The sequence below is a fragment of the Glycine soja genome, chromosome 5 (genome assembly GCF_004193775.1).
Source record: "Glycine soja cultivar W05 chromosome 5, ASM419377v2, whole genome shotgun sequence".
Taxonomy (NCBI): domain Eukaryota; kingdom Viridiplantae; phylum Streptophyta; class Magnoliopsida; order Fabales; family Fabaceae; genus Glycine; species Glycine soja.
In genome coordinates this window covers 6771282-6881170 of record NC_041006.1, presented here as the reverse complement: position 1 = coordinate 6881170, position 109889 = coordinate 6771282, and the positions used below count along the sequence as shown (strand labels likewise).

Below are 109889 nucleotides of genomic sequence, written 5' to 3'. Positions count from 1 at the left end.
TCTCTCCCTCTTTCTTTTCCTCCATTGAAGCATCCTCTCCAAGCTTCTTATCCAAGGCTCATCTTGGTGGTGAAGCTCCTTCTTCCATGGCTTATTCCCTAGTGGATGATGCCTCCTCTCACCTCTTCTCCTTTGTCTTCCGTTGTATCTCCATGGTGTAAAATCACCATTGAAGGACCTCATTGAAGCTCAAAGATCCAGCCTCCATAGAAGCCTCACAAGCAAGCTTCCATCATCCACACTTTGATGAATAAAAAATAGAGCCTTGCAATCACGTTTCTTGGCATCTTTGCATGTGGCTTTCTGTGTATCACTTGATTGCTTTTCAAGTTCTGTAATTCCACATTCCACAACCTTAAGAACATCTTGAAATCCAAATACAACTTGCATCTGAATCCGCAATTCTCCCCAATTCGTTCCATCAAGAATTGGAAGATTGCCCATGAGATTTCCATTTGAGCCTGTCATGATCACGATCTTATTATGTTGATGAAGCTATTGCGAAACTGATGATTCTACCTCCACGAACTCACGAATCTTTTGCAGCAGAAAATAATTATTCGAACCTATGCTCTACGATACCAGATATTGGAATTTCAAGAATGGAGATGAGAGTATTTCAAGAAGGAATAGTGAAACTTCCATCTATCAAGTTCATTAGAAAATAGTTTTATATCAAGACATGCAAGGTCACGGACCAAAACTATTAAAAGCTGACCAAAGCTACCTAACTAACTTAACTTTTGTGCCAAAACTTTAGTTGGTAACACCACTACAACTACTTTCTTTTTTTCTGTTTTTTATTTATTTTCTAAACTAGAATTATATGGATACATCAATAAGCTCTAGCATTCACAAGTATCATTTACCTTGCAAACACAATGTCAGTAAAAACCAAGTGAAAAAGACATGACAGTGAGAAGCGTGACAAGGGTGATGGTGAGGCATGCAAAGGTGACGGCGAGGCAAAATGGTGAGACTTGAGATGGCACGATGATTGGTTACATATGATGGTTCGGGACAGTGGAGAGAAGAAGACGTGTGGTGAGGCTGTAATGGTGACAAGAAGAAGAGGCATGGTTTGGGAACAAAGAGACTATGATGAGAAGAAGAGGTGCTTAAGGTGTCAGAGTAAGAGGTTTAGAAATATTTAAAACGAGTCAGCATTGGTTTTTATTTAAAAACCAATGTTATCTATGCATTTGACAACATCGGTTTTTAAAAACCGATGTTAACTAATTACTAACAATATTGATATTTTTAAAACAATGTTAAGTTTATGCTAATAACATCGATTTTTCGAAAAACAATGTTAAGAAATTCTATTTACGTACGAAAATGTCACCGTGAATAATTTAACATTGATTCTTCTTGTAACCGATGTTAAATTGATGATGTTAATTGTATATTTTGTAATAGTGACGTCTAAACTCAGTTCTGCTTAAATTTAAATAATGTTGGTTTTAATTTCTCTCTAAATTTAAATCTAAATTATTTTACAGTATATATATTCACTCTAATTAAATAGTTAACTTTGCCTTTCAACTTTTTCTATCTTGCTGTAACAAAATTATTACTACATACTTTATAAGACATATCTATCAAAAGGTTTTAAAATGCAAGTCACACACATGTGACAGAGTTACAGCTCTCTCGTTTTTTTTAGCTATTGTCACATATCATAAGAGATCATTTATGTTTGAGGTACTAAAATGTAGAGAACCACCTTATCTATTTTATTTTTACCCTTCTAATGGTCTCCGGGGAAACAAAATAGAAAGAGAGAAGAAAAAAAAATTGTTTATCTGGGACCCATGCATCATACACGGGCTAAAGTACTAAACTAAAAGGACCATATTAGGTACACTGGTATCTGACCCACTGATAACACCTAATTAATTGGATCCAATTTCCTTTCCATCACACAAATATCTGGGGCCCCAAGCTTTGCCCAATTTTCATGCATATGTATGATGATGATATCCTTTTCAGTCATTATACAATGGGTGACAAGGGATATCAAACACATCATGTAAGTAACATGTGACTTGGGACATGTGAATGGCAAAAACAAACAGTGCCAATTTTAGTGCACATATGAGATCCGTGGATCTAATCTTTGTCACCCGTAGTTTGGTTTTGGCACAACTTATTACAAGCCTCTTCTTTATCTACTACTTATCACCATTTTTAGTTCTAAATTAAATATTTCTTCTCTTTATTAAACACTTCCTTAGCCCTTTGTGATGCAAAAGAACCCTTTAGTCTTATTGTTAATAGTCGATATCTTGATCATTGTTTAACCCAAAAGAAATCATTGTTCAACCAACCCAAATTGAAGGGTGGTGGTGGTTTTCTTTAGTCATAAAGACTATTTTGTCTATTTAATCTATTTATTTTTCTGAAAACAATTGTGATAGTGCAGTGTTCCATATTCCTTCTACAAATGCTGAGACTTTATTTATAGTCGTAAACATTTTTTTCAAATTTACATAAAAAATTACTTATGTACGCATGATAATTCTTGACAATAAATAATGGAAATTAATTTTGAATAGATATTAAACATTAACTGTTCTCTTCATGAATTTAAAAATAAATAAATGAATCAGAATAGCCGCCTAGCCATCTCAGCAACCACAATTACAGTTTTATTTTCTTAATTTCAATAGTTGCATTCTTGTAAATGCACTGATCATTGCAGATACAACCATTCAACCTTCCTGCATATATATGCCCAAGTTATATGATTGAAGTTCTATGAAAAAGATAATTTTATATTATATCATCATTATCACGTTTGAATTGCATGTGGAATGTGGTTTGATGGTGAGCGAGTAAGATCCATCATAGTTCTAGCTTCTACATTGACATAATTTATTAGCCCATGATTATATGTTATTGTCTGTGACTAATTGGCTCACTTGGCCTAACACATTCTAATATTGTTTGAATTGGAATATTTGTATAACGTGTGACACACTTGTGGCAAATAATTTGTGCTTGAATACTATTATAGAATATATATACCATAAGATATCACAAGAGAAAATGATCCGTAAGCAAAGCTCAATCCTTCTGTTTTGGAGGAAAAACATTTGTTTCCTGAAAAAAAAAAAAAAGAGTATATACTGCGCAAATCAAGGAAGAAGAATAAAAATGAACATGTTGAAATTGAAGAAGCATTTTCTTATAATCGACAATAATATGAATATCACTAAGCACGCTATATTTATATCCCCCAGCTTGAATGGTACATATAGGTTAGGCATTATTGGACTTTACGTATCTATAAAAAGTCCACTAACCAAATATGAAATACTTCTAAAAACGACGTTGGAGGGGTGTGGGACAACTATGCACGCACCAAGACCTCTCAATCAAAGCTTGAAATCTAGATAACAATCCTTGATGTGGTTGATGAAATCAAATTGAATCTCAAGCTTTATTGTCTGTTTTGATTGTGATCTAGGATCACCATTGCCATCCGAATTAGTTTTACTCACAAAGTGCATGCACATCGAAGTTCAAAGATAGCGTTTAGTGGGTTTTAAGAAAAATGGCTAATTATTATAATTAACAAGTTTTTCTTTGAAAACAAAATGGGAATCTGAAGCAAACTACATAAGAGATAATTAATAATAATACAGTGTATATGCTATTTGATTTGGATTTTTAAGATGAAAATTAGATACGAGATAAAGTTAATTACAAAGTAAAATATGAAATAAACTAGAAGCGACTGCTCGTCTCTAAAACATTATTATTTAGCCCCTTTAAAGTACTAAGCAGTGCGTTACACGAGGGAAAAAAGTCAAAAGTATAAATATGAGGATCAAATTACAAATGACTGAATTGTTCTAAACCTTCAACCTCAATCGGAAGAATCTTGAAACCTAATCTCATCGCCTAGCCAGCATACAATTTGAGAATTTCGACTATGATTGAGTGCTTTATATATTGGGTTAGCTTAAAATCATTATTCAAGTGACATAAATATATATAATTTAAAAAAAAAAAAACTGTACTACTTGCTCAAATCGTGCAAATTTCTTTAGGTTGGGGGTTGCAAAATCGTTATCTTAATTCTAAAATGTCTTGTCTTGTATGCCTCCTAATAGGGCTGCTTTTATATGGATGGCTTCGTGTTTAGATCAAGTTAATTTAAAGTTAAAACCCAAATCGATCTCTATCTATCTTTGCTAAGAAAAAATTACTGTTTCTTTGATTGAAATATATATAAATCCGTTGGAGCAAAATGGTGAAACGCAAAAGAAAAGCAAAATTCGGAAATGGATTCAAATCATGCCATTATTACCTTCGCTATTATAGTGATTTGTGTCATTGATCTAAAGGGGTTTTGATTGAGCGATTGTCATCAATATAGACTATAGGTGAAAACAAATACAGTTTGTGAAAAAAGGTTAAGTCGTGTTTGGAATTTCCTGTTTTGATTTGGGAATGGGGTTTCCAAAATTTTCCGCCAGCCTCCTTTGACTTGATCCCACAAAACCCAATTGCGCCGTGTCAATGAAGCATTAGTAGACTGATTATTATTAATATTATGCATTTGTTAATTAATTAAGCATGGTAATGATGATATAATTGATGTTTCGAATACATGTTTGGTTGTTTCAGTTACAACTGTTCAAGAATTTGAGGGTGTGGTAGGGACCATGTAGTTTCATGAGATTAGATGTGCTTAATTTCTTCAGTATTATTAGCTTTTTAAACTCATTTGGATTGTCGCCACTGCCTTGCCTTTCTCTAATTTTGTCATTTTCACTTGCAAAGGATGATGAGCTTAGGTAATAATGATAAATACCCTCCTCCCAAAGAAACATAAACAAGTGAAAGAAGTCTGACCTAGCGAATTTATTTTATTTATTTTTTATAAAAAGAAAAATAAACCATCATTATTAGGTTCCTTCTTCAAAATGTTGAATGTTTAGTTTTAACTCTTAAATACTATTGAGTATTGACCACTTTAATTAGTGAGAGCCTAAAGGAACTTTAATGCCGGTTCAGAAGTGCACAATTCTTCTAAAAAATAAATACCAAGATTATGACAAGACCAATTGAATTAGCTCATTCGTGGTTATCACTCTGAACAACTTTAGAATGACCTTAGTCCAAATAACCATTTTTTTCATTATCCAATTCCATTTGATTATTACTTCCTAACCTCCATGGACTATTTATGTGTTTGTTAGTTTCTAATATATTGGAGAGGAAGATGTATATAATCTATTATGCAGTCTAAATGATTGTTGAACAATTTGGACAAGTTGTTCAAACACACAAAATATCTCAGTAATTCGATAAAAAAAAATCATATACAAGTGAAAAGAACGGCCATAAATATAGGCTAGCTAGAGAGCACAAGGTTCACAAAACAATGTGACGGGACGGAATTTGGGATACAAACAAATTTAGTGCATTTAATAGAAATGAAACACATGCAATAACCATTGATTGATTTTCTTTTAGTAATCTCTTTTAATTTCTCTACAAGGGGTTATTTAGTTTAAGAAAATCGTTTTCTATTTTTTAATTACAAAATTTCACTATATTTTTTTTTATCTTATCTTGAATTTTTTATATAAATAACTGTGAAAAAAAACAACAAAAAAAAGTTGTTTTAATTAAATTCTTTTAAAAACTTTTAAAAACAAAAAATAAAATCTCGAAATTTTATTTCTAGAATGTATTATAAATTGAATTTCAAAATTATAACTCCAGAAATATACGGTAAATACACTTCTTAAATTTTATTTTTAGAATGTGTAAACAAATAGATTTCCTGAATTGTAATTCTGAAACCATACAAATAAACTTTCAGAATTCTATTTTTAGAATATGCAATAAATAGACTTCTAAAATTATAATTCTGAAAATATATAAATACAATTCTGAAATTATAATTTTAGAACATAATTGGACTTTTGGATTTAATTCCAGAATATGTAGAGTTTTGAAATCTTAATTCTGGAAATCAAATTTTTACAGAATTCCGAAATTTAAATATCAAAAGACAAACCCGTTGGGGAAAAAAAAACTCTCAATTAACTCTCATTTTAACAGTTTAAGTCATTTCCGTTTATTGATTTAAGGAGCTATTAAAAATTCAAGATTTTTTTTTTCTTTTTACATGAAATTTGATGACTAACTAAGCAACATAAAGAAAATTAAATGATAAACCTAATCCCTTTCGAAAAGTAATGTTGAATTTATTACTCCAAGAGCTAATGATTTTCAACTCAAATAATGGATGCAATAACTTTTGAGGGGAAGAAAAGTTACCAATTCCATTAAAAAAAAAAAGGTTACCGAATCTAGTTGCTTGTCATCAACATATATTGCCAACGTAAATGAAATTAGGTGCACTATATATATATATATATATATATATATATACCCTCATCAAACATAGTTCATCCTCATGCTGTATATTTTCTTACATAAAGAGAAAAGCAATGTGCATAACTACAATCTACAAATCATTATTCATGATGTTAGATTTAGCTGTTATTCAAGAATATTGGATGGAAAAAACAAGAAGAAAAATGGAAGAAACCAGAAAGAAATAGTAACTAAAATATGTATAAACTTAAGGAAACTCATTTACGTTTTGTTATTTAAGTTTGTTATTTAAGTTCAGGTTCAGGCTAATCCAACGATAAATGAGAACTAAAATAAATTTTAAGAAAAAATTATAACTCTAACTAAAATTTATATTTGGACCTTTTTTATTAACATATATGACATGTTTACTAACATATGAGACTTTTTTGTCAACATGAGACTTTTTTTTATTTTATAAAAACTAAAAATAAATAATTTTCTTATTGATGAACCTAAAACATGAGCTTCAATTAGCTTCAATTATTTTATCTGAGTCGACCTTAGTTTAATTTATAAGATGGATTTGAATTATCAAGATTAAATAATTAATTTAGATAATAAGGTGCATAATTAATAGTAAAATAAGTATTTATTATCTCTTAATTATCTTTCATCACAATTTAAAATATTAAAACTGCAAATATTATCAACTTTATACTTTTGAAAAATGTACTGGTGGTCCAGTTTGATTTACCCAGCAAATCACCTTTTTTTACACAAAAAAAGGATTAAATAGATTAAAAATAACGTGTATTTCCCATTAATTTATGTCCTTGAATACTTGACTTTAGCTAAAACAAAATAAAAAATTGTGAAAACCTCCATTTTAAATATTAAAAAATAATCATTATTATGTAACATAATTTTTATTTTATTATAAAAAAAAACTTTATTGGAAAAATCTAAATTTCACTTGGATAATTTTTATCACTTGAAGGAATTCATGTTCAATTGTTGATTGATAAATATTACTGATTCACACAAAAAAGAAAACATAATCTTTGGTAAGAAGTTATTTTAATTCAAATTTGTGAAAGAAAAAAAAACTTTTTGTACATCAGTTTATTAGTCCTAAACATAAAACTATCATGACATTATCTAAACATGATGTTTAACATGTCAGTTAGTTTTACATCCTAATTCCACATAATAGTTATTCCTCCTTTGGCCGACTATCTATCTTGTGCCATGAAATGAGATTTTTGGTCTACACATTTCACAGCAGTGTCCCAAACCATGTGGCCCTTGACACATCACAGGCCAAGATGACTAAATATTTTTTGTGTTTCTAATAATTTCATGTCTTTTTTTTCATACGAGGAAAGTTTTGTGGAACTGTTTTGACCATTAGGGATGCCATCAATCCCTAAAAGTACTGTTCAAAATTATAGAGAAAAAACCATGATTCGTGACCTAGATCGAGAGCCATGATTCTTGGCTGTACATACACATGGGTTACTTTTTGAAAAGAATAATGATAATAATATAATCAAAACAATACCCCCCTAAATAAATAAAAATGATGCTCTCTATTGATTTCCAGCTCTTAATTAGCAAAGTTAATTATCAAAAGGATCATATAAATATCTAAATATCTGTTTTTAAAATTTGATTCCCTGGGAAATCACCATTTCCACGTGAACTTCTTAACTTCCCTCTCTATCCTTGTCACCCAACACAATCATAGATAGTTATGTGGCCTTAAACAAACAACAAATTTGGTTGAATCTAGAATACTTCCAGATGGAAAGCATGTAAAATACCAAGTCCTATAATCTATATAGAGTAGAAAATGAATTGAAGTGAGATAGATTTTTAATATATTTTGCTATGATGTTATCTACAACTTATATATAAACATTTAATTTGGACGGTTGATAGAATAATTTGCACCACAAATTACCCATGTTCAAAGTTAAGTAAAAGTGAGATGACGTTGATTATGTGATAAGCACTTGCCACTTTGGATAGGCTCTTTTTCAATGCCTGCTTCCTTTTTTTTTTTTATTTCTGGTGGGCTAATAATGTACTCTATAATGAATCAAAATCTTATAATAGAGAATCATTACGGTGATCAAGGGATTGTGAACATTGGGCACGATAATGGGTTTGATAGATTAGCAGAGAGAACTCTAAAAAGTTGATGTTAAGATGAGTATAGTATAGCCATTGAAACTTGAGAGAACTATTGACAGCATGTGTCAAGGGAAAGAAGGGAAAAAAAAAACGTCCTTCATCAAAGTTTCATTTCCACCAAGAAAGTAGTTGTGGATCGAGAGGAATGTAAGAGAATAAAGCAAGAAAAAAAATAAAGCTCTTCTATTCTTCATTAAGAAACCCATATAGCCTAAAAGGCTATATACTATACCAATATTATTAAAAGTCGGGAGGAGAAAAATGGTGAAAGATGGAATTTTTTTGTGTCCCCAATTGCCTTTAATTCAAAGATAAATAAATTAAAATATGCATAATCACATCAAGTGTTTGATTTGATTGCCCCATTGAAACTAGAATTCACTGCACGTGTACCACCCCACTCATACAGGCAATTAGGTATACGTTGTTTCAATGTTTTACCACTAAATCTAATAAATCATATCCATGATAAAATCAAGGGCTTCCCTCTTCTTTTGTCGGTTGCCCAAAACATTAATTATTGAAGGGGCAATAGGAGCACATATTCTAAGTGGTTTCTTCACTTCTAAGGTGGTGAATAGAGGAAAAACATTTATAGGGGCAGGAATATGTACGTCATGCTTTTGATCACCTTGTAAGCTTTAAGCTATTGACCCACTATCTTGGCTAAATGAGGCTGAGATAGCACCCCTAACCAATGTATATGCAGCTTTATCTTATTATTCCCTTCAAAAGTCAAAATCAGGGAAGTCTCAGATTTCAGAGAACCCCTTTGAGGTATGTATTGACTGGTAGAAACTACTAGACCTCAATATTTCAATCCCTCAAACTCAAACAACCAGCAACACAATCACCCTATTTCTGCTTTCTGCTTAAGCTCTCTGCAATCTAAACTTGGGATTCTAATGTGCCCCATCATCTCAATTTCCAATAACATGTCAAATATCTGAGATAATTTGTCGACAAAAACTTGCAATAAAGAGGGTTGAGATAGTGCATCGTCCTTTCAGCCTATAACATCCTATCCTGTAACATCCTATTGCAACATTGGAGGCAAGGAACGTACGTTAGTCGAATTAGTGTGCAAGGGTATCGCACTGTTAACAACAGTAACAATAATAAAATACCCAAATATGAACAGGGTTTTGCCGATAAAATGAGGCAGCTGCATCTTGACAATGTACTTTGACAGTGTCAGAAAGTAGGGCAGAAATAAACAAGGACAGTGGAATAGCAATAGTTAAAAGTTAAAACTACTCATCTATTCAATTACTTTAGTCATTAAGTACATATTTGATTTGTAGTTCAAACTGCTATGAGGCAAGTTCTAATGTAAATTCAATGAATAAAAGCAAAATAAACACAAAAGCAAGGATCCTGATGCATTGGCAAAATGACTTTTGCTTCAAACATAATTTTACAATGGAAAATCAAACACCCATTAACATTGTAGACAATGTCTTCAGAATTGAATGAGAAATTATTGTTGAGCACGAAATTGAAGCGCCAAAGCTTTCAAGTCATCATTTGATTAATGGACTAAAGTTGAACCGTAATTGAATTGCATAATGCTCAAACTGAATATAATCTGTTCACACTTCAACCGGTTCAAGTATCCAGATTAATTTCTAAAACATTTTTGGCTTGCATTTGACTACCTAATTCTAATTAGAGAGCATTTTCCTAGAACAGCACAACATTTATATTTCTGTTTCTTTCAAGGTAAATCACAACGTTTAAGAAATCTAGCCTCATAACTGCTCTATATCCTGGGTAGAAAAGTGTTTGTCTATGGTGTGGAGAACTTCTAGATCAATCTCAGTGATGGTAACAAATTTCGGTAAAGAATAATCCAATCCTTCTGTTTGTACCACATCACTTTCAGCAGTTTCATTCGCATGCATTTCATTGTCTTGAAGGTCTTTCGCGCTAGAGCCTTCGTCTAAATTGAAGAGTTGGGTCTTCATCTCTAAGCACGGCTTCAAATCCTCCTCAGTTCGGGCTTTATTAATTTTATCCATAAGATCACTTATAGCTGATAACCTTTCAATCCCCTTTCCCCTTTTTGAAGCTTCATTAGATTCACCATCAATTGATTCATTTATGTCACCATCTACAGCACTTTTCTCGAGCTTCTTTAATCCCTCGTTTACAATTTGTTGTATTCTCATTCTCAAACCATCACTTCTCATTGAATTTGATCTTAGCTGCAATTTTATCCCAGGGATCATTGCCTCATTGCTCTCCATTGGAGTAGCATTAGACTCTAATGCAGAGGGCACATTGGCATCCAACGACTTCACAGCTAATACTTCTTCTAGTAAATCTACATTCTGCATGTATCGGTCAAAAGCTTCATTTTCCACTTCAACATTCCGCTCCTTGTATTCCTTTATCTTGGCAAATCTCCATTCGTTGATAGATGCAGCATCCTGTAAACATCACAATGCTATTACTTTCACACAACATACAGGTCACCGGAACAAGTTATACACTTAACCAAGCATTGCTTATGCACTGTGTACCTTTCTAGTTAGTGGCTTCTTTGAACGAAGGGAAAGGTGTAAATTATTGAACTGAGCAAAACTATTGGAAAGTTGTCGAAGTGATGCAACTCTACCTGCACTTCTGAAATAAAAGACAAAAAATCCTCAGCTCAGGGAAAAACAGAGAATTTGAAAGAAGCTTTTAAGTGTTGATTGTACAGTTGAATTAACAAGTCACCGGACAAACATTTAAGAAAAGTTCAAGAAAAGTATTGCATCAAGAAGATGGTATAGCCGTATAATACAAAACACACACACAAGATTGAGCCATTACTGAATAGCACTATTCATGTGAGGTAAAATATGAGAAAACTGTTGGCAGCGAATTCGGCATAAAAGAAAATTCTTACCTCTATTTTTTAAATAAATTCAACATATTTCAAGTAAAGCCCAACATGTTTAAAATATAAAAAAAAAAAAAAAAACTTCGTACCCCATTGTCCAGAGGCTCTTCGCTATGCGAAGGTATGGGGGAGGGATGTTGTACGCAGCCTTACCCTTGCATATGCAAAGAGGCTGTTTCCGGATTCGAACCCATGACCAACAAGTCACCAAGGCACAACTTTACCGCTGCACCAGGGCTCGCCCTCAACATGTTTAAAATATAAACTAAAAAATTGATTTGATGCACATGTAGGGTGCTGATGCTCATAACTTACGTTGATTGAGGTGGATGTGGATCTAAGGATTGCTGGTCAAGGGGAGACGCACCAGAAGAGGATGCCTTGTCAGGAAAAGTTGAATTAGCTTTTAACACTGCATTCAACATAAGACATGGAAGCAAAGGGAGCGGAGAATAAACATCTGTTAGGATCTTATATTATGGGAAATATTAAAAAGAAACAATGTATACAGATAATTTCAATCTCACCAATAGATTGAGAGAACACTCACATCTTTTTTAATGCATTCTCTTATTTCACTTTGTAGAAGAAACTTATACTTTTAATGCTACTAGTTAAACAAATGCTGACATGCCCCCTGCCAAGTCTTAAGTTAAGGGTAGGGGTCCACTAAAGCTGTGTTGCATGAACACATGTAAACACTGGCATTGGTACAAGAACAGAGGTACAATAAAATTTCTAAACCTAAGGTAAGAGATACACAAAAAAAGGGGATTAACTTGCACTGATACAAGTTACACTAAAATTATGATAAGAACTCTCAATCCAACAATAAATTACGTAATTCACACACAAACAGAGAGAGAAAGATCACAATATCAGCTAACTTTTATGGTGTAGTTCTCCCAAGGTTTTTAGCAGATAGCAGCATGTAACAGGAAGCCTTGAAAATGCTACAAGGGAATAACAGACACAGCGATATATATATTTTTCACAATATCAGCTAACTTTTGTGGTGTAGTTCTACCAAGGTCTTTATCAGATAGCAGCATGTAACATGAAACCTTGAAAATACTAACGGGGGATAGCAGATAGCAGGATAGCTACTAAAGTGAAATTATAGGTATGAGAGGAAAAAAGAAAGAAAAAAAATAATAGATATACAAATGCTTGAAAATTTCAAAATACCAGAAATTAAAGATGTTACCATTTCACAATTAGTAAAAAAAAAAAAACAGAAAGAGAAATTTGGGAAGATTAAACTTTGAATTGAAGAACAGAAACAGAAATTTACGAACACAAGAGTGAAGAGACAGGGCGTGAAGTGTGAATAGACTTCAGAGACAGCAGGAAGAGATGCATTGGGTGGAAAGAACCTGGGTCACATGAAATACTGGCGATGTTGACCAGAAAATGTCTCAAAATGCAGAAGAGATGATGAATATACAAGAAGCAAGAATAATATGAGGTTGGCCTGAGTTCTTAAAAACCCTATTTGATCTTAGAGGAGATTACTGACCCAAAAACATAAGAAAATGGGATGTAAAGGTAAAAAAAACAGGGGCATTTTGAGGCTTCTCATGAAGACTGAGAGCAGCTGCTGCAATCATGAAATGGCCATTTATCAATATCAGCCGCAATTTGCCACAATGGAGAAACACACTGCTACTGCTCCTGTCATGCCCAAGAGTCACGATGCCTTAATAGTGCAGCCAGCTACTAACAGCTATTGATAACTATGCCTGAATGATAAGTGAGTATTAAGATTGAGTGTGTAGCCATTACCCAAAAACTACCAGTACTGAATACACACCTAATACAGGTATGGGTACAGCAACTATTTAAGAGTACCAAAGTATCATAGCTCTAAGGTAAGCCTGTCCATAGCTAATGAACCCAAAACAGGGCTATTTAAGAGTGTGTAGCCATTGCCCAAAAAAGGCCTATCCATAGCTACTGAACCCAAAACAGGGCTGAAAAAACTTCGACTCGAGGTTGCCTCGCTGTAAATCTACACGGAAATTCAACGCCTCTTTGGTAAACAACTATGCTGCTATCCAAGATTGATTATTATCTTTAGAGGACCTTCTTTCCAATTATAAGCTAAGTGCACTATATAAGAGTACACAACTTCAGCTGCAATATCAAGGTTTTGAGGCTTGCCACAACCACATCGCGACCACAATTGCAATTGCATTTGCCCACAATTTCCGGCAATGTCAAGGATCGCAACAAACCACAACCACGACTGTAATTAACCTTGGACATAGCACAAAAAATAAAAGTTTTTTTTTTTTTTGCGTACTTCTACTAATAGTGAAAAAGTACTCAAAACTTAACTCAGTTTTATCAATAACACTGAAGTCATAGCTTAACGGCATGACCACTGTTAATCTAAGGCATAACTATAACGAGTTAACAGCAACAAAAGGCACAACGAAACAAAGAGTAAAGCAAACTAGGAGTAGGATAAAAGCTTATAAACAGAGAGAAAGTTCAGAGACAGGTAAAAACAAAACCCTAATTTTGCTGAACTAATTAAATGACATGTTAACAACAAATTCCTTCCTCTTAACTACAATTCAAGAAGGTGAGATCATGGCAAACAATAAGTCAGACAGTTAAAGCATGATAAATCAATCATAAACGGCACAAAGCAACACAGAAATATCATTATTTTAGGGTAGCGAAGAAGAACAAGAATGTTTCTTTGTGATGTGAGAAAGAAAAAAGAAGGATAAGGAACGAACCGTGGATATGACAGGGGTTTTGATTTCTAGAACAGCAACTCTTGCAACATTCATAGGGGCACCTTGAACGAGCGACATTGCCACACTGTTTGCACTTGGGCTTGTTGTGGCCGCGCTGGGACTTGGGCGGAGTAGGAGCTGCACCTACGCCAACGCCTAGGGTTCCTGGTTTCGCCGTCGCGTTGTTAATGTTGCTGTTGTTGGGTGTCGCCATAGAATACCCAGCACCACCTTTCTTTGTTTCTTCTTCTTCGCGCGAAATTGAAAATGAAAATTGAAACCCCCAACCAAACAAGGACCAACAACAAAGGGTTATTGAGGGAAAGAAAGCAAAGAATGAAAAATTATGAATTTGATCCTTAAATTATTCAATTTAGTTTTTAAATTTTTAAAAAATTTAATTAGATTCTTTAATTTTTAAAATTACATCAATTTAGTTTTTTCCCCAAAATTGGGTTGGCACGGTTAAAATTGTAAACTCCAATTATTATTATTTTTTTTTTAATAGTGAATTAGTAACTATTTTTTAACCATCACTATATTTATTTTTATTTTAAACATTAGCATAGTCCAACACCATCCTACACATCCAAATCTTGTGTGTCACCAATTCCATCAAACCTCAATTGTACCTTGCCGCCACCTCCATCTTATCAAAGCTCACGTCACCTATGTTGATCATCATTGTCATCGTCGTGTGACATTTTCTCTGTCCAGACTTGTGTGACCCCGTCACCCCACACCCCAGGTCACAACCCTTACATTACGCACCACCTCTACTTCCAATACCAACATCGCGTGTCACTCTCTCTCACTGGCCTGCACGCACATGCGACCACAACACAACTATATCTATGAGTTGTCACACCGCCTCCTGTCAGATTTAATGTCTCAAGCGAGAGACATGCGCCTTATTAAGGATTAATAAATAAATATATAATTGTTATGGACTAAGTTGTAAATGGAGTGTGAACTTAAATGGAGCAATTTCTAGAAACAATTACTATTTGATAGGAGTAATGGTTATATAGGGGTTAATACTCACTTACATGAAATAGGTTCTCCTTCTTGACCTTAGAGTATTCTCTCAACCTTAGTCACCATAACAAAAGAGAGAGAATAGAAAGAACAATAAAAGGAAGTGAAATCTTATTTTTTTCTTCTTTCAAGGAATCAAAGTGCACCACAGAGAAGTCTCATTAGGAAAAAGGTACACATTTTTTATCTATTATTTGTGAGAATCAATATTTCAATATCCTATTTTTTTTTCTATTATCGTGATCCAATTTTTTATATAGATATAGAATTTGAAAGTGAAAACCCTTTGCTTTTTTTTTATATATAACTACTTGAGTCGGATGAAAGAAAATCTTCAAGTTCGATTTTGAAAGGGGGAGATCTTATTGGATTGGATCCTATCTCAATTTTTCGTTTGCTAGACCCGTAGTTAAAAAACCCACTTTCTTATGATTACAAGGTTCATTTGAATATGAAATTCAATCTTGAAAACACAACATACCAAGTGTTGAGAAATTATATGATTCTCCATTAATAATGTTTCTTTCCAAATTTTATGAATCATAATTATGAAATTTAGGAATTTTTCTTCCGCTAGATGTATTTCTATTATGTATCAAAATTATGTAACTAGATTTGATCGATGATTATGTAACCAAGAATGATTTAATTTGCTTGATTCTTTTTCAATTGCATTTTGGAGAAATGCTTATTGGCTTTCAAAATGAAAATCCACGTACGATGACTCACCAAGCATGTTATGGAAAAGGTTTTGTACATTAATTGCTTATGAATTCCGAATGTAAAGACTTTCAAGCCAAAGTCTTATTTTTTTCAATTTGCTTGAATTGAAATTGCTTAACAAATGATGGCAAGGTTTACATTCTTTTATGTAAACTCTTTCAAGCCAAAGTCTTATTTTTTTCAATTTGCTTGAATTGAAATTGCTTAACAAATGATGGCAAGGTTTACATTCTTGTATGTAAACTCTTTGAATGGTTCCAATACCTAAACACTAATTATGTGACTAGAGGGCATGTGATTTAAGTGTTTCCGATTTCCTTTTATTACATGATACTTGAATGTGATTAAAGGAAAATGTGTGATTGAATATTTATGGCCTAAAACCTAATGCTACAAATGTTAGTAGCATTAAGTATACGCAGGTCATATGTTTATTTGGAATTAAGTGTAAGGTAGATTTGTTAGTCATTAAAGTGGTCAAATTTTTAAGGTTATTTAATTCCAAGTTAATAATATTTTTCTTCAATCACCCATAGAATAATGGATGTTGAAATATATAATTATTGGTTTATGGGTATATTGAAATTCATTGTTATAAGACGTTTATGGATCATTCAAAGGTTTATTAGTTGTTCTTATAATTAATGAATATAATTGTAGGTAATATATGTGTATCATTAGTTTTATTTATATGCCCAAAGGTAATAGGTGATTCTAATTTGTGCATATTTAACTGTCAATAATGTTATAATTTTATCAGCGTCATTATACTGTGTGTTGGTGTATCACCCAAAGGAGAGCATTGTTATACATTTATTGTTGTTTGAATATATTATATGTATAGCATGTATTTTATAACTCAAAACATTTGTGTAAAATTTTATTATGCAGTATTAGTTCCCAATTCATTGAATTCTCATGTTTTGTCTGTGCCAATTTTTAAAGGACTTAACTTCTCTTACTGAAATGAGCAAGTCCAATTTCATCTTGGTGCTTTGGATCTCGATCTTGCTATATTGGAAGAGAAGCCTGCTACTATTACTAAGAAAAAGCCATTATAGAGCTTGGGAAAGATCAAACAGTCTCGATCTTTCTTATGATTACAATGTTCATGAGAATGACTATCGCAAACAACATTAAGACAACTATCCCCAAGATCGAAACTGTTAAAGAATTTATGGGGTTAATGAAAGAGCGCTCCCAAATAGCTAATAAGTCTCTTGTTGGGACATTAATGAGTACGTTGACCACCACGAAGTTTGATGGCTCACGTACTATGCACGAGCATGTCAATGAGATAACAAACATTACAACAAGGCTTAAGACCTTGGGAATGACGGTGAATGAGAACTTCCTGATACAATTTATTCTTAACTTATTACCATATTAGTATGGTCTATTTCAAATGAGCCATAATACCATGAAAGACAAATGGAATGTGCATGAGTTGCATAGTATGTTGGTTCAAAAGGAAACGAGGCTTAAGAATCAAGTTACCCAATCCATTATGTAAGCCAATAGGGAAATCAAAGAGCTGGAAAAAAAATTATGAAGAAGCGTGATAAGGGAAAAGGGTCATTAAAAAACATAAGGCTTTAATGAGGCACCAGTACAAATCCAGAAGAAAGCATCAAAAAGCAATAATTGTCATTTCTGTGGGAAAGTTGAACATTTCCAAAAGGATTGCTTAAAACGTAAGGCTTTGTTTGAAAAGAAAGGTGAGCTTAATGCTTATGTTTGTTTTGAATAAAATTTAATTGAAGTTCTCATAATACATGATGGATTGATTTTGGATGTACGACTTATGTTTCTAATACAATGCAGGGATTTCTTACAATCTAAATCATAAGCCCAAATGAGAAGTTCATCTTCATGGAGAATAGAGTGAAAGCTCTAGTGGAAGCAGTCAAGACTTATTGTTTAATCCTTGACACCAAATATCATTTAGACTTATTGAAAACTCTTTATGTAGCTAGTGTTTCTAGAAATTTGGTTTCATTATCTAAACTCGATCTTACTGAATACTCTTTTACTTTTGGTAATGGATGTTTCAATTTATTTATACATAATCATCTCATTGATATTGTTAATCTTTGTGATGGTTTATATTAGTTGAATTTAAATGGTTTGTATGTTGAAACGCTTTTGACTCTGCATCATAATCTTAGCACTAAAAGTAGTTTAGTGAATGATCGCTCCGCTTTCTTGTGGCATAGATGTTTAGGTCACATTTATAGAGAAAGAATGGAAAGATTAATAAAGAATGAAATTCTTTCAAATCTAGATTTTACCGATTTGAATATTTGTGTGGATTGTATTAAAGAAAAACAAACAAAACACACAAAGAAGGGTGCTACAAGAAACACTCAGCTTATTGAAATTGTGCGTACTGACATTTGTAGACCTTTTGATGTTAATTCTTTCTTAAAGGAAAGGTACTTTATCACATTCATTGATGACTATTCACTTTATGGTTATGTTACTTATTGCATGAGAAATCTCAAGCAATGGATGCCTTAAAAATTTATTTGAATGAAGTAAAAAGACAATTAGACAGAAAGGTGAAACTTGTCAAGTCTAATAGAGGTGGTGAGTACTACGAAAGGTATGATTAAACTGGGCAACACCCACGTTCATTTGCTAAACTCCTTCAGAAACGTGGTATTTATGCGCAATATATAATGTCAGGTACATCGCAACAAAATGGTGTATCAGAAAGGCGTAACATAACATTAATGGATATGGTTAGGAGTATGTTATGTGACTCTAATTTACCCATATTTTTGTGGATGTATGCATTGAAACTTTTCATGTATTTGTTGAATAGATTTCATAATAAGGTAGTTCCAAACACATCTTTTGAACCGTGGACTAATAGGATACCTAGCATAAGGCACCTGCATGTTTGGGGTTGCCAGACAAAAATAAGGATTTATAATCCACAAGATAAAAAAACTGGATGCAAGAATAATCAGTGGATATTTCATTAGATATCCATAAAAATCAAATGGGCATATGTTTTACTGTTCTAATCATAATATGAGAATTGTTGAAACTGGAAATGCAAGGTTCATTGAAAATGCTAAAATCAGTGGGAGTACAATTCCACAAAAATGTGAAAATTAAAGAAGTTAGAGTGCAAGTTCCTTTAACTTGTGCCTCTAGAAATAAAGTGAATGTTCCTCTAGATGTTGTTCGAAACAACAATGAAGAAGAGCAACACAATAATGATGAGCTCATGATTCAAAATGAACCTATTGTAGAAGAATCAAAAGAAGTACCATTAAGGGGGTCTCAACGAGAAAGAAGGCCAACTATTTCAAATGACTATGTGGTCCATCTACATGAATTAGAAATTAAATTAAGCATTATTAATGATGATCTAGTTTTGTTTTCACAAGCTATAAGTTGTGATAATTCTAATAAGTGGTTGGAAGCCATGAAAGAAGAGTTAAGATCCATGGAACAGAATGGTGTTTTGGACCTTGTAGAATTGTTAGAAGATTGTAAGAGAGTTGGTTGTAAGTTGTTCTTTAAGACTAAACATGACCCTCATGGAAACCTTAAACATTACAAGGTCAAACTTGTTGCTAAGGGTTTTACTCAAAGAGATGGTGTTGATTAAGAGACATTTTCACCAGTTTCACGAAATGACTCCTTCAGGATTATCATGACACTGATAGCTCATTATGACTTAGAACTACATCAAATATATGTGAAAATTATCTTTCTTAATGGAGATTTAGAGGATAATGTTTACATGGACCAACCAATAGGATTCTCAGTTGAAGGGAAGGAACACATGGTGTGCAAATTAAAGAAATCAATATACGAACTTAAGCAAGCTTTCCACTAATGGTATTTAAAGTTTAATGATACCATTGCTTCCTTTGGATTTAAGGAAAACATTGTTGATCGATGTATATATTTGAAGGTCAGTGGGAGTAAGGTTATATTTCTAATTCTATATGTTGATGATTTCTTGCTTGCAACTAATGATCTTGGTCTTCTTCATGAGACAAAGAAGTTTCTCTCTAATAATTTTGAAATGAAGAATATAGGGAGGCAAGCTATGTGATAGAAATAAAAATATTCCAAAAAAGGTCACATGGAATGTTAGGTTTATCCCAAAAAGCATATATCAATAAAGTGCATATGTTGTTTGGAGTATTATGTATGCCCTAAGAATGATTTGGAATGAAAACATATATCAATGTCCTAAGAATGATTTGGAATGAAAACAAATGGAAGCAATTCCGTATGCATATGTTGTTTGGAGTATTATGTATGCCCAGATTTGTACTTGATTAGACATAAGCTTTGTAGCTAAAATACAGGGAACAAAGGATCACATGCTTACATATTGGAGGTATGATCACCTTGAGGTGATTGGACATTTAAGACTTGGACTTTTGTTGGATGTGTGGATATAAGAAAATCCACCCTTGGTTATGTATTTCTTTTAGTTAGAGGAACATTATCGTGAAAAAGTGCAAAGCAATATGTTATTGCTACATCCATTATAGAAGTTGAATTTGTAGCATGTTTTGAGGCTACAATTCAAGCTAATTGACTCCAAAACTTTATTTCAGGGCTTGGAATCATCAATAGTAATGTCAAGGCATTGAAAATGTATTGTGATAACTTTGTAACAATATTTTTCTCTAAGGCATTCAATAAAAAATATTAACACAAATCTTATGATAACTAACCCTTTGGCAAAAGGATTACCGTTCTAGACATTTATTGAACATGTTAAAAATATGAGCATTATTGTTATTAATGATTGTTGAGTGTAATGCATACTTCTATTTTGGATTGTTGACATTTTGAGCTCATTTATGATATGTTTCTCATTACCTGTTCTCTACATTTGCATACATATTTGTATTAGAGTAACGTAAATAGGTATCGTCTTAAATAAAAATATTATGTTGGACCATTATGTGCTTCTAATTATGCTCATATTAAAAAGAAGTCTAATTTGTGGTGCACGTAAGAGATTATGTTGACTAAGTGATGTAAGACTATCATGACTCAAATTAGTACGTATTCTTAATTATGAAATTATGATGTGTCTAATGTATAAAATAATTTAGTTATTTTAATGTGCATTACGTAAGTTTAATTAATCTATTTATTTGTCCATGATGTTAGGTAATGTCAAATGAACCAAGTGGGATAATGTAAGATTTAATATCTCATGTAAGATGCATTTGACTTATTAAGGATTAATAAATAAATAATTTATTGTTATGGACTAAGTTGTAAATGGGCTGTGAACTTAAGTGGAGCAATTTCTTGAGACAACTAGGAGGAGTGGTTACAAAGGGGTTAACACTCACTAACATAAAATAGGGTTCCCTTCCTCACATTAGAGTATTCTCTCAACTTTAGTCACTATCACAAAAGATAAAAAGAATAGAAACAGCAATCAAAGAAAGTGAAATCTTGTTTCTCTCTTCTTTTAAAGAATCAAAGTGCACCAAATAAAAGTGTCACTATGAAGAAAGATATACATTGTTTATCTATTATTTGAGAGAATCATATATTTAGTCTATATGATGTTTTTTTTATATATAAAAATTGATATATCCTTTTCTATTTAATCTCTTCTGTGCGCTTTTTCATATTTTTACCGTTAAGTGTTGCCAATAGAGAAGCTATTGTTGCATGTTATTTGCATAGTCTTCTTTCCAATTTTGACTCCACTGTTGCATGAGATTCTCTGCATTGAACACAAGAAACTCATTTAGAAAGGAGTGATCTATAATTTTTTAGATCTAACTTAACCAAGAATTATTCGGTATACCCTTTCTATGGGTGGCAAGTGATGATTAATGTTTTATTGTAAAGTTATTCACATACAAATTTTCATGTGGTGGATACCAAATAAACGATATATTTGAGTGTTTTTGATACAGGATTTAGCTAAGCCGAGCCTGTCAAGAGTAGCGTTAGCTTTCCTTATGGCCACTGAATTCCCGTATTGTGCAAGCTTAGACAGTGTGTCATTGGTCATTTCATCCTCTCTAATTTTCTTATTTTTTTCCCCTCTATTATTGATACAAATAGTACAACGAATTGCAAAAATTGTAGATCACTCCTTTGCTTTGATGTGCTCTCCCTCGAGATATTAAGCAAAAAAAAGACAACACCATGGTTCACCAATGCTTCAACAACCCTAAATTGTGTAAAGAGAAGTGCCAGCAGTGGCAACAATTTATCAATTTATAGCTCCAAAATTTCCAATTGTGTTTGTCTGAATTAAGAGCTGACATTGAGAAAATAGCCTCAGTTGCATTGATATTTGCCTATATTTATTTCTATCCACCTCTTTTTAACAAATGTTTCCATCAGTATTATAACGCCGCTTATCCATTGATTCATCGAAGTTCAAGTATATCCAATGCATTAATAATTTGGAAACTATATTAGTGATTTATACAGAATACCACGTTTTAAAAATAATATTAAATTTACCAAGTTTCAGGTCAAAATTCTTTTTATTATGGATCTGAATGTTTTACGCTTCATCCCTGCCTGAATCTGAATGATGGATCTTACCAATTTGATGTAGGTTCCCAAGGAAAACTGGCACAGCAATAAACGACCTGCTGATGAGCAAGAATACTCTAATGAGGTTGAAGTTCGTGCTAGTGTGGAGCCCTCAGAAGATGAACTTGCTGATCTGTCAAGAGCTTGTGACAAACTCTGGGATCTAGATTTAAATCTTTTGGTACCTTGCAAAGACTATGAAATTGACTGTGGTGAAGGGAAAAAGGAATACCAAAAGGAAGATATGGCACAGGGGAGCTTGTTTACTTGGGTTAGTGATGATGTATTCAAAAAGCCTACATTTGCTCGTTTTCTTTCACTTTTGGATAACTACAATCCACATCAAGGATGTAAGGAAGTAGTCACATCTGAAGAGAGACAAGAGCAAGCTTCTTTCATTGAAGAAATCAGTAGAACAGCACCAATTAAATATCTTCACAAGTATCTTGCATCCAAGGGAATTGTATCAGAGACTTGCCAAGAATTCAAAAGAATGATTACCAGTCTGTGGTTTGACCTTTATGGCCGTGGTGGCACTTCTGGTTCCTCTTCTGCTTTTGAACATGTTTTTGTTGGAGAAACCAAACAATGTGGTGAAGTTTCTGGCTTTCATAACATGCTGCAGCTATGACCTCGTATTTTTCTTTCTGCCTGTTTCTAATTATCCATTCACAATTCATGCCAAATTTAAGGTGTATTAACTTGTTATATTCGAAGTCGTATTTGATGCTCTTTTCAACCATCATTATTCCGTTACTACCAGTCTCATTGGCTAACCAATTACTTTATTGTATTTTTGCGGATTAGTTTGCCTCTGTGCTGTCTAGTTTTATTGTAAACATGGCTCCTTGAAGAATAAGTTCAAAGTTGAAATTGCTAAGAATACTTTGCAATAGTCTTTTGTATTCAATAGTTTTCCCAATGTCATGATACTATATCTACAAGTACTTATTCAGACTTGCTAATTTTTTTGTTATTTTATTTTTTGTGATCTTCTTTCTAAAAATATTTTATCTTGTTATTTGTGAAGTCATTGACATGTTAAATAGATGAAACTTGCTATTAGAAAAAATTCAAGTCTCACATCGGTTAAAGATAAAGTCAAATTAAAATATATAAGTGAGGGACAATTTTTACTCCCTAAATCAGCTTTTAAGGTTAAATTAGACCTTAAAGTCACATTATAAAGAATTTAAGATGAATGTTAAACTCACATTTTGAAAAATCTAAGAGGAACAACTTTCACTCCTTAAACCAACTTTTAAGGTTGAATTAGACCTTAAAGTCACATTATAAAGAATTTAAGATGGATGTTAAACTCATATTTTAAAGAATTTAAGATGGACGTGAAGAGGTGTATTGAAAAAAATTCAAGTTTCACGTAAAGCCAAGTGAGGGACAATCCTCATCTCAACCTAAACTTTTGGGGTTGAGTTAGGCCTAAACTTACATTCTAAAATTAGCTCAGATATATTTTATTTCTTTAATTTGTAATTTAAACTTATCTTGTCATTAGGTGACTTTATCTATCTCACCTCTTGATGTATTTTGGCAATTTTATCTTGAAGAAGCAAAGGGGAGAGTTGATTATCAAGGCTATATTTTTCCCCGTCAATGGGGACAAATTGTGAGTAACAATTTGTTAAATTAAACTTATTCCGTTGGCAATAATTCCAAGCACAGACATACAAGTTTGGTGCACCAAACACAATTAAGTATGTGTTGTTATTAAAATCTCAGATTTTGCTGGCTTGCGTAAGCTTAAAGAGTGATACATGCATGATAAATTGAGATATCTAGGAACTTTTATTGGATACATGCATGATACATTGCTATGTAACCTGTAGGAACTGCATAAATTTCTGCCATAAGCTCCACCCTTCCATTATTTTTATTTGCAATTTACGTCAAAGGGCAAGAGCTTTAATTTTATTGCCATGTTGAAGGACTTGCATAACTAGAGGAGCTTATATCTCCGATGCTTTCAATTCATTAGCCCACCTATGTACAGCAACCATCACTGGTAAGTTATTATTGGATTGGACTAGTAAATTGTGTAAAATCAAGGGTGAATAAATGAAGGGCAAAGAGGGGTTTCAATTGGGGTTGAAACAGGTGTAGATGTATAGCTAGCGGAGAACCACAACCCGTAACTAGTTGTGCGCTGCAGCATGTGCCACGAGTGTGGAAATAGCTAAAATAAGTATTGTGCATTTGTGCATAAGATGGGACTTTTTCTTATCATGACAATGAAATTAGATTCTCTTTAAGAAAAGAGCTGATTAGCATTTTGACCAAAAACATAGGTTCCACGTACCCATAGCCATAAACATCTTAAATTTGAACTGCACTTTCATAACTTCACCAATCAGAATGGTTCCTCACCCTTGTCCAGAATTAACTTCACCAAAAAAATAAGAAGAAATGAAATGACTTGCTCAGAAAGTGAGAGATTCCCTCAATTTTGGATTACTTTAGATAGAAATCTCATGAAATCGGTGAATTTCACCACGAGGGGTTTTAGAAAGCTGTCTTTTTTCTTACTCCCATCAAGAAGCTAATGCTAAAAAATACAAGTTTCAAATTAAACGTCGATGGCTTCTGTCATGTTTTGTTGATTTCCAAATCTTAAATGAGGCTAACTTGTTTACATGTCCCTTTTCCCGTGGTCATCGATTAATCAACTTTTTTCCTTCTAATACCTTTTTAGTTGAGAGATGAAATGAGACAAACGTTAAAGATAAGGTTATATTTTCCTCCACAAATTTTGTCCTACGAATTACATGCACACAACTTATCTCCATGACCCTTGGTAGGATAGAGTACAAAATATCAAAAATCAAGCATTTTGGAAGATTCTGAATCATCATTTTTTTTCTGAAACATGATCAACTTGCCCGATTTCTCAATCAAACTTGAATACTTCCACGTTCCATCTGATGCCGATGCATTTTATAGCCGACAATATACACTTAACCATGTTCTTCCTAACATGTCTGTCTGTCCCCTAATTAATAATATCTTTAGTTTAGGAAGTTATAGTAATATCCCGTTCTGTGCTATACTTATGGGACCGTGACTATAGGAGGAGGATCATACTATGCAAATTTATCAGCAGCTCAAGCTTTGTTTTGTTTTTGGTCTCTAAGTGGGGATAATAGGAGAGAGTTTAGCTGGGATTTGAACCCCACTACTCTTTCTCTATGTTCCAACTCTTGTCTACTTGAAAAAACATTAGGAAAAAAAAAAAACCAGTGCAAGCATTTGAATATTAATTGCCAATACCCTTATTAGTCAGGCTACGCCACCAAATGCCTAAGTAAAGAGCTATACGCTATATCTGACTGGCTAAATGATATATTTGTTTCTTTATTTTTTTTCATTTTAATTATTTATCTTTTTTTTAGTTTAGTCTTTTATTTTTTTAAAAAAAAATTATTTGGTCTTTCATCTTATTTTTTTGTTCAATTTGATTCTTTATTTTATTTTGTTTAATTTGATCCTTCAATTAATTTAAAGTTGACGTCATTAATCATTTAAAAATATTTTTTTTGTTCAATTTTCTCTGTTTTTCCTTCACTTCATTTTTAACAAAAAAAAGTTTATTCTTTAATGATTTAAGACATTAATCTTAAATGAATTGAAGGATTAAACTGAATAAAAATAAATAAATAATTAAAATAAAATTTTTAAAAGATAAAGGATTAAATTGAAAAAAAATAAGATCAAGGATCAAATTAAACTTTTTAAAAAATAAAAAAGAATAAAAAAAAGATAAAAAACCAAATAAGTCATTTGACCTATGATTTAATAATGAATTAGTGATACATGACCATAACCTAAAATTGAATTCACTAAGGTCAAATTTACATGCATTTATGTTGTCACTTTATTTATAGAAGATCAAACAATTCAAATTTTAAATGCGTGTTTTAATTCTAATTTATTGAAATAAAATATGAACTATTTGATATTAAATTGTTGAATGCATAGAAATTTGATTAACAATCCAGGTTCATTAATAACTCTCATTTCCCTTTATCTCTTCTCCTTTGGCATCATATCACTCGTCAAATTAATCACTAGGGTCGGCCTAGATGTGGGGATTTAGGTAGTATGCATGCAGATTTAGGTTTGTTGTTGTTATTATAAAAAAAAAAATATCACCTACCAAATTTATTATTTCTCTCTTTTTTTATTACTTTCTCTCTCAAGGTGTAGACATCCATTGAGGTGTCCACATTAACACCTAAGATCTAATCTATGAGATGTATAAGTTCTAATTTTATTATGTTAACTTAATTTATTCTTTTTATTATTTAAAAGAAGTTGAAAATTGAAATAGAAATAAACCTATGTCATAGGTGTGCATGACGTACTCTTAAATTCAAACTCTTTTTAAATTGGAAATAAAATGGTATGACTCTTCACTCTAAAGATTTACTTTGAGGATATGTAGTGTCTATTTAACAGCATGGTATTGAGAAATTGGATCCTCTAGAGTTTGGAATTCAACTCCACCTCCATGCAGTTGTAATCCAACGGTCCATAAATTTTGAAAAAAAAATTATGCTTTATTTTAATAAATAACGAAACATTTTTCATGATTAAGATTTGTGCAGTTAAAATTTTAACTGCGGGGAAATCTTGATCCTAAAATCCAATGTAGGCCTAATGAAAGTCTCATTTCAAAAGGATATAAACCTATCTATCTATATAAAAGGGACATGAACATTAAATTAATTTGATTGATTAGGTTATAACAATCAAGTTCTACTCTTTTTTTTTTATCCAATATATTTTTTGGCCCAAAATCAGATACTAATCTCTTCAACTACAGATGTTTTTTATACATGAACTTAGGGATCGATCATCAGGGCACATGTTTAAGGAGAATGGGTATTTGTCAATCAATCTACACCATGTTGGCTATCAAGTTTTGTTTTAGTAAAAGATGTTGTTCCACACACCTGAACCTAAAGATTAAACTCGTGATAACATGCTTAAGAAGCATAGTTATCTACTAATCATATTACAATAAGTTGATTATCAAGTTCTGCTTAACTAAATCAGTCTTGCAGACTTGAGAATGGTTTGTTTCCCTTAAATCATCATATCCACATATCAAAGTCAAAGAATCTCGAATAATAAATTCATCGAAATTCCTCTAAAAAAAAAATCATCCAAATTTTTCCTCTACAATTACGGAAACTTTTGCGTTATTTTCTGTTGTTACTATCCTTTTTAATCAATCAGATAATGGATAAGCAGGACAAAGGCTTTACCAGCCAGATTAATAGCATGTTTGGATTTGCGGTTGTCACAACTTCTACATTATTTGGTGTGTTTGGATTTGTGTTGTCACAACTTCTACATTATTTGGTGTGAAGACGTGGATACAACAACAACAAAGTCTTATCCCACTGGGACGGGAACATGTGAATGCTAGATGCAAATCCAAACAAGCTATCAACAGTTAGTAATTCATAAAAGTTCAGCATATTAGCAAATGGAGAATCTCATCAGCATTTTAATTCTTCCTGCAAAGCGTCATATATTTTGGACGTTATCAAACCAAATAATTGCAAGTTTGTGGTAGGTATTAGGAAAATTGTTGCCAGATGACAAAAAAATACTTCTCGTCCACATTCCACGGCTATACATTATTGGTCAACATTAAAATTCTATTAATTCCCATCAATAAAATGCATATGTTAAATCTGAAATGGTATGAAAAATTGTGTAGTTATCAAAAACACGCGGAAAGAACGGTTCAAGACTAATGAAACCAAAGACTTGCTCTGAACCACAGGTTTTCCTAACTAAATGAACATTCAACATTTCTTATCCTGAGCCAGGTGAACCAGAACCAAGAAATTATTGAAATTATGAGACATTTTCATCCATGAAAACCCAGTTTGTGGGAAAAGGCAGAAGCCAGTGACAAGCTACTTCATTTGGTGGGGTTTGTCTTATGGCGGGAATACAAAGCCACTCATCAATTATCTCGCCAACCAATATGTTTATATCACAGAAAAAGAAAAGAAAACAAATAATTAAACTTTACATTTTGGCACATTCAATTTTGGCTTCACTGTTGAAAGCTGTTTGCAACTGCTATCCAAGAATTCATTTCAATAATTTAGATCAAAGATGTAAATTTTTGTTACTTTTTTTTAACAATTCAAGCTGATTCTATTTTAGCATTCATTTCATTTCAGATTAAAGCACTAGGAAACAAACATTCATTAAGGCAGTGCAACAAGTTTAGCAAAACGTCTAAGCAATATATACATATACATATATATATATATAACGTCTAAGCAATATTGATCTATGCACGAAGTCACATATTGTGACAAGTGTCCTCCAATGAGGTTCGAATAGACGACCTAAACCTTATGCATATTACCCCGACCCCATTTCTAAGCTTACCCTAGTGGGTTGAACAATTTCAATTGAATTAAATCACAATTAATTCAAAATGTCAAGAGGATTGCATAGCCTCAAGATATGTTATTTATTGTTTAGGGGACGGCTCGAAATTTTCACTTGAACATACTGAGGCTCATACCTTAAAAACTGAAGGCTAAAGGCTAATAAATAAGCGTTAAAAACTGAGGCTCATACGTTTTGAGTTAGATAAGTATGGAATAGGTGGAAACACGTAAGCAAGGTTCAAACAGAACAGACTAGTTTTGATTTTTTGCACTTTTTCCAATTTTTCCACTTTTCAATAAGAGCCCACCAATGTTGTCTAGTTCAACTCCTCAACCCAGCAAGTTCTTTCTTATAAATACAAGCATACCATCTTGAACAATTCCTACATATCCTTCCTTCATCTTCAAAATATGGCTCTAACACTTCGTTCTTCAACTTCTTTTATTAATCAGAAGGAAACCAAAGTCCTTAAAACTTCTGATGATATCCCTGCGACAGTTAGTTTTTCAAAATTCAAGCCATTGGTCCGTCTCCGGGCGAAAAATTCAATGCAAGAAGCGCATCACACTCGCGAGAACAGCTTCAATGAAGCAAGTAGAAGCGAGAAATGGGAGAAGGTGCTTGCTCCATCGGTTGCACATAACCACAATGATTCGAAGAGAGTACCTGTGTATGTGATGCTGCCACTGGACACGGTAACAATGGAAGGAAGATTGAACAAGCCTAGAGCAATGAATGCGAGTTTGATGGCCCTGAAGAGTGCAGGAGTTGAAGGTGTAATGGTGGATGCTTGGTGGGGTTTGGTGGAGAAAGATGGGCCTTTGAAGTACAACTGGGAGCCATATGCTGAGCTTGTACAGATGGTGCAAATGCATGGTTTGAAGCTTCAAGTTGTTATGTCTTTCCATCAGTGTGGGGGCAATGTTGGAGACAATTGCAGGTATGACAGTACTCGTTTTTATCATCTTTTCTTTTTAATTTTCCCCTTGTTAGAAATTGATGTTTTGAAACCAAGCAAGGCACGTAATCCTTTTTGAATTGTTCCATTTTATGGAGACATAGTCAGCGACATGAAAGTAAAAAATTTAAATAATTGATTGGAAATCATAATTTTTTGTGAATTCCACTTTTAAATCATGAGATAGAGTTGTTAGAGGGAGTACTGCTAGCATTTTTCTTTAAACAGAAGGAGGAAAGGGAAGTGTTACTGTTATATTCTCTAATAGTATTATGGTGGATGGTATGAGACTACTTGTTTTATGTTACTTGTGAAAATTATTTTTTTGTTTTTAAATTTGCATCTTGCTGGAAATTGATGTTTTGAAACCAAGCAAGCACGTAATCGTTTTTGAACTCTCACATGTGATGGAGAAATATTCAGCGAAAGGAAAATAAAACATTTAAAAAAGAAAAGAAAATGTTATTGTTATAATTAGTTTGTTTGGATTCACATCTAAATAACTCAAACATGAATCACAGAAGCAACTTTTAGTTGCTTTTGGTGTGCATCCTGACGTGAAAATTTGATTAAATGCCGATCACGATGCCAATCCAAACACACAGATAATCTAATATGGTAGATGATATGAGCTAAGAGATTTTGTTAGGAGGACCAAGGTCAAGTTATCAGCATTTTGTTACAATTGTCTTAGTATTGTACTCTCTTTTTTTCAGCATTCCTCTACCACCATGGGTGTTGGAAGAAATCAGCAAGAACCCTGAGCTGGTTTACACAGACAGATCAGGGAGGAGGAATCCTGAGTACATCTCCTTGGGCTGTGATTCAGTTCCTGTTCTAAGAGGAAGGACTCCTCTCCAAGTGTACTCTGACTACATGAGAAGCTTTCGTGACAGATTCAGAGATTACTTGGGCAGTGTTATCGTGGTAAGCAATTCAGCAACTAATAATGCTACAAACTGCTATACATAGACACTGCTGATATAGGATACAGAAACTGCAATATAATAAAATTGTTTATATTCTGAGATATTTGTGTCTGTCACGAAAATCCACTACTGATAATATGGTCCATTCCCTAAAATGCGTGTTCCATGCGCTACACTTGGAGTCAGGAATCAAACAAACGTACAAGAAATTCCCTTGTAATTTTGAGCTTGCAGTGAACGTTATCTTATTAGGTTCTGGATAAACTTCTTCATACATATTTATAAAAGAAAAAATAAGAAAAAATAAACTTCTCTTTTGAGTTAAAATTAATTTATGTGTAAGTTAAATGATTTATACATAGTTGGGATGCTTAGCTTTACTGTAATGCTCTCAGGCATCCTTTTTCTAAAAAAAACCTTATGTTTTTTAATAAGTTATATGGTTTTCATTTATCCAAAAAGCTGATTTTAAGTTGCATATAAGCTAATTTTAACTTCATGGGAGCATCTAAAAAAAAACTTTATGGGAGAAACTTATGAGTTTACTCTCTATCTTTTTTTTTTTTATCTTATAAATACTTAGCGAAACTTATCCTACTAGAGTCTAAGCATAGGAAAAAAAGAACAAACTTAAAAACATTCGGGGCCTATCAGATGCTTGATAAGTTGTCATTTCAACATTTTCTCCATCCCTCTGCCTTGAATGAAATTTGAACTTTTAAGATCAATACTTTTGCAGGAAATACAAGTGGGGATGGGTCCTTGTGGAGAGCTGAGATATCCTTCTTATCCGGAAACCAATGGAACTTGGAGGTTTCCCGGAATTGGAGAATTCCAATGTTATGACAAGGTATTTAAAAAAAACATTAATTTAAACTTTCTTTTGTACTTTAATCCTAAAGAATGAATGTATTGGTAATGTTTCATAACCATTGGTCCCTATTGACTTATAACAAGGATATCACACAGAAGATAAAATAAAAAACTTCAAAATATCTATGGACTAAAATGACTTGTTTGTCATGCAGTATATGAAAGCATCCTTGGCAGCAGCAGCCGAAGACATTGGAAAGAAAGAATGGGGAGGAGGAGGACCCCATGACTCAGGCCAGTACAATCAATTTCCTGAGGATACTGGATTTTTCAAAAGGGAAGGAACATGGAACACTGAATATGGACAGTTCTTTCTGGAATGGTACTCTGGTAAATTGCTGGAACACGGTGAGAGGATCCTCGTATCTGCTAAAGGAATATTCCAAACAACTGGGGTGAAACTATCAGGGAAAGTTGCTGGAATCCACTGGCATTACAGAGCAAGGTCACACGCAGCTGAACTAACTGCTGGCTACTATAACACACGACATAACGATGGATATCTGCCTATAGCAAGGATGCTGGCAAAACATGGAGTTGTCTTCAATTTCACCTGCATGGAAATGAAGGACAGAGAGCAGCCTGACTTTGCATATTGCTCACCTGAAGGGTTAGTTCACCAGGTGAAGATGGCAACAACAACAGCTAGAGCAGAACTTGCTGGGGAAAATGCATTGGAGAGATATGATGCAGATGCATATGCTCAAGTTTTATCAACAAGTAAGTCGGAATCCGGCAGCGGATTGGCTGCATTCACATATCTAAGAATGAACAAGAGGTTGTTTGAAGGTGATAACTGGCGGCACCTAGTGGATTTTGTAAGAAACATGTCTGAGGGTGGTCGGAGAGAGAGACTTCCAGCAGCTGATTCCCATGGGAGTGATCTTTATGTTGGGCACATCAAAGCAACACGGGAAAAGCACACACAAGAGGCTGCTCTTGTGTAATTGTATATTTTTGCTAGCTTAGGCATCTTGGTATATAGTTAAAAGCATCATAAGATATTTTTCATAGAAAAAGGGAAGTTACAAAAGAAAAAAAAAAGGAGAAATGAGATAGTATCATGACATAGAACATTAGCACATGTCATGCCAACACCTAAGATGATGGAGAAGATTTTATTTCATGTAATGTGTATATAACTACAACTACAATGGAGAAAAACAGTTTATCTCCTGACATTATAAACCACTTGAATGTAACTAGAGATGATTGAATGGAAATCCTCAAGTGTGTTCTCCACACTTAGGCTCTATTATATTATTAAACATAGCTTACTCAGCTAGATACAGAGCAGGTACAACAGGTATACAAAAGACAAAAATAAAATGTACGCTACTACTTTAGGTACATCATGACCTATTTTCTAACATTCCCCCTCAAGTTGGAGCATATAAATCATATGCACCAACTTGGAACACAAAAAATGAATCTTAGGCCCCCTTAATGACTTGGTTAAAATATTTGTGAGTTGATCATTAGAGCCAATTTTTTCTATACTAATTTCCTCAGCCATTAGCTTCTCTCGAACAAAGTGGCAGTCAACTTCTATATGATTGGTTCTTTCATGGAATACTGGATTAGAGGCAATATGAAGCATTGCTTGATTATCACAATAGAGCAGCATCTGTTGAACTTCACAAAACTTAAGTTCCTGAAGAAGTTGCTTGATCCACATAAGTTCACAAGTAGTTGAGGCGATTGCTCTATATTCAGGTTCTGCACTGGCTTGAGCAACATCATTTTGTTTCTTGCTCTTCCAAGAAATCAGATTTCCTCCTATGAACACACAAATCTTGTAGAAAAGCGCCTATCTATTGAAGAACCTGCCTGGTCAACATCACAATACCTAATAACATGGGTGTTTCCCATATCTTCGTACAACAACCCTTGTCCTTGAGCCTTTTTAATGTACCTAAGAATTCAAGTGACAACATTTCAATGATCAATGTAAGTATTATGCATAAACTGACTCACTATTCCAACTGCAAAAGAGATGTCAGGTCTGATGATTGTGAGATAAATTTTTTTTCCAACTAGTCTCTTGTACCTCAGGATCTGAGAGGGGTTCACCCTGTTTCGCCATCAACTTTTGATTTGGATCCATGGGACTGTCAACGGGCCTACATCCACTAATGTCAATCTCATTCAGAATATCCAAAGCGTACTTCCTTTGAGAAATAACAATGTCTTCGTTTGATTGAGCTACCCTTATACCAAGGAAGTATTTTAGACATCCAAGGTCTTTGGTCTTAAAATGGCTGAATAGATGTTTTTTCGACTAAGAAATTATAGTTGCATCATTTCCTGTGATAATGATGTCATCAACATAGACAATCAAATAAATACACTTTCATGGTGAGGTGTGACCATAAAAGATTGAATGATCTGCTTCACAAAGTTTTAATCCAAATGCTTGTACAGTTTGACTAAATTTTCCAAACCAAGAATGTAGTGATTGTTTGAGGCCATAAAAAGATATGTGCAGTTTACAAACTAATCCACATTCCCCTTGAGCAACAAATCCAGGAAGTTGCTCCATGTATATCTCTTCATCTAGGTCACCATGTAGAAAAGCATTTTTGATGTCCAACTGATAGAGAGGCCAATGCTGAATGCCAGCCACAGCAAGCAATAAACGAACAGTGGTGAGTTTGGCGACAAGAGAAAAGCTATCAACATAATTAAGACTATATATCTGAATGTAACCTTTTACCACCAGTCGAGCCCTAAGGTGATCGACTTCACCATTAGGTCCAACCTCAATAGCACACGCCCATCTACAATCGACTATCTACTTCCTAGGAGGTAGGGGAACTAACTCCCATGTGTCATTGCTTTCAAGAACCTATATCTCAGCAACCATGGCTTGTCCCCACCTATGGTGATGATAACTGCAAAATTTAAGTTAATTTGATAGTCAATTTTGGCTAATAATGATTGCAATTTCTTCACTTTACTACTGTTTTTAATGAAATAATGAAGAAATTAATATCTTTGCAATTTTTTATTAGCAGAAGTCAAAAGAAGAAGATTTTAAGTGCTTTAAAGGAAAATTGATGCAAAAACTGGAAGAAAAAGCCTTGAAGAAAAATTGGAAGAATTAGACAACTCGTTTAGTGCGCGATACCGGCTCAGCGCGCGTGCTCGCTTAGCGACCAGCTCACGCTTATCGCGAAGAAAGCCCACGAGAAAGCCCAAGGTCACGCTTAGCGTGAACATCGCGCTAAGCGCGTGATTAAACTGTCATTCTCGCTAAGCCCAGGAGTGCACGCTCAGTGCAAAGTCGACGTGAAAAGTAGGCTACCTTAAGCCTATAAAAGGAGTAAGAAGCAGAAGGGAAAGATACATCGAGTCTCAGAGCTCTCTAGTGAAGAAATCCAAAGCCTGAGCCTATTTTATAGGGGAAATCCTCCTCCTTTAGTCATTCCTCCCTTTCTTTCTTCTAGTCATCTAACACATTCTTCTATCCACATTAGCCCCTGAAGTGTAAAGTCTCCCATGATTATGAAAGGCTAAACCCCCATTGTAGGGAGCCTGATAGACCAACTCTTGTAATGTAACTTTGTCTATTATCTATTTAATTCAATTTTATTTCTATTATTATTCTCTGTGATTTTCTGTTTATTATGATCTGACCATCCATATAATGTTTCGGGAGTAATGCATTAAAAAATGATTATTTTCTAAAGAACTAAGGAATGATATCTAAATAAAATCATTGCTAGAAATATATTGATATTTGTTTTTCCTAATTCATGCATCTCTGCTCTTAATGCAATTTATTATTTTTATCTTTGCAAATAAATTTGGAAGAAAAGAATAAATAGGTTAGGTTCTTCATGCGAGAAACCAAAGATATAGTGTCTTAGTAGATGCGGGTGGAAACAGGGATTTTATTGGATAGAGAAAATCATTAGCATTGCATTACAAGTAGTTTTGGCATGCTAGGTCACAATATTATCACATTCTGAATTCATCTTTCTACATTTAAATCATTGTTTATTTTTCTTGTTATTTCTTTCTTTTCCTTTTACCCCAATTTTCACACTTACAATTCCCTATCTCTTGTACTTCTTCTAATTGCTTAATAATTGGGTTTGCATCACTTAAGTACAACCAAGTCCCTGTGGATTTGACACTCGGACTTCCGAGTCTTTTACTACTTAAAACAAATTGGTACACTTGTCAACGAGTTAACAGGTGATCAAGTGCTTCATGAATAATTTTAGGAATGGTGAGAGGTGATATGGATGAAATAAAGGAAAAATAGGGAGATAACCAGTGATAACTCAAATAGGATGAGAATTTGTAGTAGATCTAATACCTTTCCTAAGGGCAATTGGCCACCTAGAGTCATCATCAACTAGAACCATGGTATAAGTCGTTGGTTGAAGGTGACAAACATGAAGCAAAGGATTCTCCTTGTGACATAGGACTAGACAGTTCTCTTTGTGACTCATGTTGGTCAACGTTGTAGGGAGATCAAGTAGGCTTGATTCGATAGGTGGCTTGACTTGTGTCCATGTTAGGGATTTCATGGATTGGTGACACTAATGGAGTAAGAGATGGAATACGCAAGACTTGATGGACATAATTGAAATCTTGCATTGAAGAAGATTGTAACAGTTGTGCCTTTTTAAGTTCCGTATAAATTAATTAATAAATAAATAAATAAAATCAATTAGGTTATAATTTCCCTACTATATAAACCTACTTTTAACTCAGAGCAGCTTTTACAAAACACACCTTATGTTCCTTTCTTCTTCTTTTTCAGACGCACAAAAATCCTAACAGAGCAATTGGAGGAGGAGCTCTCGAGAGCACCAGAAACACCACAATTGCTAATAGAGAACGTTTGAGCGACTACATCGAGGTAAGGGATGAGTTATTCACGTTTGGGAATTAGAATGAACATGTATAGGGATCCCTAGAGGATAAATTTTTGGGTATTTTAGGTTGTTTTTATAAAATTGTAATTCATGAACCCTTTCAAATTGAATATTTCATGCACTAAATTGAGTGTAATATCTATTATTATGAAATTCTATGATCCTGTTTAGTGTATATTGATATGATATTGTTTAGTGTATATCAGATTTTTTTAAAAATTGTCAATTTTTATTACTTGATTTCTTTTTGTATATTAATGCGTATGATTTTCGTTGTTTTGCGCTTATGATTTACCACTTTTTTTTGGAATATGTCAGTGAATTGTTATCATTGGAATGAAAATTTTGATCCAAATAATTGTATTCCCTTGTAATCAAATTTTATGTACCACGCGTACCGGCTTTGTTGAAAATATTATATATATATATATATATATATATATATATATATATATATATATATATATATATATAAAGTAGATATTAAGCTTTTTGGTAAAAGTGCCCTATACGTGATTCCTCGTGGCACTATTTTGTTTTGCTATTTGAGATTTCTTATAGTTTAACATATATATTGGAGCATTAAGAAACATTTGGTAGTATAAAAAAAAAAGGTTTGGTACGGTGTTTATTTTGTCTTAGTGTATTTCAAGTATGCATCTTTACTGTGGTGTAATAATAATAATAATAATAATAATAATAATAATAATAATAATAATAATAATAACAGGAATAAACAAAATAAGGTTATAGAAATTATTGTTTCATAGTGATTATTTTTGTTACTTTATAAATTAATTGTTGTATAAGTTTTTTTATTTATTTTGTTGAATTAATATATTTCGGTTTAATTTTTATTTTTTTTGTTGTGTCAAGTAAATGTTACTATTGAATGATATGTGTAGGATGCATGGGATGCGATAAATTATTTTATAATGAAATTGTGATTGGGATTGTGTGTAAGTGATAATCATTTGGTAAGTAAAGGATTGTGAATTACATGATTGTTGAAATGTTGTATGTTTTGAGTTGTGAGTCATGAATTATGTAATCACACAATTGTAAGACCTTTTAAAGGCGACGAGTTAATGCGCGATAAGTTATGATGGGATCCACTGTGAGAACCCGACGAGTTTAATGAGTTAAAAGCGCAATGAGTTAAAATATAGTTATGATGGGATCCACTGTGAGAACCCGACGAGTTTAATGAGTTAAAAGCGCAATGAGTTAAAATATATTTGTGTGTGTGTGTGTGTGTGTGTGTGTGTGTGTGTGTGTGTGTGTGTGTGTGTGTGTGTGTGTGTGTGTGTGTGTGTGTGTGTGTGTGTGTGTGTGTGTGTGTGTGTGTGTGTGTGTGTGTGTGTGTGTGTGTGTGTGTGTGTGTGTGTGTGTGTGTGTGTGTGTGTGTGTGTGTGTGTGTGTGTGTGTGTGTAGGAGAGAGAGGCCTTGGGGGTCATCCGGTTTGAGTGCTCTTTTAAGCCTGTGTCCATCCCATTGGAGTATTCTCACAAAACAGTGTGACCCTAACTGGTCTCCCTATGATTTCACTTAGTGAGAGTGACCTAACTTACCCATTGTGAGGCATGTCCTGTCATGTACTCCTAGGCGCCCGACGAGGTTTTTCACTGAAAAATGGTACCACATTGCATGTAGGCTTGAGTCTAGTGTATTTGTCGCATAACGCTTGTGTTTGACTTTCATTGAGTTAACAATTGTGGTTTGATGTTATTGTCTGGAGTGTATGAACTCAAATGGGTGTGAATAATGTATGATTTTGTGAAGTGATGTTATTTATATAAATTCAGCTTTAAGTATTATATGTTTCACATGCTCTAATATTTTATTATATACGCATGTGATAACTCACTCCCGGTGTATGTTTGTGTTTGGGTTCATTGTCATTTTGTTTCAGATAAGCCATTATATGATAAGTCCATGATAGAGACTGAGAGACTTGGTCTATGATAGAGACATGCTCTCATAAGTGTGACATTGGGCCATAAGATTTTACTTTGCATGTTATAATTTCCCTAAACAATATAATTGTGTTATGTTTTCTGTTTTAGTTTTTTTTATTTATTCAGTATGGACGGTCTTGTTTTGAGTCGGGATAACTTTGTTTTTATTCGAACAATTTCTGCTATGTTTTCATTAAGTAAATGTGAACCCTTTATCTTTTAAAATTAATTTAAAGTCAATGTGTTTTAAAAAAAATCCGCATGATTTTATTTCCTTTTATTCGTTATTTGTGAGGATAGAGGGTGTCACAAAGAGAAAAAGGGAGTTTCTTCAAAGAAGGTAACATCAGTCGACATATAGTATCGTCTAGTGTGTGGTGAATAGCAACGGTATCCTTTTTGTAGACAAGAGTAGCCAAGAAAGACAAACTTAATGGCTTTTGTTGATAACTTGTCCAGCCTGGTGAAACATCATGAACAAAACAAGTACAACCAAAAATACGATGGGAGACATGAAATAAGGGTTCTTTTGAAAAAAGGATTGAATAAAGAACTCTATTCTCAAGAGATGAAGATGACATTCTATTAATTAAAAGCACGCAATAAGGATGACATCACCTCAATGATGAATTGGAACATTTACACCAAGTAATAAGGTACACGCAGTTTCAACTAAATGTCTATTTTTTCTTTTTGCTATACCATTTTGTTGTGGTATGTGTGGGCATGTGGATTGATGTAAGATGCCTTGATTGGTTAAAAATGAAGAGAGATTAGAGGAGAAATACTCTTTGGCATTATCACTCTTAAGAATCTTAATCACTTTTCCAAATTCGGTCTTGATTTCATTAAAAAAAGACATAAACATAGGCAAAAGATCAAACTGATCTTTCATTAAATAAACTCAAGTACATTTGGAGTATTAATTAATAAAGGTAACAAAATATCTTAAACCAAAAGATGTGACACGGCTTGGACCCTAAATATCAGAGTGAATGGTGGAAAAAGCATAGTTACATCTTGTTTCAGTTCTTTTAGGTAAAGAAGACCTAACATGTTTTCCTAACTGACATGACTCACACTCTAAGACTTGAAGTTTGTTGAGACTAGAATTTTCTTCAACTTCGACAAGTGCGGATGACCTAAGCGATCATGCAAAAGCTTAGGAGACAGAGATGCAAAACAAGACATCGATGAACTCATTTCCAAATAATAGAGACCCCTGGATTCATGTCCTATGTCAATCGACCGACCTATACCACGTTCCTATTTAATAAAGGAATTAGTTCAATATCGAATGTTACAGAACAATTTAATACTTTTGTTAGTTGACTAAGAGAAACTAAATTGAAAAGACAGTTAGGGGAAAAAAGGACTAGATCCAGGTTTAAGGACGGAGAAATAGAGACTTTGACGACTCCTTTAGAAGTGACTTTAGTGTCATTTGCTAGTGTGATTAGATGAAGAACTTTAGGAGGAGACAGAGAGGTGAATAGAGAACTATTACCAAAAATATGATTGGAAGCACCTAAATCAATTACCCATGGTTCTTGACTATCCACAGAATGAGAGATGGAAGTTGTTGAAGTACTTGGGCTTAAGGATGATTGAGCTTGACTGTTGGACTTCAGTCGGAGGTACTCTTGATACTCCTTTTCAGGAAACTTTGGCTCATGTGTTTCCGATGTAGAGACATTTGTTATTTTCTCATGCCAACCAACTATATCATAGCAGAAGTCTCGAGTGTGACCCCTCATCTTACAATGTGTGCAATAAAGTTGACCATTTCTACCACCACTACGTCCTCCACATCCACGATTTCCACGACCTCCTCTTCTTCTTCTTCCTTGACTGGACACCATTGCTGAAGATTCAGTAAGCTTAAGTGAATTTTCATTCTTTCTTGGATTAAGAACACGAAGGAGGCGTGTAAGAAGACTCTCCATTAAGGGAACTTCTTGATGAGTCAGAACTTGATCATGAATATGATCAAAATCTGGGTTCATGGCCCGTAAGGCCAGCACCATATACAGTTTGTCATGCTTTCTTCTTATTTCTTCCCCTGACTTAGCATCTAGGAACATTCTTAATTCTTCAGCTGCAGACTAAAATTGTGCTACAAATAAGGTCATATCATGATTTGTTTGTTTAAGAGAGGTCAATTTGTCAACTGCATCATACAATCTCTGAATATCATTGGCATAAATCTTTTGGGCCTTCTTCCAAAAGGAGTAACATGTTTTGAAAGACCTTAAGGTCACTAAGATGTTTGGCTCCACTGACTACCACAACAAGGCACAAAGTTGGAAATCAAGTTGTTTCCATTGTTCTTTTATTTTCTGCAAGTATTTCAGTAACTTGCTTCTCTGAGTGCTCATGATGTCCTTGGCCAAGGAACCAAAGTTTCACAGAAGAGGACCGGGACAAGTAGTTTTTGCTGCCATTCAACTTTTTTGTGGTTATGACTGGTGTCCCCGAAAACAAAACATTGGGACCCACAGTAGAATTGATAGTGGGACCGACGAAGGAGGAAGATCCAGAAGGATTTGTGGAGACCATCTCACCACAAGAGATAGAGACAGAAGATTCGCACAAATGAAGCCTTCAAATTTCCCAACTTAAAGAAACACCAACATTGAAAAGAGATAATGAAGATTTGAGAGCAGATCTAGGCCTAAATAAGTCTGGTGAACCTTTCTTGATTGTTGAAGCACGATTTTGGTTGGTGGAAGGCGACGAGTGGATCTCACACTCCAAGAGAGGCGACGTGGAGAAGTTGCGCGAAAGACGCCGTAGGGAAGCAACGCGTGGCAGACTTTTGGAACGCATGACATGCAGGGATAGGTCGCACTCACAGAGGCACACCAAACCCTGGTTTTGTCAGAGTTATAGCCAGTGGCGATGACAGACTGACAACGGACAATGGCACTAGTGATAATCAGGCAAAGCGAGATCATTCCCGCTTTAATACCAACTTGAATGTAACCGGAGATGATTGAATGGAAATCCTCTAGTGTGTTCGCCACACGTAGGCTTTATTATATTAGAAAACTTAGCTATAGAACATGTACAAGTATACAAATGACAAATAAAATGTAAGCTACTACTCTAGGTACATCATGACCTATTTTCCAACAAAAAAAAAAAAGTTGTAAATAATTTTATGACTTCAGTTAAAAAAATAAAAAGTCATAACAGATGGTGCGACTTCTAAGTTAGAAGTCGTAACACCTGTTACAACTTTCTCCATTTTGGGTAATTTTTTAAAATATACTATCCATTGAAAAATTGTTCAAATTTTTACTCCTATTTAGTAAAAAAGCCCTCACTAATGTCATTTGTTTCTTTTATTCTGTAACAGCTGTACAGAGCAAGTAAATGCCAAAATGCTCAAAAAGAAAAATATCTCAATAGCCAATTTTGTTTAAACATTACCTACAGTCGTCTTTTAAGATTCAATTCCCTGACGAAGATCTTTGCCACAACAAAGATAACATTATGCCAAGAAACCAGTAAAATAGCAAGAGTTTAACATAGGAGGAGGAGGAAAACCTTTTCCTAACTATTCAGTATTCAGGAAACAATTCATAATTGGTTTACCAACATTTTTGGGAAGACAATCAGATTAGTCCCAAGAAAAAATCCTATCGCATTGAATTTTCACGTGACATTATCTTATGAAAATTTTACAACTATCACCCTCGTACTAGATTTTAACAAATTTTAATAGGGCATTAAGGAGGGAAAAAATAAACATTTTTTACACAATCTTGTCATGTGAAAATCTCACACAAGAGAATCCATCTCAGGCATAATAACTGCGCCAGCCATTTCGTGTCCTTAAGATAAGAGGATATATGACCCTCTTGAAAACAAAGAAACACAATTTTTTAAATTATTTTTTTGTAATATAACTAATAATACATCTCATAACACATCATAGGAAGACCTTGCATAGTAAAATTTGCATCTTTTCCTCTGCAATGCAACCACATTAGGATAGAATCCATGAAAACCAACAACAGAAAAAAGAGTACATGAAGCAACAATTAGGTAAACAACCCTATCAAATTATCACTAAGCTGGAGTTATAAGATTGGTTTGGTGGTAAATGGAGATGCGAGGGAGAGAAAGGTAATGGATTCGATTCTCCCACTAACAAAAAAAAAAAACTAACCATTAACAACTAACATTTGCCGATTAAGACAATATTAGTGAGCCAAAGAGGTTTAATAAAAATTACAATCCGGGCATTAGTTTTTCTACCTGATTCTCTGAAAATGAGATAATTCAAAACCATAATACAAGGAAGCTGCATTGATCGAGCTAAAGAGTTGAGAAGCAACCTCAACTTCCAGATTACAAAATTGTTAGGGAAAAAGGAAATGGGTGGGGTTTGGAAGAGACATATTATAGTGTAAGTAACGATGTTAAAGAAATTGAAAGAGAAAGAGAAAGTTGGATTAAGAATGGGAGGAAGAGGAAGAGGGAGGGTTTCCGCCACCGTGACGGAGATCTTGGATTAGGTCAGAGAGTTCTTTGCGCGATGACTCTCTGCCAAACATGAACCCATACCTAAGCAGAGAATGAATGAATTAGGCACGTGACCACAATTATGATATAACTGAATTGAATCAAATGAATTGAATTACCAGAATGAAATGGCAGAGAAGACGCCAGCAGTGGCAATAGTCTGAACCAAAGTGATCTTCTTCTCCATTCCCTTTCTCACTCTGTCTTGTCTTTTTCAGTCACCTCTGCAAAATTTTATATCCCTAGTTCTAAAAATCGTATTTACATCAAAAATAAAAAACTCAGACATTCCAATCAAATTCCAAAAGAAGCAAGTTAAATTGATTTTATCTCAACTTTGCCAAAAAAAAATTATCCGCCAAAACGAGATATTTATTAAATTGGTACAAGCAATACCAAAAACAATCATATGCCAATAATGCAGTGTACGGTGTACTCCATGACAGCAAATGGATCATGATACAATCATTCCCAAAATAATCTCGCCACACCCTGTCAACCTTCTAATCCCAACTTTTCCAATGACCACAAAATCTTCATGTAGAACCTAAAATCCCCAAACTGAAATTGAAGTCTTGAAAGGCAAAATAAATTTGAACACGGTGTGCCAAAAACTAACGAAAACACAAAGTACAAAGATGTAGCTTTAAAGGCCCAGAAAAAGAGAGAAAAACTCACATTCCACGCAACAACAATCAGTTATTCCCCTTGATAGACAAATTTAATTTCAATACCACCAAGGTATCTCACTAACAACACTATTTCTGCCCCTGCAACAGCATTGGGAATTTTTCAGATAATGAAACAGAGCAAAAGTTGAAGTTTTTTTAACGGAACTGTTGAACCGGAAGAGATTTAACATGCACTCATGGAATTATGTTATTTGTATGGATTACTCTACCTTCAACGCTCGCGGCGGCATGGCTAATGGGTGAGGTGCTTGGGGGACGCAGAAGGAGAGAAGGAAGAGGAGTCGCTAGGGATTTGAGCGCAGGAACATTTATTGTTACCATGGGGTGCAGCAAGCGATAATAGGAGGTGCAGAATTCTGTCACACACATCAATCCTTCCACCTGGGCCTTCAACATTGTCAAGCCCAGCTTCATTTTCTCTAAATTCAAAAAAAGAAATAGAAAGACCATTGTTCAATACAGTGTCTCAAAAATTAATTTGCTGGGTTCTCACAAAAGATTGAATTCTGTTACCCGACAATAGTGTCTCTCATATAAGATTGTTTTTAAGGAAGTATAAAAGGAAAATTGTGTTTTTTTTCCTTAATTTTAAGTCAAACTTAATCTTGATTCTTGTACTTTTAAATTGATGAATTTAGTTTTCTAATTTTAAAACTATGTTAATTCAAATAGTCTCCTTAAATTCAAACATAACATTTAGTGACAATTTTTGTGAGTCACAAAGTCAAAGGAAGGACTAAATTCACTATTGAAAGCATAGAACCAAAACTAAGTTTGACCGAAAGTTTAAGAGGATTTGGTTTGTAAAATATTTTTATAAGTTTAACCGAAAGTGTGAGGGGAGTTGGTTTGAGATATTATTATTTTTTTTTATTTTCTATTTTTATTTTGCTGAAAACAATTTTCATTGTCAATTTTTTTATATTTAGAAAATAAGTTTAGTTTAGGCTTTTTTGTGTTTTTAAAAAAATGAAAATACTGAAACAAATAAATTCTTATTATTTATTATTAATATTAACATAAATAAGTAATATATAATATCAATACATTGAATATCAATATTATGTATTGCATTTTTATTCATAATACCTATAGAATTGTTTGCTTTTCATTCTCAAGATAAAAATCATATCAACAATAGTGATCTTAGTAACATTTTTTATATTTAATGAATTTTTTTATAGTGGTGATAGCTGTCAAATAGTCACAACGTTGCTTTCACGATAAATATGCTTAATATGAAATTATCAATCCTTCTCAATCCCGTGCATAATCCACTCTTATGTGGAAGATGTAAAATTTTAAAGGTTTTTTTTACTAACAATTATAAAAAATCAATTGAATCTTAAAATCTATGATTCTGACAAATAATAAATAAATAATGCGTACTTTTTTCCATAGTAAGATTTCTCTCTGATGCACTTTGATTTCTTGGAAGAGGAGAAAAACAAAATTTCACTCCCTTGACTATTCTTTCTATCTCTCTATGTTTGTGATGGTAAGAGATTAGAGAGAATATTTTACTGTCAATAAGAGAACTTTGTTTTACATTAGTGGGTATTAATCACTTTTATAACCATTACTCTCATTAAGTAATAGTTACCTTTAAAAACTTCTCTTATTTAACCCAATTACAATTTAGTCACTAATTATTAATTATTTATTTATTAGTCCCTACATGAGTCACATGTCTCTCACATGAAACATTAATTCTAACATTCTCCCACTTGACTCATGTGACATTACTAAACATTATGGACTAAAAAAATAAATAGATTAAACTAACATAATATGTATTAAAATGACTAAAATGTTCTATACATTTGGTACATCATAATTTCATAATTAAGAATAGAAACCAATTCGAGTCATGGCGGTTGCACATCACTTAATCAACATAGTCCCTTCCATGTACTATAAATTAGTTTTCTCCTTAATATGATCATTAGTTAGGAGTACATAATCGATCCAACATAATGTCTTTATTCAAGACAAAACTTGTTAACATTACTTTAATACAAATATGCATGCAAACACAAAGAACAAGTAATAAGAAACATATCATAAATGAGCTAAGAGTGTCAATAAAATGAATAAGTTAAATTACACTTAATGATCATCAATAACAATAATGTTCATACTTTCAACATGTTCTATAAATGTCGTGGGCGGTAATCCCTTTGTCAAAGGGTCAACTATCATAAAGTTTGTGCTAATATGTTCTATTGAGACTTTGTTCATGAACTTCTTCCTTCACAACAAAGTACTTTAATTACATATGCTTAGTACCCTTGGAGTACTTGTCGTTCTTAGAGAAAAATACTGTTGCAAAGTTATCGCAATACATTTTCTAAGTCCTAAAATAAAGTTTTACAACTAATTTAGCTTGAATTATAATCTCAAAACATGCTACAAATTCTGCTTTCATGGTAGATGCAACAAAAACTGATGCATATAGAATTGCTTCCATTTGTTTTTGTTCCACATCATCTCTAGGATATTGTACAAGACTAAATTTGTCTCTTTTCTAAATTGGAACATGTGATGTTGAACACCTTTTCATCTTGAATCTCTCTAGTACTTTATTAATATATGCTTTCTGAGATAAGCCTAACAATCCTTGTGATCTATTACGGAATATTTCTATTCCTATCACATAGCTTACTTCACCCATATCTTTCACTTCAAAGTTGCTAGAAAGAAACTACTTAGTTTCATGAAGAAGACCAAGATCCTTAATTGTAAGCAAGATATCATCAACATACAGAATTAGAAAAATAACCTTAATCTCACCTACCTTCATATATATACATTGATCAACAATATTTTCCTTAAATCTAAACGAAACAATGATATCATTAAACCTCAAATACCATTGGCGGGAAGCTTGCTTAAGACTGTATATTGATTTCTTTAATTTGCACACTATGTATTCCTTTCCTTCAACTGAAAATCCCATTGGTTGGTCCATATAAACATTCTCCTCTAAATCTCCATTAAGAAAGGCAGTTTCACATTCATCTGATGTAGCTCCAAGTCATAATGAGCTATTAATGCCATGATAATACTGAAAGAATCTTTTCATGAGATTGGTGAAAATGTCTCTCAATGTTATCTTTTTGAGTAAATCCTTTAATAAGAAGTCTAGTATTGTAACATTCAAGGTTGCCATGAGAGTCATGTTTAGTCTTAAAGACCCACTTACAACCAACTCTCTTACAGCCCTTTGGCAATTCTACAAGGTCCTAAACACCATTATGTTTCATGAATTTTATTTCTTTTTTCATGGCATTTAACCACTTCTCAAAATTATCACAGCTTACAACTTGTGAAAACGAAACTGGATCATTACCATTAATGCTTAAGTCTATTTTTGTTTCATGTAGGTATACCACATAGTCATTTGAAATAGCTAGTCTCTTTTCTCTTTGAGACCTCCTTAATGCTACTTCTTGTGGCTCTTCCACAATAGGTTCATTATGTGTCATGAGTTCATTATTGTGTTACTCTTCTTTATTATTATTTTAAACAACAACAAAAGGAGCAATCACCTTACTGCTAGAGATACAAGTTAAAGGGAATTGTACTGTAACTTCTTTAATTTCCACATCTCGTGGGATTGTACTCCCACCGATTTCACCATTTTCAAGGAACTTTGCATTTCCAATTTCGACAATTCTCATACTATGATTAACACAATAAAACATATAGGACAATAAAACATATACCCTTTTGACTTTTCTGGATAACCAATGAAATATCCACTGATTGTTCTTACATCCAATTTTCTTTCTTGTGAATTATAAATCTTTATTTCTGCCTGGCAACCCTAAACATGCAGGTGCTTTATACTAGGTGTCTTATTCGTCCACAGTTCAAAATGTGTCTTTAGAACTATCTTACTAGGAACCCTATTCAACAAAAACACATGGCAGTTTTCAAGGCATACATCCACAAAGATACGGGTAAAGTTGAATTGCTTAACATACTCTTAACCATATCCATTAAAGTTCTATTGTGCCTTTCTGATACACCATTTTGTTTTGTTGTACCAGGCATTGTGTATTGTGCACAAATGCCACGTTTCTGAAGAAGTTTAGCAAATGGACCTGGGTGTTGTCTAGTTTTATCGTATCTTTCATAATACTCACCATCTCTATCAAATCTAATAACTTTCACCATTTTGTCTAATTGTCTTTCTACTTCATTCAAGTAAATTTCTAAGACATCTATTGCCTGAGATTTCTCATGCAGTAAATAGACATAACCGTAATGTGAATAGTCATTAATAAAGGTAATAAAGTATCTTTCCTTTCTGAAAGAATTAACATCAAAAGGTCCACAAATATCAATATGCACAATTTCAAGAAGCTGAATGCTTCTTGTAGCTCCTTTCATTATATGTTTTGTTTGTTTTCCCTTAATACAACTCACACAAATATTCAGATCCGTAAAATCTAGATCAAGAAGAATTTTATTCTCTATTAATCTTTCCATCCTTTCTCTAGAAATGAGACCTAAACGTTTATGCCACAAGATAACAGATCGTTCATTCATTAACCTGCATTTAGTTCTAGCATTATGATGCAGAGTTAAAACAGTTTCAACATACAAACCATCTAATTTCAATATATATATATATATATATATATATATATTAAACCATCACAAAGAGCACCAATACCAATGAGATGATTATGCTTAACTAAATTGAAACATCCTTTACCAAAATTAAAATGATGCTAAATTCCAAGATACACTAGGTACATAAAGAGTTTCTAGTAAATCTAAATGATGCTAGTATTGAGTTTTAAACGATAACTCTTGACTGCTTCTAGGGGTGGAAATTGAATTGAATACGTAAGGCTTGAGCTTGACTCATTACCTGTCATAGGCTTTTTTTAAAGGCTCGGCTCGGCTTACATAAAAGCCTGGCTTGGCCCACGAGCCTATTTAAAAGCTTGTTTAAAGACGTCTTTGATTAATTAATTATTTTAAAACCTAGTGAAATACTAACTAAAAAAAGAAACTTATAAAATTTCGTATAAGTAATTTACAAATCCAAAAATAATTGATAAACAAAATCATATTGAATTCAAGTCGTTAAAGCACAAAGTATATCAAAAGAAAATAAAAAGAGCATAATATTAAAAAATGTATGGATTAGGTCCTCAGCCCCAAAGTTTACAAATTTATTTTAAGTCCAAGCCCATAAACGAAATAAAATAAAATCTGGATAAAATAAGATAAGATTTGATGAAATAAAATCTGGATGAAATAAAATCTAGATGGAATAAAATCTGGATAAAATAAAATCTAGATGGAATAAAATTTGGATAAGATAAGATTTGATAAAATAAAGTTATTATTATTATTATTATTATTATTATTATTATTATTATTATTATTATTATTGTTAGTTAAACAGGCCGGCTTGTCAAGCTTAACAAGCTTTTTTTATAGTTTGGGCTTGGCCTTTTTATCTAAAAAGGTTTTTTAAAAAGCTTGAGCTTAGCCTTTATAGTAAACAAGTCGAGCCGAGTCGAGCCTTACATAGGCCGAGCCAAAGGCCCTTGACAAGCTGCTCGACTCATTTCCACCCCTAACTGCTTCCACTGGAGCTTTCACTTTATTTCCTATAAAAATGAACTTCTCATTTGGGCTTATGGTTTGGATTGTAAGGAATCTCTGCATAGTATTAGAAACACGAGTTGTACATCAAAAATCAATTCACCATGTATTATCGGGAACTTCAGTTAAGTTTAATTCAAAACATACATGAACATTAAGCTCACTTTTCTTCTCGAACCAAGACTTATATTTTAGGCAATCCTTATGAAAGTGTCCAAATTCCCCATAAAAATTGGCAATTATTGTTGTTTGATACCTTCTTCTGGATTTGCAAAGAATCATCATTGATCTTTAATGACCCTTTGCCTTTATCATGCTTTTTCATAAATTTCTTTTCAACTTCTTGATTCCCTTGGTGGCTTACATAATGGACTGAGTGACTTCCTTGATTCTTAAGCTCTGTTTCTTCTTGAACTAACATATTGTACAATTCATGCACATTCCATTTACCTTTCATGGTATTATAGCTCATTTGGAACGGGTCATACTCAGACGATAATGAGTTCAAAATAAACTGAACAAGGAAGTTCTCATTCACAGTCATTCCAAGGTCTTAAGTCTTGCTGCAATGTTTGTCATCTCAATGACATGTTTATGCATAGTACATGAACCATCAAACTTCATGTTGGTCAATGTACTCATTAATGTCCCAGTAAGAGACTTATTAGCTGTTTGAGAGCATTCTCCCACTAACCCCATAAATTTTTTAGCACTTTCGATCTCTGGGAGAGTTTTCTTAATACTGTTTGCAACAGTCATTCTTGTGAACATTAGACTGAGTTTGTTAGATCTTTCTCAAGCTTTATAATAGACTTTCTCTTCATAATAAAATTCACATAAGTGTTTTGAGACATAAAACATATGTCATACATATGATTCGTTCAGTTAACAATCAATATATATCGGTGCTCTCCTTTGGGTGATACACCAACACACAACATACAAACATAACAATGTTAATAAAACTCTTAACATTATTTGACAATTAAATATGCACCAATTAATAGTACTTATTACCTTTGGGTATATAAATAAAACTAATGATACACACAAATCATCTACAATTATATTCATTAATTATAAGAACAACTAATCAACCTTTGAGCGATCCATAAATGCCTTATAACAATGAACTTCAATGTACCCATAAACCAATAATCATATAATTTAGTACTCATTATTCTATGAGTAATCGAAATAATCATTAATTTAGAATTAAATAATCTTATAGATTTAACCACTTTGGTGACTAACAAATCTATCATACACTTAATTCTAACCAAATATATGGTATGCACATACTTATTGCTATTAACAATTTATAACCATTTTATTAATTTTATTACATACCATAAAATAATATTCACATTTTATTTGCCTTTTGCATTCAAGCACGTTCAAGCAAATGTGTAGCATATAAATATTTATTGCTACCAACAATTTTAAAGTATTCACGTTAATTTAATTCCAGGACATAAACTTTAAATCCTTTAATGACATTCAACAATAATATTCAGGAAAAAAAATGAGCATGTGGGATTGAGAATATCAAAAAGTTGACTGAGAATAGCAATTCCAAAAGGATTCCTTTACCCCTAGATGAAATAGAGACATACATGTCGGTGGTAGAAGGAGGACTTTCACTTTTCATTTCGAGGATTCCTAATATTGACGTACAAGTCGGCTTTCGCTTTCTTTCTTTCAATTACCATAAAAAAACATACATGCTGATAGACTCCCGCTTTTCAAAGAATTGGAAATAAAAACTTATAGCAAATAAAGCATGATGGGTTCCACACGTGCAGCGGAAATTAGAGAGACATGCCAATTAAATTGTAAGATTCATACGTGCATCCAAAATAAAATCCCTTTTCTCCATTGAGACTTCTCTTCGGTGCACTTTGATGTCTCGGAAGAGAAGAGAAACAAGATTTCACTCCCTTAACTATTCTTTATGACTCTAAGTTTGTGATGACAAGAGAGATTAAGGAAGAAGACCTTATTTCATATTAGTGGGTATTAACCCCTTTTATAACCATTTAAAAAAATTTCCTTTTCAATCCAATTACAATTTAATTCTTAATTATTATTTATTAGTCCCTATATAAGTCACGTGCCTCTCAACCTTAATTCTGACAGAAGAAGAAAGGCCTGGTTCACCTTCCTAATATCAACCATCATGGCACAAATCCTAGCCATCACCACTTGCGTTGGAAGAAGGGTATATCATCAAACATCTTACTATTCCTACTCTTCCAAACATGTCAGATAGTCACCAAACGGAATGTTCCATTCTTTGGCACCCATATTCTCCCTAGTAGATGAAGATAGGTTAGTGGAGAACCAAACCTAGAGATTTCAATTGAAGAAGTCCATGGTTAACACTTGAACCCACAGAGCCCTAGGTTGGTCAATCAACCCCTACACTTATGCATTCTCTCCACCCTAATGCATGGGTTGGCACTTAAGGGTCACTCCCTCCATTGGGGTTGTACATTTTTTATATGGGTGTTGCTAGGTGCACTCACCCAACACTTTAAGCAAAAAGACTTAAATATCCATGTCTTATTTTTTTAAAAAAATGCTTCACTCTCTCTCCTTCCCGCTGCTTCTTCTTCCTCACCGGTTCCTCTTCTTCCTCACCCGCGTTTGGCATTCTGCTCTTCTTCCTCACCCGCGTTTTGCATTTTGCTTCTTCTTCCTCACCCGCGTTGCCATTTCTTCTTCTTCTTCACCAGCGCTTGAGTTTCCTCTTCTTCTTCACCCACCACCGTTGTCGTGAAGAGGTTTTCGTGAGGTGCATTGAGGAGGTTGCCGTGAAGAGCTTTGCCACATCCCACCGTCGAGGTAAGCGCCATTTCCCTTTTTGGTACTTCTGCCCCGCTGTAGATAGGTTGATCTGCTAGGGTATTTAGGTTGATCTGCATGCTCTGATGAACCGCAAATGATGACCCGCATTTGATTTTGGTGTACACAGATCAACTTGATTTGCGTGCTTCATGCGGAGCAAGCTTAAATTTAAAGATTTTAAGGCAATAAACACCACTTGCCATCTTTGTTTGTATGTTATCAAAGTTGCTCTGATGAATATTTTTTGAAAATTGCCATGTTTGTCTTTGACTCTTCTTTCTTGGATCTTGAGGAGCTATTTAGTTAGCTAGATATGAGTTTAGGAAACCTAACAAACAACACATAACTACTTCACTCACTTGTGTTTGAGCCTTTCCACCATCAAAATGTTGAGTGAAAGTTCCAACACTAAACCACATGCTAAATATAGGGTTATTGACAATAATCAAACTGAATTGAACTCACATATTCAAAGGTGTATAGAAACTAAACCAAATATTGAGATTGATATTATGGAGTTTATAGGAAATGGTTTTTCAACACATGTGATATATTACTCCCTAGAAACCAAATAAAGCATACAACTCTAAGTTGATAAGAGAATATCCTATAACCAAAGTCAGTCAATAATGTTTGCTATAATTTGCAACTATTTAAGATATTGACACAATAACCAACTGCCAAAGGTGTATAGAAACTAAATCAAATATTGAATGTTTGCTTCAATGGTCTTAGACAATTAACTTTGATCAACATTGTATTAGACAATTTTGATCAAGGTGGATAGAAACTAAATCAAATATTGAATGTTTGCTTTAATGGTCTTAGACAATTAACTTTGATCAACATTGTATTAGACAATTTTGATCAAGGTGGATAAAAACTAAACCAAATATTGGAACTAGCTATAAAAGAGAGCAACTTTGATCAACATTGTATTAGACAATTAACTTTAAAAAAACATGATATAGCATGAAAGCATCTTAGCATAACAAATGTAATACAAGGGCAATCCAATTAAAATATGTTAAAAATAGATAAAAATCTACACATAAATAAAATTTCTAAATTTCTAAATTTCTAAATTTGCAAATCATGGTTAAGACTATAGGATTAGGCCGTGCATTAGGTAGGGTTGGTGCCATAGGTCTGGGGAGAGGAGGGGATGGTGATGATACTGATGGTGCTCCCCAGCGCCAAAGGCCGACCGCATCAGCACGCAGGCGACGGGTACCAGTCATTCTTGACGATGATGTTTCTGTGGTACCTGCGGACTCGCCTGCGGTACTAGAGGCAGAGGCTGTTGTAGTTGGGGATGAGTGATGTGATCCTGACTAGGAACATATCGCTTGATACAGGCTACGGAGATTTGGATGACGCCACTTCCAGTGAAGGAAGATAAGTCAGGGTAGACGCCACAAGGATTACCTTGATAAGTCTGAAATTTGTTCAACAAGGAATCCAGAGAGAAGCTCTCACCAAATTTTATGAAAATGCCAAAAGTTCCTTTATTGAAAACAAAAACCAATACTTATAGTGTATCTGAACAAAAAGATAAAAATAGACATGAGCCTTCTAAACAGTTTGGGCCAAAATTACAATAAATAAAAATTATAACTAAAAAACATATTTAACTTGGACCTTCAAATTAGTTTGGGCCTTCAGCAACAATTAATAGTCTTGGTAGTGCCTCTGCCTCTGGGCCTTCATCTTTCTCCACTTGGGCCTTCAATCATCATCAATGGCAGCTATACAAATGACCAGCCTTGTCTCTATGACGTGTTGGGCCTGTTTAAGTCTGCCTCTGGTCATGGGTCCTTCAAGTGCTTCATGGTCCTTGCCCTTAGTTGTGTCCTCATCACTGTGTTGGGCCTGTTTAAGTCTGCCTCTGGTCATGGGCCCTTCAAGTGCTTCATGGTCCTTGCCCTTAGTTGTGTCCTCATCAATGAGCCCATGGTAGATGCTGCCGCACAAGACACCGGTGCAGAGACTGACGCACAGGATACCGGTGCAGAGACTGACGGGGACGAGTCTGTGGGATTTCCTGGTGGACCCAAGGACCCATCAGTGCTTACAGAGTATGCTGACCATGTTGCGGGCAGTATATGGTCTGGACAGGTATTTATAAGATTAAAGTTAGTTAACTTTTATTTTTTTTTAGTTTTTGGTTACTGATTGAAGTTATTTGAACAAATTGTGTGTTCCTTTGTACTTCAATTCAGAAACGTTCTGAGTTGAAGTTATGCTCCCATGGGAGGAAGGTGCATAAATTGGGCAGGCCTGTTCCTGTAATTGAGGACATGGTTATTGGGACAAGATTAAATCCTTTGATCGCGTGTTCGATAGACACCGGTGATCGAGGACTTATATCCTCCTTTGTGGAGAGGTGACACCAGGAGACTTCTAGTTTCCATCTTCCTGTGGGGAAGGTGTCGATCACGCTGGACGACATCGTGTCTCTTCTCCATTTGCCTATCATTGGCGCATTCCATGACTTCCAGCCTCTGCGCACCGACGAGGTGGTGGTGTTGTTGGTTGAGTTACTGATGGTCTTAGCAGAGGTGGTCTTGGCCGAGAGAGGCCAATATGGTGTACCATATGTACGCCTGCAGTTGCTGCAAAACATATACCAGCGCAGATGTCAGACGCAGCACTGGACAGTTGTCGCTCGCGCTTATCTTCTATATCTTTTGGGTCTCACACTTACAGGCGTTCCATGACCTCACTCTTGTTGGGAGGTATGCATGGGGAGCTGCTGGCCTCGTCCATATGTACGATCAACTTAATGATGCCAGCCTCAGCACCAGCCAACAGCTTGTTGGTTACATCACCTTGTTACAGGTAATTAACATGTATTTCATAATTTATTTACAACAATGTTTTAATGAGTGTATATTTAATTAACGTGTATGATTTTCGTGTAAACCCTGTAGTGTTAGATATACGAGCACTTTTCGTCAGTTGCAGAGTGCAATGCTGATCCGGACTATGATGAGGTGTCACCATGTGCGTGTCGATGCATTGCGACGAAGAAGACTGTGAAGAAGGTATCTACAGCGACGTACAGGCAGCGCCTGGATCGTCTGAGGATCCCAAATGTTTGCTGGATGTCATATGCGAAGCACCGACCTGTGCAGGACTTTCATCCAATTTCGTGCTTCTCGGGACAGCTCCCTTGGGGGCCTGTTGTTGTCAGATACAGACCAGAGAGGGTTATGCGTCAGTTCGGTTACGTCCAGTGCATTCCTACACAACCTGTCCATTCATAGGTGTCATATGATGACGTGGATGATACTTGGACGCACTACTCAGACCATCTGGCGGCAGCAGGTGATCTATGTGTTGTGTCAGGTTAGTGTGTGCCTGACTACATGGACTGGTTCTTCGTCATATCATATCCATTCATGACTGTGCCACAGACGGTTCCTCCTCGAGATGCATATGCGACGCAGCCCAGTCATATCCCTCATGAGGTAGCACTGGCATCGACACATGCGGATCCTGATGCGAACGAGCCTGGACATGCAGTGGTAAGTGTTACTATTTGGTTAGATGTATGTCATTTACTTCAATTATTTTAATACTAATTTGTACAATTCGTTTGTTTTCTATTTAACAAGAGGCTTGTCATGTGATCGTGGAGGCGTTGGAGCAGCATCTAAATGCGCCAGGCACATCCACACATGAAGAGGTCATCCAAAAATGTCTCAGGATTGCCAAGGGTGTCACAGAAGACGTGAGGTCTCGACGTAGGCGCCGCACGGATCAACAATAGTTTATTCACCCTTTAGATATCATTAGTTTTTGACGATGTATTTGACTTAACATTTTGTATATTTTAAGTTATTTTGATTAATAATATTAGTTTATAATATTAGGGTTATTTTGTCAATTATGTTTAAATTACTTGATCCAAAATTTATACCAAATTCATTCGAAATTCATCGACATATTATGAATGGAAGTAAGTAAATTAAAAATGTTAAACTAATATTACAAATGTCATTTAAAATTAAGTTTTAATAAAGTTAAACTTTTTTAAAAAAACTCAGTCTCCTACGAATCAAGTTGATCCGTATAATACTTGCAGATCAAGTTGATCCGTGGAAAACTCACGGATCAAGTTGATCCGTGTAATGCTTGCGGATCAAGTTGATCCGTGTTTGATCCACCTATGTCTCACGGATCAAGTTGATCCGCAGGAGTCTTTCCACGGATCAACTTGATCCGCACAATGAAACATTGAAGGGATATTTTTGGCATTTTTAAGTGATGTTGGGTACACCAGTAATAACGCTAAGTGCACCTAGCAACACCCTTTTTATATTCCTCCTACGAGTAATTTCCATTATGGTATAATTCGATAGGGAGTCAAGAGCTATATAAAGTATTAAACTATAATAAAATAGGATGGATATTGTGCCTTAATGGTAAGGAGAGGCTAATTTTGGGAGAAGAAAGGGTTAAATATCATAATACTAATTAAAGTATTTTTTTTACAATATTACTAATTAAAGTCAAGTCAAGAGGTTTACTGATTTAGTATAATTTATTAATTTATGGTAATCACAAAGACAAAACGCTTTATTTCATTACCTGATCTTCCCGTACACGTGAGATCTTAAATATTCATTTTTTGCATCTTGTGGTAACTGTGATGCACTATTAATTTCATGTGGGCAATCGTCAAAACTCAAAACTAGTGACGAGGGTCAGATCTACGGGATATTTAGATTAAAGTTGATTAATACTGTATTAATTTGATTGGGAGTTCGGGTTAGATCAATTTTTCCAAAAAAAGAAATCATAGTTCAAACCGAATCAACTTGGTTATATTAGAGTTAGATTGAGTTGGGTAATTGAGTCTATAGATAAATTAAAAAAAATAGAACAAATAAGAAACAAAAAATAATAATAAAAGAAAAGAAAATTGATAAATAATTTTAAAAGTCAAAATTATAACTTATACAACATTTTTTTTAAATAGTATAACTTTGGGTTGGTCCGATGAAGTCAATTTTTTATATATTTGGATCCAACATCCGAATTGCTATCATCGAATTTACAATGTTAAAATTTAAACCAAGGTGATAGTAAAACCAATTCAAAAGTTTCCCTTCAATTTAATTTGAAATTATGACATTGTATCCACGCACACGAGTGCCTACCCCAGCTAAGAAAATGGGAAAAGTGTAGGAGAGGCAAGGTCCACCACCTTACAGTTCAAGTGCGCATTAATGTTTCTTATCTGTGACTGTGATCTTCCCATCGGTCTATTTCAATTCAAGTCTCACATTCACATTACACTATAGTAGTGTGGATGACAAGAATGCTTCCTTTTGAATGACGTTGGCATCAGGGTATTGTAACATATATATTATTTGGATATGAAATAAGAATTTAGAAAAATAAAATGTGAATAAATTTTTTTATTTAATCAAAAAATAAAAAATAACTTATTTTTTTTCTCTTTTTTGAAAAAAAAACCTTCATTTCCTTTCCTCTTCACACCAAAGAGAGAGAGAGAGAGGATAGTTTGTAAGGGGTCTTCAAAATCAAACCAACCGTTTGTAAACCACCAAACTGATGCAAAAATCCAAAAATTGCAAAAATAAAAAATCTAAAAAATGACATGTTTTTTTAAGTTAGATTTGATTTTCAGATCTTATTATAAAAAATCTAATCAAACTGAATAGATCACATATTATAATTATATTGATTTTTATCATGATAATTAATGAAATATTAAATAATCTATTAGTTTTTCTTTGCTTTATAATGTATATTTTACTTTCATATTGATAATTGTTATGCATTCATAATTTGTATATTTAAATTACATAGCAATTATCTACTTTCCTCTCTTTTAATGCTTCTTTTGAGTTAAAAAGTTAGAAATTTAGTTTCTTCTAAGTTTTTATCCCATAGATGCTAAAGTTAGTTAATTTACCGTGTTTTGGATATTTTTTTTTTTGTAGAAAGTGGCATAGTAGGAGGCATGTAAGATGGTTGAAGAACTAGAGCAGTACGCTAAGCGCAAATGCCCTACTCAGCACGAGGAGTTATACTCAGCGTGAGAAGTCAACTTGAAAACCAAATGTCACGTGCAAGCGCGCATCTGGTGGCTTAGCGCGTGGTCACTTAAGCCAATTAAACTTTGCATGTGCGCTTAGTGCGCGCATGCAGGCTTAGTGCATAATCAATATCAAAAAATATGTTTGTGCATCATTTTGAAGATAAAAAGAGGGGATCACTGGGCTATTTTGTTTTTATCACCTAAAAACAAAGCTAAGGCACGAAGGGAAGAAGATCTCACTCATTTGGAGCATCATTCCTCCCATTTTCTTCCACTTTCTTCCATTTCTCTTGCCTCCTTTTGTATTTGTAAGCCTCTCATGACAATAAAAGGTTAAACCACCCATTATTGGGAGCTTAACAACCAAATACTCTTAATGTAATGATTCTCACTATTTATTTAATATTATTTTGATATTATTGTTTCTTTTCTGAGTTTATTGTCATGTTTGTGCCTTGATCATCCATGCACATGTAATGTTATAAGGTTTATTCATTGAAATATGTTTACATCCTAAGAACTTGAAAAAATCATCTAAGTAATCCATATCTAGAGATAAAATAATATTATTTAGCCTGAATTATGCATCTTTATTCTTAAAGCAAATTATTTGACGTAGCTCTTATGAGATTATGAGTGAAATTAAGTAATTTAAACAATTTCACATGACGAATCATGATTAGAGTAGGTTAGTGGATGAAGGTAATATTCAACATAATGTTAAATGACAAAAAAAAATTAATGTTGCGTCAAGAGTAACTAACTTCGATAGGCTGAGCCCCCAACATGTTTCATAATTCTACATCTACTGACAACCCACCTCTCCTAGTGTTTGTGTTCTCTTTCTTGCACATGCCTTGCTTCGTATTTTAAATTACTTTGAATTTATATTTATGCATTGCTGCTTAACAAATATCAATTTTAGTTTATTATTCGCTTAAAATTAGAAATATACAAACTCTGATTATAGTCAAAGTCTCTCTAGACTCGACACTTGAACTTATCTTTTTAATATTACTTTTACAAATTGATATACTTGTCAAGAAGTTAACACATATGTTAAAAAAGAATGTATTAATATTGTTAAATATCAAGTAATGCACAAATTATTATTATGTTACAAAAAGAGTTGATAATAACTTTTTATATTAATGCTAAATAAAAGTAAAAATAATATTTTTTTAAACTAAAATATGTTAAACAAAATTTAATAAAAATAGAATTTATTTTTAAAATAATATTGCATATATAATAATTATGTAAGTTTAGTTGATATATTTAAATTACGATAAAAGATTAAAAAATAAAAATTGCAAGATTAAATTAAATCAAATTATAAAAGATTAATTTGGTTTAGTTTAAATTTAATTTTATATTTAAATCAAATCAAAACGAACCACATGTTTGATTCCAATAACTTTTTGTCTAAAAATCAAATTAATCCTTAATAGGAAACACCAGTTTGTAAACTTGCCCAATAATATGTTTCAAAAACGAATTTGTTAACTAATTCCCCAACAATTTTTCTACGAACTAGACAACCATATAGATAATCCAATATTTTAATCATTCAAGTCAAAGTCGGTATGCCCCTTCAACACAATTTAATTTACTATTATATGTAGTACTTTTTTTTTCTTTAAGAAGCGAATAATTTATTCCATTAACGTCCACGGCTCCCCAATAATAATATTGTAATTGATTAGGACATAACTTCATTGATTAAGGCTCTAATTTTTTTCTAATGAAAAAGTTAAAAGGGTATAGTTAGACAATGAAAATCCTCACGCAGCATGCCAACCCCAGTTACACCTATTGTTATAAGGTGCTGTCATATCCAAATGGAATAGACTTTTCAACTGTATACCGTGTGTTGTATTGTATAGTAGTAGTTTTCTTAGTTTTTGCGAGAAATTTGAAAGGGACATAAAGATGAGAGAAATTTTCTTCATCTTCCTTTAAAATATTGTAATTTGATCTTACAAAACATTTTCTATTTATTATTAATTATAAATATATCACCTATTCAAATATTTTCTTTTCTAATTTAACTTGGGTAACAAAAAAAAAAAAATCAATTTCAGTTAGTCCTGCTCTTCCTTATGGGAATGGCCAATAGTTGAATAATTTAACTTAGAAGTAAAGAATAATTTTCTACAATGACATCTAAACTGTATTAAAAGCCAACAGTTGACAAAATAAATGACTTGGTTTTGTTTGAACTAGGCCAAACAAACAAGTAAAATCCTCAAAACTGACTTCCAAGATTGACCAGAAAACTACCTCAATGGAATACATAGATGATCTCATCAACTTATGCCTTAAACTGCTAAATTTCCCAAAAGTCCTTCAAAAATAAGAACTCAATATTTACTTTTTTCGGACCAATTTAGACCGAGATGAGGAGGAGGAGGAGGATTCAGCAATGTCTAGAGAAGTGTCTGAATATTGCAATGCTTGATTCAAGGATTCCACTATCTGACTCATGGAGGGTCTATCTTCTGGATTCTTCTTCAAGCAGCTATCAGCCAACTTGGCTATTTTGCGAGCTGCAGGAAGAGAATACTGGTTTCTGAGACGAGGGTCCATTATGATGACGAATCGGCTGGTGTCAGCAGGGTATTGTTTGACCCAATCTAGAAGCTTTTGTTCTGCTGTGGGACGGTTTCTTTCCAATGACCTCCTTCCTGTGAGGATCTCATATAGTACTACACCAAAACTCCACATGTCACTCTGAACTTTCAGGTGGCCCGTTTCAATGTACTCTGGTGCAGCATAACCCTGTGTTCCAACTACCTGGTAACAATTGGAATACAAAAATAGAAGAATAAATAATTGGTGTAAATAAACTCATGATTTCATAACTTCTATAATTGTTGTAATGAACAGATTGGACAATGTCTTAAAAGAACGGTGTGTGACCACAATTTTGACTACAATATAAAGGTTTATGGGGGTGTCTCAGGCCACAATTGTGGTCGCATGGGCTGTATTTGTCCACAATTTCTCGCAAAATCAAAAAACGCGACGAAACTCTGACCACGGCCACAATTTAAAACCTTGGATGGGATCATAGCAATGTTGCTAAATTCACAACTAAAGGGATTGGCCATGGTTAAATCATGAAAGTGGCTTTAGGAGTGGTGCATTATAGTAATGTATGCATGTGAAGTCCCTATGATTAGGTGCTTAAAAATATGAAAGAGACATTAAGTAGCAATTGAGAATATGTATGTGGCATGAACTTACCGCAGTAGATACATGAGTCTGATCACCCTGAGGTCCTTCTCTAGCTAGACCGAAATCTGAGAGCTTTGGGTGGAAATCCGCATCTAATAGAACGTTTGAAGATTTGAAATCTCGGTAGATCACCTTCCCAACATAAAAATGAAAAGGATTACCAACCAAAATTGGTATTCAAATTTCAAATACACAATTGAAGTTAACATAGGAAAATGCTAAATAAAAAATGACATGCACTAAAGCTAATTAATGATATATATATATATATATATATATATATATATATATATATATATGTATGTATGTATATGTATATACGGCAACAATTTCGTTTCAACTTCTGGAAAGTATGAACCTATGAGGTACCTGAATTTCCAGTCCCTCATGTAGATAAGCTAATCCTTGTGCAGCACCAAGCATGATCTCCAATCTTGTTTTCCAAGGCAGGGTTGGCAATTTTTTGTTGAAAAGGTGATCCTCCAAGCTCCTGTTGGGCATGAACTCATACACTAACAGCCGTTGGATTCCTCTTTCTCCATCCACAGAGCAGTATCCCAAAAGTTTAACCAAATTTGGGTGATTAACAATGCCGAGAAATTGAACCTCAGCAAGCCATTCTTTATGACCCTTTACAACAAAAGAGAACAACCATAAGATTGCAGGTATATTTTGACAATTCAGTGACAAACAAAAATAACAATGCCAAGAATTTGATGTGCTTCTGGATCATTTAAATCATACGCAGAAATGTAATAGTGAATAACTTCCGACATTTCTCATGCCCATTGAACAGAACTGTAAATTAGCCACTTAAGTAACTATCAATTATGGATCCCAAAGCATGAAATGTTTCCTTCACGAGATCAAAGTACTGGAAGACAAACAAACAATGAATACTATTTACCCGCGATCAATAAAATAAGCTTCACAATGGTCCAAAAGCAACAGTAACGATCATAGGAGCAGGAAATTTTCATCAAACAACTCCCAATGATTAATTTACGTTTATTTAACCGCAAAAAAGAAGAGAAATTGAAGAGGGAAAAAAAAGAAGCAAAACAAGTATATCATATATTACCTCCGTCCCTACTAATAAGACACAGTTGATTAATTTACGTTTATTAAGAAAGTTAATTAATTTAGTTTTTAAAATTAAATTTGTCAATAATTATACTCCAATCTTTAACTTTCCAAGAGTAATATTTTTTCAAATTTATCCTTAACTTTATTGACAACCTACTCATCTTCTTCAATCATCATAAGACGGAAAAAAAGACAATTTATGAAGTTTCAGTAAAAAAAAAAAAATTAATAGAAGAGAAATAAAATGAAGTCTTATAACAGGGACAAAAAAATTTGTTGGGTATGTCTGTCTTATTATAAATAGGGACGGACGGAGTATATACCTGGAAGCCACGAGTGTTGAGCCTTTTGATAGCAACTGGAATTGGATCACCTTGGCCATCAAGTTGCGCAATGGATCCTTTATACACACTCCCGAAACCCCCTTCTCCAAGCTTGAGCATCCTATTGAAACCGTTGGTGGCATCTCTCAGCTCCTGCAAAGTGAAAACTCTGAAGCTGTGCTCTTTCTCTCTGTACAAGTCCTTCACGCTCTTCGGTGAAGACACTGAGCCGGTGGAGTTTGCGGCGCGGTTCACGGCGGGGGTTTTCTTCTTGTGCAGTTCCGGGGCGGATTTGCTCTTCTCCTTAAAGAAGAAACACTTCATTTTGCAACCATGAAATCAAGTTGCAACAACAACAAGGTGGAGAGAAACTCAGAGGGAAAAGCAATTAATTGGATAGAGAACAAGAGAGAGATGATTAAGTTGATGACCCAGATGAGAAAAATGGGACCTTGAATATATTTGTAGGGGGTAGTGAATTGTGAGGAACAGAGAAAGATGAAGAGAGAGAAGAGTTTTACGTTTCCATGAAGTGAAAGAAATATAAATTGAATGGGAACCCTTAAGAAGAAGAAGAAGGTGGTGTGAAAGTGAAAGATAATCAATCACAATTTCACAGTTTCACATAGCCGCGTGTGGGAAGAGAGAGAGAGTTGGAGAACAAAGACCAAAAGAAAACCAAGATGACCTTTCAAAGGTGTGAGCTGGATGGAGTATGTTGCTTTCACTGTTCACGAATATGTAGTAATATTTTTTCTGTTTCGTATAAAAAATATTTAATTATTTTTATTTATATTTTTTATAATATTAATTATATAACTAAAATAATTAATTATAATAAAATTAATTTTATAAAATTATTATTGTCTTTTATTAATTTATTGTTTTTTTCTTGATCTATATAAAAATAATTTAAGATTATAATTATAATAAGCATGAATAAGTATTTACTTATCCAAATCTTAATATCTCCAATAATTAGATTTTTTTTTCTCTTTTAAATTATAGGGATCTTTCACCGAGACAATTTTGTTCAAGTTAAAATGAAATGACTGTGACAATAAAATAAAATAAATATAATTATGACTTGAATTTGAGATTACTTATTATATTAAAATAATTTTATACAGTTTGATTCACCGTTGGATAGGGTTTTATCTTTTCTTGATATATGTATATATTTTTAAAAATAATTAAAATATACTGAAAGTATAAATTTGTTTTATATTAGTATAATCTAATAATAAATTATTAAATTATTTATTTTTATATTAATTACTTAAAAAGGTATATCTAAAAAAAATTATATTTTCTGTAAAAAAAATATTTTTTGAATAATTAACTCAACAAAACCTCTATACAGATAATGTATTCAAAGTAAACATTTTTCCAACCTTAATTACGAATAAGGGAATATGTTTCATACATAAAATTTGAATTACAAATCCAGATTTTATTCATTGTTCCACATATATTATTTGAAGCATAGAGTTTCCCTTATACTTCATTTCAATAAATAATTATTTTTTTTATTATTTAATGAAATTAAAGTAAATAATTTTCTTTAAAACGATTAAAAATTTCTTTTTAAATTAAAAATTTTCTTTATTGTCCTCCTTTCTTAAATTTTTTTCTTTAAATTAAGAATGAGTTAGGTTCTATTTGTATTGTGCAACGTTGAACAGGTGTGATTTTCAACGGCAGCGGTTGAATGGTGCACAACTTTCTATATACATGATGAATGAGAGCGATAATTTTTGGTTGCTTGGACATGGGAGAATCAATTTTGCATTTATATAAACGAAATCTGTGTGCATATTTGATACCGATATATAAATAAAAATAATTAAATTTATATTAATTAAGAAAATTAGTTTATATTATTTAATTTTAATAATATTAATTAAAAAAATAAGGTTATTTTTAAAATATTATTCATTAAAATTTGATATCATAAATAAAAAGAAATTATTGAAAATAAAATTAAAATTAAATGAAAAATATTTTAAAAATAATAACATTAAATAAGATAAAATTAATTAGATTTACTTATATTATTTAAGTTCCAAATATAAGATTATAAGACTATTTTTGAAAAATTATATTAGGAATCATAGTATTAAATAGGATAAATTTAATTAAATTTATTTATATTATTTAAGTTTTTTTAGGGTTATATATAATTCCAGAGAAAACATCACTTAAATTTAGATAAAATAACAAAATGGTGATAGACTCACACACAGGTTCTATTCAGGAAGTAGGGCATTGAAATTTTCATAGTATTATGGATGCCACGAGTGACTTTATTAGTAGAATTCAACTTCAACTATTTTATTATTTAAAAAACATTTGTGGATAGCAGCTGCACTGTTGGAGAATCAGTAAACAACATTTTCTGCCGCATAATAGTAGAGCATTATTAATGTTAACATTTTCAATTAATTGATTTATAAGAGTGAGTATATACTGCAAATTGCAATCTAAAACATAAATCCCATTGTTTTACTCTTTTTTTTAATAATTTTGATAATTGTTAGGGCAAATAAATTTGATATTAATTCTCTTTTAGCTATAAAGGGTGATACTATGCGAATTGATTTGGAATCATGTTATGAGGAAAGCTAACCAGGTAAGGGATGGCTTGGCAAAGCATGTGTTGGATCATTGGGATAGTTATCATGTGCTTGAGTTTGCCCCTAGCTGGGTGCTGTAAGAGTTTATTCAACTCACACTTTGTGTCCTAAGAGGCTTTTAGTCCTCCTTTAATATATTTCAAAAAATAATATTGCATACGATATTTAAAAATTACATATAATGAATTTTACATTATTAATGAACTAGTAAATAATACTACTTCCATTAAGTGTTATATTTAAAAAAAATTCAAAATAAGTATGATATTTGACTTTTTTTAAGTAACGTTAATTTTTTTTCACAAATATTTCTAATAAATGTTATTTTAGTTTTTAAATTTAATATTAATACCATTTTCTTTCGTCTATTTATTTAATAAGGTTAGTTTTATAAAATATCAATCTCTTTTATCATTTATTAGTTTTTCTTGTATAAAACAACCTAAAATAGACGGAAAAAATATTAATTTTGTAAAATTAAAATTAATATTAATGTTAGTTTTACCTTTTTATTGGTCTTCTTTCCATCTTGCTATACATGGACTTTTTTGTTTTACGAAGTTCCATCAAACTGAATTTTGGATGATCAGTTTGTACAAAATTAAGTTTTCAATATTTTTAAATAATTTTATAAAATAGTAATAAACAAAATATACATACTTTACTATTATTAATATTTACCAGTTTTTAATAATTAAGAAAATATTCCATTGTAGAATGATTCACGTTCAAAATAATAACAAAATTTGCTGGATTTTTTTTTTCACTTTTCAAGAATGCCGTGCACCTAAAAATAGCAAAGCCTTAGTATTCAGTCAGACAGCCATTGTTACGCTTTTTATTATTATTAAGGAATCATAGAGTATTTGATAGGCTTTTTGACGTCCTTATATATAACTGAACTTTTCGAGATATTTTTCTTTCATACGCGCATATAAATAAATAAATAAATAAAATACTAAATACGCAATATTTTTATATTAATAATACAAACATTAATTACATAAAAAAAATCATTTTTAACTCCTTAATTTATACATTTAGTACACAAGATACAACAATTGTGTTGATGTTAAAAATTTATTTCGAGATTTCTAAGAGTTGAAACAAATTATCAATTTTTCCATTAAAGACATTTTTACTTTCAATGAGGTGTTGCTAGCAAAGTGGAAGTGAGCTTTCTTTCACCAAAAATATTTACTTTGGTGTAGAGAGGGTGGAGGTGGTTAGAGAGGTGTGAAGGGTCAATATATGTTTATTTAGAGAAGGGATTTGAAAAGCCTTTTTTGGGGGGAGGGAACTCGAGTTGTTGGTTTAATGAGAGGGAGATATGGGGAGTGGGAGTGGGAAACCCTATTAGCTTTTGGCATGACACTTGGGCGGGTGGAGAAACATTGGCACAAAAATATGAAAGGATATTCCTAATTAAACTCCAATTAAAAAAGATGATGTTTTGGTAACATGGGGCAGTGGGTGTATAGGTCATAGGTTTGGTCATTAAATTGGAGAAGGTGTTGGTTTGCTTGGGAGGAAAATCTGGTCCAAGAATTTATGCAAGATATAAATAGGATGCAAATATTTTTTGGTGAACTGGAAAGATGGATATGATCAGATGGATATGATCAGATGACTCCTCAGGCTCATGCAAGATATAAAGAGTATATTAAATATATAACTTAATATTCTATAACATATAATAGTATTAATTTAACAAAAAAATCCCGTGCTAAACTTTAAACCAATACTTAAATTCTGGTAACAAGATGAATGCTCGCAATTTCCAGTTCAATGACAAAGTAACGAGAGAAAAAAAAAAACAGATTCAATAAATTGGCTAATTTTATGTCTACCAAAATAGAAATAGACATAAATTAAATTTAAACATGACCTTATTATATTAACAAAACAGCACAAATCTATTCCATTTTATTGTACATTGAACCCCTCCGCTGTAGTTCCATTAGTTATGATAAATTCAATGTTACTTTTGGAGGTTAACAGTAAAAACCTAAAAGTAATAAAATTGTTAGACATTAATGGTTGGACACTTGAGTCTTTTAATTATGATTTGGGTTCAATTTTTGGCTTGACATGAAATCCCAACTAAAATACTACTTTACTCTAGAATGAACCAACATGGTGGGAGAAGATTAATTGGGTTTCAAATAAGAAATCCAAGATACCTCTTATTAAAAAAAATAAAAACTCGAAGGAAAAAAAGTCCCATCTAATTATTTATTTTGGTAGCCTTTTCTCATTATTAATGAAACTTTGCGTACTAGGCGTTAATTATTCGTGGAGAAAACAATTATGTTTCTCCAAAAATTTGGTTGAAATATTGTAAAATAATTTTTATATTATAAGTTTGAGTTTTTAATAGACTTTTTTATTATAGTTTTTTTTTCTCTTTGTAACATGTTACTTTGATGTTATTTAGCATTTTTTAATATTTTAAAAATTTACAGATTATTAAAAAAAATATTTTACTTTTGCACTGATATTTCTTTTTTTATAATTAAATATTCTTTTGTGCTAAAGTTTTAAATTCTCAAGTTTAAATTTTAATTATTTTTAAACTTTTGATCTTAAATCTTAACTATTTATACTTTAAATTTACTCTTTTCTATGTAAATTTAACTACTTAATTTTTTCACTCAAAATAAAAATTACTCATTTAATACAAAGAACACTTGTTGATACTGAAACAAATAGTTACCTGAATAGTTTGTTCAATCACTAAGTAGCTATGTAATTAATGTAGGTTACCTACAGAAATAGAATGATTTATACAAATACTATGTGTGTTTGTTTGGCGTCAGGTATATATGTTAATACTTAATTGGACGTCAAAATTTGGAAAAAAAGATGTACCGACAGTGGCAAATCTAACATCCGATAGTGGGAGAAAATTATTTTAAAAAACAAATCTAAGATATAAAAATGAGAAAATGATTCGGTATGAAAAAATAAGAAGTGTAGAATATAAAATTTTAAAATAAATATTTATGATTTTATTAGAATAAGAGACTGTAGTTTGCTTACTCTCAAATGATAATAAGTTAGGGAGTTCAAACACATAAAATTAAGGATATAAAATATAAAATTTTAAGAAAAATACACATGAATTATTAAAATAACAGGATACATTTGTCTATCTTCAATCAGTCTGTGTCCGTACTGATGTTTGCCTTCACGTTTCATATACCCTTTAACATTACAAAAGGAATAAACATATGTTGAAGCAACAAATGGTAGCTTCTCTTGGACATGGATCCAATTCTTTTTGTTCTTACATTAGAAACATCAGGTTAAAGTAATCTTTTCACTTTTTCCTCTTCTTTTTTTTTTCCTTTTTATTCATCCAAATCTTTTTATTCAAAAACATATCTAATTCATTTTATTCAAAAGCAGCATGTGAAAAAGAAATGTAGTCAAGCACATTAAGAATAAGGGCGTTATTCCTGAGAAGTTTTCATACCAAAAAAGATTTATGATGAAGAATATGATGACATATTCCACATGGGTTGTAGGATCTGCTTGGTATTTAGTATGAAAACCCAGGGACTAAAGAAAAGGGACTTCAACGGAAAGAACCATTTAGGACCTGCACAATTTTCTATCAATACTATATTTTAGTAATTAAATTAATAATTAATAAAAGTATAATTATAAATATATATTATATTTTTAATTAAACTATTATACATATATAATAGGTGGGAGTATGGAGCAGATTGGATCCTATAATAAGTACTTATATCCTCACTCATCTCCCCTAACATTTGTAGATAAATATGACTATGGATCCATTTTGATCGAATGGGTATTAATCCTAGCTATTTGTGAATTTTTTGCATATAAACTCAGAATGTGGGATGTTGTTTCATGCACTCTTACTTTTGTTTCCTTTACTTATTATATTTCGAAAAGTCTATTCTAAAATATAAATTTGCATTTAGGAATCATGTTTTTGAAATGTAATAGGAAATACAAGAAATAATAGTAGAAATACAGAAAACAATTGCGAAGAATGTGGTTAGAGTTACCATCCCAATCGTATTAGGTTCCGAGAATATTACAGCTACCAAAAATGTAAGATTATATCACTTCATCTTTATTGCCAGCTTGAAACAACAACTAGCTCAATCACGAGTAGTTGGCACATGAATAAACACTCTTTACACGGTAAAAATTTTTGTCACCGTCTCTCCAAGAAAAAAGTTGTCCAACTCATGACCCCAAATGGACCACAGTCCACGGTCTCTAGTCCCTACAAGGATCCTCAGTCAACGTGGAAAATTACCATATACCTCTCAAAAAGTCATCCTAGGAGCCACTTTTCTTTAGTCCCTGCGTCGCCAATCATGGGGTAACGGGATCTCAACCAATATAAAATTATTTGTAAATTAAAACAACATAAACATGTGCTTATATTATAAATTGATAATACTCATGATACCAGGTAGATTTTAAGAACTGAAGGTTTACAGTAAAAGCGAGCGTATATTACAAAATTGACAACAAATAATCTCAGAGGGCTCTTTTGTTTGGCTTTCCCTATGATTCGATAGACGGAACCTATTTAGAAAAATGGTTCAGAAAAAATCAAATGTGCATGCTTAGAGACCCACGTTCTATATCATGCCTCAGGCCAACCAACCCTTCTCTTTTATGTAATAACAAACTCAATTGTTGGCAACCCTGTTTCTAGCAACAGCAGCAGCCAATGTCATCACCATCAAACCAAAGAGCATCAAATCAATTTGATGAAGTCATAAACATGTTCATTTTAATCTCTAGTGTCCCCAACGCATTTGTCATAAGCTCATCAGTCATCACTATGTTCATTTTAATTCCTCAATTGTGACTCCAAAGCAGTCTTCGGTTCTGAACTGGAGGAGCTAGTCCTGGAATGTCGCGAATGTCCTTGTTGTCTGGGTGCACAAGCTGAAATTTTGAAAAAGTTATTACAGTAAGTCATAATAATCCGAGCACTATCAGAAGATTTAATCAGTAAAAATAAACAGCTTGGCAATACGTAGCAAAGGCAGCTTCCAGAGCTTAGTTCTACTATGCTGTAAAACGAAACCTTATTACACAAGAAAAATGGCATTTATAACTGTCACATTCATAACTATATTCGATTTTTAGAACTTTCTTTCACCATCTGTTAAAAACCCCGAGGATATGTTCGTTTAAAATTTACAATGCCACTGGCATTTCGGAGGATGAAGTACGAAACTCCTTTCAAATAAAGTGCACTGGGACTAGTTTTTTTTTTTTTTTTTTTTGCACTGTAGTGGTAAAAACAATCTTTTCCAAACATACTTCAAATAGATTTTGAAAGTAATTTCTTATGATAATTGTGACATGGCTGCATGGATCAATAACAAAAAAATGAACCTTGCATGACATCAAAAATACAAAAACTATGAAGCTATAGATCTGTAGAAAGGCATCAAAACCTGTATCCAGTGAAGACTTGGAAATGGAAATTTTGTTTTTCATGGTTAATCAATAAATACATATATTATGCTCAGTAAGCAACATAAATTTTAACATACTGTCAAGGAATTTCTACCATAAGAAAAAAAAATCACTTGGACCAATAAATTCACCTAGAAATACAACAACAATAGAGGATAAGAGTTCTGAACCAAACCATAAGAATTAAAAAGTAAACTTCTTGTACCTTTACAATAATGATTGCAATTACTCCAATGACGATAAGGAAAAGAAGCGCCATTATACACTTGTCAGTAGCAACCTATTACAAAAACACCTTTAAGTTAGATGAATGGTTCACAACTATTAACTATATTGCAATGGAATGATGTGGATTCTGTAGAAATCGACCTGCCTACCAATTTCCTTGACCAATTTAGAGGCTTTCTTCATAGAGAAATGGATTGAATCCAGCTCATTGACAACTCTACTCATTTGTTCTGTCTAGACATAGAAGAGTGTACCCTTAGTTCACATGGCAAATTCAAGCTTTTTTTCTCAGTTGATTCTGAGGTGTGGGACTAGGCATAAGATTCATACCTGAGCCTTAAGAGCTGCTGCAGTATCTGTACCAACATTTATTGTGTCTTGAACTACCTATTAATGCAAAGGGATACACAGCAATAAACTTTCTGTTAGCAAAATTTCCCTTTTTAACCAGAAGGGCAGCAAAAGTTAAATGTCCAGAAATCTTCAAATTAAACATCATCTAGAATGTTTCATTTCCCTTTCACAACTTCCAAAGGGCATGGGACAGAGTTCAATTGGAGCCATAACGTTAGTTACACATGAAATTCACATCTTTTCTATGTCAAATCCAACAATGTACGTGGATAACTTCGCTAATTGCTACACTTGGTCTAAGATACGTCATATAAAACCTTACAGCATCTTAAAGACAAAAAAGATATGCTTCTTTTGAACATGAAAAATGATTAATATTCTTTCTCCCCCACACTTTTTCTTCTTTCGTTTCATTGATCTTGTGATTTTACAATACCCTGAAGAACCAGAAGAATTCAAACAGAGAAGATGATAAAGAAAATGTGAATGGACAAAAGCAAGATTCAAGGCATAATGTCAATTTAAGACACCCAACAAATTCAGAATGCATATGTCAATTAAATTGAGAAAGAACATGTAGTGAAGATATTATAGGAAGCAAAATACCGAGCAAGTATCACATAAACATAAACAATAGGAAACAAACAAGACCACAGCAGGACAGAAAATAAGAACACAAAAGAAAGATGTAACAATGACTTAGTGTCCCAGTATTTTTCATAACTTTCTTCTAGTTATAAAGAAACATGTGGAACCTAGTCATTTCAATTTTCACTCTGGGTTCCTTTACTTCCTTGGACTAGAAAAATCAATAACAAACTATAAACAAATTTGTTGAACACTGCATATTTTAAAAGAAGTAATACTCAAGAAATAAGCCAACCTTTTTCCCCCTTTCAATGGCTTGATCTGTCTCATCCATCATCCGATTCCCATGATCCATTAGCTGTTCATTTGTCATTGCTGTAATAAGTCATAAATGGTCTACATTAACCACACCGGTAAAAAACTTAATTCTATTTGGTCATGCTATGAAATCCACAACAGCTTGTTTTTTATTTTACTTTCTTTATAAAAATGTTTTTAACGCTTTTTAGGCAGTTGACCAAAATATAGATGTGCTTTTTTGTGACAGAAAAGGCAAGAAAATATGCCATTAAAAGAGCAGCAAGAAATTAGTGCTTCTCTTGGGAAACAAAAGTACAAGCAAAAATGGTTGGGACATTTCTTTCTAATTATGCTTTCTATCAAAGCTTTGGAAAAACATTTATCAAAAAATGAAAAAGATCAAAGCAGGGCCAGACAGGAACAGAAAACATCTTCAGCCTAGAATAAGAACTATAAATATGTATTGGTTGACAAATCATATACTAAGGCTGTTCTATCAAGAATGTCCCAGTAAGTAAAACAAAAACAATTATTGACTTCCATTTATTTGACTGCAGAAAACGAGTTTAGAATTAAGATACATGAATACCAGCACAACCGATTATGAAGAAATCAGTATGCTTACAGGATGCTAGCAAGCCATTTTTTTCTGTGTAACCTTCATTGGGCCCCTCAAAGAGTTCAATTCGTTTATTCTCAATATTTGTAGCATACCTGCATTGCAATACAACACATTCAGTAATCGGTCAATGATATCAAGGAAAACATCCCACTCGTGCAAGAACATAATGATTTTGATTTGATGATAATTGACATGTTAAGGAAGCTGAAGGTATATAATACAAGCAAGAAATATCCACCCCTGACAAACAGGCAAAGATCGATAACTAATATGATGTTTTCACTTACTGCTTTTTCAAACCAACATATGAGTTCAACTCTTTGATCTGCAAAAATAATGGAAAATGCTTGTTAGTAAGGTTGATATGGAAACCAATAAACCTTAAAATATGAAGCAGCAGCAATTGAGATATCAACGGAGAAAACATCTATAAACATCTCACCATTGACTGCTTTTTCTCATTCAACATTTTGTTGGTTTCTCTATCAAAGCTATTCTCCAATGTTTTGACTTCTTTATCGAACTCCTTAATAAGCCTGCAAAATTAGATCCAACCAAACACACACTCGAGTTAGCAGTGACGGCAAAACCTCAAATCCGAGGTACGCTTCCAATGCCAAATGCTGTTCAGGAAGATCACATAACCAGGCTTTGAAACACAGATCAAAATCGCACACCATACAAAGGTTTCTGGTGACAAATTTTCATTACAGATCTGAAAATGGTGACACACGTTGACCAACCTACAAAACGAACAATCTACGGCTCTCTTGCACGTAATTTGCACCCATGGGACACAAAAACGCAATATCAATACGTGATTCATGAACAACAACATCGAAACTCGTTTATAATTTTGTTAAAATAAAATGTGGGATGTGAAAGGTGAGAATTACCGTTTACATTCTCGCAATTTCTCGGTGAGGTCTTCCAACTGCCTGCTCTGTCTATTGGAATCCTTAATTTTCTCCAACTTCTGAAATCCATTTCTGCAACCAACAACATTACACCGATCAGAAAACAACAACGTAGGAATGGAACATGAAAACGAAATGAATGAGAAGAAGAAGGTGAAGATTCTGACGATAGGGCGCGGAAATTGTCGGCGATGTGTCCGTCGATCTCGGCCAGGTCCTCGCTGATCGCCGACAACTGATCCATGTTCTCGAGGCGAGATCTGAGGCGGAGGGGTTGTTTGGATGACACAGAGGAATGCGGGTTAGATTTTGCGTTGGTACCAAACAGCGCGCTGCTGCTGCTGCTGCTGCGGCATTTGGTTTGGGTGAGAAGGATCTTCTTCCTGCACAGTTACTTACGGGGAACAAACCAAAAACATTGGGTCGTTTTCTCTTCTTCCCTCTTATTCCCTCGATTCGTGATTCGTGATTCGTGATTTTTTAATTTTTTTTACAGCAACAACTTTGTGAGTTGTTTTTTTCTAATTATTTTCTAATAATTGTTTTGTTAACGTGTTCTGTCACCTGTGATTGGTTCATTGCTGTTATTGCGGTGGGGGTGTTGATAAGGCTGGTTGTTGTTGTTGGGACATATATATATATATATATATATATATATATATATATAAGTATTGGTTTTTGTCTTTATAGTCATTTTATAAATTAATTTTTATTTTATTGAAATGTAAAAAATAGTCATATCTTTATATTTGTTGTTCAAGTAAGTTTCTATTGTTAAAATTTAATTTACACTATTAGTCATGTGTTCATGTGACAAGTCTTTGTTGTCCCCGTAAATAAATCCATGTGACAAGATATAACCAAGGAGAAAAGGATGCATCGCTGTCGCATTGGCTCCGAGACCTTGAGGTATGAATGTTTTTCAAACTATTTAGTTAATTTATCCATCATTGCATTTGTTAACAATACCATTCAAATGAAAAGTGTTCCGTTTGTTCAATATGCTCAGTAACGAGAGAAAAAGAAGTCCTTGTCCAAGGATTTTTTTTATTTCTTATGATGCTAAGCTGTTGTTGTTAGCTTGCTCTTTCATGTTTCTAGTCTGAAAGGTTGCAGCAATATGATGCTAAGCAATTCATAGCTCTTTTCCATTGCAGAACAACTCTTAGTAGTCTCCATTTCTTGTTCAAAATCAAGGGCCACATACTATGAAGCACGGACACGCCGCTGAAGTGCCGCGTCCCGCGTCGGAGACACAATGGACACACAAACGGGTGCGACTCCGGTGCGACGCGGTGTCCGTTGCCGCCGCTGTCGCCGGACACGGCTGGATGCAGAAAACGCGTGATCGGACGCGGCCCAAAAAGTGGACACGCGCGTCCAAACGCGGCCCAACCAAATATTTTATTATTTATTTAAAAAATACTTACCTAAAACGAAAATCACGTCTTCTCTTTGCCGCAAGCGAACCTCCACGTCGCCGCCTCCGTTTCCCCCTTTGCAGGTAAGCCCTTCTTTCTTTTCTGAGTTTTCTCATGATCTCATCTGCTCCATCGCCTCCATGTTTCTGAGTTTTCTGAGTTTTCTCTCTAGCCTCTGTTGTTTCCCCGTTCCATTGATGCTTTTGCCTGGTTTTATGGTTTCTAAATTTCTAATTTCAATTGATGCTTTTGTGCTGTATGGTTTCTGATTTTATGGTATTCTCTCCCTTTCTCTTTCCATGTGCAGTGGTACCCAATACCCAATGCCATGTGCACGGGTTACAAGAGAGTTTATTTTTATTATTTTATTTAGATAGTTTTTTGTTTTGTTGTGCCATTTGATATAAATTATGAAGATAGTAAATACGTTCCTCTTTTATCATTCTTTTTCATTTTATTAGCGTTATCTTAATAATTCAATTCAAAGGTAGCCTCAGCCCTCAAGCACGTTACAGCAATGATCATATTTTCTAAATAAAAGTTGTGCCATTTGAATCAAACGTTTAAAAGTGGCCTCAAGCACTTTACAACAATTATCATATTTTCTAAATAAAATAAATGGGTGGATGTTAACATATTTTTGTAGGATTAAAATTTTACTTTTTCTTCAATTAAAATTTTAAGGGTTTACTTGTGTTTTTATTTTTTTATTTACTTTTTAATTATAAAATTGTCACATTAGTTTAAATCTGTTTTTTGGTTTTAAAAAAATTATACAGAAAATATTAAAAATAATAAATGAAGATGGAAAATAAAAACACAAATAATAATGGAGCTTTAAAGTACAACACAAAGATTATTATTATACAAGTCCAAGTAGGTGTGGGGCATCAATTGAAATATACTATTCAGTTTCCCCTACCTTAACTTTTATTATTTTATTGTAGCTTGTTAGCAAATAAAAAATAAAGCCTTGAGTTTTGTGATTTTTTTATTTTCTTATTTATTCTTAAAAAAATTATTTGCTAAAAAAGTATCTAAATTGTTTAAAAATAAAAAATAAAACAAATATAATTTACAAAAACTAAAATTATTTTGAATAGTCCTATTTTGAATAAAATTAAGCTACAACATGGCCAATAAGACAAGAACAACATTGATTAGAAATTGCTTTTGTTGTTTGTTTTTTACTTAGAAATTGTTTACATTGATTTTTAATTTTTTTAAATTGTTGTAGAGATGAGTGCTTCTAGTCCTAGTCAAGCTAAAGAACAAGATGATGATACCAAACCTTTATGGACCTATGTTACAAAGATAAAAAGTGTAGGTGGTGGTGGAAATTATGAGATAAAATGCAATATTTGTGATTTTACCTTTAATGGATCTTACACTAGAGTGAGGGCACACTTGTTGAAGATGACTGGAAAGGGAGTTAGAGTTTGTCAAAAGGTAACAATTGACAGACTTATAGATTTAAAGAAGTTAAACAATGAGGCAACATTAAGGGTGGAGAAGTCAAAAACAAAATCTGTATCATTGCCTCCGGTTTCTACTCAACACCAAATGGATACAAACACTCTTGGTGTTGATCCAAAAAAGAGAAAGACATCAACTGTAGAAAACGCCTTTAATTTGCAAGCTAGAGAGACACTTGATCATGAAATTGCTAGGATGTTTTACTCTTCGGGGCTGCCTTTTCATTTAGCAAGAAATCCTCATTATAGGAAGGCGTTTGCCTATGCCGCCAACAATCAGATCAGTGGTTACCAACCTCCAGGTTATAATAAATTAAGGACAACATTACTTCAAAATGAGAGGAGACATGTGGAGAACTTGTTACAACCAATTAAAAATGCATGGAGCCAGAAGGGTGTGAGCATTGTTAGTGATGGATGGAGTGACCCGCAAAGAAGATTTCTTATTAATTTCATGGCTGTCACAGAGAGTGAACCTATGTTTTTAAAGGCCATCGATTGTTCAAATGAGATCAAAGTCAATGATTTCATTGCCAAACTTACGAGGGAGGTAATTATGGAGGTTGGTCACTCAAATGTTGTGCAAATAGTGACGGATAATGCAGTCGTTTATAAAGCAGCAGGTTTAATAATTGAGGCTGAGTTTCCTTCCATCTATTGGACTCCATGTGTTGTCCACACATTAAATCTTGCTTTGAAGAACATATGTGCAGCCAAGAATACAGAAAAAAAAACAATGTTATTTATGAAGAATGTTCTTGGATCACCCAAATTGCGGATGATGCAATGTTTGTGAAAAATTTTGTCACGAGTCACTCTATGAGACTATCAATTTTCAATTCATTGAAATTACTATCCATTGCTCCAACAAGATTTGCCTCCACTATTGTAATGCTCAAGAGATTCAAGCAATTGAAGAAAGGACTCCAAGAGATGGTCATTAGTGACCAATGGTCTTCTTATAAGGAAGATGATGTTGCAAAGGCTAAATTTGTAAAAGATACTTTGTTGGATGATAAATGGTGGGATAAGGTTGATTATATTCTTTCTTTCACTAGCCCTATTTATGATGTTCTTAGAAGAACTGATACAGAAGCTTCATCTCTCCATCTAGTATATGAAATGTGGGATTCAATGATTGAAAAGGTAAAGAATGCCATATATCAATATGAGAGAAAGTAGGAGAGTGAAGGATCAACCTTTTATGAGGTAGTGCACTCCATATTAATTGACCGTTGGACTAAGAGTAGCACTCCTCTCCATTGTTTAGCTCATTCCTTAAATCCAAGGTAATTAACTCTATACTTTTTTACTTACCTTTTTTTTTAGAATTACATAAATTTTAATCATGTATATATTTCTTTTTACTTATAGATATTATAGTCATGAATGGCTAAGTGAAGATTCTAATCGAGTTCCTCCACATCAAGACTTGGAACTCACTCGTGAAAGATTAAAATGCTTCAAGAGGTTCTTTCTTGATATGGATGTAAGGAGGAAAGTGAATATTGAGTTTGCCAACTTCTCGGATGGAAGAGAAGGTTTTGATGATCTTGATTCTTTAAATGATAGAGGTCAAATGGATCCAAAAGCTTGGTGGCTAGTTCATGGCATTAATGCTCCAATACTTCAAAAGGTTGCCCTTAAGCTACTTGCGCAACCTTGTTCATCTTCATGTTGTGAAAGGAATTGGAGTACATATTCATTCATCCATTCTTTAAAGAGAAACAAGATGGCACCACATAGAGCTGAAGATTTAGTATTTGTTCATAGCAACTTACGACTTCTCTCAAGGAATACTCCACAATATCATCAAGAGGAAACTAAAATGTGGGATGTAGCCAGAGATGATTTTGGATCACTTAATGATTGTGGTATTCTTGAAATTGCTAGTTTGTCTTTAGATGAACCAGAGTTAGAAAGTGTCTTTTTCAATGATGATTGCTAGTTTGTGGAATTCTTGAAGACTTGAAGTTGCTAATTCATCATCTTGCTTTATAATTTTTTTTTGTAAAGAAACAAAGCGTACAAATTGTATAATGAGGTCTTTTAGTATTTTTTTGTGACTCATTATCATAGGAAAAGTTCTTTTTAGATGATGATGAATATATAAATCTTGATTTTTAATTTAGATCTTTTATGCATATCACTCATATTTAATTTTATGTAATTTTATTTTATTTAATTTTATATATATATATATAGCCGTGTCCGTGTCCTACATTTTGGACATTACAGGTGTCCACGTGTCTATGTCCGTGTCGTGTCCGGTGTCCGTGTCGGTGTCGGTGCTTCATAGGCCACATATGCCAATTTCTCCTTCATATCACGAACAATTTCCTTTTCGGCAGAGGTGCTAAAGGAGTATCCTCTCTCAGTAAGGATTTTCACCAAGTACTCTGTTAAATCACGGCCAGCAAGGTCCAACCGAAGAATTGCACGAGGAAGAACATACCCTTCATATATTGGAACCGTGTGGCTCACACCATCACCAAAATCAAGCACAAAACTTGTTTAATGTCAACATAACAAAGACAAGAAAATAAGGAAATAATACCGATCGTTAAGAATTAATGTGGAAATACATGTATATCCCACTCATGTATATGTGCCACATATAACCTTGAACACCGCCTCAAATCAAACCAGAACTCAGCCAACATATAACATTTATTCAAATAATAAGCTGACCCAATCCAATTGAAATCACATGACCACAGTATAGTAAAAATGGTAAATCCAAGATCAATCACAAAAACAAACCTGTAGTTCGTCCACTGGCATACAGAGACAAGACAACCTGAATTGCAACATATATGATAGGCACATTGAAAGTCTCAAACATAATTTGGGTCATTTTCTCTATGTTCGTTGTTTGATGTCCGAAAGAGACCATTTAATTTCTTTTCTTTCCCAACATTTTCCACAATAGTCTCGCATTGCGTGGGATAGGTTTATCCCGAAACCAAACGCACCCTAAACGGCGTTGTCCAAGTCGAAAGTTCATTTGCATTTGAGTTTCATTTCACTCTCATTTAGCTCTCTTCATTGAATATAAAAAGCTTCCTTCTTCACTGATGCTCTTTCATGAAACACTCTCCTTGTTGCCGTTGCTCCACAACCTAATCACTTCCCCTATAAAATTGCGTTTCGTTCGCGCAAGGTGCGTTTCGTTCACCGATTCTGCGATTTGCATTTTCATCTGATTTGTTTGGATGAATTTTTGTGCTGCGGATAAATTTCAAGAGATGACTGCTTTGGCTTTGTTTAATAGCGGAGATTCAAATGTCCCAGGCAAGGAACCAAGGTTTCTTTACGGAGGACGGGGCAAGAGAATCTTCCTCGGAGCATATAAAAGTTGCATATGAGTTGGCACAAAAGGAGTACGAGAAAGCATAAATGAGATAGTCGTGGCACTAAAATTGTCAACAATGCATCTCACTAACGGCGTTGCTTTCAAATTTAATGGCAAGGACTATTTTGCAACACTTATGTAAAGATAGAGACTATTTTTTTACATTTCAAAAAGATATATACTAATTTGCAAAATGGGTATAAAGACATGGACCAAAATGCCTATTCACTCAAAAAAAACTCAAAAGGTTTAAGGTGTGCAATCCAGTGCGCTATATTTCGGAACGAAGATTTTCTATAAAATAAAAATGAATATTCTTTTAACAAGAAAATCAAGTATTTAATATCAAGTTATTTCATAAATAAAAATTAGGCAAAATTCTAATTTTAGTTTGTTCTAATTTTAAATCCATAATTTTGATGATCCTATTTTTAAATCAAGTTATTTAATTTTTTTATTTCATTTTACCAGTTGACCATTCAAAGTAAAATATATATGACGTGTTAATGTATTGACGCTGACATAATGTTACACTTATGCAGGTCACTGATATTATACTTAGGTGATAAGAGATTAAATAAAGTGAAAAAAAATAAAAAAAAAATGATTAATTTTATAAATCACTAAGACACTTAATTTATTTAGTTAATTTTATGAATACTATTTTACATGTATCATTAATCAAAAGTTATTAATTTTTTGGAATAATAAAAATTTATAAATTAAAATAATATATTTAATATTTAACTTTACATGTATTTAATATATTTAATATTTAACTTTACATGTATTTAATTTATATTATAAAAATGTATTTTAATATAAATTAATAATTATTATATATAAATTTTTTCTTATTTTATTATAATTTTAAAAACATATAAAATGATATAAAATAAAATTAAAAAGATTTATATTTTAAATATTTTTAATTTATAAATTTTTATAATTTAAAAATAAAATAATAACTCTTAACCAGTTATACATATAAAATAGTGTTTATATAATTAACTAAAGAAAATAAAAATTTATTTCATTATCCTTAAATAAAAGGTCATGAGTAACTCCATCATAGGAACAAAATTACAAATTTAACCTAAAAATTACTATCATTTATTAATAAGATTAGTTAATATTATATACTTACTTAATAAGTTATAATTTGACTTTTTCTAAATTATTTTTAAGAAAAATTAATAAATTAAAAGCAAAAATAGTTATTAAAGATTATAAGGTTTATTATTTTTTATCCATGATTTTTTTTTAATTTATGTCTTTAGTCTTTAATATAAATTTTGACCCCTTAAAATTCTTGAACTTTTTCTCAACATATTTTTTGTTACTACTTTTTAGGGGTGAAAATAGGTCAGACCAGACTTTGAAAGACCTGAGCCTAGTCTACGATTGATTTTTGAGGCCTGAGTCTAGCCTATCAAAGGCTTTTATTTTGGTTCGATCTGGTCTTTTTAAAAGCTTAGTTTGACCTGATAACCTTTTTAAAAGTTTTCTTTACATTAAATATTTAATACTCCTTTGCTCTGGAGTAGGAACGTAATAGGAAAGTTAAAGGAAAAGAAAAGCCAATAAAAACAATAAGAAATATAAAAGGGCACATGACTCACACATAAATTGTAATTAAAGTCTTACTTGATTATAGGAATAGAAGTTATGTTGGACAAGTGGCCTCAGATATCTTAAGAAGGGGGGGTTGAATTAAGATATTACAAATTATTTTCACAATTAAAAATTCTATTTAACTTTCTATTCAAGTTATAAATTCCCTTAATAATGAATTTCTTAAATGTTGATTCAAATAGAACAATTTGAATATGAATATAAAACAATAATAAATAAAGGAGTTTAAGGGAAGAGAAAGTGCAAACTCAGATTTATACTGGTTCAGCCACACCCTTGTGCTTACGTCCAGTCCCCAAGCAACCCGCTTGAGAGTTCCACTATCTTGTAAATTCCTTTTACAAGTTCTAAACACACAAGGACAATCCTTCCTTTGTGTTTAGAATTCTTTCACAACAAGAGACCCTCGGTCTCCTAATCCCTTTTCAGAATGAAGAAGAAGAAAAGAAGAAATCTCTCTTGAAAGAAATAGATTAAACAATTTGAGCACTCAATTAATTCCTTATTGAATCACAAGTGTTTTGGCCAAGAAATTTGTAAGAGGATAAAACAATTTTGCTTGTTAAGAGGATAAGACCTTTTTGTTCTTCAAAACTCTTGTCAAATTCGTATCTCAAGTCACATATATATAGGCCTTTGATAGCCATTCAAGAACCACACAAAAAGATGTGACTGTTGAAAATGTTTTCTGAAAATCTCCTCTGGTAATCGATTACAGTATGTGTGTAATCGATTACACGCTTTAAAATTTGAATTAAAATGTTCAGAAACTGCTGGTAATCGATTACCATATATGTGTAATCGATTACACAGTGCAAATTTTGAATTCAAATTTTAATAGCTGTTGTAAATCAGTTTTGGTCACTGGTAATCGATTACATCCTCTGGTAATCGATTACCAGAGAGTAAATTTATTGTAAAAGACTTTTTAACTTAAATTTCTTGGTCAAACCTTTTGCTACTTCAATTGGAATTCCCCTCCTATTTAATATACCCTTTCTAAGACTAGAGACTTGTCTTGATCATTCATCTTGAATATCTTTAATTTCTCTGTCTTGAATAAAGCTTTGAGACGCATGTGAACCTTTGGCATCATCAAAACATTCAGCTTGATCCTTCGTCTACAAGTTATGGAGCAATAATGTGTAACCAAGTCTAATAGTTTCAAAAAAAAATTAATTGTACCCAAAAAATAATATAAGTATATATATATATATATATATATATATATATATATATATATATATATATATATATATATATATATATATATAGGCCGACCTATAAGACTTATAAGGCTTTTTAATAAGCCTAAGTCTGGTCTATTTAATTTAATAGGCTTTTAAAAAAGTCTGAGTCTAACCTTTTAATTAAATAGGCCAATTCAGGTCAGACTTATGTAGGCTAGGTCGTAGGCCCCTATAGACCGGCCTGACCTATTCCCACCCCTACTACTTTTGGTCCTTACATTTAAGTAGGAAGTACAGTCACATTTTACTTTTTGGATAGAATGTGTTTTTAATCATACTAATTGAAAATGTTGAATTAATGGCAAATTATTTATCAAAAAATTATATATGACTATCTTATTAAATTTTTTGATGACTTAAAAAGTTATTGGACTATCAACATTATTTTTACATCATTTGTTAATATTGTTACTTAAATGAAGAAATTAAAGGAAAAAAATTAAAGGCCTTTAGAAGATTAAAATTTAAACTAGAGACTAAAAGCACAAAAATCCAAAATAGTTTAGGAATAAAAATGAAGTAAACCTTTAATTATAATATTTAATATTCCTAAAATAGACTAAAATACTTAATATAATAAAATGATATAAAACATTAGTTATACATTATTAAGAAAGAGTCTAATGCTCTATTGCTGAACCCAAGCACCCAACTTATATTTGATGAACAACTAGATTTCAGGCAAAAGTTGATGGGGATTAGGTTAGTTGAACAATTCACCCATAGTGGAGAAATGTTGCTCTTCCATTTCTATATCAGACAGCAAAGTTATGAAATTTGGTTCGGTCATTGATTCGGTCTAGATAGTGAATCAGTGGTTTAACCGGTGAGTTAGTAGTTAATCCGATTTAACCCGATATATATTAAAAAATTCAAAATTATATATATTGAATGAAAAATTTACATGCTAACAAAATCAATATAACTCCTAAAAAAATTGTTAGAAATTCAACATGCCACACAAGTGACAAAATAGACCATGCAGAGACCATTTCAACAATTACAACTTCAACCTACTTAATACTTTGTCAACCAAAGTCCTCAAACAATACAAAGAAAATTTGAAAAATAAAAAAACTAAAAAAAAATGAAAAACCAAAACCTTAGTTGTTTATTGCTTAATTTTCCCCAGACCGAAATTATAATGTCATAGCCTTATAGTCACACAACACACATGTATTATTCACAACTTTCTAATAGCCATGAACTTTGGTTATAATGTCATGAATCCAAAAAATTCTCCCCTGCAACTTATGATGCACACACACCTATAACTAGAACTAACAAAGCTAAGAACAATTTTGCGAACTACGCCTTTTTAAATCATTACTACTCTTCCATCTTCAAAATCACACAAACTTAAATTTAATTCACTAGTGTGTCCAGGGTATCCACCATCTTTTTAGTGTGTCCAAGTTATCCACCACTCAAGAGTAAAATTCTAATCTTTCAAGGTAAAGAGATCTATTTAACGGATCGATTCTCTAAACAAATGTTCTTCCATACATAGAGCCTTATGGCTCAAACTCCTAATCACATGCTTAAGGAATTGACGCTTGTATTTGAAAGCCTAATCACATGCTTAAATATTACAAGCCAAACAAATAAAATTGAAAGAGAGAAAATGGAAACGCACTTTGGTAGGGGATGCAATTTGCGAGAGCTCCTCGTCGGGGGTGACAACAGGCTAGGGTTCCCTTGCTTCGCAGAACATTTGCTCCGTCTCGAGGTGCTGAACTTTTTCCAGAATCAAGTTTTTGTATGTTGAGTTGGCATCGTTGTCGCATCAATCACTTCCTCAACGCTGTTAATGAACGTCACCATTATCTGCAGTTCACCCTCTTCCTTCACAAGCTTCACCTTCACTTCGCACGCTGGGTTCGACCCCTTCATTACAGCTTTCTAATAGACCCTTAAACCCATCCAATGGCTTCCAAATTGCCCTAATCCTCTAATTACATCAATCTTCACCATGAATTAACCAGAAAAAAAATCTTGAATGCGGTGGCACGACAATCTTCCCCAAATTAAATTTTCTCAAATTCCAAGTGCAGAAGCAGAAAACTCACCGGAAATGGGATCCAAGTGTGGTGGCAGCCAGCAAGTCACTGACTTGGTGCGATGGTGCAACGAGCTTGCAGTGGGTGATGTGAGGACGAGCGTGAAGATGAAGAGAAAGGAAGAGCGCGACCATGAAGATGAAGAGAAGGGTAGTGAAGATAGGCCATGAGCGTGAAGAAGAGAATTGACTGAGATTTAATTTCTTTTAGGGTTGATTCAAAACAACGTCATTTTCGAGCATTTTTTTTACATGCAAAACCAAGTTTGAGTATTAAAAATCAGTCGGGTTTACTCAAAATTGGGGGGTTTGATCTGGTCATCCTAGACCAGATGCATAGTCGGTCCAATAGTTAAATCGGCCCGATTATGTCACTGGATCTTGGTTGAATTGATCTGACCGGACGGGCTTAATCAGATTTTTCAACTATGTGAGGGAGTTTCACTCACTAATCTTTTTTCATGAGATCAGTCTATTTTAAGATAAAGTGATACCTCCATTTATGATTTTAAATTGACAATGGAACCTAAGACCTTGATTAAAAGATACAAATATTAAACCACATGTCAATAACTTTTGGTAGATTGAGTAGCTTTGGCCAAGCCGTTGGTGACCAGTAATGATTATTTTTTAAAATCGTTCAGTTTAATATTCTAATTTCATACGTATATTTTTATAAAAAAGTAATTGTAATTATATTATTATATCTCTTAAATATCTCAAGTGTCACTCTGTAAAGTTTTTATTATTACATTAATTTCTGACTAATTTAATGTTAAATAAATTTTTAACAGATGAACTTAGTTACTAAATCTTTTAAAAGATATTTTTGTTACAGTAAATCTTTTAAAAGTTAAAACACACAACAATTGCTTAACAATTTTAAATAATTGATTTGAGAACTTACAACTTTCCCCCTGATCACAGGCGATGATCTCGCATGCTTCTTGTCACACTAGAAAAATGTTAGCATATTTTTTTTGGAGAAAGAAAAAGAAAGTTTTTGGTGACCCAAGGTTCAAAACTTTATTGGGTGAAATGCTCATATTTAGTGCTTCACCATGCATCAATTTTTTTTTTTTTGAAAGAAGGATACATGTAGAAAATCAAATAACTTTTAGGTATAGAAGATTAAATAAGTAGATATTTATGGCTATGAGGCCTCATTTTAAATGGCAAAGAACTTCGCAAAGGATATATTTGAAAGAGAAAAAAAAAACAACAGATGAATTTATTGGAAGTTAAAAATCTAGTTGCTAATTGAAAGTTGTTAAGCTAATTTATTAAATTATAAGTATTTAATAAAATTATTTTTTGAAGTAGATAATAAATTTATGACAAAAATAAACTTGTTTAATATAAATTTTATGGATAAAAATATATTTTTGAGTAATTATAATTATAGTTTTTAATTAATTTTTAACTCTTACAATATTTAAAGATCAATTACTTTGATTACATTTTTTACTTTAAATTATTTTTAACATTATATTGGGAATGTACGACAGAGACCAAGAAATACAAATATGGAAGAATAAAAAATAATGCTAAGTTATCTTATTATATCCTCCCATAATTACTCCTACAATATTTTATGGTAAGTTTTTAATGTGTTTTATGCTTTCAAGATAATAAATATTTTTATTTCTCGTTCAATACTTACCATAATAGTAAAAAGATTTATAGAAGGATATAATAGGAGAATTTAACATTACCCAAAAACTAAAATTAACTGGAGCAATAGCAAAAATGTCGAGCAAGAAGGAAGACGATCAGCTGAAGTGGGTCACAACGTCAAAACGTCTAGATGAATGAAAATAGAAAAAATGTTTAAATATATTTTTCATACATATGTCATATATCTAGTTTTCAGTTTATCACCTAAAAAATATTTTTTGATTTAATTACTTGATATTTCCAAAAGTTTGCTTTTGATACTTGCCGGATCAGCTAAGTGTTAAGATGATAAATTAACATTGGCTATGTGATTATGAGCAAATTTTAATTTTGTTATAATTGATGTAATGTGATAATATAATAAGCTAACACAAAACTTAATAAATATAGACTAACTGTAAATATCAAAAGTAAAAGTTTGAAAATATTAAGCAGTAAAATAAATAAATAAAAAATTAGGTAGTACATTGAAAAATGAGTATATTAAATATGTTTGAGAAAATAAATTATAAAACATTACCTCATGTAAAATGGTAAATAATAAATTTAATAAATATTTTAAAAGTAAAAAAAATATAAGAATTAGAAATTAGAAGCTCAAATTCTACTTAAAGTAGTGTCTCAATAAATGATACAAGCTATTAAAATATATTTTTTTACCAAAAAACACTAATAATATAAAAAAAAAGATTTTCAACAAGTTAGAAAGTAACTTAAAATGCTTGTAAACCATATATTGTAAACAAAGTAGCAACTGATTCACACATTAGTCAAATATATGTTTTTAATTTAAATAGAATTTTAAAATTATACATTAAGTTAAAACATTTATAATTATTAAAAAAATATACCTAATTAATTTAAATGAAATATACGTATTTTAAATTTTAGATCATATTAATAAATTTTTTAAAAACAATTAATTTAGAAATATAATTAAGTATAAAGATTTGAGGAAAAAAAATAAAATCCTAAAATAAATAAAAAACATTTAAAGCTTATATTTAAAAAAAATAAAGACATATTAACATAACATAAAAGTTTAAAAATACATAAATAATTTATAAATTATAAGTCTTAAAAAAACATAAAATTGACTTTTAAATAGTAGTGGATTTGTATTTCCTAAGAAGTAAGAAATATTTTTGTATTGAAGAATAAGAACATAAAAGTATTAATTGGCTGAACGAGGATTGTATAAGTAGTTTTAATGTTCCCGTTGTTATTATTATTAAACAATCGTACATAAATTATTCCTTATTGCTTTATTGCATCTTCTTTTTTCTTTTATATGGCTATCAAAATCAATTAACAAAAACATAGCTGAAATTACATAACGTATAAATTGGGTGGTGTTCTTCGCTCGTTACCCAAGACTAGAACATGTCAAATTGCTACCTACTGAACACCAACATCGTTACAATAACATTTTTAAACGGGAAGGAAAAAGAAGAATAAAAAAATTCATCACATTACACCAGTTATAACAAAAGGTCTGTTTCATTCTTTTCAACGTATGATAAAATAAATAAACAATCTAATGACCTTGACCACAAAATAATGAATCCTTTCCACTCTAAATTCAATTATCACAACTTTAGTCCATCAATCTATATTGGATTAAAAGTAGATCCTTACCAGATACAACATCAAGCAGGCTACAAAATTCAATGATCCATTATAAGTAAACCAACGAGGAGACCCTGATTTGTGTGGCCCAAAATTTGGGGTTGTTGGGCGAGGAGCTGCCAATGTTGGAGGATTAAGGTTGTCCCTAGTACTAGGAGGGGAAGCTGAAGGGAAAGAAGATGGAATAGGAGGTGATGCCTTACATGAAGGTTCAGTGCTATTAACACATGGAAGTAGAGGAACACCATAGTTACCTATTGATGTACATGCTTCTGACAAAATCCCATCTATGCCGTGGCATCGAATTGAGGATCTGCTACACATAAGTTTGGACTTATAATTTTAACATTGTTTAGAACATAATTCTTCCTACCATTGTTAGAGACTCTTAGCATGCAATTTGGCAGTGCACACTACTAAAAAAAAGCATTTATTAAGATACGTTAATTAAGACGGTTAGACTAAAAACCGTTTTAGAAAAATACCAAGGGCAGGATTGTAATAAATTTATTATAAATGAAAGTGAGTTTAAAAGCGGTTATTTGAAAAACCGTCGTAAATGAATGTTACAATTTTTTTTGCTTTTTTTCTCTCATCAGTTGTACCTTAATTGGCTTTTATTGTGACTTTCTCTCTCTTGCCTCAGGCAGACACATTTCCGCTTTCCCTCTCTGCCTCTTTCTCTTCCCTCTACCTCTTCCCCTTCCTTGCCTCTGCTTTCCCTCTCTCTTCCTCTTTCTCTTCCCTCTCTCTTCCTCTTTCTCTTCCCTCTCTCTGCGAAGAGTCACAGCATCTTAGGAAAATCTTCCTCTAAGCTCGGTCGCATGGCCAAGCCCAGGATTCTCGCTCTCTCCAGTTACCTAACTCTTCTTAAATATCTCTCTTTCATCCACCATTCAACTATTATTACCTATACTCGCCGCTACTTCGATTTGAAGAACCGCCAACTCCGTCGTCTCCGGCGAGATCATGCTGTTCGGCGTCAGAGTCGTGGTAGACTCCATGAGGAAGAGTAAGTATGAACAACCTCTCGCAGTACAAGCTCCCTCGCGACGCCGCTGGATACGCCTCAGCCGACGACGCAGCTCCGATCGACTCCGGCAAGAACCGCGACCGCAAGCGAGGTTCAACCAACGCCTTCTATAACTCTCTCTGCCACGCTTTGTTATTATTTTAAATAAATAATTGTTTTATTTTTGTTTTTTTACACATAATTGATAGGTCACTCCGCCAAAAATTATATTTTTTATTTTTATAATGTTTTTTTGATAAATTATTTAAATGTTTTTTCTAAGGAATATGAATGTTTATATCCGTAATTAGTGTCGATTTTGATTATTCAGACCTAAGTAGCTATTATTGATGGCGAAATGATCATTTGGGGTAATTTTTTTTTCAAATTTATCACTTGGGATAAAATTTAAATTAATAGCCCGGATAAATTTGAAAAAAATTTGCTGGCAAATGGTTGTTTGTCCAATTAACAAAGAGAAATAAATTGGTATTAATTGGGGCCTGCTACGAAATTATAGTACTATTTATACCATCCACTATCAATTCTGCTCTGTTACCTTTTATGTACACAATATTACTAAATTTATTTTGTTTGCAAGATGCGATATGATTTATCATATTCATTGAATCGTTTATGTCATTTGATAGTCCCTTGAAAATGGGCTGTTGTTTCCTCATATTGATTGGAGTCATTATAAACATATAAAAATTAATTTATGAAATTAGATTATCCAAATCAACAATTTTATTGGTCAAATGCAGTTATACAAGGGAAATGAATATATACTTATTCCTTTTACGGTGTTGTGAATGTTTTTAATTAAAAAAACATTATAAAAATTTCTTTATAAAATAATATACCAATGAACTGGTGCCTTTAAGTTGTCAAATTTTTCTACCTTTGTTTTAGCTAGAAACATTTAAATTGGTGTAAGGCGAAAAAAGAATTCTACGTTTGTTCTTATCTTGTCATTGAGGCATTGATTGAGAAATTCATAAAAATATTCTTCTAAGTCAGGAGCTCATTTGGAACTCTAATTAGTAAACAGTCATATTGCAGCTACTCAATTAGTACTTAAAAACATTTAATGTAAATTTATTTTTTTACTAATTATTTTAATTAAGATACATAAATGTAATAATTATCAAGTTGTATATTTTTTTTAATATAGTTTATATTTAAAATATTATATTATTATAATAACGTATAAATGAAATATTTGCGAGTGAATTGGGCGAAAGAAGATGGTTACCAAAGTAGAGGAAACTCAACTGAGCAGGCTAGAAAATTAACTATTTTATTCAATTTGACTTTTGACTAACGTTTGTTTCGCTGTGCAGAATGGACCTTGTATGAGTAGGTTGCAGCAAATTGTAATGGATACAGTACAGCAAATTGCAAAATCTTAGCCTCCTTTTGGAGAAACATAGTAGCTGGTATGCAATTCGCTTGCTTATTTGAAGTAGTTGAAAGTTAACCTTATTGGATTATTCCTTGAATCTCGCCTCTTGTCACTTGTGTTGTGGAGATGCTGATGATGCACCTAAGATGGTTGATCACGAATTTCTGCAGGGGATTATAAACTCGCTTGAGTCTTGATGCATTTTGTTTTAGGGTTTCCATAATACTTGTATTTCATTACTTAACTTGTAAGGTTATCATGCATTTTCTTTGGTTGCTCTTTGTCTTAAGATTAAGCCTTTTTTGGTCCTTTATTCTCTATTGGTGGTGGATGGGGAAAAAAGGTTTTCTGATCTGATTATGCCATTATTCTTTCACAATGTAAGGTATCATTCATTCATTCTTGTTAAAATTTTGTGGCAAGATGTTTGATCTTATTTGCTTTTGTAATTTGTGAGCCTGGAAAGTAATATGCTGTTGAACTTTTATGTTGTCCATCATGTTCATTATGTTGCCAAAATTACTGAGAGGGAGTTGGACAGGGTTAGTGATTGAAATGCTCAACTTGTCTCAATTTGTTTTTACATTACAATTTAATGAGCAGTACTTTTAGATAGTTTTTCTGCTAAACGTATATAGTATCCGTGTTCAAATTTGATTAATTTTATTTTTTTGTTCTCTCTTCGTATGAACAATTTAGTTTAATAATTACTGGTTAGTCTGTAGAAATATTTTTTAATGAAATGACCATGCCACCAATTTTTATGTCATCATAATTCTTGCTTCTAAAAAGTAAAAAAATTAAAAATAATTAATAATTCTACATCGGTTCAGGCCACAATCGATGTAGAATGTCTAGCATTCTACATTGGTTATTAGAACGACCGATATAGAATGATGACTTTCTACATCGATTTTCAGGACAACTGATGTAGAAATATGGCATTCTAAGACGGGTTAGGACAACCGATGTAGAATGTCAAAATTCAACATCGGTCGCTCAACTGTCGTTGTGTTTCAACGACACAGTAGGAATAGTTGTCCCTGTGGGGAATTGTTCCAAGACATCAAATAGCAATGGTGATGGGATTGAATGCCTAAGTAAAAAATTAGAAACAGACCCTTCCTGTAAAACCATGTTATCCAACATTCTATCATTGGGCATCAAGAATGTCACATTCCCCTTAATTGTGTCAAGTGGAGACATGTTGATGAGCATTACAAATGTAGAGTAATTTGCCCTTTGCATCTCCTTAGTGGCTGCAACAAGGTCTGGGTTCTTTGCATCAATTTCTGTTGGGGTGGCTCATGAAATCAACATCAATATGAGGAATACCATCGTGAACATGTTATTTCCCATGTTGGATGTTTTCTGCATGTTGCTTGCTTTATTTTTCTCCTCTATTCAGCAAGTTGGTTTTATCATGAAATTGGTATTCTAGGTAGATTCTAAGAATTGAATAAGGAAGGGTAAATTTTTTGTGTGCACATGTAAAGATGCTGTTTCACCTAAGTTCACATGCTTCCTGCATGATTGGAAGATCAAACAAGTAGTGATTGTTTTCATAACTTGGGTCTTCGGGGTGATTCAGGTATATAACATTAGATTTTAGGAATATATGTTTTTCCCCTCTGTTTTTGTTTATTGGAAAGTTTTCCTTGAAGGATAAGAGGGATCCATTGGACTAATTGTTATCAATTCAAAATTATGCCGGATGGATGCTAGGTGGAGGATACTAGTTGTACGAATAATCACTGTTGTTTGACATGATAGGATAAGAGCTCATCTTTTCCTCTATAATAAATTAATATATATATATATATATATATATATATATATATATATATATATATTATGCATTAATGTATTAATTTATACCATATATATTATATTTTTTAATTAATATATTATCTTTTATATAATATAATAATAATCTATTTGACACAAATATACATTAAATTATTAATTTAAATATTAAAAATTAAATAATTATTATTCAAATAAAATTATTTTGTATAGTTTAGTTAAAATTATTTTTTTATTATAATCTTCATAGTTGATAACAAATTAAATTTGTAATAAAAAATTAAAACTTTATTGTTAGAAAACTATAGATAATCTTAATGAAACGATATTTTTAATTTGAACATATCTTATAGTTATTTGGTGTGCATTGATAAGTATTGCTAGTCATGGTCACAATTAAGCACCAAAGTATGATATCCTTTCATGCAATTAATTAATACAAGAAAGGAATTATGTTTCTCGGCTGGGTTCCTGGCCCACTCTAAAAGAGCCGCCCTTGTGTTTCTACTATAGATTTATGTTACTCTTAAAGACGAAAAAAAAAACGAACTAAGAACAAGAGTAATAGGGGTCGAAATAAATGAAGTTACACAAGTTGAAAGAAGGATGATTATATTTCTGGATTATTAATTATCTTATTTTTACTTTAAGTTTCTAATTTTTTTATTTGATTTTTTGTCCCAATAAAATATATATCTTTATCCATCTTTCTTACTAATAGCATGAAATAGATGTGTCTTAACATCCTTCAACAACTGCTTTCAGATGAAAGGTAAGAAATGAATATAGATGCATGTCGCATGTCAATAATACTAAGAATATTACATTAAAATTTAACTTGTTGTCTTGTTTGGTTCCTTTATTTTGCTCACCTCCTGGATAATAATTGTTCTATTTGCATTATGGTCATTTTCATCATTCTGTTTTGATAGTTTTGCTTCCATCTTTCACGATGTTGTTCTCATTATTGTCAAATATTTATATATTGCATATTATTACATTATATGTTGAAGTAACAAAATTAATACACATATAAATATAGGTTTTTTCTTTAAATAATTCATAATTTGATTAATTAATACAATATCATTTAAAGTGTTTACTTAAGTGAATTATTAAATACAAAAAAAGGAAAAAGAACAAAAAAAATATCCCTTTTTAATATTTTATAGAAAGACTCAATTCCTGTCCAAAAAAGAAAGACCGAATTAGAGAACAAAGAATCCACATCAAATAAAATAGTACACATACATATTGATAAGAAATGATTCACTCGTTATCATGCATGGTGTTATGCTAAAAAAAATTAAATGTAAGACAAAAAGGCAACATCTTTAATCTTCCTATAGTATGATTTAAAATATTTGTTAAATGAACTACTAAAAATCCAAAGAAAAAAAATTGTCATAGCATGTGAATAAATAAATTTTCTAATATCTGTGGATTCTAAATCACATCGAGAGTAACAAAATCAATATATTGACCGAATACTTTTTTATCTGTAATAGGATTTGACACATACAATGTTAGCAACAACAATAAATATCATAAAATTCAATTGAGATGCATCTTTCACGCATCCTTATATAAGAATCACTAATATATCTTAACTAAGAAAGATATAAATAAGCCATAAAGGAAATTTGAGAATACTCTAAAATTTTGCACACTTAATCTCCACATATAAATTTATTTCGAGTGTCAAAATTCTTGTAGTCACATTATCGAAGTTCGGCTCATGCATGTCATTGTTACAGTTAAACCTTATTAATTAATAAAAATACGTTCAGAAATTAGTAAAAATTATATATTATTATATATGTAATTATGTACGTGTAATATTAAAATGAGAAATAAATTATTTTGAGGTCACCATTAAATTTTTATGATATTAATATAAAATAATAAAATTGAACGTCTTGATAATTATAAAAGGGCCTATTTAATTTTTTTTCTACATATAAGATTAATTAACTTTAAAAAGTTACCAAGAAATAATTAAAACTTAATTAAAATCACAAATTAGCAAATTTAAAAATACAGAGTAAAATCATATATTTTTATACCATATTTTATAAAATATTTTAAAAAATAAAATTAATTTCTTGTGTATATAAATTTAAGTAAATAATATTTTTTTACTTCCTACAACTTTTTAAAAATATAGTTATTTCTTAAAAATAATATGAAGCAAACATATATGTTTTCCTATTTTTTACTGTATACAATACAAGATTGAACTATTATGTTATTCAACATTAATACAATAAAAAATAAAAAAATAGTAAATTTTTTAATTTTAAACAAATATATTTACTGCACTTAATAAAATTATATCAATAAGTATATATAAAATTATTAAAATATTAGTAATAATAAGAATATTACTGGTAATTCTTATCGAGCTTCAATACGAAGGAATAAAATGGACCCGTACCCGACCCAAACCCAATGTGGTTCTCTATAAATTTCTGAAATCAGAATTAGGGTTTCAGTGTGTGCTACTTTCCATTCGTTCACCGCCCCAATCTCTGCAGCGCCTTCGATCTAGAAAACATGGTACTCTCTCTCTCTTCTCTTTCACTTCCACCATCACAATTAGGGTTTCTATTGTACGTCGTTTTATGTTGACACTGCCGCGTTTTGTTTTTGCAGACTAAGAGAACAAAGAAGGCTGGCATTGTTGGAAAATACGGTATGTCCTGTTACCTCGATTTTTCCCAAATCCGATATTGTTTTTTTTTTTTTCAGTTTGGTTGTTAGGTCAGTTGTTATGCCTGTCGTACGTGTTTTCGTGTTTAGAGAAGAATGATTATTGACTAATGTATTCTTCAAGAGTTTTAGAAGAATGATTACTGATTAATGTATTGTTCGTAAGATTCGGATAATTTGTTTTGGTTGCTAAAACACTTTTTCACAAGTCGTGTATATGTTATGTATAGGTAATTGAAAATGCTGTTGCATGATTTTGTTTAATTTGGTTAACTCCTGAGAAACTATTTTGCTTGTTTTATTATATCAGGTACCCGTTATGGTGCCAGTCTGCGAAAGCAGATTAAGAAGATGGAAGTTAGTCAGCACAGCAAATTTTTCTGTGAATTTTGTGGGAAGGTAGCTAAAACCATGTGTTATTGTGTATTTATGACTTCAGGTCATGTGTTCTTGTATGTTTAGTTTGGTTTAACCTTCTGAAAATGCTTGGATTCTGATGATCATTTTTTTTATTTGTGGCAGTATGCTGTGAAGAGGAAAGCTGTAGGAATATGGGGATGCAAGGACTGTGGTAAAGTGAAAGCAGGCGGTGCTTATACTTTGAAGTAATGATCTTTGTTCTTTCTACTTGCATGTTTTATTTTCCAAACCAGAGACCTGACATTGTTCTCATTGTTTTGACAGTACCGCAAGTGCTGTGACGGTACGGAGCACCATCAGGAGGTTGAGGGAGCAAACTGAGAGTTGAGCTTTTTGTTGATGTTATCAATTACTATTAGACTTTGCGTGATATGCCTAGTTTGTGTTCACTGAACTGCATTGGTTGTATTCAAAGTAAACTCCTTAAAGTTTAATTTTGAGATGACTCTTTTAATTTTAGTTGTTTGGAACTCTTTGTCAGAGTGATTTTGCTTCATAGTTTTATTTTATTGTTTTCAATTCTAGTGGTTCATTGTTTCTCTTCATGCTTGTTAAGATGGATCTTAGCTTACCTCGCAAAAGCTTTTCCTTAAATCTTCTAGGGCTATTTTATGCCTGATGGTTTACTTGTGTTCTTGATGGTGTATGTATTTGTTCACGATTCTAGCGAATTAGAGGTTGCATTAAAAAGCATTAAAAATTGAATGTGAAGCTTTCGATCATGTAGTTTTTGATATAGAAGGTAGCATTTATAATACCATTTTGAATTGGATGTGTGAAGATTTTAGGTTTGTATCACGGAGATGGTTTTTGGTTTAGTCTTGGGTCTTTTTGGTTTTTGTAAAGCCTCTAATTTTGCAAAATGTTATTGTGTGCTATAGACTATAGTGAATATTTTGTGAAGAATAATTCATAAAATTAAGAACTAAAGTAATCTCGGGTGCGGCTGCTGCCAATCTGCTATTTATGAGTAGCAACTAGAAAGGTGTATAACAATTGTCCTTTTGTTCATATTTAGCCGTCTGATTTTGTTCAACGTTTGCATCATAGATTTTACCTTACAATAAACCTCTACGTTGAAATATCTCATCTTCCAAATAAACTTTTGCTTGGGCATATCAAAATAATGATTTGGTATTTTTTTCGGTTTTGTACGATCATATAATACTATGTGCCTCTAGACGCTGACAGGGTGATTGCCTTTTGATTAGTTCAATGGAAGTTTTACACTTGCGAATGTATAAACGTAAAAGCAAGGGAAGTGTAAGAGGTCTTGCATTCTCCAGTGTTTAAATGTAGGTCAGTGTAAGATTGACGCTCAGACGTGTGTTTATTGAAACCGACTAGTATTCAAACACACATGATGGAGAGCCCAATGCTTATTGTGAGCTCAATGACTGGCCGTGATAAAAAATTTCAAGGTTAAATGCATATTTGGGGTATGTATCCAACATCTGAAGTCATGATGGGTTCCTTTTTTTGTCTTGTATTTCTCATCGAAACGCAAATCCGCTCTCGCTCGTCGCTACTAACGGGGTCTGGGTTGATTTCCCTTCCTTTAGCTACTAAGATGTTTCAACTCGCTAAGTTTTAAAAGTCCAAAGAGTGCAGACTAGTCGCGAAGCTTGGATACGGTTTCCTAATTGGAGATCCATGGATCACAAACGGTATCTCCCCATGGCCTTTTCCCTCTGAAAGTGTTCTTTTAGGTTGTGTTCGGTTTGCACGACAAAATTAATTGACGAAAGACGAAAATGTTGCTCACGAGTTTGGTTCGTGGGGGCCCAGAGGTTAAATTTCTATCTTTTGAGTAGGGGGGAACTCTCATCGTTAGTTTAAAATTTTATGTAAGAAGATAATTTTAGGTTCAAAATCATATTTTTAGGAAAAAGATGATTTTCATTAGTTATTATACCTACTCACATAAGGGTACATTGGTATTTTTGTGAGGAAAAATGAACATGTTTCTCACGAGTTTGATTTATGGGGCACAAAGGCCACATTTCTGTCTTTTGAGTAGGGGGTGACACTCATTGGGAGTTTAAAATTTTTGACAAGATAATTTTAGGCAAAAAAAAAAAATCAATTTTTTTAGGAGAAAGAAGACTATTCTCGTTGTAGTTACCTATGTTTTTTGTTCTTGAACTTCTTGAGGTTTTTATTTTTAGTCATTAAACAATTTTTTTATGGATTTTAATCCCTAAAGTTTTGATCCGTTAATACTTTTAATCTTTATTGTTAAGTATGGCTGTTAAATGGTGACATGACCATTATATTTTGTGAAGGTTTTTTTTTTCCTGACGGTAAAAAACTTTCATAAATTGTTTATCGTCAAGTATAGCTATTAAATGGTGACATGACTTTTGTAATTTCTGACAGTTAAGAATTGTCAGAAAATTCTTAAGATGAGCTTAATGTAAACAACAAATCATTCAACCTCTCACTTTCTGAAATCAATTTCCAATTCATTTACAGCACAAAGTATCTTAACAAAAATGCCCAAAAAATTACCCTAAGCAGACTTTGAAATAAGCATGCCTCCACGCTCTAAAAGTTATTACAAAATTAAAAACGTACGCAAGTACCAAATAATCATGAACCACCAAACCCCTACAAACTATCACCCTATTCATACTTAATTTCTCTCTTGCACTAAGAGTCCTATAGGAAAGATCCAACTATCACCCTACTCATCGACGTTGACGACGCATCAAATTCTCCACTTGGAGGGAAAAGGTGGTGTTTAGGGGCATCGGGATATGGGGTTGAGAAGGAGAAGGAAGGTGGTCTGTAACAAGAGTGGTGAATAAAATGTGTTGAGAGGAAGGTTGAGAATGTCAAAGAAACTGTTAGATTTAGAGATTCTCTACCCTTCTCATTCAATAAAATCTATTTTAGAAATAGGCACCGGTTTCTGCGTTAAGAAATTGAAAGTCCCCTTTCCCTCAACCTTTTTGAAAATTTTAAATGAGTCACTAATCATTTTGTGTGGCGGTTTAAACAAAAAAAAATTGAATTGTCACAAAATATTAACACGAGTCACTCACACTTATCACCTCATCAATTAAAAATGAAACTTAACGGAAGGACTAAAAACAATAATGGACCAAAACTTAAGAGACTAAGACCATAAGTACTAAAAGTGAAAAATTCTAAAAAGTTACCAAAAACATAGTTAATTCTTTTTGTTGGTTATCATACCTACTCACATAAGGCTACAGTAGTATTTTGTGTCTATTTAATTATCTCCTCCCTATCTCATCTATACCTAACAAATTTACAATATTATCTTATTTCTATTCTATTTTTCACCCATTTCTCTTAAATCAAACAACAAAACATCATTTTATTTATACTTTATTCTGCCCTTTTCAAATTATATCTCCTATTTTTGCTTATTCTATTTTTCTCTTCTAAACCAAATACAACATTAAAGTGATGCAAATCAACTCATCACGCGTAGGTGACCACTTCGAAGAAAAAACCAATTGAAAATGTTGGTAATTGGCAGCAAGTTAACCTAGCCGAATCATAGTAAGAATGAGATGTATTTAGTGCCTTTGGAGACAACTCAGTTGCGGGAAATGAAAAGGAATTGTATAATCGCATTTGGGGTGGTAATTTTCTCCTTGTTTTGATGTGAAAGTGATAGAAAAAAGAAGTATTCTAAATATTTTACTAATACTGAAGGTGCTGTAAAAGCCCACTCAGAAGATTATTATAAGCATAAATCGCAGGCAATTTTATCAAATTACAACAACTTAACTAACCCGAGTGATAGGTAATTTTCTTGTTTTTAATTTTTAATCAATTTGAATTTAATAGAATTAAGTTTTAAGTTTAAGCTTAGATATGATTTTAATCCCTCAAATTTAGGTAACTTTTGTTTTTGGTCCTTCACATTTAAATTTTACTTTTTAGTTCTTCAATTTTGAAAAATATTCTTTTTAGTTTCTCATTACAGATTTGTTGTGGTTTAGATACACAATCTGTGACAGTTCTTTACTGCATAAAGGACTAAAAGCATTTTTCAAAATTGAAGACTAAAAATCATTTAAATTTGAGAGACCAAAAACAAAATGACCTAATTTAAAGGACAAAACATATTTAAGCCAAGGATTTATAATCACTTAAATTTTATGTTTGTTATGTCAGTCTGGGGAGTAACAAGTTCACAGAGCTGAATTGAGAGATTCAGCAAAATGGTAGTTAAAGAATAAAAGACAATAGCTTATCCCGTGCTCCCAGCCCTAAAACTGTCTTTGTATCATGCATACGCCAGATGAACAGATAATAGCTAACTTTTTCAGCAGTGGAAAGAAATCTTCAGTGTCTAGGAACTAGGAAGTAATTATGTATGCACACAAACAAGTGCATAGTGAGAGGTTTCACAAGTCAGCAATCATATATTCAGGAGAAAAGACAGACAGACTTGAGGTCATATTGTGCATTCACATTCCAAATAACCAATAATGTTGGATAGCTGAGTATAACATCCAAGCAAGTGAACTTGGAAATTAGTAATGTATGAATCCATTGGGAGCAAATCCACAAATTCAAAGGCTACAGAAATTGGGAGAAATGGAATAAAACAATATAAAAATAGCAGGGTATTTGTAGTTCGAGACATAACCATAGACAATATTAAGTTAATCGCAAGAATACAATTCGTAAACAGTCATTAAAAAGTATCATCAAGTACCTAAGCACTTTCTCATTGAATCTGAAGCTGAAACTAAGCACTTGCTTCGCATGTCTGCATATTTCTTTACAACAAGCTCCTATAACAATTAAAACAGATGCCTAGATTGTACTGGTTTGGAAAGCATATGATTTGCCGGATGTTGCAAAGAGAACCATAAGGAAGAGTTAAATGAGACACGGGCAGATTTTTACTTTCATGAAAGCTTCAACTTCAGCTTTATGGCTTGTGAACTTTGAACCCAAAAACTCTTGGAACATAGCCTTGTGCTGGTTTCTGTGGCTTCAGTTGTCCATAAGTCATCAAGAAGAGGTGTGGAAATGTAGTTCCAAAGTAAGCCCCATCAATGTCTAGATAGACTTAAGGAAATTTTGGAGTAAAATTTAAACCACAATTACATATAGCCCAAACAGAGTGACATAAATCATACCAAAAGTCATATATTCATCAGATTTTAAAAGATCAACGATCTACACGAAGAATGCAGAAGCCAAACAAATAACAAAGTAATGTCAGGCAATTTAAAAATAAACTGAAATATCAGAATGATCAAACTTCCTTAACTTCGAGAGAGAAAGAAAGGTTAAAGAAAACTGCTGCTCCAAAGATTTTACAATTCCAAAAAGTTGTACACTTCCTGCAGCATTTTCTAAACATAAGTATGCCAACCAAAGTTTTCAGAAACAGTTCTTATGTTTTGAAGCATACAACAGCTAGAAGTACAATTCAGATATAAATTTTGTCAAAGAAGAAAATACGGTATAATTTTCATATATCATCAAACACTTGCCCGATATCAGATATCTCTTACTAAAATATCTAGATCATGAACCCTACTTCTCATAACAGTTAAACTTAAACTACTCGTTATCTGAATATTACTTCCTCTTCTCCATTAGGGACCAGTATAGTATAGTCCACATAAACAAGACATACAAGTATACTTTCAGAAAAAAGATAAAAAAAAAGCAGAATTTCCAGAAATTCTTATATATGGTTAATCATATTCAGAAAATAGTTTATGCTCCACATGCCATTCTTTTCTCTCTCTCTCTCTCTTTTTTTTTTTCTTTTAAGAAAGCAAACAGAAACTGGTTTAATTAAGTAAGAAGTGAATTTCCAAATAAACCAAAACCAAAAAGTATAATCCTCACAAACTGCTATGGTCAGACTCATGAAAGAAACTCGAGCAAAGATGAAATGAGAGGCCCGAGAATATAATAAAATTTCAGAAACAGAGCATCAGCTCAAATTCCCCCACAAAAAAAGGGTAAAGTAATAGATATAAGGATACTGCCTTGATACTTGGAACGTGGATAGTAAAGATCTTCACACCTAGGGCAGTATATTTTCACAGTACTTGACCTAGGAATGTCTGATTGACCAACTGGAAGGCAGGGCTGTCCAGAGCAGTAAACTCTTGGGCATCTGCCAAAATCATAGTTCTTGTATTTGTCAAGCTGCAAAAGTTCCAACGACGTCACTAACAGTGCTAATCTCCAGGATGATAAAGAACAAAAAGAGTGTCAATCAACCAATAAAAAACTTACCATGGCAGCCATTCCTTTGCTGGTCAACACATATCTGGCATGAATCAGACCATAAAGCATTTCCGCCGCTGATTCAATCAACTCATTCTGTTCCTCCGTGAACATGTCACCTACAAACTCCAACCAAACCAAGCAGCCATTATAAAAAAAATGAACACTTAACAAGGTTTTAAATTGCAGCCCCAGCTCTGCTTTTGTTGCAATCCTTGATATTGACGGAAATTGCAGTCACAGAAACCTCAGAAACGAAAAAACCGTAACATTGAGGCCAAAACCACAATTGCTGACCGTGTTTTGAATCCTCGATATCACATAATCATATCACAGCAATTCAAATTCATCTTCAATGCTAACAATTTTTTCGCACAACAAAGTACAAAACACACAAACTCACCATGGGACGACTCGACGTCGAGAATCAAATCAAGGGCATAATCATAGTAGGGCACTTGACTGCTCAACCCACATAGGTTAAAGTCATCCTGTATGTAATCATCATCCACCTCACAAAAGAACTCATTCCCTCTGAGATTACAGAACCACGAGATCCAAGAGGTGTCATCCCCATCAGAGCCACTAACATCAGACTCTTCACTCTCCGTTTCAGATTCCTCCACTGCACACCAAATTATTAATATCATTATCACGTTAGCCCAGTTTCCCCAATTGCACATTCACCAACTTTTGAAGCATATTATACATTAAATTAACAAAAGCAATGTCCTAAAGCATATTCATTTACCTATCTATGTTTGAAAAGATAGTACCTTGGAGGTTGGAATTCTTGGAGGCGGAGGTGATGGGGCGAGAAGTGGAAGGAGAGGATCGTTCCAAGTGCTTATCGAGAACGTCGTTGATTCGCTTCCGATCCTCCGATTTGGAAGCGGAAACAGAAACACCAACTCGCTCTCGTTCTTTGTACATCCCTCTTATTCTTCCCTGCCCTATTATCCCTAACTAACTCTCTTGAAACATAGCTCAAAAAAAGTGATGAGAGTGAGGGCTAGGGTTTTTGATTTCACCCACCAATACCTACAATACAACAACAACACACCACAATCCTAAATTGTTACTACTACTTTTTCCCCTTTTTTGTCTGAAATTATGGATATCCAGACATTAATGCAAGTCAAGCTAAATGCCATTATTAATTAAGGTTGACTCTGTTTAAATTTATTTTTTGAAAAAAGCATTTATTTTAATAAAATGAATAATTTTTTAGTCTATTTTTTTTATTTTTTTAAAAATATTTTCTACTTATTTAAAAAACATTTTTTTAAAAAAAATTATTTTAAATTTAAACAAACCAGCCCTAACTTGTGAGCATTCAGGACTTAAGTTAAGTTCTCCTTGAGTTCAGCAGTAAAGATTATCATTGGTATTTTTTAAGTCAAGTAAAATTATAATCTAATGTAAAAAAAATATATTCTATCATTAACTAATCCGAAATCATTATTAATATAATTTTTAAAATATAATATAATTTTTTTTACACAATTGATGTATAATATTTTTTTTACAAAAATAATTTCTCGGTGTGATAATTAATAAGAACTTGATATTGTGTATTTTTGCTTTTCTTAAAAAAATTGTTATTCATTTAGAAAATCTCTTTAAATGTGAGAGTTTAATTATAAATTATTTTTGTATGCAAAATGATTTTTTTTTGTTTGGGTATCTATTAATACCAATGATAAACATTTTAAGAAATCATTAGTATTTAGTATATTTATATAGTAAGAAATAAAAAAATATGTATAAACTAGTTTACATATGCTTAATAAATGTCTAATTTAGTTGATAGTGTAAAGAATATGTAATTAGTATCTTTGATTCTATGGATAAAAAAATATTAACTTAATATATGTGTAAGCATTTATTAACTTTGAATCATTGTCCTTTCCAAAAAAAACTTTTAATCATCATTTTTAAAAGATAATACCGAATCAATGTTCATTAATTGAATCAATCAACACATGTTAGGAAAACTGTTAGAATTGTTGCAATGTTTATTCTGAGACACTTCCAACTTATAAGGAAATGCATCCTTTTGCCAACTTATGTTTGTGAGATGCTAATGGTAACACAAACATGACTTTTATAATAATTATTTAAAAAATTATATTGATGATAATTCTTAATTAGTAGTTGACAATAAAATACCTTAACAATGATAAAATATATCTATTAAATTCTTTTGAATTTATAATTTAATTTATAGAAAAAATCAATTGTTGATTAAAAAATAACATTATTTTTCTCATTATCTTTTTTTATATATTCTCAACAGTTTATAATTTAAGGTAGCATCCTAGTTTCAATTTTAGAGATACATAGTATGCTGTTAGCTGACCCCTTGGGTGTTGTCTTCCCAAGGCAGTAATTTCGTTTCTCTCTATTTCTGTTTGTTTACGTCCACCTAATAAAAATAAGCAAGTTTTATTTTAATCCTCTAACTTTTTTATTTGGTATAGTTTTCTTTTAATTATAATAGCTTTAAATCTCTCCAAAAAAAATTAGTTTTTTTTTTTATGAAACAACAAATTTTTAGGATGAATCTTGCACGTTAATGGTTTAAGAAAGTCCTAAAGAGATTCAATCAATTAAAATATGGAGATATAATGGGTCATGAAGAACAATTCAATTCACTATCTCATTTTATCTAATGAAATTGCACAAAATTTTGACATGTTAGTTGCTAACATATAAAGAAAACCCTTAATCAATTTCAAGAGTCACTGAAAAAAAAAAAAATGGAAAGAGAAATGGTTCTTGATATCGCACTTCAACCTCTCTTTTTAACCGATGAAATCACACAGAATTTGAAAAAGTATTTCTAGCATTTCTCTATAACATTGTACTCAACAAATACTTATTATTAGCCTGGTGACTGGTATGAACCATCCTGTTTAACACCTCTGGCATGAGTTCCTCTAGAAATTGCTGCGATGTCTGCTTCATTCTACAAGACACAATTCTTTCAAGTAATAGACCTTCACCTTCTATCGTATTTTTACTATTTTAAGATATAAAATTACACATCATTGTTTGATGTGTATGTTGATCATACAAATGTATTAGACCTCTTATAAAGAATGTTTATAAGAGAAGGGGGGAAAATAATTGTTATGTGCTGTCAATAGCAGTCAGTTTTAATAGGACAACAGTTACTATTATTAGGAGCAGTTTATTAGGAACAATTATTTTAATTAGGCAGTTATGGGTATGTGTAGAATAAGAAGGAAAAATAGAATCATATTCTGGTTATCCTGAAGATGTGTGATTTAGACCTTGGGAGGGAGAGAACCAAGCTCTCGAAATCTTGGCTTGTTTGAGTGAATATTCTGATTCTAATTGTTGTAATTCTGTCTCTATTTTGGAAAGAATAATTCATGCAGAGTGTTTCTATAAAATTTAGTCATTATTATGCAATTTCTATCAACTGGTATCATAGCAATTTTTGTTTCCTGGGACGGTAGATGGTTTTAACGAGAGGAATGGATGCACGCGTGGAGTTTCTTGAGCGCGAATTCGAAGGCTTACTAGCCATGCGAGAAAATTGGGAGAAGAGCCACGAAGAAGACAGACAAGAGAGACTGTAAATTCGTAGGCAATTGAATGAATTGGTGGAAACTGTATGCGGAATCACGACACGTTTTGACAGGGACGAATCGATCAACGGCGACAACCATATCGTGAACAACGACGACACTAGAAAAATTTACAATCCTCGGAATCGTGAGGAGAGATGGCGAAAACTCGAAATTCCTGTTTTCAATGGGGAGGACGCATTCGGTTGGACAATTCGCGTAAAACGATACTTCGAACTGAAAGGAATGAACGACCCTGAAAAACTACAAGCGGTTATGGTGGTGATGGAGGGAAAGACGTTAACTTGGTATCAATGGTGGGAATTCAGTGCGAACGACCCAACTTGGAGCGAATTCTGGTCCGCGGTGATATGCCGTTTTCAACCGTTCATGTTACAAAGTCCGTTTGAGTTGTTGTTAAGTCTCAAGCAAACAGGAAGTGTGGAAGATTACTGGGAACAATTCGAGTTGTATGTCGGTCCTCTCAAATGCATTGAACCAGCGTATTTAAAAGGAATTTTTATGAATGGGCTCAAAGAAGTTATACGGGCAGAATTAAAGCTTCATCCAGTTGAGGGATTAACCGAATTAATGGACTATGCACAGAGGGTGGATGAGAAAAATAACTTGTTGAATAAAGGGAATGGTGGAAATGGAACAAGTTCGGGAACTAAGGCTGGATTCAGAACTTATAATAGCACGAGGACAGTGACATGAGAACCAAATGCTAAAGGTCAAACACAAGTGACTTCATCAGTGGGTAGCGCTACAAGGAACTCTAGAACCAATCCTTCCTTTAAAGGGAGGGGTTTTAGGAGTTTGACAGATGCTGAAGTGCTAGATAAAAAAGCCAAGGGGTTATGTTTTAGGTGTGATGAAAAATTTGGTCCTGGTCATATCTGTCAAAATAAACAGTTGCAAGTTTTATTGTTGAAGGAGGGTATGGATGAAGAGTCTACAGAGCAAGAATCAAAAAGGGAAGATGAGATAGAGATGAAGGCTTTACAATTGTCAATTTACAGTATTTCCGGATTAACAACGAAGAAATCCATCAAGTTGTGGGGAACCTTGGGGGACAAAAAAATGGTGGTTTTGATCGATTGTGGAGCATCACATAACTTTATATCCTTTCCACTAGTCAAGGAATGTCAAATGACAGTGGAAGAAACCCCACCCTACTATGTGGAGGTTGGAGATTGAAGAAAAATTCCTTGTGAAGGAGTTTGTCCTAAATTGAAGTTAGTCATGCAAGGGTTGGAAATTCATGAAGATTTCTTTGTATTCGAACTTGGTGGAGTGAACATAGTTTTGGGAATGGAATGGTTGTCAAGCCTTGGTGAAATTCGGGCTAATTTCAAGGAATTGATGATTAAAATTCCCCTTGGAAGTAGCTACCATGTACTCAAAGGAGAACCAGAATTGGCACGAGCTTTGGCTTCATTCAAATCCATTATGAAAGCCATTAAGAATGAAGGACAAGGATTTTTCTTGGAATACGAGACTTTGGCGAAAGAAAAAGTTCATGATACCCCCCAACCAGATTAGGTAAGTGCGGCCCTGAATGAGTATGAAGATATTTTTCAAGAACCTCAAGGATTACCTCCATCCAGGCGGCATGATCATGCAATTGTTCTCAAAGAAGGAGCCAATATTCCAAACCTTAGACCTTATCGGTATTCACATTACCAAAAAAATGAAATTGAGAGGTTAGTAGATGATATGCTTCGCTCTGGTATTATTAGACCTAGTGTAAGTCCATATTCTAGTCCTATTATTTTGGTTAAAAAGAAAGACAGTGGTTGGCGATTTTGTGTTGATTATAGAGCCCTAATCAAAATAACTGTACCTGATAAGTTTCCAATTCCTATCATTGATGAGTTGCTTGATGAATTGGGGGGAGCCACCATTTTCTCTAAATTGGACTTAAGGTCAGGATACCATCAAATCAGAATGAAGGAAGAAGATATTCCAAAGACGGCTTTCAGAACCCATGAAGGTCATTATGAGTTTGTCGTAATGCCTTTCAGACTCAATAATGCACCTTCTACCTTTCAATCCCTTATGAATGAAATGCTAAGGTCATATTTGAGGAAATTTGTTCTGGTTTATAGTAAGTCGGTGCAAGAGCATCAAGTTCATCTTTAGGCAGTGCTTGCATTACTAAGGGAGCACAAGTTGTTCGCTAATTAGAAGAAATGCACTTTTGGCCAAACACAGTTGGAGTATTTGGGGCGTATCATTTCAGAGGAAGGAGTAGTAGCAGATCCAAAGAAAATTGCAACTATGATGGAGTGACCCATTCCAAAAGACCTAAAGGCTTTAAGAGGTTTCTTAGTAGTAGCAGATCCAAAGAAAATTGCAACTATGATGGAGTGACCCATTCCTAAAGACCTAAAGGCTTTAAGAGGTTTCTTAGGCCTCACAAGATATTATAGAAGATTTGTTCAGGATTATGGAAAAATTGCTACACCCTTGACACAACTGTTGAAGAAGGATAATTTTCACTGGAATCACGAAGCCCAAATTTCTTTTGAACACTTGAAGCGGAAGATGGCTGAGTTGCCAATACTTACTATTCCAGATTTTTCCAAAGACTTCACAATAGAGATTGATGCTTCAAATAAAGGATTGAGGGCTGTTCTATTACAAGAAGGGAGACCAGTGGCTTTTTATAGTCAAACCTTGTCAGAAAGGGCACAAGCTAAGTCTGTATATGAGAGAGAATTGATGGTTATTGTGATAGCAGTCCAAAAATGGAGACATTATTTAATGGGAAGACTTTTCATCATTCTCACTGATCAAAAGAGTCTCAAATTTCTCTCGAATCAAAGAGTTTTAGGAGAGGAACAATTCAAATGGACTTCTAAATTGATGGGTCTGGATTTTGAAATCCAGTACTGACCTGGACATGAAAATCGAGTTTGCTGATACTCTTTCCAGGAGGATGACCTATGCAACCCTATCTACTATGCAGTTTGATGAATTAGAAGAATGGGAAACCGAAGTCCAAAATGATCCGAAATTGCTAGGGCTAATACAGGACTTGATGCAAGATATAAGTTCTCAACCGGGCTACACTTTCAAGGATAGGAAGCTGTTTTTTAAAGGAAGGTTAGTGTTGCCTCGAGGATCCTAAAAAATTCCTATGTTGTTGGAAGAATTCCACAATTCAGCCATAGGAAGGCTTTCTAGGTTTTTTAGGACCTACAAAAGAATTTCAGCCATTATATATTGGGAGGGGACGAGGAAGAATATTCAACAATACGTTGCTACTTGTGAAGTTTGCCAAATAAACAAGTATCAAACTTTGTCTCCTGCTAGATTATTGCAACCACTACCCATACCTACTCAAGTTTGGGCTGACATTTCCATGGATTTCATAGAAGGTTTGCCTAAGGCTTAGGGTACAAAATTGAAGTTCAGTTCAGCCTATCATCCTCAGACTAATGGCCAAACGGAGGTTGTCAATAGATGTTTGGAAACCTACTTGAGGTGTCTCACCGGGACTAAACCCAAGCAATGGACTACATGGTTAGGTTGGGCCGAATTTTGGTTCAACACCAATTACAATAGCTCCTTGAAATTGACCCCATTCAAGGCTCTTTATGGTAGAGATCCTCCTCATCTACTTAGAGGGACCACTATTCCCTCTGTCGTTGAAGAAGTGAATCAATTGACCCAAGAGAGGGACCAAATTCTACATGACTTGAAGGATAATCTGATAAAAGCTCAAGTGCAAATGAAAGCGTATGCTGACCGATCCAGGCGTGTTGTTACCCTTTTTGTGGGTGACTGGGTCTATCTAAAACTCCAACCCTATAGGCTGAAATCTCTTGCTAAAAAGAGAAATGAGAAGTTGAGCCCAAGGTTTTATGGTCCGTACCAAATCAAAAAGCAAATCGGCTTGGTTTGAATTGGATTTACCACCTACAAGCAAAATACATCATGTTTTTCATGCCTCTCTTATGAAGAAAGCAGTGGTTGCCACAGCTAATCCTCAACCACTCCCTCCGATGTTATCTGAAGATTTGGAGCTTCGAGTTTTTCCCGCTTAAGTCAAAGTTGTCCATAACAATC

At 32.9% G+C, this 109889-nt stretch overlaps 10 protein-coding genes and 2 long non-coding RNA genes across 15 annotated transcripts; 7 read left to right on the top strand and 5 right to left on the bottom strand.

Annotated features, from left to right (window-relative positions):
* Nucleotides 1–9898: 9898 nt before the first annotated feature.
* LOC114412243 lies at nucleotides 9899–14498 on the bottom strand. 2 transcript variants are annotated; one of them, XM_028376057.1, is made up of 4 exons: nucleotides 14182–14498; nucleotides 11747–11843; nucleotides 11067–11169; nucleotides 9899–10973 (listed from the first exon to the last, which is right to left on the bottom strand). In XM_028376057.1, the coding sequence occupies exons 1-4, from the start codon at nucleotides 14393–14395 to the stop codon at nucleotides 10293–10295; spliced, it is 1095 nt and encodes a 364-aa protein (XP_028231858.1). In that variant the 5' UTR covers nucleotides 14396–14498; the 3' UTR covers nucleotides 9899–10292. The 2 variants fall into 2 exon arrangements, with proteins under 2 accessions (XP_028231858.1, XP_028231859.1); XM_028376058.1 differs by having other exon boundaries at nucleotides 11067–11166.
* Nucleotides 14499–21860: 7362 nt separating this feature from the next.
* LOC114412242 (poly(U)-specific endoribonuclease-B-like) lies at nucleotides 21861–23395 on the top strand. 3 transcript variants are annotated; one of them, XM_028376056.1, is made up of 2 exons: nucleotides 21861–21959; nucleotides 22523–23395. In XM_028376056.1, exons 1-2 carry the CDS (start codon nucleotides 21912–21914, stop codon nucleotides 23129–23131), a joined length of 657 nt encoding a protein of 218 aa, XP_028231857.1. In that variant the 5' UTR covers nucleotides 21861–21911; the 3' UTR covers nucleotides 23132–23395. The 3 variants fall into 3 exon arrangements, 1 of the variants encoding a protein (XP_028231857.1); XR_003666631.1 differs by lacking the exon at nucleotides 21861–21959 and adding an exon at nucleotides 22026–22435 and having other exon boundaries at nucleotides 22523–22638; XR_003666632.1 differs by lacking the exon at nucleotides 21861–21959 and adding an exon at nucleotides 22026–22342 and having other exon boundaries at nucleotides 22523–22630.
* Nucleotides 23396–29267: 5872 nt separating this feature from the next.
* LOC114412241 (beta-amylase 3, chloroplastic-like) lies at nucleotides 29268–32969 on the top strand. The gene is made up of 4 exons (XM_028376055.1): nucleotides 29268–29881; nucleotides 30616–30826; nucleotides 31568–31678; nucleotides 31857–32969. Exons 1-4 carry the CDS (start codon nucleotides 29352–29354, stop codon nucleotides 32646–32648), a joined length of 1644 nt encoding a protein of 547 aa, XP_028231856.1. The 5' UTR covers nucleotides 29268–29351; the 3' UTR covers nucleotides 32649–32969.
* A 9561-nt stretch (nucleotides 32970–42530) lies between these two features.
* LOC114412240 lies at nucleotides 42531–44119 on the bottom strand. Its single transcript, XR_003666630.1, has 4 exons — nucleotides 43986–44119; nucleotides 43763–43854; nucleotides 43204–43308; nucleotides 42531–43126 (listed from the first exon to the last, which is right to left on the bottom strand). It is a non-coding gene; the product is annotated as an uncharacterized LOC114412240 (long non-coding RNA).
* A 10091-nt stretch (nucleotides 44120–54210) lies between these two features.
* On the top strand, nucleotides 54211–55526 carry LOC114411080 (protein MAIN-LIKE 2-like). Its single transcript, XM_028374845.1, has 5 exons — nucleotides 54211–54375; nucleotides 54480–54560; nucleotides 54654–54857; nucleotides 54967–55098; nucleotides 55197–55526. The coding sequence occupies exons 1-5, from the start codon at nucleotides 54211–54213 to the stop codon at nucleotides 55524–55526; spliced, it is 912 nt and encodes a 303-aa protein (XP_028230646.1).
* Nucleotides 55527–60429: 4903 nt separating this feature from the next.
* Nucleotides 60430–63646, bottom strand: LOC114412239 (probable serine/threonine-protein kinase PBL19). Its single transcript, XM_028376054.1, has 4 exons — nucleotides 62983–63646; nucleotides 61943–62203; nucleotides 61583–61705; nucleotides 60430–61129 (listed from the first exon to the last, which is right to left on the bottom strand). Exons 1-4 carry the CDS (start codon nucleotides 63304–63306, stop codon nucleotides 60704–60706), a joined length of 1134 nt encoding a protein of 377 aa, XP_028231855.1. The 5' UTR covers nucleotides 63307–63646; the 3' UTR covers nucleotides 60430–60703.
* Nucleotides 63647–70024: 6378 nt separating this feature from the next.
* LOC114412238 (novel plant SNARE 11-like) lies at nucleotides 70025–74628 on the bottom strand. Its single transcript, XM_028376053.1, has 10 exons — nucleotides 74282–74628; nucleotides 74094–74186; nucleotides 73640–73733; nucleotides 73485–73522; nucleotides 73201–73289; nucleotides 72571–72650; nucleotides 71664–71720; nucleotides 71475–71567; nucleotides 71311–71385; nucleotides 70025–70565 (listed from the first exon to the last, which is right to left on the bottom strand). Exons 1-10 carry the CDS (start codon nucleotides 74356–74358, stop codon nucleotides 70476–70478), a joined length of 786 nt encoding a protein of 261 aa, XP_028231854.1. The 5' UTR covers nucleotides 74359–74628; the 3' UTR covers nucleotides 70025–70475.
* Nucleotides 74629–76565: 1937 nt separating this feature from the next.
* LOC114412237 lies at nucleotides 76566–79259 on the top strand. Its single transcript, XM_028376052.1, has 2 exons — nucleotides 76566–78299; nucleotides 78385–79259. The coding sequence occupies exon 1, from the start codon at nucleotides 76775–76777 to the stop codon at nucleotides 77804–77806; it is 1032 nt and encodes a 343-aa protein (XP_028231853.1). The 5' UTR covers nucleotides 76566–76774; the 3' UTR covers nucleotides 77807–78299; nucleotides 78385–79259.
* On the top strand, nucleotides 77944–78958 carry LOC114411079. Its single transcript, XM_028374844.1, has 2 exons — nucleotides 77944–78188; nucleotides 78385–78958. The coding sequence occupies exons 1-2, from the start codon at nucleotides 77944–77946 to the stop codon at nucleotides 78956–78958; spliced, it is 819 nt and encodes a 272-aa protein (XP_028230645.1).
* Nucleotides 79260–89216: 9957 nt separating the features above from the next.
* LOC114412236 lies at nucleotides 89217–91531 on the top strand. The gene is made up of 2 exons (XR_003666629.1): nucleotides 89217–89739; nucleotides 90971–91531. It is a non-coding gene; the product is annotated as an uncharacterized LOC114412236 (long non-coding RNA).
* A 3729-nt stretch (nucleotides 91532–95260) lies between these two features.
* Nucleotides 95261–96509, top strand: LOC114412234 (60S ribosomal protein L37a). The gene is made up of 5 exons (XM_028376051.1): nucleotides 95261–95397; nucleotides 95494–95533; nucleotides 95861–95949; nucleotides 96073–96155; nucleotides 96235–96509. The coding sequence occupies exons 1-5, from the start codon at nucleotides 95395–95397 to the stop codon at nucleotides 96296–96298; spliced, it is 279 nt and encodes a 92-aa protein (XP_028231852.1). The 5' UTR covers nucleotides 95261–95394; the 3' UTR covers nucleotides 96299–96509.
* A 3941-nt stretch (nucleotides 96510–100450) lies between these two features.
* LOC114412233 (putative casein kinase II subunit beta-4) lies at nucleotides 100451–103314 on the bottom strand. The gene is made up of 5 exons (XM_028376050.1): nucleotides 102990–103314; nucleotides 102617–102838; nucleotides 102223–102332; nucleotides 101967–102132; nucleotides 100451–101022 (listed from the first exon to the last, which is right to left on the bottom strand). Exons 1-5 carry the CDS (start codon nucleotides 103144–103146, stop codon nucleotides 100892–100894), a joined length of 786 nt encoding a protein of 261 aa, XP_028231851.1. The 5' UTR covers nucleotides 103147–103314; the 3' UTR covers nucleotides 100451–100891.
* Nucleotides 103315–109889: the final 6575 nt, after the last annotated feature.

What these genes read in the sequence shown, in the direction of transcription:
- LOC114412242 (XM_028376056.1), top strand. Translation starts at nt 21,912, where the DNA reads ATGGCCACTGAATTCCCGTATTGTGCAAGCTTAGACAGTGTGTCATTG. An exon ending in GCTTAGACAGTGTGTCATTG is followed by an intron (nt 21,960 to 22,522) that starts GTCATTTCATCC and finishes AATTTGATGTAG; the next exon opens with GTTCCCAAGGAAAACTGGCA.
- LOC114411079 (XM_028374844.1), top strand. Translation starts at nt 77,944, where the DNA reads ATGGTCATTAGTGACCAATGGTCTTCTTATAAGGAAGATGATGTTGCA. An exon ending in ATATATCAATATGAGAGAAA is followed by an intron (nt 78,189 to 78,384) that starts GTAGGAGAGTGA and finishes TTTTACTTATAG; the next exon opens with ATATTATAGTCATGAATGGC.
- LOC114412234 (XM_028376051.1), top strand. An exon ending in TGGCATTGTTGGAAAATACG is followed by an intron (nt 95,534 to 95,860) that starts GTATGTCCTGTT and finishes TTATTATATCAG; the next exon opens with GTACCCGTTATGGTGCCAGT. An exon ending in TCTGTGAATTTTGTGGGAAG is followed by an intron (nt 95,950 to 96,072) that starts GTAGCTAAAACC and finishes TATTTGTGGCAG; the next exon opens with TATGCTGTGAAGAGGAAAGC.
- LOC114412238 (XM_028376053.1), bottom strand. Translation starts at nt 74,358, where the DNA reads ATGGATCAGTTGTCGGCGATCAGCGAGGACCTGGCCGAGATCGACGGA. An exon ending in ATGAGAAAAAGCAGTCAATG is followed by an intron (nt 73,523 to 73,639) that starts GTGAGATGTTTA and finishes TTATTTTTGCAG; the next exon opens with ATCAAAGAGTTGAACTCATA. An exon ending in CCATTGAAAGGGGGAAAAAG is followed by an intron (nt 71,721 to 72,570) that starts GTTGGCTTATTT and finishes TTGCATTAATAG; the next exon opens with GTAGTTCAAGACACAATAAA.
- LOC114412243 (XM_028376057.1), bottom strand. Translation starts at nt 14,395, where the DNA reads ATGGCGACACCCAACAACAGCAACATTAACAACGCGACGGCGAAACCA. An exon ending in AAACCCCTGTCATATCCACG is followed by an intron (nt 11,844 to 14,181) that starts GTTCGTTCCTTA and finishes TGTTGAATGCAG; the next exon opens with TGTTAAAAGCTAATTCAACT. An exon ending in AGAAGCCACTAACTAGAAAG is followed by an intron (nt 10,974 to 11,066) that starts GTACACAGTGCA and finishes TGATGTTTACAG; the next exon opens with GATGCTGCATCTATCAACGA.
- LOC114412233 (XM_028376050.1), bottom strand. Translation starts at nt 103,146, where the DNA reads ATGTACAAAGAACGAGAGCGAGTTGGTGTTTCTGTTTCCGCTTCCAAA. An exon ending in CAAGAATTCCAACCTCCAAG is followed by an intron (nt 102,839 to 102,989) that starts GTACTATCTTTT and finishes TTTGGTGTGCAG; the next exon opens with TGGAGGAATCTGAAACGGAG. An exon ending in CGACGTCGAGTCGTCCCATG is followed by an intron (nt 102,333 to 102,616) that starts GTGAGTTTGTGT and finishes TGGAGTTTGTAG; the next exon opens with GTGACATGTTCACGGAGGAA.
- LOC114412237 (XM_028376052.1), top strand. Translation starts at nt 76,775, where the DNA reads ATGAGTGCTTCTAGTCCTAGTCAAGCTAAAGAACAAGATGATGATACC.
- LOC114411080 (XM_028374845.1), top strand. Translation starts at nt 54,211, where the DNA reads ATGGTAGATGCTGCCGCACAAGACACCGGTGCAGAGACTGACGCACAG. An exon ending in TTCCTGTAATTGAGGACATG is followed by an intron (nt 54,561 to 54,653) that starts GTTATTGGGACA and finishes AGGTGACACCAG; the next exon opens with GAGACTTCTAGTTTCCATCT. An exon ending in GCCAATATGGTGTACCATAT is followed by an intron (nt 54,858 to 54,966) that starts GTACGCCTGCAG and finishes TCACACTTACAG; the next exon opens with GCGTTCCATGACCTCACTCT.
- LOC114412241 (XM_028376055.1), top strand. Translation starts at nt 29,352, where the DNA reads ATGGCTCTAACACTTCGTTCTTCAACTTCTTTTATTAATCAGAAGGAA. An exon ending in ACTTGGGCAGTGTTATCGTG is followed by an intron (nt 30,827 to 31,567) that starts GTAAGCAATTCA and finishes ATACTTTTGCAG; the next exon opens with GAAATACAAGTGGGGATGGG. An exon ending in AATTCCAATGTTATGACAAG is followed by an intron (nt 31,679 to 31,856) that starts GTATTTAAAAAA and finishes TTTGTCATGCAG; the next exon opens with TATATGAAAGCATCCTTGGC.
- LOC114412239 (XM_028376054.1), bottom strand. Translation starts at nt 63,306, where the DNA reads ATGAAGTGTTTCTTCTTTAAGGAGAAGAGCAAATCCGCCCCGGAACTG. An exon ending in TCAACACTCGTGGCTTCCAG is followed by an intron (nt 62,204 to 62,982) that starts GTATATACTCCG and finishes TTTGTTGTAAAG; the next exon opens with GGTCATAAAGAATGGCTTGC. An exon ending in AGACTCATGTATCTACTGCG is followed by an intron (nt 61,130 to 61,582) that starts GTAAGTTCATGC and finishes AATTGTTACCAG; the next exon opens with GTAGTTGGAACACAGGGTTA.